This window comes from Phoenix dactylifera, chromosome 1 (assembly GCF_051530095.1).
Source record: "Phoenix dactylifera cultivar Ajwa chromosome 1, Ajwa_hap1_PhDact_Kaust_v1.1, whole genome shotgun sequence".
NCBI lineage: Eukaryota > Viridiplantae > Streptophyta > Magnoliopsida > Arecales > Arecaceae > Phoenix > Phoenix dactylifera.
The window spans coordinates 31148125-31292303 of record NC_143190.1 but is presented as its reverse complement, the minus strand read 5'-3'; the positions used below and the strand labels follow the sequence as shown (position 1 = coordinate 31292303).

General features: G+C 38.4%; 5 protein-coding genes across 13 annotated transcripts; 2 read left to right on the top strand and 3 right to left on the bottom strand.

Annotated features, from left to right (window-relative positions):
• Nucleotides 1-49579: 49579 nt before the first annotated feature.
• On the top strand, nt 49580-56397 carry LOC103720066 (uncharacterized). 4 transcript variants are annotated; one of them, XM_008809599.6, is made up of 6 exons: nt 49580-49844; nt 49942-50014; nt 51448-51499; nt 51614-51683; nt 55600-55701; nt 55869-56168. In XM_008809599.6, exons 1-5 carry the CDS (start codon nt 49755-49757, stop codon nt 55684-55686), a joined length of 372 nt encoding a protein of 123 aa, XP_008807821.1. In that variant the 5' UTR covers nt 49580-49754; the 3' UTR covers nt 55687-55701; nt 55869-56168. The 4 variants fall into 4 exon arrangements, with proteins under 4 accessions (XP_008807821.1, XP_088577409.1, XP_008807822.1 ...); XM_088721283.2 differs by lacking the exon at nt 55869-56168 and adding an exon at nt 56270-56397 and having other exon boundaries at nt 49605-49844; XM_008809600.6 differs by having other exon boundaries at nt 49605-49844; nt 55830-55968.
• A 1448-nt stretch (nt 56398-57845) lies between these two features.
• On the bottom strand, nt 57846-61951 carry LOC103720068 (14-3-3-like protein GF14 iota). 3 transcript variants are annotated; one of them, XM_008809602.5, is made up of 7 exons: nt 61665-61951; nt 60173-60479; nt 59359-59446; nt 59183-59292; nt 58949-59097; nt 58360-58409; nt 57846-58246 (listed from the first exon to the last, which is right to left on the bottom strand). In XM_008809602.5, the coding sequence occupies exons 1-7, from the start codon at nt 61735-61737 to the stop codon at nt 58241-58243; spliced, it is 783 nt and encodes a 260-aa protein (XP_008807824.1). In that variant the 5' UTR covers nt 61738-61951; the 3' UTR covers nt 57846-58240. The 3 variants fall into 3 exon arrangements, with proteins under 3 accessions (XP_008807824.1, XP_008807823.1, XP_088577388.1); XM_008809601.5 differs by having other exon boundaries at nt 57846-58252; nt 61665-61869; XM_088721262.2 differs by having other exon boundaries at nt 58216-58409; nt 61665-61868.
• A 4059-nt stretch (nt 61952-66010) lies between these two features.
• LOC103720069 (uncharacterized) lies at nt 66011-90718 on the bottom strand. Of its 2 annotated transcripts, none has more exons than XM_008809603.5 (15): nt 90544-90718; nt 89939-90081; nt 89786-89846; nt 88172-89663; nt 88034-88065; nt 76549-76681; nt 75705-75802; nt 75357-75401; nt 73804-73909; nt 71214-71340; nt 70313-70428; nt 68787-68863; nt 67988-68122; nt 67440-67508; nt 66011-66508 (listed from the first exon to the last, which is right to left on the bottom strand). In XM_008809603.5, the coding sequence occupies exons 2-15, from the start codon at nt 90079-90081 to the stop codon at nt 66236-66238; spliced, it is 2907 nt and encodes a 968-aa protein (XP_008807825.4). In that variant the 5' UTR covers nt 90544-90718; the 3' UTR covers nt 66011-66235. The 2 variants fall into 2 exon arrangements, with proteins under 2 accessions (XP_008807825.4, XP_088577383.2); XM_088721257.2 differs by having other exon boundaries at nt 89801-89846.
• A 1304-nt stretch (nt 90719-92022) lies between these two features.
• Nucleotides 92023-105345, top strand: LOC103720070 (asterix-like protein). Its single transcript, XM_008809604.6, has 3 exons — nt 92023-92218; nt 101281-101381; nt 104985-105345. Exons 1-3 carry the CDS (start codon nt 92069-92071, stop codon nt 105049-105051), a joined length of 318 nt encoding a protein of 105 aa, XP_008807826.1. The 5' UTR covers nt 92023-92068; the 3' UTR covers nt 105052-105345.
• A 12512-nt stretch (nt 105346-117857) lies between these two features.
• Nucleotides 117858-134284, bottom strand: LOC103720071 (heterogeneous nuclear ribonucleoprotein Q-like). Of its 3 annotated transcripts, XR_001880136.5 has the most exons (20): nt 134134-134273; nt 133784-133820; nt 133593-133666; nt 132562-132627; nt 132296-132367; nt 130644-130716; nt 130035-130072; nt 129836-129946; nt 124906-125025; nt 124530-124610; nt 124378-124446; nt 123906-123983; nt 123612-123773; nt 121641-121748; nt 120639-120707; nt 120489-120551; nt 120251-120390; nt 119882-120016; nt 119744-119778; nt 117858-118421 (listed from the first exon to the last, which is right to left on the bottom strand). XR_001880136.5 is itself a non-coding variant. In XM_008809605.6 (18 exons), the coding sequence occupies exons 1-18, from the start codon at nt 134140-134142 to the stop codon at nt 118109-118111; spliced, it is 1683 nt and encodes a 560-aa protein (XP_008807827.4). In that variant the 5' UTR covers nt 134143-134284; the 3' UTR covers nt 117858-118108. The 3 variants fall into 3 exon arrangements, 2 of the variants coding, with proteins under 2 accessions (XP_008807827.4, XP_089786645.1); XM_008809605.6 differs by lacking the exons at nt 119744-119778; nt 119882-120016 and having other exon boundaries at nt 134134-134284; XM_089930519.1 differs by lacking the exons at nt 117858-118421; nt 119744-119778 and having other exon boundaries at nt 119818-120016.
• Between the last annotated feature and the right edge of the window lie 9895 nt (nt 134285-144179).

Sequence of the window (144179 nt, the reverse complement as noted above, 5' to 3'; positions counted from 1 at the left end):
TGAATCAATTTAAAAGAAGTAATGTATGGACATTAATTGAAAGACCAAAGCATAACTCAGTAATTGGAACAAAATGGATATTTAGAAATAAATTAGATGAAAATGGATTAGTCATAAGAAATAAGGCTAGACTTGTAGCTAAGGGATACAATCAAGAAGAAGGAATAGATTTTGATGAAACATTTGCTCCTGTAGCTAGATTAGAGGCTATTAGATTACTTCTAGCATTTGCATGTTTCATGGATTTTAAATTATATCAAATGGATGTGAAGAGTGCTTTCTTAAATGGTTTTATTGAGGAGGAAGTATATGTAGAACAACCTCCTGGTTTTGAGAATCATGAATTGCCAAATCACGTGTTTAAACTACATAAGGCTTTGTATGGATTAAAGCAAGCACCTAGGGCTTGGTATGATCGATTGAGCAAATTTTTGCTTAATAATGACTTTAGTAGAGGAAATGTAGATAAAACTCTATTTCTCAAAAGAAAGGACAAAAATCTATTAGTGGTACAAATATATGTAGATGACATAATCTTTGGTGCCACAAATGATACTCTTTGCAAAGAATTTGCTGATTTAATGCATGGAGAATTTGAAATGAGTTTGATGGGAGAACTAAGCTTCTTTCTAGGATTACAAATCAAACAAACTAAAGAAGGCATTTTCATTCATCAAACTAAGTATACAAAGGAAATACTAAAGAAGTTTGGGAATGAAAATCATAAAGGAGTAGGCACTCCAATGAATCCTACTAGTAAGCTAGACAAAGATGAAAAAGGGAAGAGTATTGATATTAAGCTCTATAGAGGACTAATTGGATCCTTGCTCTACCTTACTGCTAGTAGACCCGACATCGTATTTAGTGTAGGAATATGTGCTAGATACCAATCGGATCCTAAGGAGTCACATTTAAGTGCTGTTAAAAGAATCCTTAGATATTTAAGAGGAACTACCAATATAGGATTATGGTACTCAAGAGACTCCTGTCTAGATTTGCTTGCATATTCAGATGCGGATTTTGCCGGATGCAAATTAGATAGGAAGAGCACAAGTGGCACATGTCAATTCTTAGGAAATAACTTAGTATCATGGTTTAGCAAAAAGCAGAATTCAGTGGCACTGTCCACAGCTGAAGCTGAATATATAGCTGCTGGTAGTTGTTGTGCTCAAGTATTATGGCTTAAGCAACAACTAGAGGACTATGGAGTTAAGCTAGATAATATTCCTATTAAATGTGATAATACTAGTGCCATCAATCTTACTAAAAATCCAGTTCAGCATTCTAAAGCCAAACACATAGAGATAAGGTATCATTTTATTAGGGATCATGTGCAAAATGGAAACATATGTATTGAGCATATATGCACTGAAAAATAATTAGCCGACATATTTACAAAACTATTGAGTGAAGATAGATTCTGCATGCTAAGGAGGGAATTAGGCATATGTGATCCTTTTTATTGAAGAAATATAAAAGGAAGCTAGTAGTTTCATGATACATTCCTCCAATTTCTAAAAACCCATGAAACATGAGTCAAACTTGTTATCTATAGATTCCTTACTCATGTATCATTGTCCCAGAAAGAATTTATAAGGATTGGAAGCAAGAAAAATTTTTAGACGCAAAAAGAAAGAGAAAAGAAAAATTCTGCACTTGGGTCGACCCAACCCAGAATAGGGTCGACCCAACGTTGAGTCGACCCAAGAAAATTCTTGAGTCGACCCAACGTCGGGACCCCACTGTTAAAAGGGGGACCCGAGAGCAATGTTAGGGCACTGTTTGCCCTTGTCCTCTTCTGAATACTCTAATCCCCACTCTCCAAACTCCTCCAAACTCCTCCAAACAGTAGATTACCTTAAGATCTTGGAGAAATGGGACCCAAAAGAGCCGTAGCCAAGAGATCCGGAAGAGTCACACGGATCCAACGTGAGGAAAGGCAACCTACGGAGCCATCTACCGTGTCTCCACGACATGAGGCACGTGCGGAGCCACCTCCTCCTCCTTCCCCCTCTGCTATACTTGCAAGATTTGCGGGAAGACCGGTTACAACTGGGAGAAGGATCCATTCCGAGTTCTTTGATCAAGAAGGGTTTCGGTTGAGGGAATGGATCCAAAGGCAAGGTTGGGAGTATCTTTGCTCCCTAGATGTGTTGATCTACCCCGGATTGGTTCAAGAGTTCTATGCCTTCCTTAAAACTGGTATGGGAGGGCTTGTTTCGGAAGTTCGAGGGGTTCGAGTTCGAGTTTCCGAGGAGAGCTTGAGTGAGCTACTTCATCTATCCTGCGTAGGAGCCACTCCGGAAAGGCCAGAAGATAAACTGAGAGCCCTACAGTTGATCATGGAAAATGAGAACTTCAATTTTTCCGAGAAGGTAATAGCTAGTTCTCTTTCTGCTGAAATGAGATTACTGCTCAGTATAATAAACAGAATTTTATTTCCAAAGACCGGGAGATTCGATCTCATCACAGAGCGAGATCTAGCAGTGATGGAGTGTATGATTCAGGGGATTCCCCTAAATCTTCCGGCCATGATACTGAGACAGATGAGGAAAGTGATCTGCAACTCTAGGGTATCACTACCTTATGGTATGATACTCACTTTGATTTTTCGGCAGCATGGTATATCTGTTGAGGGGGAGGCATCCAAGAGTCTGCTTCATACTGACACATACACTGCACGGACACTTATACGCATGGGATATGAGAAAGTGAACGGGCAGTGGATTAACACTGGAGCTGGCATTCAGGGTGAGGCACCAGAGGGAGATGCACCAGAGGCTGAGGATGAGGAGCATATGGATCATCCTACTGCACCTTCAGAGGCTGGACCATCGTCATCCGTTCCTCCGAGAGATACGGATGAGTTCTGGAGCAGGATGACTGAGCTCATGTCAGCTCAGGCGAGGACTATCACTGACGGGCTGATGAGCCGATTGGACGTCCGATTGGACGTCATGTCTGCTGAGATCAGTGATCTGAGGCAGCAGATAGGAGCACTCTGGAGAGAGAGAGACCCATGGACCATCTGTGCCACAGGCTGCTGAGTCAGAGATTTTGGCACAGAGTCATCCAGCTCGTCGTGCTCCACGCCAGACACAGTCTCACCAGGCTCGACCTCCCCTCGCCACGTACACTAGGAGGATGAGGACTAGATCCCAGCCATTAGATTCTCCCTAGGCTGATATTAGCATTTCTATTTAGAGCCTAGGCTAGATATCTAGTTCTCATATGTATCTTGCTTTTATCATGTATCTTTAAATCTTGATTAAGGAACAGTGTATCTGTTTTTGTTTTTGGACATGAATGTACTCAAATGTTCCTATTTTGATCAATGAAGTTTGAATGGTTGTTATTTATTGCATCTTTTCCCATGTACCTATTTGATGATAACAAAAAGGGGGAGAAGTAAAGAAAGAGTAAATAGGGGAGAAGCAAAGATAAAAGTAAATAGAGTAACAAAAAGGGGGAGAAGTAAAGAAAGAGTAATAAGGAGAGAAGTAAAGAAAGAAAGTAAAATAATTTGTAAAACAAATTGAAAATCATATAAGAAAGCATATACATCCAAAGGGGAGCAATTTGCAACAATGAAAATGTTCAACTCAGAATTTATATCAAATTTCAGAATTTGGCACACAAAAATTCAGAATTTGGCACGCACCTTTCACACCTCGATACATAACCTGAAACTCATGTTTTATCTCAAATTTTTGGAGTTTCATCTTTAATGAATTATAAATGAAAGGGGGAGTAACACAAAAAGTCAAATTGGCAACATTTAAATGATATAGGGAGAGACTTCACTCTTATATATGAAAAGCTGAAATTCAGCAAGTTAAACCCTTTCAAAAACTGAATTTAAGATAAGTATCAATAGGCTCATACTCTTTATTTTGTAATCATCAAAAAGGGGGAGATTGAGGATGATAGTGTTATTTTGATGATTAGCAAGCAATTATCTAGAGTATGTTATAAGTTAAATCGATACTTCATTCATAAGTTTATTATTCTCAGTATATTTTGTATTAATTGATATAGATACATTTCATTGTTCATTTGAATGAATCTAACCTTGAGATGCAGCAAAGTGTGGATTGAGTCGACCCAAAGGATGATTGGGTCGACCCCGGCACATCAAGAAAACATTTGGCACACTTCTGCAAGAATGGCAAAGATGAACAGTGAGTTGGGTTGACCCAAGGAAAGCATGAGTCGACCCAAGGATCAAGATCCTCAAAACAAGACAGAAAAATGGTTCTCTGAATTTACTGAGAGGGTCGACCCAAGAAGTAGTTGAGTCGACCCAAGCTTGAGTCGACCCAAACCCTGAGAGGGTCGACCCAAAGGCAAGACAGAAAAGAAGACAGAAAAGGTTCTCTGGAAACCCTGTTAGGGTCGACCCAAGAAGAAGTTGAGTCGACCCAAGTGGACTTTGAGTCGACCCAAAGAAAGGTTGGGTCGACCCAAATGAAGGAAGGCTGAATTATAAAGTTTCTGTGTTTCTGAGAGGGTCGACCCAAGGAATGTTTGAGTCGACCCAAGTGAAAGTTGAGTCGACCCAAGGACAGGTTGAGCCGACCCAAACACGGGCTGAAGCATAACGGCTAGTTCTGCAGATGTACTTTTTGTCCTTCCAAAAGGGAGTAACGGCTAGTTTTTGAATTCTAACCATTGGGGCTTGTCCAATGGATGTAGGAAGCTATTTAAAGTGGCACTATTCATCAGATAGAACAACTTTTCCAAAGAATATCAAAGAGTACACAAGAAAGAGAAAGTGCCCTAATCTTCTTCATCCAAGTGCTTCATTCAAGAATCAAAGAAAGGGGTTGAGCAGATTCAAAGAGTCATCTAGAGCTCCATCCTCCCTTGAAGAGTGAAGCATCCTTGACAAAGAAGAGAGAAGTCACTACAAGCGATAAATACTTTCTAAACTCTTCTTTGTAGTTTATATTGTTTCATTTGCTCATTTAGGAGTTTAAATTATCTAGAGTATGTTATAAGTTAAATCGATACTTCATTCATAAGTTTATTATTCTCAGTATATTTTGTATTAATTGATATAAATACATTTCATTGTTCATTTGAATGAATCTAACCTTGAGATGCAGCAAAGTGTGGATTGAGTCGACCCAAAGGATGATTGGGTCGACCCCGGCACATCAAGAAAACATTTGGCACACTTCTGCAAGAATGGCAAAGATGAACAGTGAGTTGGGTCGACCCAAGGAAAGCATGAGTCGACCCAAGGATCAAGATCCTCAAAACAAGACAGAAAAATGGTTCTCTGGATTTACTGAGAGGGCCGACCCAAGAAGTAGTTGAGTCGACCCAAGCTTGAGTCGACCCAAACCCTGAGAGGGTCGACCCAAAGGCAAGACAGAAAAGAAGACAGAAAAGGTTCTCTGGAAACCCTGTTAGGGTCGACCCAAGAAGAAGTTGAGTCGACCCAAGTGGACTTTGAGTCGACCCAAAGAAAGGTTGGGTCGACCCAAGTGAAGGAAGGCTGAATTATAAAGTTTCTGTGTTTCTAAGAGGGTCGACCCAAGGAATGTTTGAGTCGACCCAAGTGAAAGTTGGGTCGACCCAAGGACAGGTTGAGCCGACCCAAACACGGGCTGCAGCATAACGGCTAGTTCTGCAGATGTACTTTTTGTCCTTCCAAAAGGGAGTAACGGCTAGTTTTTGAATTCTAACCATTGGAGCTTGTCCAATGGATGTAGGAAGCTATTTAAAGTGGCACTATTCATCAGGTAGAACAACTTTTCCAAAGATTATCAAAGAGTACACAAGAAAGAGAAAGTGCCCTAATCTTCTTCATCCAAGTGCTTCATTCAAGAATCAAAGAAAGGGGTTGAGCAGATTCAAAGAGTCATCTAGAGCTCCATCCTCCCTTGAAGAGTGAAGCATCCTTGACAAAGAAGAGAGAAGTCACTACAAGCGATAAATACTTTCTAAACTCTTCTTTGTAGTTTATATTGTTTCATTTGCTCATTTAGGAATTTAAATCTTCTTTCTTTGTTTATTAAACTACTTGTAAAGGTTGGTTGGTTAGCCCGCAAAACCAACGGAATAGGTTGATTGGTGAACCCGGAAAACCAATTGTAAAGGTTCGTTGGTGAGCCCGTAAAACCAACAAAGGTTCGTTGGTGAGCCCGTAAAACCAACATAGGTTTTTGGTGAACCCGGAAAACCAAAGTGTAAAGGTTTTTGGATTGTGAGCTCGGAAAACAATCCAACTGTAATCCGCGGAATTATAGTGAATTCTCAAGGGGTCGCTTGGGGAGTGGGCGTAGGTGCTAAGGAGAGCACCGAACCACTATACTTTGTGTTGTTTGTATTGTGATTTGTTTTAGCTTACTAATCATTCATTTAACTTAAGTAAGTTAGTTAAATTTAAAAGAAACCAATTCACCCCCCCCCCCCTCTTGGCTTGTCACCTTGGGCAACAAGTGGTATCAGAGCAGGTGTTCTTCTATTAATTATAGTCTTAATCGACTAGAGCTAAAGATTATGACAACCCCACATAACATATTATTTGCCGAGGGACTTTCCATAAACAGACCTCCACTGTTTGATGGAACTTATTATATTCAATGGAAAGCTAGAATGAAAATTTTTGTTCAATCACAAAACTATAAAATATGGAATATCATTATAGATGGACCTCACACACTCTCTCAAAATGTCAATGAAAAAGACTTAGCACAATTGAATGCTAACGCTATGAACTTTCTATATTGTGCTATCCATGAATCTATATTTCATAAGATTTCTGCATGCTTATCTGCTAAAGAAATCTGGGATACTTTAACAATTATTTATGATAAATCTCAGATTAGCTCACATGTGCTTCAATTGCGCACTAACAATGAGATTGCAGAATTCTCCACATTAGCCGAGTCGACTCCCAGTTTGTCCGAGTCGACTCCTAGAGAAGAACAGTCTGAAAGACAGAGACTCAGTCTTGAAGACCCTGTGAACGAGTCGACTCCAAGTATTTTAGAGTCGACTCCCAAGTTAGCCGAGTTGACTCCAACAAGGCCCGAGTCGACTCTGAGGCAGATTAGTTCAAAAAACAAAGAGTTCGGTGATGGAAACAAGGATCCATTCCCAAACACCGAAAGATTCAAAAGCTTCCTAAAGACAAAGAAGAAGAGGAAGCAAGAAGAAAGGAAGAAAGAGATAAAAAGCAAGAAAGCTTTGACCAAGAAAGAGTCAAGCAAAAAATTGAAAGCTAGAAGCAACAATGAACTACAAGAGGTAACTAACTTATGTTTTATGGCATTAGAAGATAAAGTAGAATCTGAATCTAATTTTACACCAAATGAATTTCATGAAGAATATTCTTATGATGAACTATTAAATGCTTTTCATGATTTGTATGGTGAATGTAGAAAAATAACTATCAAAAATAAAAATCTTAAAAAGCTAAATCTCGAAATCTCAAAAGAAAGAAATTCTATTGCTGAAATATATGACAAACTAAATTCTGAAAATAAAAGCTTAAGGTTAAATTCAGAACAATTGATTCAGAAAAATCAGAATTTAATTAAAGAAAATCAAAACTTAAGTGAAGAAATTAACCAATCAAAATCTCTTATTAACAAATTCACTGTAAGTTCAGAACGATTAAAATTGATGTTTGAAAGCCAATATGTTGCTTATAATAAATCAAAACTTGACTTGACTCCTTTGCTTAACAATAAATCTCTAGAGAAAAAGGTTATCAATGCATTAAGCAAACCATTAAACAAGATAACTTATTTCAAACATGAAAAGAATGGGCATAACAACTTTTCCCATCGTTCTAACACAATTAAATCAAATGGTAAATTTATTACTATTAAACAGATTTGGGTTCCAAAAGGAACCATATGTCCTAACTCTCAAGGACCCAAGCAAGCTTGGGTACCCAAAATGAAAACATGAGGATGTAGACATAGGTGTGCCAAGATATGCATGGAACAAAAGAAACTTAAAATATACTTATGAAAAGTAATTAACAAAAATAATAATAATGAAATCAGTAATCCTTGCATCTCATCATTATTTTTGCTTTAGTACTTGATATGAATTGCAAGTATTGATCAATTTTGTGATATAGAAAATACTTTTGGAAATATAATCAAATCACTTCATTTTATAGTATGCTTTACTCATGAGGATGATAGTGTTATTTTGATGATTAACAAGCAATTATCTAGAGTATGTTATAAGTTAAATCGATACTACATTCTTAAGTCTGTTACTCTCAGTATATTTGTTTAAATTGATATAGATACATTTCATTGTTTATTTGAATGAATCTAACCTTGAGATGCAGCAAAATGTGGATTGAGTCGACCCAAAGGATGATTGGGTCGACCCCGGCACATCAAGAAATCATTTGGCACACTTCTGCAAAAATGGCACAGATGAACAGTGTGTTGGGTCGACCCAAGGAAAGCATGAGTCGACCCAAACATCAAGATCCTCAAAACAACTCAGAAAATGGTTCTCTGGATTTACTGAGAGGGTCGACCCAAGATGAAGTTGAGTCGACCCAAGCTTGAGTCGACCCAAACCTTGTGTGGGTCGACCCAAAGGCAAGACAGAACAGAAGACAAAAAAGATTCTCTGGAAACCCTGTTAGGGTCGACCCAAGAAGAAGTTGAGTCGACCCAACTGAACCTTGAGTCGACCCAAGGAAAGGTTGGGTCGACCCAAGTGAAGGAAAGCTGAATTCCAAGTTTCTGTGTTTCTGAAGGTTGGGTCGACCCAAGAAAAAGTTTGAGCTGACCCAAGGTTTGGGTCGACCCAAGAAAAGTTTGGGTCGACCCAAGCACGGGCAGAAGCATAACGGCTAGTTGTGCAGAAGTGCTTTTTGGACTTCCAACGGCTATAAACGGCTAGTTTCTTCAATCCAATGGTCAGGAAGGACTATTTGGAGGTTGGCGAAGTATTTAAGAGGGAGTATTCATCAGAGGAAGCAAGCTTTGGAAAATACATCAAGTGCATTCAAGAGAGAACCCTAGCAAGGCAAGCTTCATCCAAGTGCTTCATTCAAGAATCAAAAGAAAGTGGTTGAGCAGATTCAAAGAGTCATCAAGAGCTCCATCCATCCTTGAAGAGTGAAGCATCCTTGACAAAGAAGAGAGAAGTCACATCAAGCGATAAATATTCTCTAAACTCTTCTTTGTAGATTATATTGTTATATTTGCTCATCTAGGAGTTTAAATCTTCTTCCTTTATTTATTAAACTACTTGTAAAGGTTGGTTGGTTAGCCCGCAAAACCAACGGAATAGGTTGATTGGTGAACCCGGAAAACCAATTGTAAAGGTTCGTTGGTGAGCCCGTAAAACCAACATAGGTTGTTGGTAATCCCGTAAGACCAACGTAGGTTGTTGGTCAACCCGTAAAACCAACGTAGGTTGTTGGTGAACCCGTAAAACCAATTGTATAGGTTCGTTGGTGAGCCCGTAAAACCAACATAGGTTTTTGGTGAACCCGAAAAACCAAGGTGTAAAGATTTTTGGATTGTGAGCCCGGAAAACAATCCAACTGTAATCCGCGGGATTATAGTGAATTTCCAAGGGGTCGCTTGGGGAGTGGACGTAGGTGCTAAGGAGAGCACCGAACCACTATACTTCTTGTTGTTTGTATTGTGATTTGTTTAAGTTCACTAACTCATCATTTAACACAAGTAAGATAGTTAAAATTAAAAGAAACCAACTCACCCCCCCTCTTGGCTTGTCACCTTGGGCAACAAGTGGTATCAGAGCAAGGTGCTCCAATAGTAATTATTGATCTCACAATCAAGAGTTAAAGATCATGACAACCCAAGTGGGATGTTCTATGAGTGAGGGACAATTAATTGATAGACCTCCACTATTTAATGGTATAAACTACACACATTGGAAAGCACGCATGCGCATTTTCATTCAAGCACATGACTACGATTTATGGAGTATCATAGTCAATGGGCTACATACAAATGCTAATCATAATAAGAAAATGGCTCAGCAAAATGCAAAAGCCATGAATATTCTATATTGTGCATTAGATGATAGTGAACTTAATAGCATATCTTTTTGCATAACTGCTAAGAAAATCTAGAATATGCTTGAAGGTAAATATGAATGCACTAACATTTTTAGTGAATCTGAAACTAGCTCTGAAGAAGAAGAGCAGCAAACTGAAATTAAAAATTCTTGCTTTATGGCACATGAAGATAAGGTATGTATTGGAACACAAAGTGATTTCTCATTTCAAGATAAAGTACATGCTGAAACTCAATCTGATTTTACATTTGATGAACTTCATGATGCTTTTTCTGATCTATACTTAGAATATAAGAAGCTTAGTTTAAAGAATAAAAAGCTAAATCAGAAAAATATATCTCTTGCTGAAAGCTATGATATAACTCAGAAAAATAATAAATTACTTTCAGAAAACAATGAAAGGCTAACTAAAGAAGTTAACAAATTTAAGCCTATAGTTGAAAAATTTACTATCAGCTCTGAAAAACTGAACTTAATGATAAATAATCAAAGAGCTGAATTTGAAAAGGCTGGATTAGGATATCAATCTTGGTACACACAAAAATCCCTTAATGACATATGTGTTAAATCCTCCACTATCTATCATAAAATGGATTCTAATTTATTTGATGAACCTAATGAACAAAAACAGAAAATTAAAAATCCATCATCTACTTATATTAAATCGATGTTTGTTAAATTTAATAAGAGTATGCAAAAATACATTCCTTATAATCCTAAAATCTGCAAGCCTATAGACAAAATAGCTATTAAGAAAATATGGATTCCAAAAGGAACAATAATAGCTAACCTACAAGGACCCAAAAGAGCTTGGGTTCCTAAGTTGAAAATCTGAATATTTTCTGTAGGTGTGTCTAGCACTCAAGGCTCCAACAAAAGATGTTAATTTAGACATTAGGTGCTCTAGACATATATTAAAGAATGAAACTTAAAATATACTTAAGAAAAGTAATTGAAATAAAAAGAATAATGAAATTAGTAATCCTTATATCTCATCATTCTCTTTGCCTTAGTATCTAATTAAAACATAAATTGCAGGTATTAATCAATTTTGTGATATAGGTAATATTTTTAAAAACATAATCAAATCACTTCATTTTATAGTATGCTTTACTTACTGCTGGATAAGTTGCTAAATGATTAATCAATTTATTAAGAATAACTCTATGAATTCTCTATATGCTTGATTGAGAGTTTTTATCAATGGTATTATCTTTTATTGATCATAGACATGAGAATGTATACTTGGTATGACTTTAAATATATGCACTATGAATACCAAGATTAAAGAAACCACTTTTGGCATATAAAATCAATTCATACTAGTATGTACTTAATCTCAAAAGACCTTGTCATTGGCTTACTTAAATTAATTTCTACAAGGTCAAAGTTTGCTATGCATGTCATCTAGAAAAACAAACTAGAATCATTTCGAAATCTGAAAACATTGTTTCTACCTCTTAGTCTTTGAAAATTCTCCATAAGAACTTATTTGGATCTCTAGGATAGTGAGCCTAGGAGATAAGCTTCTTGACTTTGTAATTATGGATGATTTTTCAAAGCTAACATTGGTTTTATTCTTGGCACTTAAATTGAAATATTTTCTGCTTTGGCACAAACTTACAAAAGGTTTCAAATGAAAAGGGTTTGCAAACTGTGAAAGTATCATGGCACAGTTTTGAAAACCAATTTGTTAATAAGGTTTGCACAGAAAACGGTATTGAATACAATTGTTTTTGCATCAAGAATACTATTACATATAGGGGTTATAAAAATATAAAAATAGAACCTTTGTTGTGTAAGGACAATGCTTTGTGATAGTAGTTGATTAATGTTATCATCACAGCTTGTCATATTATAAGGTTTCTATTAAATCTATTTTTGAAAAAAAAACCCCATGTGAACTCATGAAAAACAGAATATCAAATGGTGCATACCTTTATTTTTTTTTTTCAGTTATACATGTTATGTTCTCAAGAATGAAATATATGCCAAATCTGATAAAACAAGTGTTTCTTTGGATATTACTCTCTAAGCAATGCATATAGAATATTCAATGAAAAGATACCAGTTGTAGAAATGTCAATTCATATTATTCTTATTAAAACTAGATCTTTTATTGAGAATATAGTTTGTCATTTTTGCTTCTATTTAAAAGACATTAAGAAGAATGAACAAGATGATAATTGGTTAAGTTAAACTAAATCATTTTGAAAGGGATAAAATTTGAAATCTTATTGAAGAATCTGAAAACTTTTTATATTTGGAACAAAACTGAGTTTTTCAGAAACACACTAAATTAAGAAGAATTTGTGATTACTAAAAGAATTAATCAGAAAAGATGAAATAGATCTTGATGAAATCTTTGCATAATTAGAAGCCAAAGATAACCACTTTCATTTGATTGTTTTATGAGACTTGTATTTTGTCAAATGAATGTGTAGAATGAACTTCTGTATGGTTATATTATTAAAATTTTTATGTAAAAATAACCATCTATATTTGAAAAATATTCATTACAAATATGATAAAATACTATTTGATTTAGAACAAGCACCAAGAGCATGATATGAATGATTAAGTAACTTTTTGATAGAAAGTAATAGTGATAAAACTATGTATCAAAAAGAAAAATTCTGATATCATAATTGCTTAAATATATATTGATGATATTATTTGTGGTGCTACTAATGAAGCTTTATGTAAAGATTTTTTTTTTTTAAGCTCATGCAGGGTGAGTTCGAAATGAGTAAAATGGATGAACTAATCTTTCCTCTCGAACTCCAAACTAAGACAAATAAGAAAGGGAATCTTCATTGGCCAAAGTAAGTTTACAAGAATATTCTTACAGAAGTTTGGCATGAAGAAAGGTATATCTATGACTCCATATTGTAGAGTTTAAAAATAATGAGCAAGGTAATTTTATTGTTTGAAGCTGTATTACTATATCATGCAGCTTGTAGGCCAAATTGTATGCTCATTTTGTGCTTATATGCAAAGATATCAAACTAATTCTAATGAATCACATCTAATTGATATCAAAAGATTCATAAAAATCTGTTAAGATAATAAAACTAAGTACTCCAATCTTAGGTAAAAGCAAAACAAGTATAATATATTCAGCACATTTATAAGAATTATGTGAGCATTTCTTTGGATGGGATAAAATCCATAATCAACTATAATAGGAAGAGTTTGGAGTGAACATTTTTAAAGAGAAAAGTTTAACCTTTCTACATTGCTCATCATAGGGATGGTGCCAATGGGGAGGCTAGTGGTAGTACCCGGCACTATTTGATCCAACTATTCGGTGTAGGGTATATTAGGGACGGCACAAGAGGGAGGCTAGTGGTAGTACCTCGTGCCCCTTCCAACTCTACCGGATAGGGAGCAAATAGAGTATAGAGCATAGAAAAGTAAAACCAAAAGAAATGAAGATTAGAATATTCACTGAGTGGTTAAAGGAAGAAATTCAAAAATGAGGAAATGAATGACAAGATAAATGAAAGTATATAAAAAGCTTGTGAAAAGCCAAATGAAGTTTCGATCACTTGAAAACACACCTTAAGGATAAAAGCTTAAACTTAATTTAAAAATGCTTCTATCGTTGCATTTTTTGTAACTTTCATTATATACTTCAATGATTGTATCATTTTGGGGAATAACTCAATATGATTTCTAGATGAAAACTACGGTTTAAGAAAAATAGAATTACTTTGGATACCTTGGTTGTTTGCTCCGATACGCATCTGAAACATATCATTTTTTATCTTATAAGTATACTGAAATTGGTCTAAATGATGTGTTTTTCAATGATCTTGATTGCAAATAAATGGTTCTAAACATATGATATTATTTTGATATTAAAAAGATTTATGGTGCTTCATATATACATTGCTGAAAAACTATGACTAAGAAATTAATATTTTGAATATACACTCCTACATAATTAAATGCTTCTATCATTAAAAAGAAAAGCTATTTTTAAGAAGAGAGTTAATGATCCTAAAGCTTAGAATATTTCAACTCACTTCAATAATTCTTATAGGAAAGAAAATGTAATTACTTTTGAAAGAAATTTGAGCTTCAAAAGAATTATTTTCTGATTAATATCTCCATACATATTCAAAAAAAAAATAAGAGGAAATATAATTTATTCTTGAAAGATTAAAAAGAGTGATTGCTATAAATTTTGAAAAATTCTAGATCACTCTACATTCTTGATATTATAGAAGAACAAAAAAAAAAGGTTTGAAAGAAAATGCATCTTTTGAGGGGGAGCTTTAAATACTCAATCTCTTTATTGAAAATTATCTTCAAACTCTAAACTCTCAAATGGAATGATTAATTAAGGGGGAGAAAGAAAATTTCAGAGTGAGAGATCATATAGAACTTAATCGTATAAATTCGCATCTAACGATGAGACAAAGAATACTAAATGTAAAGTGGTATTAAACTTTGTGCTTCATTGAATATCTTTTGAAAGTTGGATTTCCATCTGTATTCATCGGTAAATCATTTATTTCTGAAAATTTAATTGAAAAGGATTCCATCTGTCTTAGTTTCGAAAATTTATCTTGGAATCTACTAATGAGCTCTTATTGGCTTGCACTTTAGTGTTTCAATCCTGAGCCAATTCATTTTAATTGATTTTGATGCTAGGATCTTTAAAGGAGTAAAAAAAAGTCTTTAAGAGAGCTTTAAAAGAACTTCCAAAGCCCTGAATTTTATGTATCCTACATTGCATAAATTCATATTTTGGTATCTATACTCCAATACTTTTATATCATGAAAGAACTTTGAAGTTATTAAGAATTAAGGATTCAACATAATCTTATGTTTTTCGAGTATATAAATTTTGATCTTTATCTGCTCTTATACTATACTCTAAAAATTAATTAGATTGCTCTCATGTTGCTATATACTTAATATATTAAAAAAAAAGGATATTGGATTTTCATTCGTGCTTTCTTTGAATATTATTCTTGATACTCCTTGAAATAACTTGAAAAGGATTCCATCTACACTTGATTTTAAAACTATCTTTGGAATCTACATTTAGAGATCACTTCTGGCTTACATCCTAAATATCTCATTCCTAAAGCCAAACACATAGAAATAAGATATCATTTTATTAGGGATCATGTGCAAAATGGAAACATATGTATTGAGCATATATGCACTGAAAAACAATTAGCCGACATATTCACAAAACCCTTGAGTGAAGATAGATTCTGCACGCTAAGGAGGGAATTAGGCATATGTGATCCTTTTTATTGAAGAGATATAAAAGGGAGCAAGCAGTCTCATGATACATTCCTTCCATTTCTAAAAACCCATGAAACATGAGTCAAACTTGTAATCTATAGATTCCTTACTCATGTATCATTGTCCCAGAAAGAATTTGTAAGGATTGGAAGCAAGGAAATTTTTTTTTTTTTTTGAAGCGAAAAGGAAGAGAAAGCAAAAATTTCTAAACTTGGTCGACCCAACCCAGAATAGGGTCGACCCAACGTTGAGTCGACCCAAGAAAATTCTTGAGTCGACCCAACGTCGGGACCCCACTGTTAAAAGGAGGACCCGTGAGCTATCTAAGGCACTGTTTACCCTTTGTCCTCTTCCGAAAACCCTATTCCCCACTCTCAAATCTTCTCCAATCATCTCCAAACAGTAGATTACTTCAAGATCTTGAAGAAATGGAACCCAAGAGAGCCGTAGCCAAGCGATCCAGGAGAGTCTCACGATCTTGTTTAGAGCCTAGGATATGTATCTAGTTCTCATATGTATTTTGTGTTTATCATGTATCTTAAACTTTGATTAAGGAACATTGTATTTGCTTTTGTTTTTGGCATGAATGTACTAAAATGTTCCTATTTTGATCAATGAAGTTTGAATGTTTGTTATTTATTGTGTCTTTTTCCATGTACCTATTTGATGATAACAAAAAGGGGGAGAAGTAAAGAAAGAGTAATAGGGGAGAAGTAAAGATAGAGTAAATAGAGTAACAAAAAGGGGGAGAAGTAAAGAAAGAGTAATAGGGGAGAAGTAAAGATAGAGTAATAAGAGGAGAAGTAAAGAAAGAAAGAGAAATAATTTGTAAAACAAATTGAAAATCATATAGGAAAGCATATACATCCAAGGGGGAGCAATTTGCAACAATGAAAATGATCAAGTCAAAAATTTATATCAAATTTCAGAATTTGGCACATATAATTTCAGAATTTGGCACGCACCTTTCACACCTCGATACATAACCTGAAACTCATGTTTTATCTCAAATTTTTGGAGTTTCATCTTTAATGAATTATAAATGAAAGGGGGAGTAATTCAAAAAGTCAAATTGGCAACATTTGAATGATATAGGGGGAGACTTCACTCTTATATATGAAAAGCTGAAATTCAGCAAGTTAAGCCCTTTCAAAAAAACTGATTTTAAAGACAAGTATCAATAGGCTCATACTCTTTATTTTGTAATCATCAAAAAGGGGAAGATTGAGGATGATAGTGTTATTTTGATGATTAACAAGCAATTATCTAGAGTATGTTATAAGTTAAATCGATACTACATTCTTAAGTCTGTTACTCTCAGTATATTTGTTTAAATTGATATAGATACATTTCATTGTTTATTTGAATGAATCTAACCTTGAGATGCAGCAAAGTGTGGATTGAGTCGACCCAAAGGATGATTGGGTCGACCCCGGCACATCAAGAAATCATTTGGCACACTTCTGCAAAAATGACACAGATGAACAGTGTGTTGGGTCGACCCAAGAAAAGCATGAGTCGACCCAAACATCAAGATCCTCAAAACAACTCAGAAAATGGTTCTCTGAATTTACTGAGAGGGTCGACCCAAGATGAAGTTGAGTCGACCCAAGCTTGAGTCGACCCAAACCTTGTGTGGGTCGACTCAAAGGCAAGACAGAACAGAAGACAGAAAAGGTTCTCTGGAAACCCTGTTAGGGTTGACCCAAGAAGAAGTTGAGTCGACCCAACTGAACCTTGAGTCGACCCAAGGAAAGGTTGGGTCGACCCAAGTGAAGGAAAGTTGAATTCCAAGTTTCTGTGTTTCTGAAGGTTGGGTCGACCCAAGAAAAAGTTTGAGCTGACCCAAGGTTTGGGTCGACCCAAGAAAAGTTTGGGTCGACCCAAGCACGGGCAGAAGCATAACGGCTAGTTGTGCAGAAGTGCTTTTTGGACTCCCAACGGCTATAAACGGCTAGTTTCTTCAATCCAATGGTCAGGAAGGACTATTTGGAGGTTGGAGAAGTATTTAAGAGGGAGTATTCATCAGAGGAAGCAAGCTTTGGAAAATACATCAAGTGCATTCAAGAGAGAACCCTAGCAAGGCAAGCTTCATCCAAGTGCTTCATTCAAGAATCAAAAGAAAGTGGTTGAGCAGATTCAAAGAGTCATCAAGAGCTCCATCCACCCTTGAAGAGTGAAGCATCCTTGACAAAGAAGAGAGAAGTCACATCAAGCGATAAATATTCTCTAAACTCTTCTTTGTAGATTATATTGTTATATTTGCTCATCTAGTAGTTTAAATCTTCTTCCTTTGTTTATTAAACTACTTGTAAAGGTTGGTTGGTTAGCCCGCAAAACCAACGGAATAGGTTGATTGGTGAACCCGGAAAACCAATTGTAAAGGTTCGTTGGTGAGCCCGTAAAACCAACATAGGTTGTTGGTAATCCCGTAAAACCAACGTAGGCTGTTGGTCAACCCGTAAAACCAACGTAGGTTGTTGGTGAACCTGTAAAACCAATTGTATAGGTTCGTTGGTGAGCCCGTAAAACCAACATAGGTTTTTGGTGAACCCGGAAAACCAAGGTGTAAAGGTTTTTGGATTGTGAGCCCGGAAAACAATCCAACTGTAATCCGCGGGATTATAGTGAATTCCCAAGGGGTCGCTTGGGGAGTGGACGTAGGTGCTAAGGAGAGCACCGAACCACTATACTTCTTGTTGTTTGTATTGTGATTTGTTTAAGTTCACTAACTCATCATTTAACACAAGTAAGATAGTTAAAATTAAAAGAAACCAATTCACCCCCCCTCTTGGCTTGTCACCTTGGGCAACAACTCACTATTGGATAAATTGCTAAATGATTAATCAATTTATTAAGAATAAATCTATGAATTCTCTATATGCTTGATTGAGAGTTTTTATCCATGGCATTATTGTTTATTGATTATAGATATGATAATGTGTACTTGGTGTGCTTTTGAATATATGCACTATTGCGGAGTGATTGATTAAAACCCCATTTGATTTTGATGAGCTCAAAGCATTTGAGTATATCTTTTAATTACTAATGAATTCAATTGAGTGTTTCAGTGAAAATCCTGTCTAAGTGTCCCAAGACCTGGTTCATAATTGTTGGATAAGTTAAGGAGTCTGTTTGAACCAATGTCTGAGACTCGAGTCGACTCCCGAGTATCACGAGTCGACTCCAAGCGTATCAAGTTCACTGGCACGAGCTCGAGTCGACTCCAGATGAGTACGAGTCGACTCCGACTGAGAACAGACAGAAGAACAGAAAGGATCAACTCAGAACCTGTCAACGAGTCGACTCCTGAAGTGCGCGAGTCGACTCCAATGTTCACCAAGTCGACTCCAGGGAAGTAAGAGTCGACTCCAAGCAGTCACAGGCAGAAAAGTCAGAGAGCAGTTTTCGGGTTTGAGATTCGAGTCGACTCCAGTGGAACGCGAGTCGACTCCGATGGTTGACAGGTCGACTCCAAAGAAAGCAAGAGTCGACTCTCAGCGGTACACAAAGAAAGTCAGAGACCATTTTATGGACTCTGAGATTCGAGTCGACTCCCGCAATACGCGAGTCGACTCCAAGACACCGCGACCCCAAGACAGACAGAAAACCAAGTTACTGCCTCTGAGATTCGAGTCGACTCCCAGACAGCTCGAGTCGACTCCAAGACAGCTTCACGTCAAAAGGCAGAAGACCATCTTTCGGAAACTGAGAGCCGAGTCGACTCCAAGGAAGTTCGAGTCGACTCCAAGACTGGACGAGCCAAAAGACAGAGGATCGGGAGTTCGGGCTCTGAGATTCGAGTCGACTCCCAGGACAGTCGAGTCGACTCGAGTGGACAAAATTCAAAATTGGATCCACGGACTTCAGTGGATGAGCCGACTCCAAAATTGCCAAGTCAGCTCCAGAAGTGGACGAGTCGACTCCAGGTCAAGACGAGTCGACTCCCAGTCGTGAAGGCAACTTTAATTCAAATTTGGAACAGTTGCCGAGTCGACTCCGAAAAAGCTTGAGTCGACTCCCGCTACAGCCGAGTCGACTTCTGATCGCGCGAGTCGACTCCAACCCACCAACGGTCATATTGTCAGGCTGCGCAGAGTGTTCAGAACGGGCAGAAAAAGCACTCTAACGGCTAGTTTCCGTGGGGGTTGGCTTAAATAGCCACAGAGGACTGTAGCAAGATAGAGAACAACTATTTCACTCCAACTAATCAAGCATTCAAGCTCTGCAACGTGCTCTTCAACGAAAAAGAGGAAGATCTGCATTTACTGCTTCCAACTACATCTTCCCAGCAATTAAAGCCTCCTTCTCCTGCATTCAAGTCGACTACTCTTTCAAGAGGAGACCAGAAGTTTAAGAAGCCATTCCTCATCTCCAATCTAAAAGCGTTTGAGGCTTCTTAACTTCATTTATTGTTCATATTGTTTTCATCTGCTTTTTGAGAAGCTCATTTTCTGTTTTCTTTCTACAACTTGTATTTACTTGGTTCAATCGGGGATTGAATCAAGGGGATTGAGGTTGGTTGGTGAGCCGAGTTAAAACCAACGTGTGTAAGGGTTCGATTGTGATCCCGGAAAAACAATCGGGGGTGGTTCTAGTCGGTGAGCCTGGGAAAACCGACCGAGTTCGTTGTGAGCTCGTAAAACAACAAGTTTGGTTGTGAGCTTGGAAAACAACCGGCTGTAATCCAAGGGGATTATAGTGAATTCCCAAGTGAGACTTGGGGAGTGGACGTAGGAGCAAGGGTTAGCTCCGAACCACTATAAAACTTGTGTTTGTGATTGATTGTCTCTCCTTCTTCTCATTTCATATTACTCACAGCACATAGTAATTAATTAAATAACTTGCAATAGTTTTTAATTAATCATCCATAACGTTTTAAATTATCTAAATTATTTTAAAACCCAATTCACCCCCCCCCCCTCTTGGGTTGTCTATCTGGGCAACAAGTGGTATCAGAGCCTAAACTCTTCCACCCAAGAGTAAAAGATCGAAATGACAACCCCATTTGGATCTTCCCACATTGAGGGTCAGTCCACCCAAAGACCCCCATTCTTTAATGGGTCTGACTACTCATATTGGAAGGCTAGGATGAGAATATTCATCCAAGCCCAAGACTATGAGATGCGGACTATTGTAGTAAATGGGCCATACATCCCATCCATATATGTAGATGGTGTCAAGGTACCCAAACTAGAAACGGATTGGGATGAACATGACATGAGGAAGGCACAACTAAACTCTAAAGCTATGAATGTGTTTTATTGTGCCTTAGATAGAAATGAATTCAATAGGGTCTCTACTTGCAACTCTGCAAAAGAGATTTGGGATAGACTTGAAGTGACCCATGAGGGCACAAATCAAGTTAAAGAATCCAAAATAAATATACTGGTTCATAAGTATGAACTATTTAGAATGGATTCTAATGAGACAATCATTAGCATGTTCACTAGGTTTACAGACATTGTCAATGGTCTAAAAAGCCTTGGCAAGAGCTATACTAACAGTGATCTTGTCAGGAAAATCCTTCGGTGTCTACCTAGGTCGTGGGAAGCTAAAGTGACGGCAATCCAAGAAGCCAAGGACTTGAACAAGTTACCACTAGAGGAGCTTCTTGGATCCCTAATGACGCACGAGCTAACCATGAAGCAACACAACGAGGAAGAGTCCTCCCATAAGAAAAAGGTAATAGCTCTAAAATCTACTTCATCTAACAAGGACTTATCTTGCAGTAGCAGCAGTGACGAAGAAGAGGATGAGGAAGATGATGGTGAGGCTCTTCTTGTGCGCAAGTTCAAGAGATTCATCAACCACAAGAAGTCCTATCATTAAAGGAGAGGCCCCTCAAATTTCTACCGCAAGGACAAAGGTAAGGAAAGGGAAAACGAGGGGATTGGGTGTTACGAGTGCAAGAAGCCGGGTCACATAAGAGCTGAATGCCCTCTACTGAAAAAGGGGAGCAAGTACAAAAAGAAGAAGGCTCTTGTCACGACTCTATCCGACTCCGACTCATCATCCTCTTCATCGGATGAGGAACAAGAGGAAAAGGCCAATCTCTGCTTCATGGCCAATGAAAGTGAGGTAACATCCGAATCACCTTTAGATTTTACTTTTGATGAGCTTTATGATGCTTTTAATGAATTAATGATAGAATATAAGGCAATAAATCTGAAGAATAAAGAACTAAAAATAGCTAATCAATCATACATACTTAAGTACGATAAATTAGTTAAGGATAAGGACTTAATCACCAAAGAAAATATGGAACTTAAGACAAGCAATAAACTTTTAACTCAAAAGACTAATACCTTAACTAAAGAAAATGAAAGGCTAAATAAAGAAACATTAGAACCCAAAAACCATAAACAAATCCTAAACAAGGATCTCACAAAAGAACTTAATGATCTAAAAGCAGAAAATCAAACACTAACTAAAGAACTTAACAAATACAAACCCTTAGTTGAAAAATTTACCTATAGTTCTGAAAAGTTAAACATGATACTTAATAGTCAACGAGCCGTATTTAATAAAGCGGGGTTAGGATATAAACCAAGAAATAAACAAAAACTTCTTAGTAACTTCTTTGTTAAAGCTGGGGAAACTAAAACTAAGAAAATAACCTGCTTTTGTTGTGGAACTATCGGACATAAGGTAAATGTATGTGACTATAGGAAAAGTAAAACAAAAAGGAAAATAAAAAGGGTATGGGTTCCAAAAGGAACCAACTTGACTAACCATGAAGGACCCAAGAAAACTTGGGTACCTAAGATGACATGATTTGCTTGTGTAGGAGTGTCTTGCAGCCAAGGTCAACAAAAACTGCTGGTATTTGGATAGTGGCTGCTCAAGGCACATGACGGGTGATAAAGATCAATTCTTCACCCTCGAAGCTAAGAAGGGAGGTGCTGTGACTTTTGGAGACAACAACCAAGGTCACATCATTGGTATTGGTAAAGTTCAAATCACCCCTTCTACTTTTATAGATAATGTTAGATATGTTGATGGTCTTAAGCATAACTTGTTAAGCATTAGTCAATTATGTGATAAAGGATATGATGTTATGTTTAAACCATCACTATGCATTATAACAAATCCTAATGATAATAGTTTAGTTTTTAAAGGGATTAGGCGTGGAAATGTATATGTTGTAGACCTAGAAGATCTTGCAAAACATAACCAATGTTTAGTTGTTAATGAAACTAAAGAAAATGATGCTAGTTGGTTATGGCACCGTAAGTTAGGTCATGCAAGCATGGACACAATAACTAAACTAGTTAAAAGAGACTCCGTGATAGGTTTGCCAAAATTAAAATTTGAAAAGAACAAAATATGTGAAGCATGTCAATTTGGCAAACAATCTAGGAACTCATTTAAATCCATAAAATGTGTCTCTACTTCTAGACCTCTAGAATTATTACACATGGATCTATTCGGTCCAACTAGAACAACAAGCCTAGGTGGAAATAAATTTGGTCTAGTCATTGTAGATGATTATTCTAGGTACACATGGGTCATGTTCCTAGCACATAAGGATCAAGCATTTTCTGTCTTTAAGAAATTCCATAAAGAAGTAACCAATGCTAGAGATAACTCAGTAATAGCTATTAGAAGTGACCATGGTACCGAATTCGAAAATCAGTCATTTGAGGAGTTTTGTAGTAAAAAGGGGATAACCCATAATTTTTCAGCACCTAGGACACCACAACAAAATGGAGTTGTGGAAAGGAAAAATAGAACACTAGAAGAAATGGCTAGAACTATGTTATGTGAAAGTAACCTCCCTAAGTACTTTTGGGGAGAAGCCATTAATACTTCTTGCCATATATTAAATAGAGTTTTGTTAAGACCCATTATAAAGAAAACACCTTATGAACTTTGGAAAAACAGAAAACCAAAAGTTAATTACTTTCATATTTTTGGATGTAGGTGTTTTGTTCATAATAATGGAAAAGATAATCTAGGTAAATTTGACTCTAAATCGGATGAAGGAATATTCTTAGGTTATTCTACAACTAGTAAAGCCTATAGAGTCTTTAATAAAAGAACCTTAGTTATAGAAGAATCTATACATGTTGTTTTTGATGACTCTAGTGACATCTCGTCTAGTAAGAAGATTAATTTTGATGATGATGTTGAAATACTTGAAGAAAAGATAGATGAGATGGGATTTCAAGATAATAATCAAAAGTTGATTGAAGGAGAATCATCAAGCCAAGAGGGTATTGTGGATCATGGGCTAACTAAAGCTTGGAGGTATGCTCATGGGCATCCTAAGGAACTAATTCTAGATGATCCATCTCAACCCGTTAGGACTAGAGCATCCCTTAGGAATTTGAATAACCATCTAGCTTTTATTTCACACTTTGAGCCCAAACATATAGAAGAAGCCGAAAATGATGTAAATTGGATAAATGCAATGCAAGAAGAACTAAACCAATTTACTAGAAACAAAGTGTGGAATCTAGTAGAGAGACCTTCTGAATATCCAATTATAGGTACTAAATGGATATATAAAAATAAGCTAGATGAAAATGGAATTGTTATAAGGAATAAGGCTAGACTAGTAGCAAAGGGTTATAATCAAGAAGAAGGCATAGATTTTGATGAAACCTTTGCTCCCGTAGTTAGACTTGAGGCTATTAGATTATTATTAGCATATGCATGCTCTAAGGACTTCAAACTATATCAAATGGATGTAAAAAGTACTTTTTTAAATGGGTATATTAATGAGGAGGTATATGTAGAACAACCTCCTGGTTTTGAAAATCATCAATATCCCAATTATGTATATAAACTAAACAAAGCACTTTATGGTTTAAAACAAGCACCTAGAGCATGGTATGAGAGGCTTAGCAAATTCCTATTAGAACATGAATTCTCTAGGAGAAATGTAGATACAACATTATTTCTGAAAAAGCAAAATAAGGATATGTTATTAGTACAGATTTATGTTGATGATATCATTTTCGGTGCTACTAACAATCGCCTCTGCGAAGAGTTTGCTGATTTGATGCAGAGTGAGTTTGAGATGAGCATGATGGGAGAGCTGAACTACTTCCTCGGGCTTCAAATCAAACAGTCTGAAGGAGGCATCTTCATCAATCAAGCTAAATATATCAAGGAGATGCTCAAGAAGTTTGATATGGAGGGAAACAAATCAATCAGCACCCCCATGAGCTCATCATGCAAATTAGACCAAGATGAATCAGGTAAATCTGTAGATCAAAAACTTTATAGAGGTATGATAGGATCTTTACTGTATCTTACTGCAAGTAGACCTGATATTATGTTTAGTGTGTGCATGTGTGCTAGATATCAGGCTAATCCTAAAGAAACACACCTAGCTGCAGTTAAGAGAATTTTTAAATACTTAATAGGAACTAAGAACATAGGGCTATGGTACTCTAAAGAATCTAGCCTAAACTTAATAGGATACACAGATTCAGACTTCGCTGGATGTAAGCTTGATAGAAAAAGTACCAGCGGGTCGTGTCAATTTCTAGGAGAAAACCTTATCTCATGGTTTAGCAAGAAACAAAACTCGGTTGCATTATCCACTGCAGAAGCTGAATATGTTGCAGCCGGGAGTTGTTGTGCTCAAATCTTATGGATTAAACAACAGTTAGAAGATTATGGCATTAAACAAGATAAAATTTCCATTAATTGTGATAATACAAGTGCCATAAATCTAACTAAAAATTCAATTCAACATTCAAGAACTAAACACATTGAGATAAGACATCACTTCATAAGAGATCATGTATTGAATGGTGATGTGACACTCCAATTTGTTTGTACTGATAATCAATTAGCAGATATTTTTACAAAACCCCTAAGTGAAGAGAGGTTTAGCGTGCTTAGGAGGGGATTAGGAGTGATTGATCCATCCTAGTGGTAGTTTCCACTAGATTCATTGATTTTGATGATTACAATGTGGTTAAAATAGAGTTCCTTTTCAATGATCATCAAATCAGATCTTAATTAGGTGATTTTCCCTCATTTGGCACGATTATAGCATGATTTTTAGGTGCGTGCCAAGGTTAGAGACGACTCGAGTAAGTTACAGAGCCGGCTCCTAAGGGGGAGTCGACTCGCGCATTGGCGGGAGTCGACTCGCAAAGATGGCAGCAGAGGGGGAGTCGACTCGCATATTGTCGGGAGTCGACTCGAGGCCTACAGGCGCATAAGGAGAGTCGACTCACGCATATTCTGGAGTCGACTCGAGGTCGAGTCGACTCGGGACTCAGTGGAGTCGACTCGCAGTCGGGATCCGACTTTTTAACCCTAGATTTGTCGTTTCGAAAACACTTTTCTCTCAAGCCGCCACTGTTCAAAAAGCCCTAGAGCCGACTCCTAGGTCGTCCCCGATCGTCTCCAACCCTTTTTCCGTCGATTTTTCACCGGTTCTTAGGGTTTTCGTCCGTTCCTAGGTCGTCTCCGGTCCGTCCCAAGCTTCCTCCGTCGACCCTTCTCCGTCCTTTAGGTTCTTCATTCCATTTTAGGTCAAAATGCCACGTAAGACCGTGGTTAGGAAGAGGTCCCGTCCCGAGGCCGGTCCCGAGCGGCGCTCCAAGGCGCGGCACGATCCCGCGAGGCAACCACCTCCGGCTCGTTCCCCGCCTAGGGCGGTTCCCGCGAGGCCATTGGCCGGGAAGGTCGTCTCCACCGGGAGGTATGTCGATTTCGACTTCCTCTCCCGGGAAGGGTTCACCATAGGTGAAAGACTTAGGGTCCAGGGCTTAGAGTTCTTCCTTACATTGGACCTCCCCACATATCCAGGGCTCGTTAGAGAGTTTTACGGTACCGTCCATCGGGGAGATGGGGGTATCGAGGGCACAGTAGCCGGTGTCCCTGTGTTTGTCACGGAGGATCTTATTGGCCACATCCTCCACCTTCCACTAGTAGGGGTGGCTCCCACACATCCCGAGGACAGAGTTGAGGCCCTTACGGCCGTTCTCGGGCATCCACCCCAGTCACCCGTAGACGAGGTATCCGCCAGCTCACTACCGATTGAGATGCGGATCCTCTTGAGTATACTGTCTAGGTCCATCTTCCCTAAGACAGGGAGATTTGATTTTGTAAATGAGAGGGACCTAGCTCTTATGTTCTATATGCTTCATGACACCCCAATCAACTTCCCTAAACTCATATATCGATACATGTGTGAGCCCCTAGATAGACCTAGGCTCACCCTCCCATATGGCATGATATTCACCCTTCTGTTTAGGGAGTACGAGGTTCCCATTCCTGAGGGGGAGCCCTTTCGCGCTTTGCGATGGACTGATCGCACGCGTGCGGGGACCCTACACAGGATGGGGTTTCGGAAGAGAGAGGGGGTATGGGTTAGGAAGTCTACCCTCACCGCTCAGACCACCAGACCTTCACCCAGTCCTGAGCCCGATTCAGACTACCCAGACCTTTCAGACCATCCAGACCTTCCATCCACTCCTCCTGCTCCTACCACCTCCGCCGGACCTTCCTCCTCGGCACCACCCACTATGGCGGTCCGGATTGATCCTGAGCAGCTCCGGGAGCTGCGACAGGAGATAGTCAGAGAGGTGAGGGATGAGCTGCTTCGGGAGCTCCGAGGTGCGGTGCCTACTCCCACTCCTGCACCCGTATCTTCTCAGTTGGTCCCTTCCTTGACAGCCGTGACTGACATGACGGCTCATGTACGGGAAGAGATCTACAATGTCCGGAGTTTGGTCCAGGCCCAGTTCCAGAGCATGAGTGAGGTCACGAGCACCACTCGACAGATGCGAGAGGACATAGGTCGTGACATGCACACCACCACCGAGGGGGCCGAGCGCTTGTCGAATGTACTCATCGACAAGCTGGACGCACTTCAGACGTCAGTGACTGGGCTTCAGATGTCGGTGACTGAGCTCTCCACTACACATAGCAGAGCCACTATGTCTATTATCACGCAGCTCGGACATGTTACAGATGCAGTCACCCTCCTCATGGAGCAGAGCCGATTGAGAGGAGGAGCACCATCCTCGAGAGGAGGAGCCACATCCTCGAGAGGAGGAGCCACCTCATCGAGAGGGGGAGATACATCCTCGAGGGGGGGATCTTCATCCTCGAGGAGACCATAGATGTTCTTTTTGTTTTGTTTTGTATTGTTTTGCTTTACTTATTGTATGCTCAAATGTATTCACATTCATATCAATACAATGAGTAGACATCTTATCTTCATTTCTGTGCCATTTGATGATTGGTTGTGCCATTTGTGCCATTGATTGTGTGTGATTACCTCCTTTTTGATATGATGACAAAAAGGGGGAGAAATATGTATAAAATATGTAAAAGGGGAGAAATATGTATAAAATATGTAAAAGGGGAGAAACATGGATAAAATATGTAAAAGAAATCAATAAAAAGATAAACTCTTAAAAACACACACAAATTTGTTCTAAGTGGATTCGGTACCTCGAGGCTCATTATCTCTCTTTTGGGGCTCCTAATGGAGTAATCTCCAGAATCTATTCAAGAGATATTCGGAGATTAGCTGAATGCTACTCATGAACAAATTGACAGATTTTTCCTCTAAAAACCAAAAAATTCAGTTCAAAAACTTCAAAGCATTAAAAGGAAATTCAAAGAATCAAAACATAGTTGAATGCATATGTTGAGGGGGAGAATCTGAATTTTAATCAAACTAAATCATTAATGACATATAAGCCAAACAATTGATTGCATAATATGAAGGCTTATATAATTCCAAATGAAAGGGGGAGCTTTAACTCCGAAATTTAATGTTTCACTTCTTTCAAGCTTGGATAAATTGAATTACCAGACATTTGAATTCATTTATGGATTTTATTTCATTATTTATTGAGCAATTCATTTTACATATATTCAATGTTTTGTCATCATCAAAAAGGGGGAGATTGTGGAGTGATTGATTAAAACCCCATTTGATTTTGATGAGCTCAAAGCATTTGAGTATATCTTTTAATTACTAATGAATTCAATTGAGTGTTTCAGTGAAAATCCTGTCTAAGTGTCCCAAGACCTGGTTCATAATTGTTGGATAAGTTAAGGAGTCTGTTTGAACCAATGTCTGAGACTCGAGTCGACTCCCGAGTATCACGAGTTGACTCCAAACGTATCAAGTTCACTGGCACGAGCTCGAGTCGACTCCAGATGAGTACGAGTCGACTCCGACTGAGAACAGACAGAAGAACAAAAAGGATCAACTCAGAACCTGTCAACGAGTCGACTCCTGAAGTGCGCGAGTCGACTCCAATGTTCACCAAGTCGACTCCAGGGAAGTAAGAGTCGACTCCAAGCAGTCACAGGCAGAAAAGTCAGAGAGCAGTTTTCGGGTCTGAGATTCGAGTCGACTCCAGTGGAACGCGAGTCGACTCCGATGGTTGACAGGTCGACTCCAAAGAAAGCAAGAGTCGACTCTCAGCGGTACACAAAGAAAGTCAGAGACCATTTTATGGACTCTGAGATTCGAGTCGACTCCCGCAATACGCGAGTCGACTCCAAGACACCGCGACCCCAAGACAGACAGAAAACCAAGTTACTGCCTCTGAGATTCGAGTCGACTCCCAGACAGCTCGAGTCGACTCCAAGACAGCTTCACGTCAAAAGGCAGAAGACCATCTTTCGGAAACTGAGAGCCGAGTCGACTCCAAGGAAGTTCGAGTCGACTCCAAGACTGGACGAGCCAAAAGACAGAGGATCGGGAGTTCGGGCTCTGAGATTCGAGTCAACTCCCAGGACAGTCGACTCGACTCGAGTGGACAAAATTCAAAATTGGATCCACGGACTTCAGTGGATGAGCCGACTCCAAAATTGCCAAGTCAGCTCCAGAAGTTGACGAGTCAACTCCAGGTCAAGACGAGTCGACTCCCAGTCGTGAAGGCAACTTTAATTCAAATTTGGAACAGTTGCCGAGTCGACTCCGGAAAAGCTTGAGTCGACTCCCGCTACAGCCGAGTCGACTCCTGATCGCGCGAGTCGACTCCAACCCACCAACGGTCATATTGTCAGGCTGCGCAGAGTGTTCAAAACGGGCAGAAAAAGCACTCTAACGGCTAGTTTCCGTGGGGGTTGGCTTAAATAGCCACAGAGGACTGTAGCAAGATAGAGAACAACTATTTCACTCCAACTAATCAAGCATTCAAGCTCTGCAACGTGCTCTTCAACGAAAAAGAGGAAGATCTGCATTTACTGCTTCCAACTACATCTTCCCAGCAATTAAAGCCTCCTTCTCCTGCATTCAAGTCGACTACTCTTTCAAGAGGAGACCAGTAGTTTAAGAAGCCATTCCTCATCTCCAATCTAAAAGCGTTTGAGGCTTCTTAACTTCATTTATTGTTCATATTGTTTTCATCTGCTTTTTGAGAAGCTCATTTTCTGTTTTCTTTCTACAACTTGTATTTACTTTGTTCAATCGGGGATTGAATCAAGGGGATTGAGGTTGGTTGGTGAGCCGAGTTAAAACCAACGTGTGTAAGGGTTCGATTGTGATCCCGGAAAAACAATCGGGGGTGGTTCTAGTCGGTGAGCCTGGAAAAACCGACCGAGTTCGTTGTGAGCTCGTAAAACAACAAGTTTGGTTGTGAGCTTGGAAAACAACCGGCTGTAATCCAAGGGGATTATAGTGAATTCCCAAGTGAGACTTGGGGAGTGGACGTAGGAGCAAGGGTTAGCTCCGAACCACTATAAAACTTGTGTTTGTGATTGATTGTCTCTCCTTCTTCTCATTTCATATTACTCACAGCACATAGTAATTAATTAAATAACTTGCAATAGTTTTTAATTAATCATCCATAACGTTTTAAATTATCTAAATTATTTTAAACCCAATTCACCCCCCCCCCCCCTCTTGGGTTGTCTATCTGGGCAACAACTATGAATACCAAGATTAAAGAAACCATCTTTGGCATATAAAATCAACTCATGCTAGTATGTACTTAATCTCAAAAGACCTTGCCATTGGCTTACTTAGATTATCTTCTGAAAGGTCAAAGTTTGCTATGCATGCTAACTAAGGAAACAAACAAAAATCAATTTCTAAATCTAAAGATGTTGTTTCCATCACTAAGTTTTCAAAAGCTTACATTGGATTTGTTCTTGGCAAATAAAATTGAAATATTTTCTGTATTTGCTAAATCTTGTAAAAGTGTTTCAAATGATAAAGGTTTCCAAACTGTGAAGATAAAGAGTATCATGGCACAGTGTTGAAAACCAAAATCCTGATAAAGTTTATACAGAAATTAATTATTTCAGCACCAAGGACACCTTAAGTAAAATAGGGTTAATAGAATTCTTGAAAAAATGAAAAAGACAATTGTGTATGATAGTCATCTACTTAAATGATTTTTAAAAGCTATCATCACTGCTTGTCATACATATGATTTCTATTAGATCTATTTTTGATGAAAACTCCTTTTGATCTTCTAAAAAATGGAAAATGAACCATTGCATATCTTTCATATTTTTCAGTCATACACGTTATGCTTGATATGTTCTTATGAAAATAATGCCAAATCTGATAAAGACATCTCTATCCTTGGATATCATTCATCAAGCAATGCATATAGAACATTCATGAAAAGATTCTAGTTGTAGAAGTATCAATTCATTTTATTCTTTATGAGACTAATGATTTATTATCAAAATACTAAAATCAAATTATATATGTATATGGTTAATCTTTTACATATAACAATCTGAAAAAAAACTTGTTAATAATTAGAACCAAATTGGATTTTTCAGAAATGCACTTAATGAAGAAAAATTGATGACTACTAAAAGACTAAATCAAGAAAAGATGAAATAGATCTTGATAAGATTCTTGCATGATTAGAAGTAAAGATCACCATTATCATTTGCTTGCTTTATGAACTTTAATTCTGTCAAATGAATGTGTAGAATGCACTCCTATGTGGTTATTTTATTAGAAAAGATCTATGTAAAATAACCACCTTATTTAAAAATACTCATTACATATATGATAAAGCAATATGTGATTTGGAACAAGCATCAAAAGCATGATATATAAAAGCTTGAGTAACTTTTTGATAAAAAGTAATAATGATAAATCTATACATTAAAAAGATGAATCTGTGATATCTTGCTTGCTCAAAGCACACATTGATGGCATCATTTTTGGTTCTACTAATGGAGATTTATATGAAGATTTTACTAAGCTCATGCAAGGTGAGTTTGAAATATGTATGATGAATGAATTAACATTTTCTCTCGAACTCTAAATTAAGCCAAACAAGAAAGGGGATCTTCATTGACCAAAGTTAGTCCACAAGAAAACTCTTATAGAAGATTGGCATGAAGAAGGTATGTCTATGACCCCATCTTGTAGAATTTGAAAAGGATGAGCAAAGTAAATCTATTATTTTAAAGCTGTATTGAAGCATGATAGAATAATTATTTTATCATACAGCTAGTAGACCAGATTGTATGCTCATTATGTGCCCTTGTGCAAGACTTCAATCTAACTCTAATGATTCATAATCTGAATTTTGATAGAAACAACTGTTTAAGATAAATTGATTAAAACTTAGCTAGCGTGTCTTATTGATAATTATCTTAAGCAAATAAAATCTAAACTAAATTAATTTTGAAAATAAAAAATTGATTTAACCTTGATAAATCTTCCTAGTGCCTCACATGCTTGTCCTTGAACCATCTTGGTTAATGAAACTATCTCTTTAGTTCAAGTGATATGTACTTGCTTATATTTAGGCAATCTCTTAAGTAAAGTGACTCAATATTCAACTATTGTCATATCTTATTTTGAGTCACCTAGTTAAAAAATTTGTTGGATGAATGGTTTGTATCTTGAAGAAACTAATGACTCTCTTTCAAGAAAGAAAAGGAGTTTGTTGATAATGCAGGATCCTTGAGCAAGAAAATGAGAGATTTCAACTTGAAGGACACCTCCACATAAGATACAATAAACATTCACATGCAAACAAGAGAGAGGACCTTCTTCAGCCAAAAGTTCACACATAAGAAATCTAGTTTGGCTTGAAGAATATAAAATGAATAGGTAATTTTAGATACCTCTCTCATAAATTAATTGAGCAAAGTCAATAACTTAATCTTATTATGGCATGAGTAAATTCTTTAATTATTAATTTTTGATATCATGTCTATGTATGTATTGATTGACTTATACTTTTAGAAAGTGTTTCATGGTTTGCCCAAACTAAATTATTTCTTTGCCTATATCATAACCATGAAATACACAAGTATATGCTTAAAGTTTTGATGAAAAATAACTTGTGAGAAGTTGTGAATCCTTGAGCACAATGAAAATGTTGTTTGCATGTTATACATTTATATGATACATAAGATTATTTCTTTATTCTGCTCTTTCATGTAAATTACTTGAGAATAACAAAAAGAGAGAGAGAGATAAAGAAAAGAAAATGGATATTATTCAAGAGAAGTAAAATCTAAGCAAAGGCAAATACTCCAATCTTAAGGAAAAGCAAAACAAGCATAATATATTCGGCACATTTGGAAGGGATAAAATCCGTAATTAATTACACTTAAATAGGGAGAGTTTGAAGTGAACCTTTTAAATTTTCTATATTGCTCATCATAGGGATGGTGCCAATGGGGAGGCTAGTGGTAGTACCCGGCACTATTTGACCCAACTATTCGGTGTAGGGTATATTAGGGACGGCACAAGAGGGAGGCTAGTGGTAGTACCTCGTGCCCCTTCTAACTCCACCGGATAGGGAGCAAATAGAGTATAGAGCATAAGAAAGTAAAAACAAAAAACAATATCAAAATGTTCGTTAATTGGTTAAGAAAAGAAATTCAAAAAAAAAGGAGGAAATGAATGACAAAGTAAATGAAAGTATATAAGAAGAATCAAGTCAAGTATTAATCACTTGGAAACACACCTTAAGGATAAAATTAGTGGAAGATTATATTTAAATAGGGGGAGTTAATTCGAAAAGAATTGATTTTGATCCTTGACATGCTTGTTCTTAATATTTTAATGCATGACTTAACACATAATATATTTTGCATGTGGCATGATGTTTTGAATTATGGGTTCTCAATATTTTGTAATGCTCCATGCTTGGATAAGTTGATTGAAATATGTCTTAACTTGGAATATGTCTTAACTTTGCTCACAAGTCCTTGCTTCACCCTTGCCTCAAACTAACTTGTGTTCCAATGCTTGAATGTTTAAAATACTACATAAAGTTTTTTTTTAAGTAATATTAAAAAGAAATTTCAGTTTTATCATTCACGATTATCTTTGAAAGTTAAATAGATTTACAAAAAGAAGAAGAGAAGGATATTTCTATTTAGGCAAAATGAATTGATCTTGATCTATCTTTCTACTTGCCTAACTTTGATACATAATGTCCTAATACTTGTTAAAATATCCTTTATTTTGTATCGAAACTCAATATTAAATACAAAGATTCTGAAAGTGCTCGAATGTTATTGAAATATGTGTTTTCAATCTTAGTAATTTAAGATGAGCTACAATGTAGAAGATACATATCTCAAATTATAATTATGAAAGCCTTCTTGGAAATTCTTATGAAAATTCAGAATCTGATTTTGTATAAAAGCTTAAACTTAACTTAAAAATGCTTATATCGTTACATCTTTGTAACCTTAGTTATATGCTTCAATGATCACGTCATTTAGGAGAATAACTCAATATGATTTCTAAATGAAAATTTTAATATAAGAAAAATAGAATTAATTTTGACGCCTTGGTTGATTGTCTCGATACGCATCCGAAACATATCTTTTCTTATCCTTAAAGTGTACTAATATTGGTCTAAATGATGTGTCTTTCAATGATCTTAATTGTAAACAAATATTTTTAAATATATAATTTTATTTTGATATTAAAAAGATTTATTGTGCCTCATGTATATATTGCTGAAAAACTATGATTAAGAAATTGAGTTCTATAAATATATATACTTCAATGATCATCTATATGTTTTTCTCTTCTACATTATTAAAGACTTCCATCAATATATATATATATATATATATATATATATATATATATATATTATTAAGAGAGTGAATGATCTTAAGTCTAGAAATATTTCAGCTCACTCAAATAATTCTTAAAAGAAAGAAAATGTAAATGCTTTTGAAAGAATTTGAGCTTCAAATGAATCATTTTCTGATTAATATTTCAGGACATTTTCTCAAAGATTAAGAGGAAGCATAACTTGTTCTTGAAAGATTAAAAAGAGTGATTGCTATAAATTTTGAATAATTCTAGATCACTCTACATTCTTAATATTATAGAATAATTAAAGAAGAATGCATCTTTTGAGGGGGAGCTTTAGTTATTCAATCTAAATGCATTCTGTATCTTATCCAAAATGTCACGTCCATTTGATGAATATTTTGAATGCTTTATGGATTGATTTTGATGAACCTCATTGTGTTGCATGACTTCATGAATACATAATAAGCTTGTACCTTGAGATGAGTTGTATAAAGGTTGTTTTATCTCAAAATTTGAGCTTTATGGAAATAGAATATATTGAACGTATATTTTCGAGTTTGACAATTTTATTGGACACTATCTTCAAATTTTAAACTCTTAAATGGAATGAATAATTAAGGGGGAGAAAGAAAATTTTAGAGGGAGAGATCATATGGAACTTAATCGCATAAATCCATAACTAAAGGAGAGAGAAAGAACACTGAATGAGAAGTGATCCTAATACTCTCCAATAAGTATCATCTGAAATTTAAATATACAAATCTTTATGATACACCTTGAGGCTTGTTATTTGGTTAATATATCTTATGCATATATCATGAACCAAATTGCAATTCAAACAGTTAATCTTAAGAGCCTCTAACTTACTGAAAAAGGGGGAGAATAATGTGTTTAATTTTCTTGAGTATCTCTTAGAAAACCTATTTTTGGAATTCACTAATGAGTTCTTATGCCAATTCATTATTATATGTACCAAAATGTGCTTCTTTTTTAAAGAAATAAAGTCTTTATAAGAACCTTCAAAGCTTTGAATTTTATGTATGCTCTAAGATATATCATAAATTGCATGAATTCATGTTTTGGTATTTATGCCACAATATGTTTACACCATAAAAGAATTTTGCAATCATACTTAATATATTGCTCTTATACTCTGAAAATTAGCTTAATTGCTCTCTTGTTGCTAAAATACTTAATAAATTGGGGCAAAAGATCTTAAATGAACAAGCTTTCATACTTATTATTGAAAAGAGGTTAGATTTCCATTCGTGCTTTCCTTGAATATCATTTGTGGTACTTCTTGAATTAACTTAAGAAAGATTCCACCTGTACTTGATTTGAAAACTATCTTTGGAATCACATTCGATGTGCTTTCATCATAATTTGCTCTGAAATCATCTTAATTGGCTCTGATCTATGCTAATTAATCTTATTCTGACATTGTTGCCTTGAGTTCTATGATTCATACTTGCAATAATTTAACATGCATTAACTGAAAATCAGAGTACTATAAGGAAAAGAAATATTTGAGTACCATTAACCTTGTGCTTAATGATTCATTATTTTACAACCTTTTTGATGTTGTTAAAAAGGGGGAGAAATATCTGAGTATATGCTCATAATGCTTTATGTGTTGATTATGTTAAGATTAAATCTAAAAGCATTATCATAAAGTATATTTTAAAGATATATATTTTTTCTACTTCAAACAACTTAGCTATGCATTTCTTCTAGAACACAATATATTTTATATTGCATATACTCCAAGTTTTGTTATCATCAAAAAGGGGGAGACTGATGACCCAAAGATTGATTTAAAGATTGATTTTGATGATCACAAAACCTTGAAGTATAAATACTAATGTTTGTGTTGCAAGGAGAAAGATATTTATTTTGCAAGGAACATAGCAAGTTGGAAGAATACAAGAAGGCCTCCAAAGCTCTCAAGAAAAGTTGGAAGAAAGCTACAATTTATTGGCCCAAGTTTCAAGTTTAAAGTATTCAAGTTGGAGGAGCAAATTCTAAAGAAAAATTCAAAAGAATAGTTCTCGAGTCGACACCTCGAAAATTCGAGTCGACTCCGATACATGCCGAGTCGACTCCCAACGTTTCCGAGTCGACTCAAAAGAGTAATAGAGGAAAGACAGAACAAAGAATTTTAGACCCTGCAACCGAGCCGACTCCAGAGGACCATGAGTCGACTCCGAAGTCAGGCGAGTCGACTCCTATTTGTGCAAGAGTCGACTCCCAGAGAAAAGCAAGGCAAAAAGTCAGAGAGACAATTTCGGACACTGAGAGCCGAGTCGACTCCCGCAAAGTCCGAGTCGACTCCGAGACAGTTCAACTCCAAAGACAGAGGATCAGTTTTCAGGCTCTGAGAGCTGAGTCGACTCCAAGAGAATCCGAGTCGACTCGAGGAAGAAAATCAGAAAATATGTCCTCTGGATTCCTGAGAATGAGCCGACCTCCAAGTGCCCGAGTCGTCTCCAGCTATTGGCGAGTCAACTCCAGTTTGGTCCGAGTCGACTCTAGGACAAGGCATGCACATTAATTCAAATTTGGAACAGTGGCCGATTCGTCTCCAGTCAAGCACGAGTCGACTCCTGCAACAGGCGAGTCGACTCCGATCCCAACGAAAATATTGTCAGGAGGTCTAAAGCTATAAAATCAAGAGGAGAGCTAGGGGAGAAGGTATGAAAGTGGAAAAGAACATTTAGGAAAGAGATTTCAAAGAGATTACAAGGAAAATCTCCCATAAGCACAAAAGGGCCATTCAAAGTAAAATAGAGAGAAGAAGAGCATCCAAGTGAATCCCAAAGCTTCCTCTCCATCCGTGTGCTGCCTCGATGATCCTCTACTTCGTGCCAAATCAGCAGAGGGTCAAGTAAAGAAGAAGCCGAGCTCCTTCATCTTCAAAACTCGTTTGAGAGCTTCTCTTTACTCTATTTGTTTATATTTGCTATATTTGCTTAGTTAAGAAGCTTGTATTTGCCTTAAATTCTTAGTCTAATATCTTGTAACTTGATTCAATCAAGGGATTGAATCAAGAGGTTAAGGTTTGTTGGTGAGCCAAAGGAAAAACCAACGGTGTTAAGGTTTGTTGGTGAGCCAAAGGAAAAACCAACGTTGTAAGGTTGTGGTTGGTGAGCCTTTGGAAAAACCAACTGGGTTGATTGTGAACCCGGAAAACAATCGTTGTAAGGTTGTGGTTGGTGAGCCTTTGGGAAAACCAACTGGGTTGGATTGTGAGCCCGTAAAAACAATCGGTTGGTTCTAGTCGGTGAGCCTGTGAAAACCGACCGAGTTCGTTGTGATCTCGCAAAACAACAAGTTGGGTTGTGAGCTTGTAAAACAACCGGCTGTAATCTGAGGGATTATAGTGAAATTCCCAAGAGGTCTTGGGGAGTGGATGTAGGTGCTGGGATGCACCGAACCACTATACTTTTGTTGTGTTTGTGATGCTCTTTGTTATCTAACTTCCTCACTCACTTACTTACTTGGATACTATGCTTGCTTAACTCTTCTCCGTGCATCCTTTTGTTGCAAGCATATTCAATTTACTTAATCAAGTCTCATTCAATATAACAGCATTAAGACTCATTGTATTGAATTGCATACTTGGGCAAACTTAGACTAATCTTTTATTGAGTCCGCTGCTTAATAGTTGATTAGATTAGAATCATACTCTTGCTAAGTTTAAATTCCACTATGCATTCATACAACTTAGCTTAATTAACTCTAAAAGATTAGAAGTAGTTGAAAAGTTTTTAAAAGACCCAATTCACCCCCCCTCTTGGGTTGTCACCTTGGGCAACAGTATACTTGGGCACTGTATATGGAACAAAAATCATATGGGGCCCCTACCATACTAGATCGCATGGTATGCGCTCTTATTTCGGCCACGTCAATATTTTACACGAATCTCAAAAAAAAAAAGGAAGAGTCCCAATAAGAGTAGAATTTTGTTCCTAACGGGAGTCCATTACGAATCCGTCAATATCTAATATTCAAATAAATAAGATAGGAGAACATGAAGGTATCCATCGCCGTATCAAGTAGAGAGACCCTCCATATCCTCTTTCTTCTTTGTCAAGCTTCCCCTTCTATCCAATTCTTCATCAAGCCATCTCTCCGAGGAAACAATAAAGACCGCATCCGTCGCCATATCTTCTTTCTTCCTTGTGAAGTTTTCTTCATTCCTAACTTCTTTTCTTCTTTTACGAATGTGAAGGCATCCATCCCTCTTCGGTAAAACTATCTTTTTTTTTTCTTTCTAAACCCACCATCTAGATTCATTATCTCAATAGTGTATGAATCATTATCTTTGTACTCATTTTATTGATCGAGTTTTTTCTTCTACTCTAAATTTCAAATGATTGGGAAGATTTTATATAAAATTGTTACGCCGCATGGAAGTCGAGAAAAAAAGAATTTGACTAGTATAACACTATAAATATCTCTCTCGGATGAGTTTGGTAGTAGGAAGTATATTATTTTTTTTTTTTATATGCTTGGAGCTTAAAATCTAAAATACTAATAATAAAAAAAAAGTAACAGCCTGGGAATTTTAATGTCGGCAAACCTATTTAGATACCCGACACGTTTGACATTAGCACCATATTCATCCCGTTGACCTTCCGATGACTGCAGCTTTTTTTTTTGTTTTTGGTACAAGATAGCTATATTTTTTTTTTTTTTTTTTTTTTTTTTTGTACGAGGAAAAGAAGCAATGGCCGACCATAGCTTTTCTTTTGTTTTTTTGGTACAAGATAGCTACAAATTTTTTTTTTTTTTTGGTACGAGAAAAGAAGCAACAGCCAAGTTTGGAAGACGTTCCAAGGATGGGGTGAGGAGACATTCCACGGTTGGGGGAGGGGGATGTTATTTATATTTTATTATTATACAAACATCTAAACATCTCTTATTGTCCGGCAGTTTAACTCATACAATAGTTGCAGGCTTGGATACATTGTTTAAATATCTTGCATTGCTGTCTATTTCTTTCATATATTCTATTATATATCTCTTTCCTTTTATTAGAGGCTTCTCAATTTTTTTATAAAGTTGGATAAATTTCAATATACAATAGAATGTTAGTATTTGCATAATAAATTTTACTTTAAGATTTCAATCTCAATTTACTTTTTTTATATTCTCATCAAAATATTTTTCAATTGTATTAGATATGATAACAAATAAATTTGAGAAATAATTTTCAGAATTAATGGCATTTATTTTTCATTTTAATATATCTTTTGCAGATTAATTATGGCAAGAGAAAAGAAGGTTTATAGTCAAGAAAAAGTAGGCAAAGAAAAGATGACAGAGAAGCAAAAAGAGAGAAATACAAAAAAAAAAAAGAAAAATGGATGAGAATTTTGATAAAGAGAAAAAGATAGAGGAAGGAAAAAAGAGAACATGTAAGAAAATAGAGAAAAAGAAAAATATCATAAATTTACGAAAAATTACAAACGCAAATGAGAAATTGGTTTTTGATGATGAAAATAAATTTGAAAGAGCAGAGGGATATAAGGGAAATGATGGATGCAAACTAATAGATATAAGATGTTATGTCACCCGTTTTGCAAACTGGCATAAGTTTAATGTGGTCGAAAGCATGATGGAGGAGCAGCATAGGTTGTTGGCAAAAACCCCATTCTACCATTTTTTTTGATATTCCTGACATAGGATCCAATAGGGGTGGATTAGATGATATTTTAGAGTTGTGGAATGAGAAAGAAGGTGCCTTTTTAATAAACAAAAAAAGGGTGCCATTTGTTGGGGAGGATGTCGGACTCATATTGGGTTTGCCATGTAAAGGCTATGAAATAGAACTGTCTGAAAAAGCCAATATTGAGGAGTTTGAGATCTATACAAAATACTTCTCCACTCATTTTTGTCCAACAAGGAAGAATATTGAAAAAGACTTATGGAGTTAAAGTCAAACGAAAGGTATGTGGTAGATTTCGTCAAACTTGAAATATTATGTATCTTTTGCATCCTTTTCCCTCAAGCAAATTGGGAATTACCCAAAATTTTGTTTTTTGTATATTGATGATTTTGATGATCTATGGTTGTATGCTTGGGGTATGGCGGTACATAATTATTTAGTAAGTGAAATTCAGCATGCTGCAAAGAAGGTACAATTAAGAGAGAAGAAGAAATACAAGAAAGTTGGCTATCTTCATGGGTGCACTTTCGTATTACTGATAAATTTTATTTTAGAAAATAATATTTTTAATTTTATTTATAATTACAATTATATACTAAAAATTGGTATAACATGCAGGTATGGCTATTTGAGCATACGTCATGTGGACAAAGGCATAGTTATCGCAGTATGCCTCGTTATTTGAACTGGGAACTTCGGGGCCATTATGAAAAAAAAGAAGTTCTACTAAAAGAATTATCTAAAGTACCTTCAAGTCAGCTAATGCTATACGTATGCATTTGATATTTGATTTAAATATTATAATGCCCTAAACGTTTATTGTAATTTTTTGAAATTGTCAGATTATCATTACTCCCTTGGTACCAATGGATGATGAGAAGTGGATTTTAAATGCAAGTTCCCACTCTGAGATGAAATCATTGAAAAGGCCAAGCCAGAAGCAAGATATTCATAAAGGCACTAATGATGAAGATCAAGAAAATATGACTACAATGCAAGCTAAGAAATTACAGAAGGATGATACCGAAAGAGTGCTCCAACTTGAAGAAGGAAACAAGAGATTAATTCAAGAGAAAGACCTCCTGGTTGAGCTTACAGATAACCAGAAGGCTACAATTGAAAAACTAGAAGCACATGTAAAGAAACTGGCACTGGAAATCGAAGTGATAAAGAAAAAAACAAAAGAAGAGAGAAACTATGAAGTAGAAAAGGGTGAGAATGAGCATCAACATATGGTTTTGGATGATTCAACATATGCATGTCTTACTGGGAATATTATTCCTTATAGTTTGAGAGGTCAAGATATAAAACCCTCTAAAGCTTTATCATCTCCTTTTGTAAATACGCTTGAAGCAATTTCAGGAAGTACAGAAGAAAGGAAAGTGGTACAAAACATCTCTTCATATGTACACGAAGAGGCAATGGTGAGCACAGAGCAGTCCAAGGAGTTCCTCTCAGTAGTGCATGTATCATCGGTTGAAGAGAAAGCACGACGATCGACGGTAACTAATCATTTATATAAATCAACAACTTCATGCTTATATTGAATAAATATTGCTAAACATTATACTACTTTTTTGCAGAAATTTCTAGAGCGTAATCGAAATTATAGTGGTAGAGAATATATTTCGGAGAATGAAAAGGCATTAATTGATACTTGGTTAGAGAAAGAAATTGATAGGTATATTTTTTTCATTTCATACACAATCAATATATTTGCAAGTTATATATTTAGTTGCGACAGCATGAGATTGGGAACTACTAATCAATTTTAATTTTTCATCAGTTCGGTGCTTGAGTGGTATGATGAGCACTCTTCCATTTCAAGATTTTGTATACATCAACTTTTATTTCAACGAGAATTATCAGATGATGTAAGTTTTAATAGTATAATATTTTGATATGTACTCTCTCATAATATAGTATGTCCCAATATATTAATTGCTTGGTTTTTATGGTGAAAGGTTATTTTAGTCATGCTACGTATTTGGAAACAAACACGTCAATGTGATCCTTTGTGGCTCTTTATACCACCACTCACAGAAGCAAGGGTGTTATCATACTATATTTTTCTATGTATGTTTTTAATCTTTTTTATATGTTCAGTTTTATATTTCTATAAAATGCAGAAATTAATTGACTGCAAAATTCCTACACCGGATGAATTGAAGAAATTCCTATGGTTTCTTACAAAGGAGGCAGTTACTCAAGCCAAGTTTTTGTTTGTGCCTCTACATTCTGAAAATCATTGGCACCTTCTTGTTGTTGACTTTGAAGAAAAAAAATTTAGAGAGTACAATTCGGTACGGTGAGGCCAAAGTCACAGGATGCTTGCCAATCGAAGTGTTAGTATTAAAACTATAAAATAAATTTAGGTTTTAACTTACATTTATACTAACAATTATTATTTTCATGTTCAAGTATAATTTTTGGAAAAAATATCTATCGGGGTTACTTGGCAAGTCGGAGATAAAAAAGTGACGATTAGAATGTATATCGAATTGTCCATTACAAGCACCAAGGTAATGCTTAGCATAATTAGTACTCTTATTATATTTGATAATATGTGTTTCATTGCTTAGTCGTTAATTATCATATTATTGCAGTTCCTATGATTGCGGAATTTTTGTTCTCAAATATATAAAACGAATATTGGATAGAGCATCACTCTCGATTGAAAAGGTTTCTACCTTCTTCTTAAATTTATTTATCTTTATATTATATTGTTCTAATACTTAGATGTATTTTTTTTCTAGTGAGAGATCGAACAAAGCCGTGCAAAATTTGTGGTTCAGATATTGCAACATCCAAATTCATTGACTACAAAGAAAAAGTTGGTTGATTGATGCACAAGAATTATCATTATAGTTGTGATTGTCCAGCGTCGTCTATTTTATAAGATGTAAAGTTTTGACAATTTAGATGTGAACATTGATCTATATATATAATGGTTAACACTCTTCTTAGGTTTTTACTAAATTTGTTATCTATTTCAAGGAATGTAAAAGTTTTGCATCTCTTTTGAAGTAATACATTATATGGCTAGTTTGAAAAATATGACATTCACTATACGGCTAGTTGATACACATTTGGTAATATATTCATCCAACATCGCAATATCTATCTTTTAGTAAATTGATACATAGTAAATAGCTAAGTGATACACACTCATCAGCTTCCTGATACATACTTTAAGCTTTACTAATACATGCTAAGCATCGATCCAATACATACCTTTAGGTATATCGATACATACTTTACAGATCATGGTGTTCAGCAGTGCACATTGCATGGACAAATGATACACACTAGGAAGATGACCATCCAAGTTTCAATACATACCTTTAAGTATATCGATACACAGTTTCGACAACTTGGTGTTCACCAGTACACACCACATGGCTAAGTGATACACACTCATCAGCTTCTTGATACATACTTTAAGCTTTACTAATAAATACTAAGCATCGATCCAATACATACCTTTAGAAATATCGATACAAACTTTCCAAATCATGGGATTCAGCAGTGCACACTACATAACCAAATAATACACACTAGGAAAATGGTCATCCAAGTTTCAATACATACCTTTAATTATATCGATATACAGTTTGGACAACTTGGTGTTCACCAGTATACACCATATGACTAAGTGATAGACGCTCATTGGCTTCTTGATACACATTTTAAGCTTTACTAATACAGACTTTAAGCTTTACTAATAAATACTAAGCATCAATCCAATACATACTTTTAGGTATATCGATATATACTTTCCAGATCATGGTGTTCAGTAGTGCATACTGTATGGCCAAATGATACACACTAGAAAAATAGCCATCTAAGTTTAAATACATACCGTTAAGTATATCGATACACAGTTTCGACAACTTGGTGTTCACCAGTATACACCACATGGCTAAGTGATACACACTCATCAGCTTCTTGATACACACTTTAAGCTTTACTAATAAATACTAAGCATCGATCCAATACATACCTTTAGAAATATCCATACAAACTTTCCAAATCATGGTATTCAGCAGTGCACACTACATAACCAAATAATACACACTAGGAAAATGGTCATCCAAGTTTCAATACATACCTTTAATTATATCGATTTACAGTTTTGACAACTTGGTGTTTACCAGTACACACCACATGGCTAAGTGATACACATGCATCGGCTTCTTGATACACACTTTAAGTTTTACTAATATATACTAAGGATCGATCCAATACATATCTTTAGGTATATCGATACATACTTTTCATATCATAGTGTTCAGCAGTACATACTGCATGGCCAAATGATACACACTTAGCAGAATGACCATCCAAGTTTCAATACAGTCCTTTAAGTATATCGATACATAGTTCCGACAACTTGGTGTTCACCAATACACACCACATGGCTAAGTGATACACACTCATTGGCTTCTTGCTACACATTTTAAGCAATTGCAATACACATTAGCAGCTAAGCATCGATCCAATACATACCTTTAGGTATATCGATACATACTTTTCAGATCATGGTGTTCAGAAGTACACACTGTATCGCCAAATGATACACATCTAGCAGAATGCCCATCCAAGTTTCAATGCATACCTTTAAGTATATCAATATATAGTTTCGACAACTTGGTGTTCACTAGTACACACCACATGGCTAAGTGATACACACTCATCAGCTTCTTGATACACACTTTAAGCTATTGCAATATACATTAGCAGCTAAGCATCGATCCAATACATATCTTTAGGTATATCGATACATCCTTTTCAGATTATGGTATTCAACAGCACATACTGCATGGTCAAATGATACATACCTAGCAGAATGACCATCCAAGTTTCAATGTATACCTTTAAGTATATTGATGCATAGTTCCGACAACTTGGTGTGCGCTAGTACGCAACACATGGCTAAGTGATACACACTCATCGGCTTCTTGATACACACTTTAAGCTATTGCAATACACATTAGCAGCTAAGCATCGATCAAATACATACCTTTAGATACATCGATACATACTTTACAGATCGTGGTGTTCAGTAGTACACACTGCATTACCAAATGATACACACCTAGCAGAATGGTCATCCAAGTTTCAATATATACATTTAAGTATATCGATACATAGTTCTGACAACTTGGTGTTCACTAGTATACACCACATGACTAAGTGATACACACTCATCGCTCCTTGATACACACTTTAAGCTATTGCAATACACATTAGCAACTAAGCATCGATCCAATACATACCTTTAGGTATATCGATACATACTTTTCAGATCATGGTGTTCAGGAGTACACACTGCATGGCCAAATGATACACATCTAGCAGAATGACCATTCAAGTTTCAATATATACCTTTAAGTATATCAGTACATAGTTCCGACAACTTGGTGTTCACCAGTACACACCACATGGCTAAGTGATACACACTCATCGGCTTCTTGATACATACTTTAAGCTATTGCAATGCAAATTAACAGTTAAGTATCGATCCAATACATACTTTTAGGTATATCGATACATACTTTCTAGACCATGGTGTTCAACAGTACACACTAAATGACCAAATGATACACACTTAGCAGAACGGTCATCCAAATTTCAATGCATACCTTTAAGTATATCTATACATAGTTCCGACAACTTGGTATTCACTAGTACAAACCACATGGCTAAGTAATACACACCAATCGGCTTCTCGATTCACACTTTAAGTTATTGCAATATACATTGGCAACAACCTAATACATACCTTTAAGTATATTGATACATAGTTTTCAAAATATGATATTTAAAACATGGTATTCGCCAATACATACTATATGATTTTTTGATACATTATCTATAGTCGGAATATGTAAACTCTCCAAATTTTCAATCATTGAATGGTACATTCATCTTACATTAATGCATACAAAAGTGCCAAAAATGGAGAGATGTTTACACCTAAAAGTTTCTAATGAACAAAAAAGGGTACGCATAATTCAAGCAGCATTCTCTTTCCAATCAATTACCTGTAATGCAATAAAAACTTGGTGAGCTCCAGTAGATATGTTCACTAGATCTTTTAAAACTTTAAAATGAAATATGAATAGTAATGTTAAGTAAAGACTTATAGTTAAATACCCATACTTTTTCTCAAAGTTTAGCTTGCAGGGCACCAACTGTTGTTGACTTGGAACCATGTAATACTGCAAAATATAAATACATCTATTATCATGATATATATTAATGAGAGATATCAACTAATACTAAAAATGTTATTAACTTGTACCATATGCGGGTTGAGATGATAAGGCACCGAAGAATTTGGATATGGATATGGGCATGTTCAAGGAGTCCAATTAACTATATGATTTATATTTCCTTGCATTATTGAATCTCGAACATTGATGGAGCATTCATGATAAGGTGTTATGTGGTCTTGTGAAAGAATAGATGATTCTTGAGAAGGAACAACATCATCAGATCCTCCTAGCACATATATGTTAATAAGGAATTGTCACACAACAAGTTATAATATTCAATTGACATATTAAGTATTATAATTCATAGATTATCAATTAGCATTACTTACTTGTATCTCCTTTCGATATAGCTTCTCTATTCTTTTTCCTTCTTTTCTCAAGTGCACTCTTCATCCTTTTAATGGTTGGACCTTTCTTAATAGGTGGGGGCTTGATTGTTATACGATTGCTAGGTATCTCCATATTATATATTTCTGATACAACATTCTTTTCTTTTCCATTGTCAACATTATTTATATTCATTTGATGTAGCATCCCTTCGACCTCCGTAGTCAATTTATCAAGTCCATTTTCTACGATATTTAAAATATCACTTGAAATAGCACCTTTGATTGCAACAGCGATTGCCTTTTGGCATACTCTGTTATAATAAGAAGCCAATGTTTTCTTGCCATCTGAATAGACCCCTCATTGATGACTGTTTGAGAATGCTCCATCTTTTGCATGCTTAGTCCATCGTTTTGGTATATATTTAGATGGCAAATGAAGAATATTATTATGATGAAGAACCTTCAGTGCATGCAAACATAAAATGCCCATACTCTCAAATTTTAAATAGTTACATTTAACTGAGATATCAAGTGAATTAAATTCAACAAAATCAGGGTAACGACCACCTGATGGAGTAATCTTATAAGCATATTTGCCACCCTCACATCCTGTACATTCACAAAGACATGCAAGTTGGCTCTTGAACTCCTCTTCGAAATCACTATAAACATGTCTTGTATATTTTTCAGCTGCTTCAACTAACATAGGCAGTCCGCAAACATAAACAACTGGTTTTGTTTGTCTTGATTAAAAATCTTCATACAATTCCTTCTCTTGAAATAGACCTACTGCTTTCTGATACCTTTCTACAAACATTGAAAGAGATAATTTTTTGCAAAAGAAGCTTTTGAAGTGACCACTCATACTCTGACTTCGTTGTGTCGTTGTTATATCAGCACAAAAGGACTCTCGACGATATACTGAAGCCTATTTCTCACGTAATTCATGCAATTCATTCATCCATCGATTTTCCTCGAGTTTATATTTTTTTAATTAAGCTTTTTCCATTGTGATTGAAAATACTCCACAGTGCGGCATTCATATATGCAAGCTTTGAACTTGACTTAAAATCCAAGATGACTAGAATATATATGAGAAAGTTTTTTTGCAGCATTTTGAAATATATGCCATAAACATAGACGGTGGCATGTATTGGGTAGGGCTATTTTGATCACCCTAGACATGGCGGCACATTGATCTATGAAGACTGTTTTAGGTTGTTTCCCTGACATGGCAGCTAAAAACATTCTAAACAACCAAACAAATGAATCAATTGTTTCATCAAATAATAAAGCTGCCCCAAACACAATCGTTTGCTTATGATGATTAATACCAAGAAGTGCAGCAAAGGGCATTTCATATTTATTTGTCTTAAAAGTAGTATCAAATGAAACCACATCCCTAAAACATCCATAGTCCATAATTGATCTCCCAACTGCCTAAAAGAAATTAGCCAATTGCCCTATTTCATTGACCTGTATCGCATAATAAAATGAAGGATCTTCTGACCGCCGACTCTTCAAATAATCCAAGAGAATTTGTGCATCTCCAATGTTAAGTAGTCTCGTTTTCTTTGTACGCAAATAGTTAGAGTAATCAACTCTTGTAAAGCCGACATGTTCAACACCTTGGGATCCTTCGACAAAAAAATTGTAAGCTTGTGAAGGCTTCACTCCAGCTTTTTCCATCTGATCAATAACCATCATATGAACAGGAAATAGTTTGCGATGCGACCTTAACATATATGCCTTGTCAGGACTTGTTAGAGGATGATTATGATCAATGATAATTTTACTCACTACCCATAAATTTTTACGATCAATTTTGAATTTAACACAAGCCATGCAATTAGTTCTCTCGATCGCTCATGGTTTCTTAGATATATATGTAGGATGAGAACCACGAGTACGTTCTTTATTGCACAAAAATGTTCTACTCTGTATGCTTCCATCCTTTCTAATCCTACGGTGACCCTTGCGAACACTAAAACCAACTCTCTTCATATATGAGTTATAAAATTCATATGCTTCTTCTTCTAAAGTAAACAACATACCAACTTTTGGGTTTGAATATGAAACAACAACTATCTTTTGCAATGAACTTTCATCTTGAATAGATATCTAACAACATCAAATAATACAGAAAAAATAATATGTCATGTTCTTCAAGATAAAAAATAACTATGGTAATGCATTCAAAAGTAGTACATCAATAATTATAGTAAACTTAACTGATATTATATCTATATCAGAAAAATTATGCATGCAGTTATTCTTATTATATTATTTTAACTAGGTATAAGTATGTATTATTTGAATATGTTGTATATACTAGCATAAGTATAACGTAATATGTGGATATCAGCATATATTAAGTAATATAATTTAGCATTGCAAAGAAGAGATGAAACATAGAAATTAATTTTAACTAATATCATAGCTTTTGGTGAGGAGAGCTCGGTATCCCGAATGGGACTTGTACTAGAACTTAAAATCTCATCTCTTGAGTACTCTTCCAACTTTTTCCTAACATAATTTATGAAAAGAAGAGAAGAAAAAAATTAACAAAATGATAAAAAAATTTTTTTACTTTTTTCTAACATAAATTTTTTTATACATATCATTTCTCAGATTCCATGAACTTTTAGATACAAAAATTTTAAAAAAGAGAGAAATTTCGAGGAGAAAGAAACTCGATGGGAGAAGGATGGGTTGGAGAGATGGTTTGATGAAAAATTAGATAGAAGGGAAAGCATGAGGAAGAAGAAAGAGGATATGAATAATCTCTCTTCTTGATACGGCGATACGAGAAAGAAAGAGGATACGGTGGTATAATTATTTTTCTCAACGTTACTTTGTTAGAAATAAAATTTTATTTTTATTAAAATTTTTTGTATATTTTTTTGAAATTCGTATAAAATATCAACGTGATCGAAATAGGAGTACGTAACCCTACGATCTACCTATGATTTTTGTTCCTGTAGAACAGCTGGCGGTCGTTCCCAACGGAGGACCCTCAACATCGTTTTATCCCCTCACGCCTTTGGCGGCGTATTCGGAAGCCCGCCGATCTCGCCCGCGGCACCACCGCAAAAAAATCGCACTCTCTGGGGCTTCTTCGAGCAAACCTGGATTAGGGTTTTTCTTTTGGCGAGATCGAGAGAAATAAGAAAATGGAAGCGGCGGGCGAGGAGGAGCAAGACGGCATCTCTGTCCATTCCCCGGGCCACGCTCCCCCCTCCTCAGCCTCTTCGTTACCTATGGTTCGAGATCCCCCTCGGACTCTTTCCGAATCAACTTTCTTTGTTTAACCTGTATATATATTTTTTAATTTTTTATGGTTTTTTTTCTCTTAATTAGGAGCAATCGCAGGTGGAACTGGAATTGAGGGTGCTGGAAGCTCTGGAAATCTACCCTCCTTCTAAACTGCAAGGTATTTTTTTTCTCTCTTTATCTTTATTTTAACTGATTTGATTACTAGTTTCTTCTTCACTTGACGCTGTGAGCTGATAAGTCTCTTCTATGTCTCAAAAGTTCTTGCATGTCTGTTTGTGGTTGAAATTATTTATGCCCGTGACGTGGAAATGAAAGGAGCAGCTAGTTGGTGGCAATAAAAATGATTTTATCTCTCGTGTTCTCTTTCGTAGGGGCCTCTGCTCACTCCCTCAGATATAATGCGGACAAAAAAAGGATACATGGAAATGCTTAGCTTTGATGAAAGATTTGGTCTTGGTTATACTTGATGTTAAAGGGTACATCTAGTTGAAACATACGCTGGGATAATGCTATTTGGTTCTAGATTCTTAGTTCATGATTAGGAAGATATTAGAGTGGCTGCCATGTAACCATGATCTATGCAGTAATCTATGAAATTATCCATACTTTTTTTATATGAATGAAGATTTATGTCGTATTATTACTTTTGCGTCAACTTACCCAAGGTCTTAGTGACATTGACGCTATTACATGTTCCAGACAATATTCTAGAAACAAAAGAGTTGAACAATCATTTAGTTTTTCCAGTTTCTTGGTTCGCTATGCATGGAGAGTCTATCAACTCTGATATGTGATATTTTAATATGATGACAATGCAAAAGTTCAATAAATTCCAATCACCAAACCATATTTTGTGCGTCAGTGACCCGCATTAGGTATGGTCGATGTGCCTGGTGGTGGGTTCATCACAGTGTAGGCTGAATTATGATCGGAGTGGAGAATTGTGAGGGAACACTATTCTTTTTTAGACTTTTAAATACATTCTCTCTGTATATGCAGCTATCAATATCTTAGCTGTCACGTTTGCTTTCACATGTTCGTTCAAGTATGTTGTGGATTGGCTGAAAGCTGGCTCAATTTATGCCCTGTCCATCCAAAGTGAAAGTAGGCCAAAATTGGTTGATTAAACTTTGACCTGGATGTTCGGTCCGACTTTAGACATATTTTAATTGCTGTATAAGAAATATCAACAATATCTGTAGGACTGGTTCAAGAGCATGCTCAGTGTAGAGGTGGAATTCAGAAAATTTTATACTTGAGTGTCATACAAATCATTTAATTTTCCATGAAAGAATGGATGGACATAACGTCCACTTATAATAGTCAAGATCCATGTCCTTGAAGTTAACACCCAACTTGATGGACTTGATGTCTCCATCTTTTATGTATATTAACCTCTGGGTGAAAAAAGGGTAAGTTTTGGGCCAAAATCTCTAAAACAAATTGTAATCAAGCTTAGCATACCATGATTTAAAAGTGAGAAACGTTATTCTGGGGATAATTGTTTATGATCTTTTGATTTCATCCTTTCTAGTTATGAATATGGTTGCCCATCTAAAATTCTCATGTTGTACGACCATTTCTATACAGGTATTCATCGCCATTTTGTTCTCTATGGGCTGATGGAGTATTTGCACAGGAGGTTTGTGGCCTTTTGATTTATGTATTTGAAATATACCTCATTACTATGCATGATTAATACAGAAGATTCACTATATGTAAATTATGCTTATAATTCTATAGCTTGTAATTGCAGCTTTGACAGACACTTCTCAGCGGACGAGGTTTTGCAGTTGCTAGACCGCTTCTTCAATTTAGAAATGCTGGTAAAGTGAAGATTCTTCTTAATATCTATGGTTCTATTGCTATAATGTTTGCCTTTATTCTCACAATTAGATGTAGCTAGAAAGTACAATGTATCCCTATCAACAATTTTCACTGGCAACTTAAAGGATAAAGGAAATGCAAGGGAATGTTTAACAGCAGGTAGAAGACGAATTAATTCCATGGTATTAGAGATAATGGCTGCATGTACTGAAGTTGTATAATGCATATTTGTGTGTTCTTTATTTTTTTGGGGGGGTGGGGGTGGTGGGGCGGGTGGGTTTGGTGGTGGGGGGGCTGCATGTAAGTATTAATGAGGTCTAAGGGTTTGGTGGTGGGGGGACTGCATGTAAGTATTAATGAGGTCTAAGCAGAATTCATGTCATATACTACCTCATTTTTAATCATTTTATATACACAGGGTTCATGCACTTAATGTTGGTGAGCATCTGCAATGCTTGGTTCATGCAGGGCATGTTTATCTTGCTTTATTGTATTTCAAGTCAATCCATTGTCATGTGGTCTTCTGTGACAAAAAGGATACACCTCATACTTGGTTTGAGACGAAACGCTGATGATTGCTAATGGCTAAGATGGTTAGAAGCATGGCTGGGTTAAACTTTTTTATCCTAATTTTATGCAAAAACATGTTTTTGTATTATACATGACTATAGGTGAAACTATTCATTGCTACTTGGATGTGGAGCACCTTTTAATTGAAGAGATGCCAATCCCTCTAACCAGTAAAACAATCAAACTACAATGCTAAGGACTCATGATTTCGTTTTGTGAAGTTATGAAGTCATTTATAATGCATAGAAAGGAAGCAGAAGTGAATTATTGGCAAATAAAGAACTTGGTAGAAGTGGCTACAAAAAATTCTCATCTTTTACCTTCACTCAATTGCAATAATAAATTTTATCACCTTACTTGAGTTTTTAGTAATTGAAGATTTATGAGGTTGCAACTGAATGTCAACTGGTTTTTGGTTCATCTCATCAAGGAAAGTCAAGAACTAATTATTTATATTGAGAAGCGTCGTATTAAAGGCCCAATACATATTTTAAGTTGATACTCCAAAGAGAGAAGTAATTAATTTCTGAAGGTATACAAGAGAATGTCTAAGATCCTTTCAATCACCAAAAGACGTTGCAATATAGTTTCTAGATGTTAAACAATACCCAAATGTATCAAGGTATGAAATGTTTTTGGCACCTTTAAAATGGACTAGCAAATTTCTGAAAGAAATGGAATTACATTGTTTGTTGTTTCTTTTGGAGCTGGAGGTGAATGAGAAGGTTGATGAGCATACGGACTTCGACAACTCCTAACAAAACAGAGAACGTAGAGATGGTAGCGAGTTGTAGAATGTTGTGCATTGTTAAATTCTAGTTCTAAAGTATAATCAATGGAGAGGGTTGCAAAGGTTAGTGGTTTTGAGTGAGTAAATGAGGGTGCAGATGAGGGAGGAATCTACTTGCATGATTGATATGATTGATGAACAAACTATACAAAATTAGCCTCTATCATTGTGGACTGGATGTAGCATATTTGTTCCACCAGTATGTCGTAACACCGATTGATGCTTCAAATGCATAGCACGCACAACCATGTCATTTGAACATTTCAATGTCACGGTATGTCTTGTACATTATAGTATGAATGGATATTTTAGTCTTTGACGAGCTTAAGTAGGCTTCTATATCATTCTGAAGCCTACTAAAATGCATGTAACTAGGTTAATTGTTACGGCCATGGCCTGATGGTGAATATTTTCTGATGGACGTTCTGATGCACTGAATGACCTTTGGTGGGAAGAGAAACTTCTATGCTGAAGAAGGATTAAGTAAATGCCTCATTTACATCAAATGCAGGAATTATACCAATGCCATGAAACTTTCATTGGAAGAAAGCTGTAAAAAGTATGAGTGGAAGAAAGCTGTAAAAAGTATGAGTGCGGTTGTTAAATGTCTTATTAACTCTGGGAATAAGATGCAAAATTAGGTGAAATATTAAACCTTTGTTGTGTTAAAATTTTCGAAAGTTTGACTTGGAGGTAGAGGGGCTTTATATCACTCTGAAACATGTTAAAAAGGGTAGTCATATGCACATATGCAGTAGGTGTGGCAGATTATATCTGTATTCACATCTTAGAGAGAAGAATCAATATGAAGATTCCCTTATACCAAGCTTTTATATAAGTGATCCTTCTGTTGTGTCTTGGTTAACTCTAATGTATCAATTAGTTACAAAAGGGGTTGTTGTGCAACCGCTTTGTGATTTAGTAACACAGCAGAAGGCACCGCAGGCGGAAATTGTACCATGGACAGCTCCTTGTAGTTGATTTACGTTTGTTGTTGGATCTGAAAGGCCAAAGACATTATTAATGCTTTTGAAGAAGTTATTGTCTTGAACTGTACAGGCTTTAACTAAGGCGCTTTTATGTCTACACGGTGGTCCTTACCTTGTAGAGCCTCATCCATCAAAGGAAGACAGATAAAAATACTTCATCATTAGATTCGTAATTGTTGGTTTCTGAAAGTGCTCGTTGCTCTTCTATCATCAGTGGAAATGTGATGATTGCACACATTTAATGATTTGGTAACCTCTAGATAATCATGCAAATTACACCAACAAGTGCATTCTGTGTTGAGACTGGGTTGTTTTGATCATGGTTGCATGGTTTTGCTCGTGCATTCTCTGTGGGGTGGATTTTTTTACTTCCTCTCATAACGATTTGTATTTAAACAGACAATCATAAAACCTGATTTAACACGTTTATAGGAAACAAGGAGAACCTGTTTTAGAAAACTCATTTTTTAGGTTTAATGGCCTGTCAGTTTTTCCAAAACAGGTTCTATGAAAAGCAACCAAATAGAGTTTTTCAGAGAATTCATTCATGTTAAGTGTTATCTAAACTTATTTAATTATTACTGCTAGTATAGTTAATACTAATTTGAGGGGGGATTCTTTTAGGTATGTGCATTTTCTTACTGCATAAAGCTGATCGGCACAACACTACTGATTTCTACATGAGCCTTTTAAGGTGCTACTTTTTAGTGTATCACATCTTAATCCCTTTATGCAGGGGTCACCCTAGCACCTGTTCCAGTTTGATTCTAGATTTTGTTTCCCTGTTTATCAACGGGAAGAAAATCAGGACCTCAGTTTCTGTTACACATGGCAATCTTATGTCATTTTTCTCTTTCACCTGTGTTGGTCTGACTGATAATCTCCTGACTTATTTATCTTTTAAAGTGGACACTTGCAATGCATCTTGCTATCAATTTATATATTTTTCTAGTGAAATTTATTCATCTAGTAGTCTTTTATCGAGACATCTCACGTAAGCATTCACTTTTATATGTAGTGTTATTTATTTATTTATTCATCTGTCTCATGATACATGACCACCACATGAAACTCCGAGAATACCTTTGACATCATCCATCTGGTATGCTGTTGGGGAAGTGTTCTTGTTTCCTCATTCACTTTTTTTTGTGACTTTTGAAGCAAAGTCAAGAAGTTATGAAGCTGATGCTTCTCCAGCGCATCTGTTGGCTATTGATTTTAGCCAAAGCCTCAATAATATACAACCTTAAAATGCAACTTGTTTTTCTTTCCTTTTTCAAGTATAAATTTTTAGACCTTGCCATGCCTGAGCTTTCTTTTAACTATAAAATTCTCTTTTTCAGTTAAGTGTTCGAAGTTTCTACATAAAACATGTGAATTCAAAGTTGAGTTTTATTTGATGTCACCTGGTGTAATGTTATAAATTGCTGAAATCTTGGTCTTGCATTTGTAATTGTTTTGCATCAAATGTTGGATGGCTTTTACATTCTGCTTTTAAATTCAATTTGCTGTCTGGATGATAGAGCATAAATAACAGCAGCTAAACATGTTTCCTTGTAAATCCAGAAACCAGATGACGAAGAGACAGACACTTTAAATCAGGAGGAAGATTTTTCCTTGCCACAGAATTTTTTTGTCAAGGACGAGCAGTAACATGCATTAGTAGAGGTAATTTTTTTTTCAGATTACCATATGACATGGCAGAGAATGACCAGTCGAGTTCCAAGTATCTTTGTTGAAGTTTAGATTCATGTTGACATCATTCTATCATATGTCTAAAATGTTTTTTGAATCAGAAGAGGTGAGATCCACTAACAACATTCGACTTTTGGCAGCAACTCATCTGCACAAAGGTCAATACCAGAAGCCACATTTCCCCGTCTCAGACGTTTCAGCCCTCATGTGCATATGCATAGGTTCACTTTTCCATGTTTTTTGGAACTGAATAGATGGCAAAGGCCTTGCCAGCTCCATATATGTTTAGCGGAGGTTCCTTTGGACGTCCTTTGTAAATTCTATTTGGCTCTGAAAAGTTGATGTTATCTTGGTGATTACTAGCCATGGGATGCCTCACCTGTCTCAACAACTATTCAGTTGCATTTGGTTGAATTCAAGAGCTAAACCAGTTAAATGCTTGCGGCTGACTTTGAGATTACTCAAATGGTGTTCTAACCTCAAGATATTACGACTAATAGTCTCCTTATTGTAAATCTTTTTTCCATATATTTTGTTTCAGGTTCCCAGGGAAATATGTTTGTGGGGAAGTGAAGAAAACCTCCACAAGGTTTCAGCTGGAGGATCCCAAATTCTGGTTTGTTGGTGGCCCTAGAAATGCTCATCCTACAGATCTTTATGCTTTCAGGATAGTATGGCAGGTCTCAGGTTCCCAGCCTCCCAGCCTAATCCTCATCTCCAAAACCTCGTTAGGGTGTGATATGAGAGGGGCGAGGAGCCAATGTTATATGAGAACCTGGCCAAACGGCAGTGGCTGCACAAGCGCTTGTGTGCCATGTAACCAAGTACAAGAGGCAACCACCTCCTCATTGCTTCTAGTCTCTAGGGATTTGGAATTTACTTTAAATCAGAAAATAGGCGTGCCCTAGTTACCATCATCGAATCCATCTACTGCCTATCGCCGTGCTATTCAATTTTCTTTCAACAAAGGACGGAAAGCATTAGCGCTCACAACCCTATGGATGCCCTAGAACAAGAGGAGCAACCGTTTCTTTCAGAGAGCAGGGATATCTTGGTTACGATCTCAGCCATGGTCAAGGCGTTCTGCTTCTGGACCAGACCAGAGAACTCAACAACATTTGAGGACAGTTTCACCAGTCAGATCTCTTTATCATCTAAATCTCATCTCCTGTTGGTTGTTTATTTTATGCATTTTTTTCCTTCTCTTAACTACTGCACTTCTGTATACTTGATTTCATTTGCTTCATGAAAACTGTGGATGGACATTGCCCTCCAGTAGCTCAAGATAAAAAATGAAAAAAAGCTGCACAGCCCGTACGTTTGCTTCACTATGCCAATAGCTGACACCAATCTTTCTACTCAACCAAGCATTCTCATGAATCAAAATTGGTGATTAGCTATACCAACCAATCATTTCCACAGCTGATTGCAAATGCAATGAACCTGGGTTTACTATTTTTTAAGAAAGCCAACATATTCTAAAGCAATATCTGAAGAAGATTTGCCAACCTTGATGTTGGAACATTAAATTTCTCACAACCTTTGAGCCTTTCTTCTGTTTTTCCTTTTTCAGCAACATGACCAACTTGACCGAGAAAACTGCAATAAGAAGAGGCCTGTCATCTCCAACCATAACCCTGCAAGACTCCATATATGATCCACTAAAGTATCAATAATTCTCAAGGTAAATTACAACTCTCCTGATTCTGTATGAAGGCTCAACATGAAGACTCGAGTGCAATTATGCAAACTATATTTATGTATTACTAATTAGGAGATTATCGCCACCTTGTCCAGCCACTGGGTAACTAGGCAAGCCCACACTTCACTATTTTGTTCGAGCAATTGGCTCAATTTAAAGCAAGCCTTCTCAACCCCATTTTCGCTCGTCAGATTTAAACCCCACTCACCCATTGTCATTGTCCTTAGCTCATCACTGCAGGATTGAGCCTCAAAGAAATTTTCCCAGGATAAATATCTGGAAATAAACTATTGTTGCCTAAGCCAGATGTTGCTACCTTTCAGATATTTAATATAGAAAATAACATTAACAAACAAACCTTGCATGTTAGAATTAACAGATAGTGTAAAGAGCAATTTAGAAAATTGTGCAGTCATGTGAAAAGATAAATGTAGAGTTTGATTCCATAGACAGTTCAGAAACATTGAAGAAAATTGATAAGCAAAAAGAAAACAGAAATAGCAACATCGCCATCACTAGTCCACCACCAGTTGTATCTGTTTAACCTAATACAGACCACTATTAGATGCTTTTCATCATAAGAAAGAAGAATGAAGAAGGAAGAAGGTTAAAAGATCAGGAAGACAGACCACCGGCCAAGCTTTCTCCTATCATTATGTAGAACAGAAAACCCCTTTAAAGGAAGAGATCCATAGTTTGATATATAATGGAGCAACTCCCGTTCAACCAAAAAAAAAAAAAAAACTTCTGAAGACTGGTATCACATGGCTGTCACGTATAAGACAGTCCCAATTTTGCAGAACATGAGCATCACCACTAGTTCTTGGACCGAAAAACAAAAGTTACATTATCGTTAATACGGACAAAACTCAAAACTTCATAATAGACGGTTTCATGGAAAAAGACCAGAATTCTGGTGACTACCATACCTCAGACTCAGCAGCTGCTTTAGCATCCTCGCCCTTGAAACCATCATCACCTGCAATGCATGTCAGATTTGAGACCAATTGAATTGGCTTTTTCTAATCAAAATACCTCTCTCTCTCTCTCTCTCTCTCTCTAAACTAGGAGGGCTGGAAGCCTGGTCTAAATTAAAGGGCAGGATTATACCCAAGTCACTGGTATCAATATGCAGTGACTTTACCAACTGAACCAGTTGGCAGCCCCACTGAACAAAGGTGATAATAATTGAGCATCCCTCTGGCAAGCATCAACATAACTTCATATTTGCCTCCCATAGAAATAACCAGCCAATATTTGGGGGCACATACATACACACAAACAACCCACTCATGCTAGCAAAATTCATAATTATCATACCAAATACAAAAAGGATGCCAAGTATATTAAACTTCTTGCAAATTTGGATTGCACAGAACAAGGAAAAATAACTCTGGGACTTTGTTTTAGTTTCCAGTGTTACTACGCCTTTTATTTTAGTTGGACCGGAATACATGCACATGTAAGATGGTAAAATGTTATACGTCAAATCAACCGACAATATTTATAGTATGATACCTCCATCATCAGGTAAATCAGAAGTCCAGAGGGTAAGATTGTCCCTCAACAACTGCATAATTAATGTGCTATCCTTGTAGGACTCTTCACTTAAAGTGTCCAGTTCTGCAATTGCCTCATCAAAGGCTTGTTTTGCCAAATGACATGCCCTGAAAAATTGTCCAAAAATTATTCTAGGAAACTAAGGGAGGAAGGTAACAACTCAAACGAAATATTAGAAAGACTTAGTTATACCTTTCAGGGGAATTCATAATTTCATAATAGAAAACTGAGAAGTTCAGTGCGAGACCAAGACGAATTGGGTGGGTCGGTGGCAGATCAGTGTTGGCTGTGTTAGTGGCAGCCTAAAGAAATGCAAACAATGTAAGAAAAAATACTGGTATTAAATAAAGAGCAAATGCTGGACATACTTGATAGCCCTTCAAAGACTGTTCGGCTGCTTCTTTCCTCTCTTGATCGGTCTTAAACTCTGCAAGATAGCGGTAGTAATCACCCTTCCTGCATTGTACATAATCAGAGAGATTGATAAGTATCATTTCAGATTTGGGCATCAAGGAATGAAAAAGGGTGAGCCTAGTTGATATCTTCACAAGTGGGAACCAATAATCTAAACTTCCATCCTTGGCAAGATGGCGATAATGATGCATGTAATCCAAGGTTCTGCTCACTAAATAGAACCATCGATGAAGATTCAAACAAATTGCAGTATAAAATTGTTATGTATCAATATCATTCAAACACAAGATCATGTAAGCGAGAATTGTGACTAGTAATTCACTTTGTGATCAGCCATAGGCACATTTCACCACGTTCTAATAAGTCTATTTTCCAGTGTTACTACCACACTTTAAAGCAATGAGCAAAACAAAAAAGAAAAAAAAAGAAAGCAGCCTCAATTAATTGATGGTGAAATTTACTTCTATAGATTATTGAAGCACTTCCTCATTATGAATTTGGATTGCCATGACTGATAAAACACATTTAAATGTCTTCTGCACCATTTCGATGATACATGCCGGTAACCAAATCTTTACCATGATTCCATGAATAAAAATTATAAAAAAATGCTATATGGAATCTGGAAGTAAAGACTATTTAACAAGCTATTATCTAAGATGATAGGTTAGCTCAGCAGTATCAAGTAACTTCCAAACATTTCTTATCAATATAAACTTAAAAGGAACTATAGAATAAGAAATACAATCAAGCGGAAATATGACTTACATTTTGTAATAGAAAACAGTAGACTCCCCAGAGCCAGAAGATGGGATCAGGTGCTCATCTATGATAGCCAAGATATCATTGCATATCTGAGTGAGTTCTTCTTCCACCTTTTGACAATAACCTTTAATTACCTTAACATTTTGTTCATTCCCTTTTGACTCTTCTTTCTGCTCAATAGATGACATGATGCGCCATGATGCTCGGCGAGCCCCAATAACATTTTTATAACCCACTGAGAGGAGGTTTCTCTCCTCAACTGTCAGCTCCAAATCAAGCCTGGCAACTTTCTTCATACTTTCAACCATTTCTGGATCAAGAGAGTAGCAACCATAAGACTGTTATTGCCATAACAGGTGCGCAGGTTTTTCTTGCAGTGTTTAGAAGCCATCCACACTATGAATAGCAAAGAAAGCTACGCAAGAAGTCTAGATAAATTTATATTTCACTATTTTTGATGAAAAGAGACAGAATACCCATCTAATAGAATTACCCAGGTCTAAATACTTGGATAATATCACCTCCCAAGTTTTGAACCTGGAATTTCCTCCAAATGGAAGAGGGGATGACAAGTACTGTTGCAACATGTATGAGATGCTGAACCAAACTCAAAATAGCACATTATGTGAAAACTAAAACATATAACACGTCCATTCATAGCATTGCACACCATATGGCCATCTACATGTCGATATAAATCCATGAAATAAATTTAATTTAGTATTACATCTGTACTCAGATGGCATGCTCCTCCATAAAGAAAATTATTAATTAACATAACAATAATGGGCCATCATAACTTTTGAATTTTCTCCTTCAGATTTTATCCCTGTTTATACTTGCAGATAACTAATATCTCGGATTTTGTCATTTTCCTACAAGAAGACAAAATTTTCCAACTACCATGAACCTTCATCTAAGCATAGGATCTCGAAGCATCTATATCAATCATAAATGATACTTCCACTCCCAATACCCTTTTGAGCTTTACAGAGACAATACAAGCACTGATCTTATGATCATCTTCTGAATTTCCAAAAACAATCATGAACAAACCAATACGCCTTCAGGAAGATCCAGGAATTGCAAAATAACAGATCAAGACATGAAATTTCTATAATTTATCTCATGAACAAAGAAATTTATCCGAGATAAGATAACAACAACCCCGACAATAAATAATCCAAATAGGCGGCAAACATACAAGAACAGATCTAGCTGAAAAATCAAGCAAACAAGTAACAAAATTGATCTAACAAACGATATAACCGCATAACTCCGACAAAACCAACATTTCCCCAGAAAAACGACAAAAACGTTAAGAAAAGCGCAGGGAAATGCAACAAGGAACAGATCCATGGCCTATTGGATTCAAAATATAAAATATGAATCAATGAAAAATAAACTATAGTAAATGAAATCTAGGTCAAAAAAAAAAAACACAGAAAAAAAAATTCAAGGCGAGGCAAGAGGAAACACGGATCGAGAGACTCACCATCGTAGCGCTCGGCCTGCTCCGCGAGCTTGGCCATGTAGACATGGCTCTCCCTCTCCTTCTCCGTCGACATTGGCGATTATCCTTCGAACCCTAAGAAAACGCTTCTCTTTGAAATTGAACAAGAAAGATCCAAGGAGGGCGAGAGGAAGAATTTAAAGGAGCGAAGGGTGCGGTTAAAGCTCGAGCACTCTGTGGGTGGGAGGGGCCGGGATCCAGCCATCCGTTACTCCAGTTTGAACGACCGCCGCGCGAATCGTGATGACACAAACCGGTCGAGGGCTTCCTTTGGTCCATCTGGGCCGTCCGTTTATCCCCCGCCCCCGTGATTAGGGCTGACCAATGCGGGTTTCTTTCTAATTTAAGAAATTAAAGATTAAAGATTAAAGACTTCCTGGCCCACCTCCACCCCCCAATGTTTTGGAAACTGAGCCGGTCAATGAACCGTAAACATTCCACTTGGGCTTGTTTTTGTTTTTTTGTTTTGTTTTTTTTTTTTTACCTCCACCTCCTCCTCCTCCTCCCCCTCCACCTCCTCCTCCTCCTCCTCCTCCTCTTTTCTTTTCTTTTCTTTTCTTTTTTATTACAACTGCTACTTATACATTTCTAACATAAGTGCAGCTAGCATAATTTAAAAAAAAAAGCATAAAAATGGAGAAACAACTCCTCGTTATGTTGGGCTTGTTTCACTTTCATTTAAAAAACATCAAGGGCTCGAAAGCTATTTTACAAGTTAGATTGGGCATGCATGGTCTAAATCTATTATGTTGCATAGAGTCCAAGTTTCAGGTATAAATAAGAAAAATTTTATCAACTTATTTATCTTTATATTTTAAAATTAAAAAATTATCAACTACGATCATGCCTAAAAAAAGATCAGCTTCTTTATTGAGTTTATGGTTACAATAAGCTTTGAGGCTGGCCTAGTTTGTTAACCATTGGATGTTGTCTTGGCCTGCGAAGGATGTTCTAAAGTTTGTTTTGGGCAAACCTTGGTCTAACCGAGGCTTCGCTTCACATTTATAACATCGACATGCTTTATAGTGAGCCAGGAGGACTAAAACAATGCATTTAAACTAACTGCCAGGATGGACTTGGTAAGTACAAAATACCGGACATTATCATTATTTGTTTTTTAATTATGTGCTTTGTTTCTGTGGGGTAGACCGTATGCTAAGGCTGCTGGCCATTGGAAATTCCAATAATGAGTAAGTTTGCAAATCAGTCGCCGGGGGTTGACCCGTAACTCGATCAAATCCGACCAGCTTAGATTCGACTCGATCTATTTTGGAGGACTCATGGATCCGGGTCGGGTCCTATTAGACCTATTCCATTTATGGAGTCAGGTCTGGATTTATTGAATTTAGATCCAACCCAACCTATTTGAAATTTCGGTAATTTTGGTTTTCAATCCTATGACCCGATCCGACTCGATCCGAATCTATAAAATTATTTGGGCTTGCGGGCTACGACCTGCGGAGGTGTAAATACAAGTTTTGAAGCCATAGATAGGTTACCCAAATCGGACCCAATCCGAACTCGAATTTTTTGGGTGTCTAGGTTATACAAGGACCTGACCCGACCTGAATGACTCGTTGGGTCAAAAATTATAGCGGTGGACCCGACCCGACCCGACCTGACTCAATATTCTATTAGGTCGGGTATGGGTCCAAAATTAAAATCCCAATAAAAATTCGGATTGGGTCAGAGTTACTCATGATCCGACCCGACCCATTTGTACCCCTAATTACGAGGGTGTGTAATACTTGCTAAAAACTTTCACCTAAGGAACATTAAGAGAAAAAAAAAAATTCAAGAACCAATCTTGATATTTTTTTAAAATGCCACGTGTCATGATGTGATTGGTGCTTTGCAGCGACACCTCACTTCGTATCACACTAATCCTGCGAATCACAGCTAACTCTCATGTACCCTATGTCTTCTTTTCTTTTCCCCCTTGAATGCCTCGGCAAGGCATTTCTTTTACCACTGATCTAGGTTGTGTCACCACTTGCTTGCACACACATTACCTTCTTTTAAAGCAACGTTGATTAAAATGCGGGGTGAATGGCATGTGGCCGAGGCCCCCCCCGGGGTCGTGCATCCGTGAACCAAGGCATTTCAAACGGACTTAAAGGCTTCAAATAGGCCGGTGGGAACTTCAACACCTAAAACATCACGATGTTTAGGTGGTGGGCCCATGTTCTGCTGCCGCTGGGCCTGCGCGCATTTAGTGTTGGGCCCCGCCACCCGCATGAGATGCGCACCGTTTGATTCCTCCTCTCACGGCATCAACATCATGACGCACGTGAGTCGCGGCGTGTCCGGCGCTTGGTCGACTGCATGGGGACTCAGTGGTAAAATAAGCTGGAAATTAAAAATAGAAGGAAACTAAACCCTTCGACCGTTTCGTGATATTTGAATTTTGAAAGCCTTCAGCACCATATGGGGACTTTGAAATGGTAGAGCAAAGCTTTGTATGCTAAAGGCACAGTATTCGATCCCTTACATCTCCATCTCAACATTGCTTGGAACTTTTTTTTTTCAATGTCAATATTTTTTTTTCTTTCCAGGTGCATTTTTTTCTAATTTTTATTATTGATATCAATATTTTTTTGTCCTTTCCAATATGCTTGCCCTCTTCCCCAATTTTTTTTTTCTTCTTTTGTGTGCGAACCATCAAGTTACAGGACTCTAAAATAGACGCACCAACCGGCATAGAGACAAAAATATTTTTCGATCTCTAACAATGTCATCCATATAGCATTGCTCCACTATGATCAGCCATAAATAAAGCCATCCAATCAGCTACATGTTGCCCTCTTTGTAAGTATGTCTAGTCACGTGCTCAAAATAAGTCTCCAGAAATCCACCTATAAAGGAAAGTAGGTCTCCTGGTGCTCCATCCCCGCTGCAATCCATGAAGTAATTGTTCTGAAGTTACCTTAATGCAATCAGCTCTCGGAACGAGAATAGCGTACATCAAACTCTATCATGCAGCTCTTAACTTGACGAGCGGCACCGAAGTGTCATATAGTGGCAAACCAACAATGATTCGAATGATGAAACTAGTTCTTTCTTATTGATAATTACTTTTCAGGCTTCTATCAAAGTTTATCTTGAGGAAGCCAGCCTCTCTCCCATCTTATACATGTGGAATTGGTGGCTAGGCATGGGGATTACGGTGGCATGAATCAAAAGCTTGTAGCTGCTATCTAAAAGAGGGTTAGAATGGGTAGGGTGTTTTTGCAGGGGATTAGGGAGGCAAAAATGACGTGCCTGAGAAGGGGCAGCACGCCCATCATGCACGCTGATATCATTCTCAAGCTGGGACACTGAGAAGGCGGCAAGGACCCATATGTGACTTTTGTGTTCATGACTGGTGGCTTTTGAGAGCAATTCAAAGTTGTTGCGGGACGAAGGTAGTGATTATGGGGGACTTAGACTGCCGAAAATATAATTGTGTGTGGGGCTCAAATTGACTACGAAAATTTTCTGATTAGCTTTTCTAAAGAGGTGGGGTTATGATGCCTTGAGGTAGGTTGAACTTTGAAGAGATAATTGATCAGTGATATTTCCTGATTTCCAAAGAGAGGAGAGAGAAAGTCTGAGTGAAGTGCAAATTTTTAAGCATCTGAGTTGGAATAAATTTGGATCGCCTTGACTCTCGAATTACTTGTTTACGTTCGCCATGTCTAAGTTATGGTAGCACAAACCCTGGAATAGGTAGATCTATCAAATGCCACCACACAAGTTGCGACCACCAAAGCTTGAATCTAATGGTAAACCCTTGGCACTTGTGGCAGGGCAGGGGTTTTGATTATGAAGGACATCAGTCCTTGCTTCAACCCTCATATGTAAATCCCCAGTTCCCTGAGAAGTGGCTTGGTCTGCTTGGGAGCCTCGACTCTGGTCCAAGAAAGGATGGGATAGGTTGCAAAGTACATGGATGGGGAATAGCCCCTCCTAGGGTTAAAAAAAAATGTTGTTTGACTTGAGATTCCATAACACAATCCATCAAATAGGCAACATCTATTTAGCACCACGAATAACCTTTCAAAGAAAAACAATAACTAAACCGAATGACAAATCCCGAGAGCACTTGTATAATTATAAGAAGAGTTCAAGCGGTTTCTTAAATAGGTCATAGTTCACAGACAAAAATTATATATTATGATTATAATATATATTATAAGAGCACTTGTAGTCTCGATACCAGACCTTGTATCGGTACATGTCCTATAGTGATCTTATATATTATGATACATACCTTGGTACAAGAATTATATAAAGCCGATCAATATAGGTTGGTCCCATGCCGGTCTAGCACAAACTATGTGCATGAGTGAACTTTGTTTTTATTAAACCTTAAAAATCTTACATGCCAAGAGTTCTAGAGGCATCAGTCGAGCTAGTCACTGAAGCTTCAATTCGAATGCTTAATAGTTATTATTGCATGATAGATTTGCTCATGTAGATTTAGATTTGTATCCATGAGACAAGTAGTCTCTTTCTCTGTATTTCTCAAGAATAGACAAGTAATCTAGGTTTCATCTATAAATAGATAGAATTTACTGTCTCAACCAAATCTGATAATCAGAACCCCTGTCAACGAACTTCTGCCAGGTCCCCTCCAAATTATTCTCTTTGGAAGGGTTCCAGTCGAAGTATCCTATCTTCATCACAAGGCTGCTGTCGACTTTGGCAACGTATCCCTCATTGTTTGCATGGTATATCTTGACAGGGCTCCTGCAGTGTATTCCAGCTCGTCTTCGGGACTCAATTAGCTCTGTAATGGTGTCTCGAAGGCCGAAGTCGTAGAAATGATCATAAAATATTGCAGGCTGCAAAATGCAAGCACCTTGATATGGTTAGAAGGTATAATTTAGTAGAATAAAAACCATAATCCAATCATATTAGAACCCTATCCACCAAAACTTGAGACGACCTTATTTTTTGTAAGTCTACTGATAACCAATCTCGGCTTGCTGCTTTCCGATGCCAAGCATGTTAGTAGTTTTTTTTGGGGTTTCTGGAGTAGTTTATGTGGCATATTGTTGTTGCCATTGTTCATCGTTATTGCTTATCCCATAATATTTGGTTTTCTATCCAAAGTCTTATATAGATAACTCTATTTTGCATCCTTTTGATTTTTTATGTTTTTCTTTCCAAATTTTTGGCTTTCCACCAAGATACGCGGAACCGATCGAACCGACATACCGGTGGAGACCGGCATCGGTTGGAACCAGTACCGAACCAGTTCAGGAAAAAAAAAAGAAAAAAACTGTGCGGACGCGCGCGCGTCTGCGTTATGCATGTCGTCCTCTTTCTTTCCCTTCTCTTCTTCTTCCCAAGCTCCTCCTCTCTTCTTCCCCTCTCTCCTCCTCTCTTTCCCTCCTTCTCCTGCGAGCAAGGGAGGTCTTCTTCCTCGTGAGGTGCTCGGGAGGAAGAAAGAGGCCCGGTAGCACAAGAGATGTCTTCTTCCCCTCTCTCCTCTCTTCTCCTCTCTTCTCCCCTCTGAGTTCGCACTGGTACGGGCAAAGAACCATTCGTTTTCAGCCCCTTTGGGGTTGGAACTGAATTCCATGGTTGTACGTAACGGTGGAGGCCAGTACCAGTAAGGTACAGGCTGAACCGATCGGTTCCGACCTTGCTTTCCACATTCTTTCAATTTTGGAATTCCACTAACAATCATTTGTGCTTGCTGAACTTGAGTATGATGTCTGTTGTATTAAACAGGAATATAAATGGAAATTAAGCATTGTAATTAATTACCGTTCCAGGGTGTGTAAGAATGTAGGCATATCCTTGCCCAAGCTTGTCCCGTGGAAATGGCCAATGTCCCTGGTAATCAAGAGAAATATCACACAAGAATATGATTGTTTTTATAATAAGAATAATGTTTCTGGATACTTTTTCATGAAAAAATAATGCACCAGGCCTGCCATTGGTATGACTAGTTAATTATGAGGAGTGATGTACTTTCATATCTACAAGTCGAGCTAGACATTGTGGTCCATTATAGCCATATTTTCGAAACAGAAGAACATGCCATGAAGTGCAACAAGTGCTCAGAGACAATGTGGACATCCCAAATCATTATTATGAAGTGAAGAAGCTTGGAGGATGATCCGATGTTAACATCGTGAACTTTCCTAGATAGTACTGCTGGGACCTAACCTTACCTTTTAATTGGAGTTGGGGAATGTCTTTGTGTGCATGCAGTGTTTGTGCAATAGTGAAAAGTAAATAATATAACTTCAGCACTAGTTCTGTGGTCTTTTAATGAATGCAGATATACACAAGGTAACAGATGGACAAACCTGGGTAGATCCTGTGTCATGGTTCTCTAAAAATGTCACTGCACGTGAGGGCCACCATCCCATGACTCCTGTTGGTTTCCCCTGAGGATCTATCAACCTCCAATATTGGTTATGCAAAGCAGAGTGGAGAATGCCCTGTCAATACACAGTTGAAGTGAGCCGCATTAGAACACATGCATGCGCGCACACTTCTTGAAGCATGCACCAAGGCTCTTGACATATTGAGCATCACCTAAGTTTCATGTGGGCGGACAGAAAATGAACTAGGAGGCTCCAGTAATATCAGTGATAGAATTATTTAACTCAGAAGTGTAAAAAATGCAGATTTCATTGTGAGATATCCAATAAATAGTGCAATATATGGATTTTCATTTTTGAACTTTGCAATGTGGGAAGATCCAATGACTGACTGCTCTGTACGATTCACAAAAACAAACAGATAAAAATCCACAAGCCCACACAATCATATTTAGTTCTTTGAGCCTTGCTGTGATAAAATCCTTTGGTCATTGCAGAAGGAGATTGCATCAGCCAAGTGTCATGGGCAGTGAATGTACGCTGGACAAATTATTCATGTGCAGGTGCAGATAGCACTCATAAGAATTTACAAACTCTGTAGGGCCCCGGAAATTTTAAAAACCAATGTTCTAAATATCAGGGTATGGTATCAGGTATATCCAAATTCCAAGTAGTGCTTTCCATACTAAACAAGTAAAATAATATTGATTACTATGCCTATTGTGAGAGACAGCTCCTCATAAAATCTGCTGTCAGAAATCCACAATGGTCAGCTGTTCACCTTTGTTGTGACATCAAATGCAGATGACGTGCCTCCAGTGGCATTGATCCAGTTGACAATTCTTTGCCGATGAGCATCTGTTGACGTGGAAAAATTTTGTGCATCAGACTAGTGTTCATTGGATCATCAGAACAAAGAAATAATTGTACGGACTATATTCAGCTAAGTGAATGTTACTGAAAATATCACATGATTCAGAGAGGACAAGAAAAAGAATACGAATGATGTCGCTTTTAAAAAACTTCAGCTAATCCAAACAGCAAGGTCAGTTTCAGGCTATTGGCAATGACAATAAAAGCGAAGCTGGTGTAGTAGATAAGGAGGTTCATACTGCAGAGTTCAGTATAGAGAGTTCCCAACAGAGGAACTCATCTTTTGATGTAAATGCACAATCATAAAGTAATGTACTTCAGATTCCATCATTGCCGTTGCAGTTTGTTGATGGAATCTGATCCTGCGGAGTTGTTCTATCGGACACTTTAGAATGTGTGGATCAGTGATATTCTCATAACATATTTGAAATTTTAAAAGAGTTGAGGCTACATATTTTACTTTGGTTCTTTGACAAAAGATTTAACAAATTTCAAAAGCATTGATAGGACATCTAAATCGAAGATCCATGACATCGAGGATGATCTACATTACAGAAAATGTCTAGAAACTAAAATTCAATCTCTAGCCTATGCATCAAGTGGGTACTCAATTGCACTAGTTTGCTAAAATCAAGGTTGGCTTCACTAGTATTAGGCACTGTACCAGTAGCTTACTGGTATGGTATGGGTAGGTACAGTACAGGGATGTTTTGACACATGGTATGCTGCTGGAGATAAGACAATAACTGTACATGCATTGGTATAGTGCCGAATCGAGTCCCCATATAATACTGGTACCTTACTGGTGAGGTACTATACATCCAGTACCAGGCGACAACTTGGTAAAACAAATCTTGACTTAAATACGTGATTGGACACAAATTGAAAACTAACTTCATTGATCAGATCTTCATCTTAAAATATGGGTAGATTTAAATTCACTAGGTTTTAATGATTAGATCATAGTAAAATATAATATCATGCTATAAAATTTACCTACTTGATGCTTAGGTTAGAGACCACCAAAATATATAAATTTTGGTTTCTAAGCATTATTTGTAGAGTAGATCATCTTCAACAGTTTGGACTTTCAATTTGGACGATCCATCATTTATTTGAATCATTGAATCTTTTTTCAAAGATTTAATGTGAAGTGTATAGTACAACTCATATAACAACATGGTCATTTATTTTAAATTCCAAAAAATGATTTTTTTTTTTGAAACTTGATAAGACAATGAGCATTATCTTCATGGAAACAGACTCACCCACTGAAAATAAATGCTATAAGTCTGCAACCTAGACAAATCATGAGATGAACATACTCGTAGGCAATATTCGTTGACTATGCCACTACCACATGTAGAAGTGAATAGAAATTTCTTACTGCACAAAAAGGAATCATAAAATAAGTCCATACTCAATAGTAGCTACCTTGATTGTAGCATAAATTGCCACCTTCATATGCCAAACTATCCCAATATTCTCCAATAGCAAATGCAGGATTTGAAGATTCAATATATTCCTTCACATAGCCACCAGAGAATCCTCTGAAAGCAATAAAAAATGTCATCTACTATTAGTGAAGTCCAGGCTTACATGATTGACTAGGCCTAAAAATTTCAAGGTCATCTCCACACTGCAGTAAGCCTTCAAATTTACTATATGAATCAATCTTTTTTGAAGTTTGCAACTGCAATAATGATCCATCTCTCTTAAGTTACTGGTTCAGAACTTTCAGGAAATGCAATTGATTGTTGAAGAAGAAAAAAGATGATTTCTTAGGTTATAGCAAATGAAGAAAATTTAAGATACAGATAGTCGTTGTATTGACTAGTATGAGAATATTGAAGTTGGAGAGAGAATAGGAATAATAAAGCATTTAAGATATGCTTGCCAGACATTATAGCCATAATTATGCTTCCACAAAATTAGGGTATAAAAAGTCCTATAAATGTTTAATAAAGAGGAGCATGTTATAAGGAGTGCAACTGGAGAGGAGGTAGTGGCAAAACATTTAAAAGAGAAATTGGGTGCTTGTCTCTTAAGGGAGAGTTACTTGCAGCATTTGGCTATAATTTCAGAGAGATATATAAACAATACAGTGAATAGCTGGCTTTGTTATGTAAAAGACACAATTGTAGCAGTCTGGCAAGAAGTGGTATAATTTAAGATGCATTGAAATATTTAAATATCATTAGATCGTTAATCTCTGAGGCATTGCAGATGAAACTGAGATGTGATTTGGGGGGACATAAAAGCATAAACTATTGTAAATTGCCCCAGAAAAATGATAAACTAAAGTGAAACAATGAAACTTATAGAAGTTGATTACCTTACAAAGTCGAGGCGCCATCCATCAAAGCCAATATCACTTCGAAGCCAGTTCAACCAATCCTTGATATCTCTTCGAACAAATTCTTGAGAATGATCTATGTTAGGAGCTGCATGAAAGATATCACCTGGAAACAGAAGCAGAGAACAAAATAAATAATAACTTACACTAAAACTGAGGGGCCCTGTTCCAACAAAATATGCACATGGAAGACAATGATATTAAAACTGATTAAATTTAATCATTGTGCAATAAAAAGAATAAAATAATTTTTCTCCAGACACTTGATCACTGATTACCAGTGCTGGAATACTAATTTTCCGGTGGTGTGTCCTTCAAACAGCGGTGTATGGAATTCTCAGCATGTCAAGTAATTGTTATACTACTCTTACAATAGAAGGGCCTGTTATCAGCATAGGTGTTTACTGTATGTAAGAGACAAGTTAGGCAGCAGGTATAGTTTAGGTTGGCGGGTGAAAAAATAAGGCAGGGTATTCTAGCCCCTCTCAGGTTCAAATCAATAAATGGTAAAACTCTCTCTTGGGTTCAAACCAATGAATGGTAAAACTCCTCCAAATTTGTATTTACACCAGATTGGTTTAAATCATTTAGTTTGTGGCCAGTTTGGTAAATCTAGTTTGACTCTTTGGTGCATTTTATCTTTGGATGTAAATGGCTTGATGCTAATTGGAGTATTTCTTGCAAAATCTACCCCTACATCCTGAACTATACAGCAGTTATCCAAGTGATTATAGTGTTCAGGATGCTGTGCTCAAGAAAAGAAGCCTAACCACCATTAATATAACTATCTGGTTAGTGGGAAAGTGTGCAATGAATTTGGTTTCTCTAAAAGGTTCAACTGCTTACCCAAGTTATCTTCAAGATTTTGCACACGACACTTAATATGTTCCCTTTTTTCCTTTACTTTCTTTTCCCTACTCTCTTCTTCTTCTTCTTCTTCTTCTTCTTCTCTCTCTCTCTCTCTCTCTCTCTCTCTGCTCTCTAAAAGGATGGGAAACCCATCAACATTCATTAATTTCATGAACCCAAACACCAAAATCACAGCTCCCAACAGGAACCTACATGTGACATGGATAATGGAGAGAAAGGAAGGAGGAAGAGATTAGAAACAGGGTGTGGGTGACATCAGAATAAGGCAACAATTCCACTACTTGTCTCATTGATATTGCAATTATGTCATGCTATGCACTTGGTGGAAATAGGGTGAGATCTCCTATTTTCCATTTTAATTATGTTCACAGTAGGACCAATCATATGCCATTTTAATTTTGTTCTATCAATGCATTTCCCAAAGTCTTTCAGCATGTACTTTGTTTATAAAACCAAATAGCAGGCCTAAATGTCCAAAATGTATCAGTTCACTGCTAGAAAGCCTTATGATTAATTAAATGAATATGGCTATTTAAACAATTTACAGCTTTTCATATGCTTGATGATAAGGTACGCCATCTCGGTATTGGGCCCATACCAGTGCTATTCTGTCACTATGTCGATACGCCTGGTATAGGGGCAGTTCGGCGTACTGAGTGTCGGTACGCCCTCCGTACCATGTACCGGTACCGAATCAATATGGTTTGGTATGCTCCTTACCATCCGGTTTGGTACGGTATAGCATACAATGCTTGAAGGTTTGATATAATTTAAATTTGAAGTAGGCATATCCGATAGTCTCAAATGGATTTCTGCAAGAAATGGCATTGATGTTCCATAGAGACACTAAAAGCCGCACAACTTTTAGGACTTGGAAATTTCTAATTTTGTTCTTCTATAATGTCCTGTGAAATTTGGTTAGCAGAAAACACACTGGTATCGTATAAAGCAAATAGACTCATCACTATATGTTCTAACCAAATATGGCAATAGAAAGGTATGCTTCCACAAAGTCAAAGCATCACAATCAAGGAATGCTGAACGGGCCCGTACCGGCCAGTTTAGCCCATACCGAATCGGTCCGATCTTCGGTACAAGAGCGAACCAGACGGAACCGGACTGGTTCTGTCTAGTTCGGCTCGGACTTAGTGCGAACCAACACCGATCCAGTTCGAGCTGCGCATGCGCGTGGCTGTGGCATTAAATTGTGCGCGCGCCGCACGTCTTTTTGGCCAGTTCGGGACCGGTCTGAACCAGTACCGAACCGGTCCGGTGGTCGACCGGTATGCCTACCATTACCGGTTCAGCGATTCTTGATTACAATTCACAAGATTTCTAACCATTGAAGCCTATCGACAATTAAAATGCAGCTAAAAATGTTCCCTCAAAATAAAATGCAGCAGAAGGGCAAATTCTGTAGGCTGCATATGAGTAGCCAAAATTAATAAAGATACATAGTCATCTGTCTATGAATACTTTTTCCTTTTGGTTTAAGATTACATTTATTAGTTGATGGAAGTAACGGGCCATGCCGCAGATTAGAAGTAAAAAGTGGAGAACGGTTCATATAGTCTATCTTAGATACTCCGAATAAAATTTCTCTGTCATGGTTATGTATCCCCTATAAATGCCAGTCACACATTAATCAGATTGTCTACAATTATGGGCCCTGCATTTGCTAATCAGGCATGTCACTTACCAGTTGATGGATTTCCACGACCTTGGAAATTTGGATCATCACAGACAATAGCCTCAGGTCCCCATGCAAGCTTGCCATCAAAAATATTCCACACTCCATTTGGACTCTGGAGTACATTGAGTGCACTTAGACTAGATGGAGTTTCAACATTAGAAAGGCAAAATAAGAGGTCATGAATCTGCTAAAATGAGATAATAGCTGAGGCATGAGAAAACACAAGTAAACATGGGCTTATACACCTAGCGTGAAGATGGTGAAAGTGCATTATCTCAGTTGCTCGTCTAAGTAGAAATCTTGAAGATCTCACCATGTTATGAGGATAAAACAAAGAGTAAGATTCAAGATGGCAGATCCTGGTCATTTTGGAGTATGATATCTTTTTGAGCCTCGTCAAATACAGAGATTTCTGTATGTAAACGAAAAATCATGTGTACACTAAAATCAAACAATTCAGGCTTGAAATTTTAGGAGAAAAGGACTCTATCAGTCTTCTGTTTTCTTGGCTCGTTTCATATATCTTCAATCACATTCACACCAGCTATCTAATTAATCCAATAGCTTAGCATATTACTGCCATGCTCTCCTATTCATTTGGTAGATTGGTACCTTCTGGTTGACCCATCTTTTTTGAGGCAAAATGGATAGATTCCCTTCTTTTTTCTTTTTCTTTTTTTCCTTCTTTTTTTATGAGTTGGAGCAGGATGGAGGTAAGAAGGGGAGAAAGAACAATTTTGAGAACATGAATTATTCTCCTTGTAGGCTTCATATATAAAACGCCAGTGTGATGCTTCATACATAGGGCGTGAATAATTAAAACATGATACATTTGGCTTATGTCCTTACATCTATCAAACTCTGTCTCCTTAAATTCTATTTCGAAATGGTCTAAGTGTCATGTTTGAGGTCAGTGTCTAGGTCTAGTGGCACCTTTTCTTGGTCCATCATCTGAGTCCTCAGTTGAATGTTCATTATTCACAAGCAACATTTATGATGGCTAGACCTCAGACTTCAGCTCTTGGAGAGCCCTCAGAAGGTGGTTTAAAATTTTGAAATGGTGTGAAAGATGTTTTTGCATAAATAAATAAAAGAGTATATCTTAAAGTTTGTTGCAAGTGTGACCAATTTGATTGCAAAGTATTATAATAAGGCTTCTCAAGGTCAATCCAAGCATGGTTAGTTTGGATTTAAAGCATGATCACAAGGCTACCGAAGGTTATTTTTATGCTTAAAAGTAACTTAAATTTGAAAAATCATGGCAGGGTTTGCAGCTGTTTCGCTACCTTAATCTGGAACATATGCCCAATTATGAAACTGAAAGACAGAATTAGTGATGGCACAATGCGTTTCGTGCTATATCTTATCAATCTAACCAAAAGAGCATGGAAGATCAAATGCAGCAATATCTTATTTTACTAGAAAGATACAATTTTCATGTAAGCAAAATCTCTCAAACAATATAATCCGTTACAATCATTTCATGTTGATGGGCTTCCTTGTCATGTTCTGACAGCATCTCTATGCGACAAAAATAATGTGTCTGTTTAAATGCAGACCTGTTTCTGTGCACATCGATGATTAAGTACAACATCTCCCAAGGCCTGTTTAAAAAGAATCAGCAAATGCAATTAAAATGCTGGCATGTTGAAGTGACATTAGATTGGGAAAACAATATGATAACAGTAACTATAGAAATAAAAAGAAATTTCATTCAAAAACAGAGAAAAATATGTGGTACACTTCAAGACTTTGGAAAAAAGATGATCATAAAAAAGAATCAACAGAACAAAAAAAAAAGAATGCTGACTTAAAGAGACAAATCCAAGATTATTCTCACTATGCTGACTCACAATGAATCAAGGTTGTATTGAGTGATATTTAAAACCTGAAGTTTGTACTCTCACCTGAAGATCTTGAGCATGCATTTCCTTGATACATTGTTTAAGCTCCTCCATAGAACCATAAGCAGAGTTCAAGTTGTAAAGATCAGAAGGCATATAACCTGCACCACATCCCAGAAAGCATGTCCATAAGTATATCAAATAACTAATGCTACTGGGACAATTTAGACCTATAGCTATCAGCATGATAATCAGCACGGAACACAACATTCTACAGAAGAGATAACATTAACATCTAGAGACTTTTGCAGCAAAGTCTTACGACATGATGCACCAGCTTGAAGGTTCACATAAGCCCATAACTATAGTCATACATGCATGCATATATGTATGTATGTATATAGGTGCATAAATTCAACTGCAAACACTATATTTGCAAGATTTATAACAACATAAATATATTTTAACATGGGAATCTAATCATGAGTCATGGTACAAGCAATTAATCAAATGGAAAAGAAAAAAGGCCTTATGTATTGGCACCATCATTAATTGTATTCAACACCCAGGCATCTGAAATAAAATGTCTCTCAAATCATATCTTTCTGAACTTTCAACTTGCAGGATACTTACTCTCCAAGGATTTAGGTTTGTCCATAGCCTAGGTTAGCCACCTCAAACACTTTTCTTGAGGTAATCCCTGATGTTGCATCTCTATTATGTTCAATAGTGTACACATTCCTGCCTCCTTCAGCGCTAGATTTATCATACATTCACCTGAACATCCTAACCTTCCCTATGCTGATTCATGGTGGTTCTTCTCACTTGCCAAAATTCTGATTTATGCAATAAGCATTTAAAGAATATAGTTCGCGTAGATGCTTTTATCATAGTCTATTGAACCAACCTTGAGGGGCAACAGATTCTGTTGGTGGGGGAAACCACACTGCTGTCATCCCAGACTGCGATAGATCTGCAGCTTTAGGAGCTAGCTCCAGGTACCACCTCCTTCTCCAGCTTTCCCAATTGAATCCTTGAAACTTCAAATGAAGAGCATATGATGAAAATGAGTGTAAAGGTAGAACTTCATAATTAGAATAAGACTAAAATATATTCCATGCAATGCAGCACATTCACGCCATGTAAACCTTCATTATTAGAAATATATTTGACTAAATTTTTTCTTTCATGAAATATGAGTATGCAAATCAAATGCAATTTACTGGTATCTATGTTTTCTAATAAGTCCTGAGACCTCAGATCCAGTCCACCTAATCACAGAACAATCTCAACATTCTACCGATATTTCCTGCAACCCACATGCCAATGCCGACTCCCAAAGAGTCAAAAAAGGAATAATGTCCTCAATACTAATCATGCATGATATAAAGCAGGTACCTCTACATAGAGATTGGTGTACCATTCCTTTTATAATTTAACTTCCTTCCTCCACCTTATAGCTAAAGCTGCTGAAATCATTTATAAGACCAAGTGCCTTTTTCCATGTTTACAAAAAAATATCAGATACTTGGAAGATATTTTAAGAAGTGATCCAAGCTTGTAAATTATGGGTCCAGGTGCCCTTGTGCATCGTACAATTTATGTACCACTGATTGGCAATATCAGCATGGTAAATCATTTGCTTATCTTGGGTGAATTTCCTATACTGCAATATCAATTTTGTACATCATTATCATGAGACATCAATCTTAGTAGGCATGCTAAGCAAAATTAAAAAAAAAAGAACTAACAATATGCGATCAGCAAATAACTAGAAGACACCTTCTCAACTGATTATTAGTGATTCCAAATTTATCCTGATTTCTAGGAAAACCCCAAAAAAGCACAAGTGTTCAAATTTAAAACCTATGATCAGTTTAACATAATTCTGAAGACCAAGATTTATTTCAAAATTAATTTTGTTCAATTTGTTTTTTAGGCATGCTTTTGTGTGATATGGTTGTGACTTGTAAGATCATGGTACCATGGCTAGGTACCATATAATTTGATGATATTGCTAGGTATTGGAGAATTGCCATCTAAACCTAGGAATTGGTGAGCAAATTGAGGTAAGTAACCCTGGCACTGATCTTAAAGTTTTCAAATTACTGTTGAATTATAATTATAAAAATGTATATGTTATGATATATCTTTCTCAAAATTCGTATCAAGTATATGATTGCATGTGATTCATGAATTTGATTAAATAGCATCCTTCATGAATACTTGATGGTGTATGAATTATGAAATTATGATTGTGTTAGATTGCATGAGAAATGATATTTGAGGCATGTTTATGCATTTTAAATTGTATGATGCCATTTATCATTTTGCCAACCTATTTATGGTGATTATGATTTATGAAAGAAAAATAATATGATTTATGAACTCTCAGATAGCTATGACCGCCTCTAGAAATAAAGGCTAGTCAACACCCTGGAGCTAGCATCCAAAGAATAACAGGCCCTCTGTCAACGGGTTAAAGTTGGTAACGAATAACAGAATTAGTCGACTAAGATTAACAGGCCCTGTCACGGGATTATAGTAACCATAGCAGCACATCCGTCTGAGAGTATGTTTCATAAAGTATAGATAGATGGCAACATTTTTATATGACTTGTATTATTATGATTATGAACTTTCATGGATGGAACATGCATTGCTTTATTACCTGATTTGTGTATATCATCTATAAAATGCTTTATTTTAGCTACAACTGTTAGCTTCTTAAACACTGCATTGGCATAATTATGCTTGATCCAATAAGATAGTACTTGGTTACTTACTGAGCTGTGTGGCTCATATCTTTTCATCTATCTTTTTTTCCTATAGATGAATAAGACTGCTAGGAGCAGGGAGCTTGGTGTTATTCAGGGTTGGGGTAACTGAAAATGTTATATAATAATCAAATTTTAGAAGCTCTGTACTCTTCCCACTTCATGAATAATGTTATGACATTAGTAAATGAAACTATTTACTTTTGTTATAAAATTTTAAGTGGCTTCGTGTTATTGTGTGCATATGATTGCAATAGCATGACCGTGCCATGATCCGGATTCGGGGTTGACATTTAGTGGTATCAGAGCAATAGGTTTAATCAAGAGTAAAAAAAAAAAACTCTTAAGTTTTAATTAGGGGAATGGGTAGTTAAGTCTCGTTTAGTTAGATTCCGCATAATTGAGAAGAAAGAAAAGATTTTATTAGTTGTACCATTGGTTAAACATGAAATTTGATTAATACAAATAGTTTGATAGGAGAAAATGAGCAACAGAGAGAGGCAAGTCTTGGCAAATATTGCAGCTAGGAGGAGAGGAGCAAGAAGGAGAGGAGTTGCCAGCCATCCGGTTGAGCAAACTGCTAGCCCAACTGCCACCCAGGTAGATTTTACTAGAGTATGTCAGGTGATGGCTCAGCTCCTTCAGCAGCAATAGCAGATGCAACAACTGATGCAGCAACAGATGCAACAACAGGTGCAAGCCATTGCCCGACCTGCACAGCTTATGGACTCCTACTATGAGCAGTTCCGAAGATTGAATCTTTCTATGTTTGATAGTGGAGCCGATCCGTTGGCTGCTGAGATATGGATTCGGAGAATGGAAGAGATGTATGATGCTCTACAGTTTTCCGAGGATGTCAAGGTTAGGTTGGTTGTTCCTATGCTAAGAGGAAATGCAAAGTTTTGGTGGACAACCATGAAAGCTGCAATTGAAGATGATGATGATCAGCTGACTTGGGATGAATTCAAGAAAATGTTCTATGAGCAGTACTTTCCTAAGTCAGTCAGAAGGACTAAAAAGATTGAATTTTTATCTCTGAGGCAGATAGATGATATGACTGTACTAGAATATGCCAACAGTTTAATGAATTGGGTCGATTCTATCCCCTAGGCTAACAGATTTGAGCACGGCCTGAGGGATGAAATTCGATCCCGGTTGTCAATCCTGATTTTTACCAGCTATGAAGAAGTCCTGGAGAGAGCACTGAAAGTAGAAGAAGATCTGAAGAGGTTAGAGAAGGAAAGAGGTGATCAGAGAAGGCCCGGAATATCAAGGAACCTGATGAGCCGGCCAAGAAACTTTGAAGGCCCTCCTAACAAGAAGAAGAAATTTAAGGCTTGTCATTTCTGTGGCAAACTGCATGCTAGTCCTTGCTTGAAGAGGATGGGGGCCTGTTTTATATGTGGGCAGCCATGACACATAGCCAGAGATTGCCCAAACAAAAAGAAGGATGAATTTGGACCTTCTAGACTAACTGATCAGATGTAGAGAGGAGCTGCACGGGTATTCGCACTGACACGACAGGATGCTAGTGCCAACGACAGAGTTGTGGCAGGTATGATTCCCATCAACTTTGTTGATGCTTTTGTACTATTTAATTCTGGCACTACACATTCCTTTATATCCTCCAAGTTCTCTGCATCCTTCCATCTCATGCCTGTTAGATGAGCCTTTACTTGTTGCTACCCCTCTTAAGAAGATAGTAATGGTTGATTCTGTTCATAAAAACTGCATAGTTCAGATAGAGGACAGAGAATTATTGGCTGACTTAGTACTGTTAGACATGTATGATTTTGATGTCATCCTTGGTATGAATTGACTGTCTGAATATCATGCTCACATTGATTGCTTTGGCAAGAGGGTAGTGTTTCAGATACCTCTGAACGGAAATTTATCTATCAAGGTGATGCACCCACTATGAATCCCTCTTTGCACATTATCTCTACAATGAGTACAAGGAAGGCCCTCAGAAAGGGGTGTCAGGCCTACTTAACTTGTGTGGTAGATACTACAAAAGAAACAAGGCTAGAGGATATCCCTGTTGTGAGAGAGTATCCAGATGTTTTCCCTGATGATCTACCTAGATTACCTCCTGATCGGGAGATTGATTTTCGGATCAATCTCTTATCGGGTGTTGGACCTATCTCGAAGGCTCCTTATCGGATGGCCCTGGCAGAGCTAAGAGAGTTGAAGGTTCAGCTATAGAAACTCCTAGAGAAGAAATTCATTCGCCGGAGTGTTTCACCATGGGGAGCTCCTGTACTATTTGTCAAGAAGAAGAAGGATGGAAGTATACGGCTGTGTATTGATTACGGAGAGTTGAATAAGGTGACAGTGAAGAACAAATACCCTCTACTCCAGATTGATGATTTATTTGATCAGCTGCACGGTGCCCAAGTCTTCTCTAAGATAGATCTACGGTCTGGATATCATCAATTGAAAATCTTAGCTGATGATGTGCTGAAGACTGCGTTTCGAACCAGGTATGGGCACTATGAGTTTTTGGTTATGCCATTTGGACTAACCAATGCGCCAGCTGCTTTTATGGATCTGATGAACAGGGTCTTTAAGCAGTATTTGGATCAGTTTGTTATTATTCTCATTGATGATATACTGATCTATTCTAAGAACAAAGAGGAACATGAAGATCACTTAAGAATGGTGTTACAGATTCTTCAGGAGAAAAGATTATATGCCAAGCTGAGCAAATGTGAATTCTGGCTGGATAGTATTGCATTTCTTGGTCATGTGATCTCTAAAGAAGGGGTGTCAATGGATCCAAAGAAAATAGAAGCAGTGGTGGATTGGCCTCGTCCTACCTATATCACTGAAATCAGAAGCTTCTTGGGTCTAACTGGTTATTACAGAAGATTTGTGGAAAAATTTTTTCAGATCGTTACTCCTTTGACTCGTTTGACCCAGAAACGAGCAAAGTTTGTATGGAGTGAAGATTGCGAGCAAAGTTTTCAAGAGCTAAAGCAAAGGCTGGTATCTGCTCCTATTCTTACTCTACCAATCAGTACTAGGGGTTTCACCATCTATAGTGATGCCTCCAAGAAAGGGTTAGGCTGTGTACTGATGCAAAATGATAAGGTAGTTGCCTATGCCTCTAGATAGCTGAAGCCTTACGAGCAGAACTATCCGACACATGATTTGGAGTTGGCAGCAGTAGTCTCTGTGCTGAAGATTTGGCGACATTATCTGTATGGTGAGCCTTGTGAGGTATTTACTGATCATAAAAGCCTAAAGTATATATTTACTCAGAAAGAATTAAACATGAGGCAAAGAAGATGGCTTGAGCTGCTAAAAGATTATGATCTACGCATCAAATATCATCCGGGAAAGACTAATGTTGTGGCAGATGCTCTCAGTAGAAAGTCAGCAGTGGGCTCCATATCTCCTTACCACTCAGAAGCAAATTTTGAAGGATTTTGATATGATGCAGATAGTGGTGATTTCCAAGGGTGCTGGGAGCATGTTGGCTAATTTGTTGGTACAACCTACTTTGACAGAAAGAATAAAGATTCTTCAACAGATAGATGCACATTTGTGTCAGCTCAGAAGTGATGTGGAAAGAGGGTTACAACCCGAACTCCGAATCCACCCGGATGGTACTTTGCGTTTTGGCAGTAGATTATGTGTGCCCAAGGATACTGATCTAAAAAGAGAGATTCTGGAGGAAGCACGCCAGTCTCATTTCTCTATTCATCCCGGCAGCACTAAAATGTATAGAGATTTACGAGAACATTTCTGGTGGAACGGCATGAAGACAGAGATAGCAGGATTTGTAGCTCGGTGCTTGGTATGTCAGCAGGTAAAGGCTGAGCATCAAAGGCCTGCCGGTTTGCTAGAACCATTAGAGATTTCAGAGTGGAAATGGGAGCACATCATTATGGACTTCATAACTAGGCTTCCAAGGACAGTAAGGAAGAATGATGCAGTGTGGGTGATTGTTGATCGCCTCACGAAGTCAGCTCACTTTTTACCCTTTAGGGTTGGCACTTCACTTGATAGGCTGGCTCCGAGGTATATTGATGATATTGTACGCTTACATGGGGTATCAGTAAGTATTGTATCTGATCGGGACCCCCGCTTTGTATCTAGATTTTGGAGAAGCTTCCACACTGCTATGGGCACTGATCTGAGACTCAGCGCTACTTATCACCCTCAGACTGATGGTCAGTCAGAGAGGACAATCCAGACTCTGGAGAATATGCTGCGGACTTGCACTGTTGATCTGGGAGGTTGCTGGGATGATCATATATCCTAGTGGAGTTTGCTTATAATAATAGTTATCATTCTAGCATCCAGATGGCACCTTATGAAGCCTTGTATGGATGAAAATGTCAGTTTCCTCTACATTAGGATGATGTTGGAGAGAAGAAGCTGTTGGGCCCTGAATTAGTTCAGAGAGCCAGAGAGAAGATTCTACTGATCAGAGAAAGACTCAAGGCAACTCAAGATAGACAGAAAAGCGGGACATATAAGAAAAAAAGAGAAGTAAAATTTCAAGAGGGGGACTTTGTATTCTTCAAAGTTTCACCCTCGAAAGGTGCTACGAGATTTGGAAGACATGGTAAGCTGAGTCCTCGCTACATTGGTCCCTTCAAGATTCTTGCCAGAGTAGGAGAGGTTGCTTACAGATTGGCTTTGCCATCAGAGTTATCTAGTGTGCACAATGTCTTTCACGTTTCTCTTCTACGGAGTTACATTGCTGATCCCAGCCATGTAGTACAGCATAAACCCCTACAGATTAATAGAGACTGGACTTATGAAGAGTATCCTTTACGCATCATTGATCATAAGGAGTAGATCCTTAGGCGGCGTATCATACCCTATGTGAAAGTTTAATGGAGCAACCATTCGGAGAGAGAGGCCACATGGAAACTTGAGGAGGAGATGCGAGCGAGGCATCCGCAACTCTTTGAAAATGCAGGTATGTAAATTTCGAGGACGAAAGTTTTTATTAGGGGGGAAGAATGTGATAACCACCCCCATTTCTGGGAGAAACGGGAGGAGGCCATCACACCAAAGGGCAGGTGTTTGTAACCGCCTGATGGTGGGCGGTTACAACCATCCGCCTTCCCTAGCAATTGGAGGCTATAAGAAGCCCCGATTGGTGGAGAATTTCATCACCCTCTTCCTTCTTCTCCACTGTCTCTCTCTTACAATCCTCTCCGGTTGGTAGATCCCAGTGTTAGACCCACGCCGCCGGAGCAGAAGGCCCCATCGCCGGAGTAGGAGGCGGACGACCATCTTCAGAGCAGGTAAAGCCCTTCTTCATCATTTATTTTTGTAGATCTAGCTTAGAGATTAAATCTAAATGAAAAAAAAGAAAAGGCGGGCGTCGGCTGGGGCGGCCGCGAGCAACGTCGGCCATAGGCCATGGCTGTCGCAGGCCATCAGCCGCAAGCACCAGTTGCTGCCGCAGGGCGGCCGGTGCCGCTGACTGGCCGGGGAGCGCCGCTGGTTGCAGCTCGGGCCCTCCCCGGGTTCGATCTCCCCTCCGCGGGAGAAGAAAGAAGGGAAGGAAGGAAAAGAAGAAGAGAGGAAGAAAAAAAATAAATAAATACTTACTGATGGTCAATCCCCGGCCGCCGACCTCCGCCGCAAGATGTCGGCTGCGGGATACGGGACGCCGACTGTGGGCCCGACCGTGGGCACGGCCGCGGGCCCAGCCGCCAGCCGCTGCTCGGTCCTCCCGAGCTTGACCTCCCCTCATGGGAGGAGGGAAGAAGAGAAGAGGAGGAGAAGAAAAAAAAAGAAAGAAGAAAGAATGGGGGAACCTTCGGGAAGGAAGAAGAAAAGAAGAAAAAGAAAAAGAAAGAAAAGAAGGGAAAAGAAAAAAAAAAGTTTACATAATTAAATAGTAAATAATTAATTAGAGATTTAAGATAATAAACAGATATAAATAAAAAGGAAATAAAAATATTAACCCTATAATTGGGTCAGGCCTGAACCAGACATTGGGTCAGACCTAAACCAGAGATCTGACCAGACCTAAACCTGACATTGGGTCAGACCTAAACTAGAAATATAACCAGACCTGAACCAGACATTTGGTCCGACCTAAACCAGAGATCTCACCAGATCTGAACCAGAGATTGGGTCAGACCTAAACCAGAGATCTGACCAGACCAAACCAAAAATTTGGGTCAGATCTGAACCAGAAAGTAGTTTGACTTAAATCAGAAATTTGATTAGACCTGAACCAGAAATTTGAGTCAGACCTGAACCAGAAAATTGGTTTGACCTGAATCAGAAATTTGATTAGGCCTGAACCAGAAATTTAGGTCAGACCTGAACCAAAAAATTTGTTTGACCTGAATCAAAAATTTGACTAGACCTGAATCAGAAATTGAAATTAAACTAGGTTAGGAACCCGATAATAAAATTGAGTCCTACAGATGGGCTGTAAATGGATTAATTAAGAAAAGAATATAAATAAATAGAAATTGAACATGCAAATAACATGTAATTTGATGATATTGCTAGGTATTGGAGAATTGCCATCTAAATCTAGGAATTGGTGAGCAAATTGAGGTAAGTAACCCTGGCATTGATCTTAAAATTTTCAAATTACTGTTTAATTATAATTATAAAAATGTATTTTTAATGATATATCTTTTTCAAAATTCGGATCAAGTATATGATTGCATGTGATTCATGAATTTGATTAAATAACATCCTTCATGAATACTTGATGGTGTATGAACTATGAAATTATGATTATGTTAGATTGCATGAAAAATGATATTTGAGGCATGTTTATGCATTTTAATTATATGATGCCATTTATCATTTTTCCAACCTATTTATGGTGATTATGATTTATGAAAGAAAAAGAATATGATTTATGAACTCTTAGATAGCTATGACCGCCTCTAGAAAGAGAGGCCAGTCGACACCCTGGAGCTAGCATCCAAAGAATAATAGGCCCTCTGCCAACGAGTTAAAGTTGGTAACGAATAACAGAATTAGTCGACCAAGATTAACAGGCCCTATCACGGGATTATAGTGACCATAGCAGCACATCCGTCCGAGAGTATGTTTCATAAAGTGTGGATAGAAGGCAACATTTTTATATGACTTGCATTATCATGATTATGAATTTTCATGGATGGAACATGCATTGCTTTATTACCTGATTTGTGTATATCATGTATAAAATGCTTTATTTTGGCTACAACTGTTAGCTTCTTAAACACTGTATTGGCATAATTATGCTTGATCCAATAAGATAGTACTTGGTTACTTACTGAGCTGTGTGGCTCATATCTTTTCATCTATCTTTTTTTCCTATAGATGAATAAGACTACTAGGAGCAGGGAGCTTGGTGTTATTCAGGGTTGGGGTAACTGAAAATGTTATGTAATAATCAAATTTTAGAAGCTCTGTACTGTTCCAACTTCATGAATAATGTTATGACATTAGTAAATGAAACTATTTATTTTTGCTATGAAATTTTAAGTGGCTTCATGTTATTGTGTGCATATGATTGCAATAGCACAGCCGTGTCATGATCCGGATTCGGGATATGACATACAACCTCCTCCAGATTTTGCTCATCCGCCTGGGAAGGTCTATCGTCTTCGTAAGGCGCTCTATAGCCTTAAGCAGTCTCCTTGAGCTTGGTTTTTTAAGTTCATCTCAGTCCTGACTCAGTAGGGCTTCATTCCTAGTGCATATAATTCTGCACTATTTCTTCGGCAATCTGAGGCTGGTATTGTTCTTCTCTTGCTATATGTCGATGATATAGTTATTACTGAAAGTGACGTCTCAGGGATTCATACACTTCAGCAATTATTTGGACAACAGTTTAAAATAAAGAATTTAGGATCCCTCAGCTACTTTCTTGGTCTTGAAGTGACATCCAGCTCAGATTGTTACTATTTTTCTCAGGCTAAGTATGCCTATGAGCTACTGTCTCGTGCTGGGTTGATAGATAGCAAGACTGTGGATAGTCCTCTGAAAGTGAATATTAGGCTTCTTCCCACTGATGGTGAACTATTGAAAGATGCGACTTTGTATTGGCAGTTAGTTGGTAGTCTCATTTATCTAACCGTTACACGTCCTGATGTCTCTTATGCAGTCATCTTGATTAGTCAATTTATGCATGCACTACGCTTTACACACTACGCAGCAGTTCTACGGATCCTCCGGTACGTTAAAGGTACATTATTCCATGGCCTTTCTTTCTCAGCCCACTCCACTTTGGATCTTCAGGCCTATTCCAATGCCGATTGGGCAGGCGACCCTATAGATCGTCGTTCTACCATTGGCTATTGTTTCTTGCTTGGTTCTTCTCTTATCTCTTGAAAAAACAAGAAACAAACAGTTGTCTCTCGTTCCAGTACAAAGGCCAAGTATCGTGCACTAGCAGACACTACCTCTAAGTTCTTATGGCTTCGATGGTTACTACACGACATAGGTATTCCTTTGGCCAAGAGCTCTTCTCTTTATTGTAATAATATGAGTGCCATGCAGATCGCTCATAATGATGTGTTTCATGAGCGAACGAAGCATATTGAGAAAGACTGTCACTTCATTCGGCATCATATCAAGCAAGGCGCTCTTCAATTAAGATATTGCTTCTGCAGATCAGCTTGCTGACATTTTTATGAAGGCACATCCGCCGGGGCGTCATCATGATCTGGTTGGCAAACTCAAGTTGGCATCTTCGCTACCATCTTGAGTTTGAAGGAGGATGTTAGACTATAGCTTAGTTGTATAAGAGTTGTAACTTAGCTGTATAATAGTTGGGTATGAGCTATATTGATTAGACTAAATATGGGTTGTATATAAGCTGTGTATGCCTCTCCTCAACTATAAAAGAAGGGAAGGGCTATGACACTGGTGTCCAAAAACTTTGAACAAAGATCGTATTCTTCCCTCTACGCTTGCTCTACTCTTCCTCTGTCTCTCTCCCTTCCTTTATCATAGTCAATTCAACATTTTCTTGTTCTAAAATAACATTTTCTTATGCACGTATAAAAGGAAACCACATGTCCAAAGAATCAATTTAAGACATGCCTTTTTGAGAATCAATTGAATGCCAAAAGTTTGCACATACAAACTAATAATTAGAGAATCTCCTGATAAAATTGGATATCTATAAGTTCTTTATACAATGTGAAAATTCAGGTAAGTATTCTTTCTTCTTGCTTCCACTCAAGTCCCCGAAACAACCCCCCCACCCCCCCCCCCGCTTCCTCCCTTTTTCCCCTACATCCTGGCACAAGAATCCTGGCTCTGCTCCTGTATGAAGTAAATAAAGACTCTGAAGTCATGTTTTCTAGAGTCTAACTTTATATCAAATAAATATTTATCTGTCATAAAAAATATCTAACTGTAGATTGGAGTTTCTGACTCTGAATTTCACTTTGATTGCAAGCACCTGTGTCGAATGTGTCATTAGTTATCAACACCCAGGCAACAGTGGAGCAATTATTTTCTATTTATTGGAGAAAATGAAAAAGAAAATAAAATCCCTAAATCCCAGGAACTAAAAGACAGCAATCAATAACCTGTATGTGCAACGATGCCCATGCAGTATTGTGAAATATTAGAATCTGACCACAATAATTACTGAACAATCTCGAGAGGAATACTAACCACGATCTCATGCCCAGTGCCGGTGCCAGGCTCTGCATGAAAATCCACAGTTAACTATTGTTGACACTCGCCATTTTTGTTCGGAAGATAATATCATACACGAAAGCATACATAGCCATTGTATTAAATGAAAATAACCTAATTTTGTTTGTTCAGGGGTCCTTTGCCATTGTACAGTTTTCCTCTGTAAAGCACGTTCCAAAGCCTTCCGCTTCTTCTCTACAGCTTCTTTCTCAATTACATGCTCAACAAGCATATCTGCCTCTTTTGGTTTTTCTTGTGCTATAGACCACACTTCATCAGGTTTGGGCAAGTTCAATGACAGGGATTTTGCTGCTAGTGCCTCAGACATATTAACTTTTCTCGGTGGCAACTTAGGACAGATAGTTGTAATCCTACGGGCCATCCATTCAGGTATCTCTCTTCGAGGACCTTCAACAAGCAGTTTCCACTTTTGTGAATCATCACCAGTCAAAAGATCAATCCTTCCTCCATTAACTAGATAGTCCACATCTTCTTCATCTTCTCCAGGTGATTTTTCCCCATGCAAGATTGACTCTGCAATCTCTGCTCTCCGTCTCCAGACCTCTGAAGCAGCTTCAGATGCTTTCAGAGATCTCTGCAGGGCAGCACATCTCCTCATATAGGCTTGGTCTTTTATACGTGCTGTTTCCTTGATGGCTTCAACGGCAGCCATGAAGCTTTCCAGTTCAACCTTGAAAGCCTTTCCAGCTGCTTTTTCCCTTTCTGCCGCCGCCTCCTTCATTTTCTCTAACAATGACCTGATTTCCTCTTCCTTTTCAACAGACTTCTTCTTAGTTAGTTCTTGAAGATCATTCAGGGCTTTTTCTGCAGCATTAGCACGAAGATAAGAAGCCTTTGCTTGTGCTAGAGCTTGTTCCAACTCAGACTTAAATCCCTCAGCCTCACTTTTCATAATAAGCAATCGAGATTCTAAATCACTGACAGCATTCTGTAATGCAAAATTTTGAGACCGAAGAGCTGCAATCTCATCCATCAAATTTTCTCCACCAGAGAGAGCCGATACAGATTTTTTTGCATGGCTGCTGGCTTGTTCTGCTGCAGACAAGGCCTTGTTTATTGCATCTGTTGATTGATCAGCAATAGAGGAGATAGTACCCTCAGCAGCACTTCTTATCTGTTCCTCGATGCGATAAGCTGCTTCGGCAGCAGAAGTTTCCGCAGCAGACACCCTTAACCAAGCATCTTCTAATATGTGAGAGGTAGCTTGCTGGAAAGCAAGTTCTGCTAATTTCTCAACCTGCACAGCAAGTTCAATCGCATCTTGTTTGGCAAGAACCAACTTGGATTCCAAAGCAACTTTGTCCTCGATTGATTCCTGCAGCTTGTGATTGAACAGAGATTCAGCTGCTTCGAGTTCTGCAACTGCTAATTCCTTGTCATGCTTTATCATATCAGCATATTCCTGCAGCTTAGCCTGTGACTGTGCCAACTCTTCAAGTAACTCATCTCTCTCTTTTCCAGTGGCCTCCTGATTTGATCTTGCCTCAGACAGCGCAATAGTGGACCGAGCAAGTTCACCACCATTGCCTTGTGAAGAGTGATCTCCATCTCCAACAATCTCTTCAAAGGTGTCATCGGACTTGTCCTGTTATAAAATTCAGTACCATATTACAATTTCATTTGCAGTTGCATCTTTTGCATGTCCAAATAAATCTACATGAATATGTTTCGAGAAGAAAATCCGAGACCAGTGCCCTCCATTCCTACCGGGCCAGCACGTACTCTAATACTGAATGCACGGAAGCCTTCATTAATTGATACATTTTTCCTGAGAGAAATCCATATCGATATGAAACTGAATGGGAAAAACAAAGTGATTGTCCATTTAAAAAGGGAAAAAAAAAAGATCTTTGAGGATACCTTTTTCTATCAGAAAAATTCCTAGGAGCTTTCAGCTGCCACCTGCGGCAGACTGGTGAAATCTGGAGCCAACATTTGCGGAAATTGAGTGAACCACGAGAAGGACACCACAGGGTTGCATCAGCGCAGGTGGCAATAGCCATCTGTGACCGTCCATAGATACATAGCATTTTAATCTAGTAGGCATATCACTTGATCGAAATGACCAAAAAAATCATAAAAAAGAAGTACTTCGGACAAAAAGATTCAGAGAGAACATAATAAAGGATGAATAATTTGAAAAAAAATGGAGATCCATCATCTGTAGCTGAGTATTCTACTGAAGAAATATTTCCACATTTGTTTCATTTCACAAAATTAAATATTTAAATGAAAAACCCTCGTCACTACCATTCCCATACAATTAAAAAACAATAAAAAAAGTGTTTGCCGAGTCCCAATTAAAAAAAAAAGCATCAAATGTGAAAAGTGAAGAAGAATAAAATGGGAGAAGAAGAAGATCCAAAAAGTTCAACCTATCATATCAAACAATGGCAATGGTCACGTCGGATCGGCACACGAACCAAATGAAAAAAAAGAAGAAGAAGAAAGGAGACCTATCTTACCTAAGAATTGGAATCAATCGTAGAGATACGAGCCAATCTAGCGTTCTTGGTCTCCGTAGGAGTTGAGATGACCTTTCTTGCTTCGTCTTCTCCGTTCCCCTTCCGAACTCTTGGAAGCCGACCATGGAGTCGGAGTGGCGCGGAGTTGTTTGCTCACTAATAAACCAATCTCTATTCTAACTTACCTTAATGCCCCTGTATTATGTGAAAAGGACGAGCCGTGGTTTTCATGGTATTAATGTAATTAAATGTCGAAGCGTGACGGAGAAATGAAGGCGTGGAATCCCCTCCCCGAGTTTCGTCTACGAAAGTTCGTCAGGGGATGTCCGTGCTTGGGATCACGGGGATACCCTTTCGGCCTTTCGGGAATGATAGCGGGCTACAGCACTTCGGGAACAGCTAACCATGGCCTTCTGTTAAGATGTTCCGTCAAGCATTGCCGTGGCCTCGTGCAGATTTTTCGTCTCTACAGGGAGCCATCTTTTACATCCAAAGTTGTGAAGGAGCACCAGAAGCAAAAGGACCGATTGAACCTGGTGCAGGTGGAAAGATTGAATCCAGGACCAAGCGACCGTTTATTGACTCCCATACCATATCAGATGTGCCGTTCATCTGTGCCGAAAATAGATCTCAGCCATCTGTCAATAAAAATATTACTGATATGCTCCAGCCCCGTCTAGCCGTCACTATCGATCAACACTAGCCATTACTATCGATCAACATTAGGGGTGCAAATGGGTCTGATCGGATCATGAGTAACTCCGACAAATCAATTTTTTACTCGGATCTTAATTTTGGAGCCAAATCCGACCCAATAGGTCGGATCCACCGCTACAATTTTTGACCTAATGGGCCATTCGGGTCGGATCGGGGCCATGTATAATCCAGACCCAACCCAAAAAATTTAGGTACGATTCTACTTCGGGTTGAATCCGGTTCATGTCAATCCATTCATGGCTTCAAAACTTGTATTTGCACCTCTGCGGGCTGCAGCCCGTGGGCCCAACAAATTTTAATCGGTTGCATTGGATTGTAGAATTGAAAATCTACCAAATTTTAAATAAGTTAGGTCAAGCCAGATCGGATCCGATCTGAAAAATAGAACGGATCCAATTTTAGAATCCGATCCAGCCCTATGGTCCTTCAAAATGGGTCGGATCTAAGCTGGTCGGATCAGATCGGGTCACAGTTCAATCCAACCCATTTGCAGTCTTAATCAGCACCATTCATTTGATCTCATATCTACTCGTACGGAGGCTCCTGTATGGTACCAAAGTCCTCAATGCCACGTCACTACAACTATTTCAAGATGTCCGGCACCAATTCGCAATTGCCAAGGATCGCCATTTGACGATCGTTAAGCCTAAACTCATGCGGCGCTCCCAACTTGCGGTCGAATTCCTTGACCATTAAAGCCGGCATCTGTATCTCCGGATTCTACGAGGAGACCTCTTTAGGTCTTATATTAGATCATATTGGAATTTGGATCCGTGGAAAGGGGCGGGGAAGAAAGAGAGGGGAAGAGATGAAGGAGATGAGCTCAACCGCGAGCGACCCGAGGCAGCCATCGACGGCGAGGCCCTACGTGGCTCCGACGCTATCTCCGCAAGATCTCCCCATCGACTACTCCGGATTCTTCGCCGTGATCTTCGGAGTCACCGGCGTCATGTTACGAGTACGCACTCTATCGATCCTTCTAAAGCCTCCCTTTCTTATAGAATTCAAGCTTCTTTTTTTAAGATCCTAAATTATATGTGTTTAGATTTTAGTCTTTTCTCCGGATTTTGTTCTTTATTAGTTCCCTAGCGTTTTATTCTTCTCTTTTGTAAAAAATTTCAATTTCATCGCAGATCTGTTAAACATATAAGTTGCGTTTTTATTTTATTACATTTCGATTGTTTCGTCAAAGTCAAAATCAAGAGGAAGGATGTGACGGTGAATAGGGATTCACAAAATCACCCTGAGCACTTTTCTTTTTTTTTTTTTTTTTTTTTTTTTTTTTGCTTTTTTCATTCTTGTTTCCTTCTCCAAGGTTTAGGAGAATTGTGCAGACCGTTTCCAAATTGAAATCGAAGAAAGCCATAAAGCTGCTCAAAACTTTGATAAAAATTAGGAATTTAGTAGAAAATAAGGTAAGTATGGCAATACTACCAGTTCCTATGAACAAATGGAGGCACAAACTATTGCAAATTGGAGTAAGGATGATGTTGATTTATCGAGAATATTGAGACTTTTAGCTAGTTCTGTGTTGCTGGACCTTCAGTTGAACTTGTTGGGGGAAAAACCCAAATCATCAGGAAGATGCTGTATCAAGAAGCGCCCGATGTAAGGCAGCCAGCTCGGCCAGGCGCCCGACCAGAGGGCGCCGACCAAGGGACAACCGGGCCGCAGGCGCCCGGCTTAAAGGCAGCCAGCTCGACCCGGCGCCCGACTAGAGGGCACCGACCAGGCAATGCCCGGGCCGCTGGCGCCCGACTTGGGGCAGCCAGCCCCGCTCGGCGCCCGGCCGGATGCCACATTCCGAAGCATCCCACCCTAGTACTCGGCCTCGGCCTGACACCTTTCGGAAGCCTAACTTCAGACACTCAAATCTCGCCATATCAGGCTACCGTCAGACCATTAATGCGCATGGCCTCTGCAGGCCTCCAGCGCACTCAACCATTAATGAGCACGACTTAAGATGATCTCCGGATCACTCGACCATCAAAGCGTATGACCTTCCCTGATCTCCGGTTCCCTCAACAATCAATGCGCTTGTTATCTACGGACCGTAGGCCCTCCACAGCAGGCGGTTGAACCACTCCACCAGGTCCGATCAACCACGACAGTTCACTGACTCCGGTCTGATTCGGTCAGATCCCCCACGACGCCATTAATGCACATGATCGTGCTCAATTATCACAAAGAGGACAATCTGCCCCGTCACTTCCCAGGTAATACAATATCCCTCTAAAAAGGGGAACCTCTCCATCGGGGGGGGGGGGGGGGGGCGCCGAAACCTAAGAAAAAAAGAGAAAGATCCTCCTCCTTTTCTCCCTCTTACTTTCCCCCTCTGACTTAAGCATCGGAGGGCCAGCGCCGGGAACCCCGGCCATCGGCTTCTTGCAGGTCCTCCGGAGAATGCCACCCGCCGACGTACCGCCGCCCGCCATTCCAGCAGCGGAGCTCCTCCCCTTCAGCCGACGGTCGCCCCGGGGTCCAATTTCCAGCAACAGTTGGCGCTAGAGGAAGGGCCCGAGTCGCGGTCATGAAGTTGAGGAGTAAAGGAGCCTCCAATGCCTTCCGGCGTCCTCCACAAAGTTCCGGACACTCTGTCCGGAATTCACCACCTCCGGCTGATTCAATTTTCCAAGTTCAGCCGGAACAGTTCAATGTCCTGGTGCAGCAAGTCCAGGCATTAGCCGCCGCCGTCCAAGGCCTGCGGCGCGAGGAAGCCCTATCTACGCTCGCCCCGCAGGCCCAGGTCTCGCCGGTGCTTTCTCCAAACGACCCGATTCTCCAAAGCCAGAACCTTCACGGCTCTTCCAGGGCCAACAACGAGGAGCGAGTGTCTCTCCGGAGGGAGCTGCCGGGGGGATCTTTAGACAGAAGACCCCAGCTCTCCGAAGCTGAGTCGGCACCGGACCACCGCGAGCCGGAGCAAACTACGGTGACAATTCCCCGGGCTGGGGAGCTCGACAGGAAAGTCGAGAACCTGGAGTGCCAGATTGAAGCGCTCCGCAGCAGAAAGGCAAGGCATGAGGGGGACTTTGAATTCACCACCAAGTCCCCCTTCTTCCGCCAGATCGAGGACGAGCCGATGCCCTCGAGGTTCAAGATGCCTCAAGTGAAGCCTTACAGCGGAACTACCGACCCCCTCGATCACCTGAAAAACTACCGGGCTCTCATGGCGCTGCAAGGTTCCTCGGAGGCCGTGCTCTGCAAGGCCTTCCCAGCGACCCTCCGAGGGATAGCTCGACTCTGGTTTTTCGGGCTGAAGCCAAGTACGGTATCCTCTTTCGAGCAGCTTGGCAGGCAGTTCGCCACCAACTTTGCTGCCAGCCAACGCCAGCGGCGGACGTCGGACTCCCTCCTAGATATCAAGCAGCAGGAGGGGGAATCTCTCAAAGAGTACCTCGACCGCTTCACTGTCGCGACCTGGGAAGTTCGCGAGCTCGACCAGTCGATAGCCATGTCGGCGTTAAAGACTGGAGCTCGCTCCTACAGATTCCTCTTCTCCATCGAGAAGAGCTTCCCAGCTGACTTCACCGAAATGCTGGCCCGGGCCCGAAAGTATGCGAAGGCCGAGGAGGCCATCGCCTCCAGGAGGGGCGCGACTGAACAGGCTTCGAAGAAGCAGAAGAAACGCCGCGAGGAGCGCGGCCACCGGCGAAGCCCATCTCCCCGTCGAAATAAAATTTTGCCACGACTAAGGAGTCCACCTCGGCAACAGAGATGACGCAGAACAAGGTCCCCGCCCCGATCGAGGTCTCCAACACGGAGGTATGAGAATTATACTCCCCTCAACGCTCCCCGGACGAATATTCTAAAGGAGATCGAGGGCCGAGATTATTTCCGGCCTCCACCACCGATCAGGGGTCCCGGAGCCCACCGCAACCCTAGGAAGTATTGCCGCTTCCACCGAGATCACGGTCACACCACGGAGGACTGCTTTCAGCTTCGAGACGAGATCGAGGCACTCATCCATCGCGGAGTATTGAACCGGTTTGTACAAAACCGGCTCGAGGAACGAAGGCCAGCAGAAAATGCCAAGCAGCCCGGAGTCTCAAATGTCAATAGGCCCATCGCAGGCACTATCGACACCATCGGAAGAACCTTGGTCGGAGGGCCGGTCGAGGAAAGGGACCCCCAAAGCGCCTGCGCACCTCCGAAGCCATCTCATTCTCGGACGAGGACTTGAAAGGGGTTGAAGTTCCCCACGATGACGCGGTGGTGATCTCAATGATTGTAAATAAGTTTGATGTAAAACGTGTTCTAGTTGATAATGGAAGCTCGGCAAATATTTTGTATTATGCTGCTTATCAAAAGATGGGGATGGCAGAAGACCAGCTTCGGAGAATGAATGCTCCGCTGGTTGGATTTACCGGGGATTCGGTCCCGGTTGAGGGCGAAGTTGGCCTCTTGATCACAGTCGGGCTCGCCCCCCGAGAAAGCACCGTAGAGACAGACTTCCTTGTGGTCCGCCTGCCCTCAACCTATAATGCCATTCTTGGACGACCAGGGCTGAATGCCCTTCGAGCCGTGGTCTCGACCTACCACTTGCTCATGCGATTCCCTACCGACCAAGGAGTCGGCGAAGTTTGCGGGGACCAGCTGATAGCCAAACGATGTTATATGGCGGCCTACAAAGCGAAACGGCCAAGCGAAGTATCTGGTCAGCAGGAGTTATCGGCTGAGGTGTCCACTCAAGCAATGGACCGCACGTTGCCCATCGAAACCTTGGAGGTGCGGGACCACCCTTTGGAAAAGCGGGTGGAACAGCTAAACCGTGCAAGTCGGCTCCGGCCTGAGTTCCCTGGAGAAGGAACAGCTGATCGGATTCCTCCAGGCCAACAAGGACATCTTCGCCTGGACGCCCGCCGATATGCCGGGAGTTAACCCCGAGGTCATGGTTCACCGGCTCCAGGTGAAACCAACTTGCAGACCCGTAAGGCAAAAGAAGCGGGGATCCGCCCCGGAACGACAGCGAGCAGCGGCCGAGGAAGTGGACAGACTCCTCGAGGCCGGCTTCATCCGAAAGGTCTCCTATCCGGATTGGCTCGCCAACGTGGTCCTTGTGAAGAAAACCAATGGAAAATGGCGTATGTGCGTGGATTACACTGACCTGAACAAGGCCTGCCCAAAGGATAGCTTCCTCCTTCCGAGCATCGACCAGCTCGTGGATTCCACTTCGGGGCACCAACTCTTAACCTTCATGGACGCCTTTTCGGGATACAACCAAATCCGAATGGCGCCAGAAGACGAAGAGAAGACAGCTTTCATCACCAACACGGACACTTATAACTACAAAGTGATGCCGTTCGGGCTAAAGAATGCAGGAGCTACATACCAGAGGTGGGTCAACCACATCTTTAAGGACCAGATAGGCCGAAACATGGAGGTCTATGTGGATAACATGCTGGTAAAAAGCCGGACAGCCGAGTACCATGTGGCTGACCTCAATGAAACATTCTCCAAGCTCCGGAAGTACCAAATGAAGCTTAACCCGGCTAAGTGTGCGTTCGGAGTCACCTCGGGCAAATTTCTGGGTTTCATAGTGACCCAGCGCGGAGTCGAAGCTAACCCCGAGAAGATTCGGGCACTGCAGGAGATGGTACCACCACAGACAGTCAAGGAGGTACAGCGACTCACCGAGCGGATCGCGGCCCTGGAAAGATTTGTCTCCAAGTCGGCCGAGCGGTGCTTCCCATTCTTCAGAATTCTCAAGCGACCAAAGGACTTCTTGTGGTCGGAAGAGTGCCAACAAGCTTTCGAAGAACTTAGATGCCTTCTCGCCTCTCCGCCGCTGCTCACCAAACCTCAACAGGGCGAGCTTCTCTACCTGTACTTAGCTGTCTCCCCGGTCGCAGTGAGCTCGGTCCTAGTCCGGGAAGAGGACAAGCTTCAAAAGCCTGTCTACTACACCAGCCGGGTTCTCAGAGATGCTGAGACCCGATATTCTAAGCTGGGAAAGACAATCTTCGCCCTAATCATCTCAGCTCGAAGACTCCGACCCTACTTCCAAGCCCACACAGTAGCCATACTGACCGACCAACCAATAAAGCAGATCCTACAGCAGTCGGACCGTGCCGGGAGAATTGCTAAGTGGGCAGTCGAGCTCGGAGAGTTTGATCTCGAATACCGCCCAAGACCGGCAATTAAAGCTCAGGCGCTCGCTGATTTTATCGTAGAATGCACCCTGCCAGACGACCCCGAGCACCTACTTATACCAACGCAGGAAACCCCGAGGCCACCCTGGGTCCTGTACGTAGACGGCTCCTCGACCTCGGGGGGTAGCGGAGCAGGACTCATCCTCACCAGCCCGGATGGAGTAGTTGCTGAGCAGGCCCTACGCCTCGAATTTTCTGCCTCGAACAATGAGGCGGAATATGAGGCACTCATCGCTGGGCTCAAATTGGCAAGAGAGCTGAAGGTCGAAGACCTAAAAGTCTATAGCGACTCCCAGCTGGTCGTAAGCCAGGTTTTAGGAGATTTTGAAGCAAAGGAGCCCTCAATGCAAAAGTATCTTCATAAAGTACGGGAACTCATATCCGCCCTGGGCACCTTCAATATTCAGCATCAGGCTCAATAACCTTCCCGCTGGGGAGGCTATGTTGCGGGAGGGGGAGGGGCCTTGAATTTAGTCCCACATCGGCTAGTAGCGGGAAGGTTCTGTGCCTTAAATGGGGGTTGGAAAACCTTTCCTCTCGAGGCGCCTTTTGAAGGGCAAAACCGTGAGGGCAAAGCGGACAATACCTCGGGAGGAACGCAGTCCTCTTTCTCTGCTAGCTTAATGTGGGCTAGGCTATTGTGTGAGGCTCCGGCAGAATGTCGTCCCCGCAACAGATGGCGCGCCAGGTAGGGGCGCCTCCTCCGACCGTTGACTACCCCTCAGGACTGTGGAGGCTCAATAACCTTCCCGCTTGGGGGGGCTATGTTGCGGGAGGGGGAGGGGCCTTAAATTTAATCCCACATCGGCTAGTAGCGGAAAAGTTCTGTGCCTTAAATGGGGGTTGGAAAACCTTTTCTCTCGAGGCGCCTTTTGAAGGGCAAAACCGTGAGGGCAGTGGTCTCCCCAAAGCGGACAATACCTCGGGAGGAACACAGTCCTCTTTCTCTGCTAGCTTAATGTGGGCTAGGCTGTTGTATGAGGCTCCGGCAAAATGCCGTCCCCGCAACAGAACTAGCTATGGCATAGCTTATTGAATGGACCTTGGCATAGCTTGTTGAATAGACCTTTTCAAAGATTCTTTAATAAACATGCCCCTACCATCACCAGCAAGAGTATAGGTGCGGTTTGTTTAGAAGCTTTGTAATGTGGCTAATGCCTCAAGCTTGTGAATTTTCTAGCTTTCTTATTTAGCATTAGAAACTATCATAGTTAATATCAAAGTAGACTAAATAAAAGAAATGCTTTGGTAACACAGAGACCTAACGCAACGGGAAAAACAGGGCAGCACAGGGAATCTGTAATTGCTCCTTCATTTGGCAACCTGTGTGGTGCCAGTTGAAAGGAAGAAAACCTTTGTAGTTTTATTGTATGAAATTTCTTTATTACCGTAACACTGCTCTTAAAATTGGCATTAAAAAACATTTTGTCCACATTTTATTTTATTTTAAAGTTAATAAACAGAAACAGGGAGCATAAATATTGTAGTGTCAAAACTGCTCTGGGACAATACCCATTTAATTTTGTGCAAGAGGATTTTTCTTTCACAAAAAAAAAAACTTATTTGGCTTTCAGAATTTAAGAATGGATGCAATTGACATCTATTTTGAAGTTCCAATTCCCTTTACCCTTCCCCCTGTACCTTTTTTTTATTATTAAAGTGCATGAGAAAATTAGATGTTTACTCTCACTGTAGTCCGGAGTCAGGACTATGTAGCATGGTCTTGACTGTTGATGATGTCAAGTTGAGGTGAAAGTTACCTGATCAAGGCATCTATTTTGGTAAGACTTGAGTCCTGCTACCTATGTTGCTCATCTTCTTCTTTTTTGTCCTATGTGCATGTTTTCTTCCAGGTGTTTTAAGCTGAGAATGCTGATATGACTATCGAACATTGATCCTGTCTAGGTCTAAATTCATCTTATTTACTAGATGCTTTGGAAATATTAGGAAAAGTGTATTGGATGCTGAGGCATTCTTCATGAATATCCTTGTGCACATGCATTTTCCAGCTCTCCCGTGCTGGTTCAACTGCTTGTAATGATTGGCTTCCAGAGGCTGTGGCAATAAATATTTTATTTGCAATTGTAACTTCTATGAACAAATTCGTCATGCCTGGTCTTGCGTTGATATTCAGTAACTTTGTTGCTTATGCTGTACTTCTGATTTACAATGCATCTTCAGAACACTAATAATTTTTTGGTGAAGGGTTGGTGATAGTTGTTAATAGTCTGAATTGTTGGGATTTGCTATCAGAGGTGAATGTGTAACTAAATTTTGGCTGCTGTGGTCCAATCTAGAACCAATTACAATGTTTCTAGTGGTCTTTGTGATGATATTAATTGACTTGAGATGCTTCCACACTTAAAAAAGCACATTTATTAATTTGGGATGAATTTCAATTTTTAGGTTCTCTCTATTCATGCATGTATATGTGCATGCAAACACACATGTATATATAAATATGTGTGTGTTTGTGTTTGCTATTTTTCTTTTTCTTTGACTTGTTTAATCCAAAAACCATTCACTCTTAAGTCGATAGAAACATTCCAATCCCCAAAAATAAAACTACGAATTTATTATTTTATTCTATTTTTATTAATTATTTGATTATTAGAGTTTAATCAAAAATTCAAATAGAAGTAGTTGTACACTATCTAATATAATATTTACATAATAAATTATGCTATAATATAGTAGAAACTTATATGATGTGTACTTGATTTCCAATCATATAGTTTTACTATGGAATGATTATGGTGACGTATTAATGTTTTGTATACATATTTTATTCCAATCAAGTTTTAAAGTAACAACCATTTTAACAGTTTGAGTCCCCTTTGTTATGTGATATTCATAATGATTGGAAGATAATAACAGCCATTATAATGGGTTATTTAGGGTTATATGGGTCTCAATAAGGTAAATAAAGACCATTTTCATAGATATTATTTTGTATTCGATTTTCTATATCAATTTTTCATCCAAAAGTGAGGGTGAGCCTTGCACAACAGTAAGGTTATTCCATTGTGATCTAGGTGTGACAGGTTCGAAACACATAAACAGCTTCTTCGCTTGTGGGGTAAGTCTGGGTACATTTGACCCTCCTCAGATTGTGCAATGGTGGGAGCCTTGTGCACTGGGTTGCTCTTTTTAATTTTCATCAAAGAGTGATTATATGAATTGAAAAATAATAATTTTCTATCAAGGGAACAATGCTGAAAAATAACATAATTATTTTTTGAAATCGCACATTTTAGGACAAATAATTGCCACTAAATGCATCAATAAAGTTGCTGGTAGGGTTCCATTATAATGGGATAACCATGTTATCTAAATCTTTGTTCACAAACTAATATTTAAATTGATAAACTTTATTATAAAGATATAATAAATTATAGTTTTGATTATGGTTCCCCTCGTAAACATGTTTTTGCACTTACATTTTCACTAGTATATATAGTCTGTGTAAATCGTACAAGTCTTGGAAGCCTTGAACTTCAAGTCAACTCATTATTGTAGTTCTATAGTTAATGACGATACCTATAAATCTCTAACTACTCAAGTGTTGGAATATAGTAGTAGAAGCAGCATTTTTTGAGTTTTCTATGGATTTATTTATTTTCTGTCAATGTTTTGGTTCAAGAACGAGCAAATGTCTGCTTGGTGCTCGGTGATTATGATGATGATACTGATATAGACATGCTCTGTCATGAAGATACTTGAGTTTTCTAGTTAACCTCTTTTTTGTGTTTTTGTTTCACTGCATTTTCCCCCAATCGCATGGTTAGAACTTCGAACAAGCTCACTAATTTGATTGGAATTGTTACACCTATGATCTTAATAAATTTTTCTCCTCCTGTGTGTGCAGTACAAGCTTTGCTCTTGGCTGGCCATAATTTTTTGTGCTCAGTCTCTTGCAAATATGAAGAATCTTGAAAATGATCTCAAACAGATATCTATGGCTATGATGTAAGTAATGCTTTCAAGTTTTGTTCCTTCTAGCTTTCTATTTAGATCATTGTTTGTTTCTGCCTAGATGGTTTGTCAGTAAAAGATCTTTATTATTAATTCATTATTGAATTCTATTTGCAGCTTTCTTCCATTTCATTTTTCCAGAATGTAGCTTAGCTAGGAGCATGCGTAATTTTTATTTAAACTTAGCATAGAATGAGATATCACATTATGCTGCTATGAATTTTAGAGTTCTCATCCATTAATTGGTTGATAAACAAAGCATGGAGTCAATATTGGAAATGTAGTATATTCCTTTGTGGTTCTCATGGTAAGTTTGAACATGTCTAGGTAAATTACGATTTCTTTTTCATGTTTTGCCTCTCCATTTTTTTGATATAGATACACTTTACAGTTTAAGGAGAGTACAAGTATCCACAGTGTTCCTATCTAAGCCAATGATTAGAAGGTTTGAGAACTGATACATAATGCAGTCCTTCGGAGTTAAGCGAACTGTTATTCCCAACTCCATATGTGATCCCTACATGACATGATTTGTGGCTTAAAAACCCATACCCATCATTGACCTTGGAGAACTTTCAAACATATGCTCTTTTTGTGAGATTGTCTAAGGATGACCTTGGTTCAAGTCCTCTCCACCCTCATTGCTAAAGCCACTTTTGTCTGACAGCTGTGCTTACATGGACTGTCTTCACTTGTCAAATAATTACCTTCTTGGTGATTTTGCATGTTTTACTCCATCACCTTGACCATCAGTATCTTGGCAGCGTGGAAGCAAAAAATGGACGGGTAAGAAAAACTAGAATGAAGTCTTCGTTTCCAGTTGGGAAGTCTAATTTTGAGCTGGTAAATCACAAGGTCTGAACTCTGAAACTTGGATGTAGAGCTTACCCGCAGCTGCATGTCATAGATGTTAGTACATCTCTCCACCCTTTTTGAAAAATCACTATAATGAAAGCGGCTGCCACTTACTATCAAAAAAGAAAGCATCTGCCACCTGATAGCCCCTGACGTGTTTTATAGAAATTGATGGAAGGCACAAAGCCATTTCATAGCATCATAACATGAACTTAAGGTGTACAGAGACTTGCTTTTGGAGTGGAACATAATCATTTGTCATTGACATACTAAATGATACTTTCTCCTCTCTCCAGTCCAAGGTTTAAAATCATGGCTGTTATAGCATTATAAGAGCTGTTATTGTGGTACTGGCTGCCCCCAGTCAGTCCAACCAACTTCCTTGGAAACCTGTACCATGAAAATATTGAAAAAAGCAATTTGATCCATATGTAGTTTATCTGTACATGATTCATTAACCTCTGACCCTTTACACTCTGTTAAGGATTCCAACTTTGTAAGAATCTAAGCTTCAAGTGGGATTCTTTTTAAAATATTTTTAGATAAAATTCTTTGTTTATCAAATATGAAACAACTCCACCTTTCTTAATCTGGTCACCAACACCTTCAAAATACTATGTGAGGCCAACATGTCTGGTTTCTTCCCACTTTCCTTTAAAGGACATAATCTGGTAGTCGAACATTGAGCTTGAGCACCACCTCACTCAATCTGGTCACCAGCACCTTGGAGATGATCTACAAAGGTTTTTGGGTCCATAGACCCCAAAATATTCTCTCTATATAACACGTGCACACAAGCATGAATTGGTTCATTCAAATCAAAGCGATAGAAGGCAGCCTTCTTCAGAAAATTTATGCTTGCCACTGAATGTAATTCAAAAAAGTCATCTCGGAGAACAGCTGTTACAGATTAGTAAGTTTTAAGTTGCTGTAAGGCTCTTAGAACAAGTAATTTCTGTTTGTGCAACTCCTTGGGCCAGGTGCTTGATTTGAATGATTTTTTTATTCGATATTCTACCCAATCAATTTGTTGATAACGTGTATGTTAATCGTTCAACCATTCTGGTTGATACAGTTATTTTAATAGGTTATGTTGGGGAGCGTATGGGGACCCGAAACTTTAGTCCTACATCGGTTGAGTAGCGGAAAGGATTGTGCCTAATAAGGAGGGGCAACCCCTTCCGTTCAGAGGCGCCTTTTTAAAGGACCAAGCTGTGAGGGGAGTGTGGACCCATAAGAGCGGACACCGCTCAAAGGAGTCCATCCCCAAAGCGGACAATACCTCTCGAGAGAATGCAATCCATTTTTCTGCTCTAACAGATGGCACTAGAGGAAGGGCCCCATCGTAATTTTTCCGCACGAATCCTTCCCGCTAGGGGGGCTAGTGTTGGGGGGCGGATGGGGACCCGGGACTTTAGTCCCACATCGGTTGAGTAGCGGAAAGGATTGTGTCTTATAAGGAGGGGCCAACCCATTCCCTTCGGAGGTGCCTTTTTAAAGGACAAAGTCGTGAGGGGAGCGTGGACCCATAAGAGCGGACACCGCCCAAGGGAGTCCATCCCTAAATCTGACAATACCTCTCGAGGGGATGCGATCCGTTTCCCCTGCTCTAACAGGTTTCTTTAAGATTGTGCTTTCACTGTATTAGCTGTGCATTTAAGTCTCTATCTTCAGGGACTGACTAATAGCCTCTTCACCCCTTTCTACTCTTGCCATGTTCAGCAGAATGACAAAAACTGCACCACTAAGGTAGATTTCACATATAGGATTCTAACCAGTAATGTAAGTCTTTTCGTGTGTCAGTTGGTCGTTTTAGGTCCTAGTTCTGTATCACTCAGGAATGAGAAACCAATTATGGAAAGGGTAAACATCACATGGGGAGCCAATCATAAATTCCCAAATCTTGAATAAAACCTACTTTGGCCCATGAAATCAACTATATAGACAGGATAATATTTTTGACTAAGGTTAAAATTAATAGAAGGTTATCGTGTCATTATGTCTAGCAACAATACCCTCTCTGTAGATTGATCGATCTTAAACATAATCGAGCCTCCCAAATGATTTGTTTCATACTGGGGCCTGAAAACTTATATAAATGATGCACATTCTCATGCACCTTGCCTATGCTGGCAATCTGAGGAGTTTCCATTTACTGAGACGTTACAAGATCATTTTGCTTGTTGACATCATTTGGACTTCAGAGTGAAGGAGTTCGACACACGATGTCTTATGAAATGGGTGCTATCCTGTTAATTTAAGCAGTTTAGGTAGTCTTTGAAAAAAAATTGATCAACACCAGTAGCAGATGAAAGAAGATACTGTACCATAATCTTTTCTTCTTTTTTCTATCAATTTCTGCCATTTTATTTCTTTTCCTTAATGCTATGAAAGTACTAAAAGAAACTCTCTTGTTTTTTGAACATATCCAAAGTAAGGAAGGATGATACCTTATTTCAGGCTTGAAGCAATATATTTAATGTCCTTGATATTTCATGTGGTTGGCAGTACTTTTCTGCAGCATGTACTTTATGTACTTTATATCTAAATGCCATGCTGTAAAGCTGCTGGACCTTTAAAACGAGCTACTTTTCATTTTGATGGTATGCCTAATTCTGTTGTTACTCAATAATGTATTCCATGAATAGTTCCCTGAGAATAAGCAAATTAACAAAAGTGAAGAAAGTATTGTTCAATATCAAAATATTAAGATGAATATACTAATGACTCAATCTCTATCAGGTTTGCGATTATGGGTTTAGTTACAAATTACTTCGGCCCTTCTCGTTTAGCCAGCAAACAGCAATAATTTCAGTCCATGACGCGCAGTTATCTGCTATCATCTTTCGGACAATTTGTTGGATCTTAGTATGGAGATTGAGCATCTGTATTTCTTGTCATATACTGGGATTAGACTATTCTAAAAGGTGCTCAATGGTGCTTCCTTGAGAGTATAACTTTGTATTGGCAGTGCATGGTGATCAAATTGATTTGGTTGTATTCGTACTGATTTCAAGCTTTGTGCATTGCCCATCTCTTAGTTGGATAGCCCTGACAGTTTGCGTGGTAATTTTATCACAGTTTGTTTTTCTCTGGCAGCAAATTAACTTGCATGAGTATAGTTGTTGATCACCTATTTTGTTACAGGCAGCATGGTTTTGCTGTTTCAGGTACCAATCAGCAGACCTGCATCTGACTTCAGTCAAAGTAAATGCTGTTTCAAGATTGGAAAGCTTAAACACATGGTCCTTTGTCTGATGGTTATTTCATAATTAATCCTTTTTGTTTCGTCCTATAGACTGATTTACATCAGTTTCTATACATAGTTATGCAGGGGCAGTGGCAGGGTAAAGGGTCAGTGTATACCCCCTTCTCCCCTTCAATACATGCCTCATCTCAGGCCCCACCATCACCTCTTTTTCCATTTCCCTCACAATTAAAATGCTCTCTTCCCCTCCAGGTTGCACTGTTTGGGCTCACCTAGGCTTTTAGATTCTCATTCATCCAACAATATCTAGTCCCACGGTCTCCCATTCATCCCAGTCTTTAAACCCACGATCTCACGGATGCATATTATCAGTTTCCTGTTCAGTGAGACTGTCGAAAACAAATTGTGACATTTGAATAATTTCAAGAACAAACTGAAATAAAAAAATGTAGCTATTTTAAATTTTTTTTGGCAGATCTTGATCCCTGTAAATGCTTGATGATGCCATGATCATTGATTGGATTTTGTGACATTCTTGTTTGCATTTCATGTATTGCTTGTTCTGTTAAGGATACGACTAATATTTTCTCATTTGTAGCGAAGAAGCCTGTCTCTAACTCTCTTTTGTTCAAATCGTTTTTTTTTTTCTTTTTTGATAAAATCTTTTGTTCAAACCTTAATCCAAAGATTCTGAGTGTCCTGTTGCAGCGGCAGCTTAAACTCTCCATGAAAGCCTAATGATTGTAAAATTTGTTTCATTCCATCCTATCATGAGGGGATACCATGATGGATGAGTTTTTAAGCCGACCAGTTTTCTGACCTGTTTCGTGACAACCTTTGGAACACCATGTAAAAGTCTCGCTTTCGATTTTTGATAAAATAAATCGATAAAGATAAGGAAAAAGAATGAATCTTTACAAAACAAATGCTAAAACTAGGAAAATAAAAAGGAAAGAGAGGTGCTATGCCCAGTCTTTCTGGATAGCAGCGAGGGTTAAAGAAGTGATACACCGATGGTTAAATAAGCGATCAAATAAATCAAGAAACACGAAGATAGAGGTTAAAGGAGGGTCAGGGATAGAAAGAGGCATGGGTACCATTGTGGAGGAGAAGAACATATGTCGAAGAAGTGAAGGAAGGCAACGAAGAAGCAAGGGGGCAGGTGTGCCAAGTAGCAAAATGGAAAAAGTGATAAAGCTATGGAGGAGAGACCCCTAATGTGTTCGAAGAACCTTTTTAAAGTGCTGAACAGCATAGATGGCGATTCAGTCGGCAGCCCTTTAAGGCGCTACAGTCCTCTACCATCCAGCAGAGGTTTTCATCCCTCCGTCCCTCATCCCTATCCGGTCAATCGCCGTCGTGAGTCCCCCTCTCACACATCTTCTCTCAAAATCCCAAGCAATCTCCAATCACCACTCTAGCTTGAAGCCAAGCAGACACGCAACGCACCTCTCATGGGCTCCGCCGCCGCCTTTGTAGGCTCCCTCCGTATTATCTTCTTCCCCCTAATGAGCCCGGCCACATGATCCCAACAGTCGACATGGCCTGCCTTTTCGTCACCTGCGGCGTCAGCTCAACCATCGCCCCCATGCAGCCCTCCTCCTCCTCGTCCTCCACTCCCCCCTCTCCTCCCATTTCTCTCTCGGCCTCAGCAGGGGTGACCCAATGCATTTGGAGGCCTATGACAAATTCAGTAAAAGAGGTCTTTTTTTTAATAATAAATTTTTTAATAAATATAAAATACTTAGAAAAATGATATGAAAATAAATAGCTGCCAAGTACACTATTTCAACAAAGATGCATGAATCTAACAAAGATAGACAAGAGGGCTCTTCAGTTTAACATAATTTTTGAATGGAAGCACGGAAAAATAATTACTCTAAAGGTCCATGAAACTGATTAAATAACTGAGATAATGCTTGGCAATACTGTTTGCCATGCCAAGCAAGAGCAGAATAGGAAAAAGTTATCCCATGGCACTTCATGGTCAAGGTAAAGGAAAGAATTTGTTCAGAAAGGGACCTCTCTATAAGAAAAAGTATAGGCATTATGGGAAATTCACTCCATCTAATTAATAAAAGTCCCATCCCGTCATCTCCCCTTCAAGCGAGTACCCAAGCAGCAACTGCAACATCACAGCACAGCAGCCATTCAACCCCCCCTCCTTCCATCTCTCTCTCTACCAACCAAGAGGGGAGAAGAAACAGAGAGGAGAAAATTAAAAGAATCTCTACCCTCCAAGAAGTCCATCTCCAATCCCCCTATCTTTCTTTCTGATGGCCCAGCTGGATCAGGAGTAATGTGAAGGAAGGAAAACCAAGACCAAAACCAAAAAAGAGAAGGGAGGAAAGATGAGAGTGGCTTCAGACATGTGTATCAAGCCAACCAAATCCCTCCTCTCTCTCCACCCAAAACAAAACTACTGTCCCCAACTTCCCAAATTGCCCCTCTGCAAGCCAGGAAACTCTCCACCCCCCGGGGGAAGACTCGTAGTCAGCTCCTGTTCCCGTTTTATATGGGGCCTTTGCTTTTTTTTTTGTCACGGTCAGACACAGAAAACAGAGCAAGAAACCTCCCTCCCTTTCTCTCTCTCTCTCCTCTCTTTATTTCATCGCAAGTCGGTGCCTTTTTGCCTTCTTCCTTTCTTCTGTGGTTATATTCTCTTTGCCTCCGGAGACCCCCCCGCCCCCGTGGCGATTGGATTTTGGGGTAGGTCACCATTTTGAGAGAAGAGTGGTAGCATATTGAAGGGAAGTTTGGGGTTTTTTTTATTTCATGCCATGGACACGTAGCATGCTGGTACAGAATTTGCGAGACCCATGCTGGCTCTACCCTCCTTATTTTCTAGCTTCTCTCAGTTCCTTAGGATTCATCCAGATTCAGTGATGCGGTTTATTAATGTATGCTAATAACAATTATTGGAATGATAGATGTCTCTTTCTAGTGGACTGGAATGATAAATATCTCTTTCTAGTGGCAAGCCAGTCAGTAGTTCATGTATAGTGCTATCCGTGTAACCAACAGAGGCGAAACTATTTTCACATAATTTATCAATCTTCATCGATTGTTGCTCCTTTTTTTTTTTGCTAAAACGGAAGTATCATACATAACGTATACGGATACAACTAAGAAAGTCAAAAGCAATACATCATGGAGAGCACTAGGCAACTCCACCTCGCCCATCCATACATGGTCCTCTGAGTGGTCAGCAACAAAGGAAGCCATGCAATCTGCGGCCCCATTGGCCTCCCTGAACACATGCCTCACTTGAATCACCATCCTATCACAAACCATGGCCCAGATGTCTCTCATGGAAATCGAAACTCATCAACGCCCTTCGTAAGAAACACCACCAGATCCTATCGTATGCTCGCTCCATATTGAGCTTCATGGCCCTAAACCGCCGCCGTGAAGCTTGCTGCAAATTCCACATCATCTTCTGGGCTATCATAATGTTGTCGGTAATGCTGCGGCTCCCGACAAAAGCTCTCTGCTCCGGACAAATCAGATGAGGAAGGAGGGGCTGCAACCTCCCAACCCGCACCTTGCCACCACCTTGTAAAGGGTGGTACAAAGGTTGATGGGCCTGAAATGGCTGGGCTCCATCGCATCCTACCGCTTCGAGATCAAGATGATAAAAGTCGCCTTCCAATCATCTGCCATAACCGCTGACCTAAAAAATAGCTAAACTGCCTCCACCACCGTTCTCCCAACAATACCCTAATATCTCCTAAAGAGAAAGCGGCGGCGGGGGGGGGGGGGGGGGGGGGGGGGGCTCAGGCCCAAGGGCCTTGTCCTTCCCCAACGCCCAAACTGCCTTCCTGATCTCCGGCTCAAACACCTCCACAAGCATAGCTGCGTTCACTGATGGCCCCACCACCGTGTCTAGGCATGGGAAGACTGCCCCGCTATCCGAGCCCTCCTCGGTCCATCTCAACCGAAAGAAGTCAACCAGGAGACGTCTGATTGAGCTCTCCTCCAGTCATGACCCCGCCCCATCCCTCAGGGATCATGCTCCTCTGTCTCCTAACGATGGTAGACTGGTGGAAAAATCGGGTGTTCCTATCCCCCTCTCGCAACCACTGGATCTTGGATTTCTGCCTCTAAAGCACCTCCTGCTACCTCAGAAGAGAATGATGCTCCGCAAGCCTCTGCCGAAGATAGCACATATCATCCTCGGGGAGAACACCCAAACTATCCTCCCTCCCCTGCAACTCCAAAATGGACGCCTCCATCTCCTCCAATCTCCTGAATATGTCCCCACAAACTCGCGATTCCATCTTCGTAGTCTGCGCTTGGTAAGCTAAGCTCCAACCTGTAAGAGATCCACTGCATGGCATCATCCCGTACCGGCATCGCCCAGGCCTGTCGCACAACCTTCCAAGAGTGGGGGTACTCCAACCACAGTCTCTCGAAGTGGAATGGAAGGTGGTGGTGTGATTGGTCGACTGTGGAGAGCAGAAGTGGATAATGGTCAGAAGTAATCCAAGCAAGGTGGCGCACCTGGAAAGCCGGAAACCGCTGAATCCAGTATGGCGACGCTACGGCCATGTCGATCCTCTCCCACACCCTGGCATGGCCCTCTCTGTTATTACACCATATAAACTGCACCTCCGTGAAGCCAAGGTCCACCAAGTAGTTCCTGGACAGAAATTTACTAAACTCCCTCCTCTTAGCCTTATCAGTGTACACATTGCCACCTCTCTTCTCAGCCAGCTCCACAATGCAGTTGAAGTCCCCAGCCAACAGAGTAGGGGCCCCCTAGGCTACAATAGTGGATGCCTCCTCTCACAGAGCTTTCCTTAACCGTTAGGACAAGCATACACACTGCAAAAAACCCATGGAGTAGCATTAGGTTTAGAAATTACCATGACCACTTGTTGGGGGCAGTTGCGTAACACATCCACCGTAGCCATCCCTCGCTTCCACAATAGCAGGATACCCCTAGATAGCCCTCGTGACTCCACTGAGAAGGACTCCCAGGTGGCACTATAATGGCGCTGAATCTGTTGAAGACTCCGCCTAGATAATCGTGTCTCACACAACAAACAGATGTCTGAGTTATTGACCTGGACCAATCTTCAAAAGGAGGATCTGAAGGAGGGTTTTGCTGCCCCCCTACAATTCTAAATCAAAATCTTCATAAATCACTGTCAACGTGGGCACGGTCCACACCCACAGAGCCGCCCCCCAATAAATGCCGGACCACCATTCTCCTCCAAACCCTCCATCTCCGATGCATTCACTATCGACATTAGTTGAAGGAGCAATTGAACGTGCTCCTCTTTCACAACTTCCACTAGCAATGTTTCCTGTGCCAAACGGCACGCTACGGGGCCTGAAACCAAGGGCTCGGGATGGGGGCACTCCGCTCCCCCAAGATCATCCTCCCCAGCTGAATCCTTCCTACTTTCACCGGAGTTGGAGTCGGCCCCCACCACCGCCGGCGGAGGCTCCGCCGTCACCGTGAAGAGCTTTGCTAGACCCGCAACTGTAGAGAATGTTCGCACAATAGGGCGCCGGTCCAAGGGAGCCCTGGCTCCTCTTCCTCAGCCGCATGCGGCCGGCCGCCCTCACCTGCGGGCCGCTCGTGGGAGCTGGCCCTGCAGGTCTTGATGGGCCCGACCCGTTGACGCTCAGTTCGGGAGCTCGTCTGGCCTTGGGCGGGCTCCTGGGCCGCTTTAGAGGAGCTGGGCCTCGCCCAGCCGAAATCGATGGGCCTGTAGGCCGGCCCGCAAGGCACTCTGAGTCAATTGGCCGAGTTGAAACGCTTGGCTTAGGGTCGGTGCCGAGTTGACCCGCAGGTTGACCCATGAGTTGACCCGCGAGTTGAACCCCAAGTTGACCCACGAGTTGACTCGTCCCTTTCGCTTGTGCGCCCCCACTGTCGGCTGGGATGCCCTTCTTTGGTGACCTCCTTCGGGCAACTTTGGTTGGCTTTTGCCATCCTTCCAAGTCCGCTGGGGACGCCGGCGAGGATGGCCTCCCACCGATGGAACAAGACCCTGGGTTTGCCGGGGCTGCGGCCTTCTCTTCGACCCCGCTCGCCTGCCTCCTCTGCCCCGCCCCTTTGAGGTCCCTGGGGAGCCGGATTCGGTTGGTGGCCAACCAGGAGCCAAATACCGGCAGAGCATCCACCCCAGTGCACACCTTCCCAGCTTCAATATCCACTGCTGGAGGGGTGTCCATCCCCTCCGACCTCCGAGATCCCCCCGACTCACCCTCCGCCTGGCTCGAGGGAGAAAACCGGCATTTGGCGGCGCATGGCCGATGCAGCCACATCGCTGTCAGTGGACTGGTAGGTTTTCGTAGGAGAAAACCTGCCAGAACTCATTCTTGAATCCCTCCGCAATGCCCTTCACCAACGGCCAATGTCGCATCCCGGTCACCCTTCGAAGCAAACCAAGCGACGATCATGTCCTCGGCTAACGGGTGGTAGTTGACGTCATAGTTCAACCTCCCCCCGGCTCTCAGTTCCTTGGCGATCCACTCAATCGGAACCTGTCGACCAAGGCTCCACACCAGGCCAACCTAGACTCTATCAGCTCCTCCGCCGGCACCTCTACAACGGCCGGAAAGAGCTTCTTGAGCCTTTCTACCTCGCCCTCCAAGATACGGTGAGCGGTCCAAGTTTGCTGCCTCGAAGGATTCTTCGCCATAGCCGCCCAAGATGGACCCCTTGCCCCTGATCCGGGGGGTGGGGGGGCGGTCGCCGGTCTGCAGCCACCGGGGCCTTCATCTTATCCGGCATGCAACCCGCCATCAGCGACACCCACCACCCGTTCGGGAAAAGTCCACAACGGGTGCACGAAGCAATCTAGAAAATGAGTACATCTATTAGTTCTTTTCTTCGTACAATTCATGATTGTGCTGTCTTATTGATGAATTATTTTGGATTAAAGTTTTATCAGCTAAAATAAGCTGCCAAGCAGCACTAAGCAATCTCCAACTCCAACAATAAGATTGGGTGACAAAGAAATAGCTGAAATATACTTATAGGTCCAGATGCCAACTCATATTATGTCATCTCCAAATACAATCGAAATCATTGGAACCCCCTTAATTTCCAGAGCGATGGAGGAAAAAAAAAAAACCAAAAAATCATGAAATAAAAAGGCATTACGATCTAACCACCAATTTTCATATCATAAAAGAGAGACCAACTTATATTCAAGCATATGAAATATCAATATTACCATGCTATTTTCACACAAAAATCCAGTATAGCATATGAACCTCAGGTGATGCCCTTTGGTACTACAATAAGAGAGGAATCTAGAAAAGTATATGATCTATCAAAATGAGATGGGGTCCAAGACAGCACACACTCACCTTAGACTTCTTCCTCTTACCGAGATGGCAAATGATTTGGAGACGCAACAAGAGATTCACCGCATACATTGTGCGTCCCTTTAAGCGAATCTTTTTTGGAATATCCTGGCATTAACAGTGGCCACGGGGAACAAAAATCATAAGGGACGGACACTAGTGAAAGAAATATGAGGCGGATTTTCTATTTTGCCACCTTTATCTCTAGTGGCCATCTTTAAAAAAAAAATCTAAAAGTCAAAGAGCCCTAATACTAGTAGAGTCATCAGTCTCGTAATTACAAAAAAAAAAAAAAAAATTGCCATCCTTTTTCATCTACGTTTTTAGAACATGTATTTTATTGATACACACTACATGACTAGATGATACGCACCAAGTAAATTAATTATTTATCAAGTTAATATACACTTTTAAGTAAATCGATATATAATTTTTTTTATATAATGTTCACCAATATACAATATACAACCAAGTGATACACATTTAGCAAATTAGGCATCTAGTAACCTAATACACATCTCCAAATAAATTGATACATAATTTTTCAGAACATTATATTCACCAGTTCACACTACATGGCCAAGTGATATAAACTCATCGATTTTCTGATATATACTGCAAGCTTCTTTGATACACACCGAGCAGTAATCCAATATACATTTCCAGATAAATTGATACACAGTTTTCAAAATATATTTTTTTATCAGTATACACTATATAGCTTGATAATATACACCAAATAAATTAGTTATTTAGTAAATCAATATATATTTCTAAGTAAATCGATACACAATTACAAAAATATTACATTCATTCATCAGTATCGGTACATATTACATATTTTTTTTAGCTTTATCTAATTTGCCACAGTATACTAATGAATACCATATTCTCAAAACTGCAAATCAATTTATCTAGAATATATATTGATTTGCTAGATGATTAATTTGTTTGATGCGTATCACCCGGTCATGTAGTATGTACTAATAAAAAATATGTTATGAAAATAAGAAAAAAAGAAGATGCCGTATTATAGGACTGACGACTCCATTAGTAAATAGAGTTTTAAATTTTTGGGTTGCTTCTTTAAGATAGATGCAAGAAAAAAATATAGCAAAATAGGAAGTTTGTTCGCTAACCCTTTCTTTGGTGGCCGTTTCGTATGATTTTTGTTCAGCCACAGGAGGATTTTCATCTTCTTTCTCCAATTGCAGCAGAAAGCAAAGAAACAAGCAAGAGCTGAAGCTTTAAATATTGAAAGACAATTATGAATAGGCCTAAGAACCAGGCAGAAATCCTGCAGGAATGGGTGGTTACAGATATCCTCAGTCATCACTGTTGCTAATTTTCAGCTGCTGTGGCAAGCAAATGGAGATTAGAGACGAAAAAGGAACAGTTTATGTTATGGTAAGGCTATCAAATCCACCATTTCTCAATCTTAGTGCAGCGTCACCGTTAAAGACGTGAACCACTAGGTACTCATCAACCCAACGTCAACCAAAACATAACCATTCATTCATTACAAAACATAATATTTATTGATATTTACAACACATGCACAAATTTTTAACCAAAATCATCAAAAATAGCAAATTGCAGGTAACTTAATGTGTTAAACCCGAAATTGCAAGAGACAAACAACGAGTTAAGACAAAATAAATATTTTCGTAGGGGTAAAACATAACTCAAGTAAAATACATCCAAGAAGAAAAGGGAATGAAGTTTATCGATATGTGGGAGCAAAGACACAAATAAAGTTGTCATGCTGCCGCCCCGATCATAAGCTAAGATCATGGCAACCGCTGCATACTAAGAACTCTCCTCACAAATAGACAAAGCGTTCCCATATGATATCATAGACATCATAACGAAAATATTTTAAATAACTAAAATTCAAAAATTAATTAATTAATAAATCCAATTGGCAAATAAAGTTTAAAATTTTTTTATATCAATTAAACCTCAAATAATACATCTAACAAAGTACTAACTTTAAACTATGCCGATATTGTTGAATCTCGCTTCTAGTCTTACTCTTATAGTAGTTCCTACATCCATATTTAAGTATCTAAATCTGTAAAAAAAAAAAAAAAAAGATAATGAGCTCAACAGATAAGTAATAAGTTTTTTAACTAAATAATTTATGTAATAACACAAGATATAATAGCCAATATAAATTACCATGTTTCAGTATAAAAGCATAATCAATTTTTTTTTTCAAAATATAAATCCAGCAAATACAATATTATTTTTCAAATATTCATATAAATAATTATAAATCCAATGAGAAACAAATCGTATTCAACTCGACAACTTTAATCATATCTACACTTATACTCTATATCTAGGCCAAAAACAAAGACTACACTTACACTTTGTGGGATGGGCTTGAATACCATACTTATATCCTATGGTATGGGCCAGAATACTATATTTATACTCTGTAGTGGGCCAAAAATAAAACAATAAGCTTAATAATAGTCGAAGTGCCAATGCATAATCCTCAATTAGCATGATCCAAACCATTGTTAGCCTGACGGTCTAAATCTGATATGTATTAAAGCTCTTTTTACAAAATGACATATATACCATAATCCAGTCAAAATATGCTTATTTCACAATGAATCAACAAACAATAATATTCCAAAAAATCTCAAAATTGTAAGTTTACTTTCCGTTCAAAAACATAATTTCATAAAACTCAAAAATCACTCATAAACTGAGTGACTAAGTTATCTAATTTCAAAAATAAAATTATTTAAATGAAATATCTAGAAAAGATGGTTCATTACTTATCTTGCATGAACAACAAGCAGATAAATCTAACTAATTCTAAAAATCTCTTTCAGAATCTAATATTTAAAATTACATTTTTGTCAAAATAAAAGCATGACTAATTTTTAGAATCAAAATCTTAGGTTTCCAAACCCCATATAACATTGAACCCAATAATTAGGAAATACTTCATAGAAACTAAGTCCTCTGGCATGGAAGCCCGGCTAGGATTGTTTCTGATCATGGAAGAAGGAGCCCTCTAGGGTTCATTAGTCACAATAGAGAGAGACAGCAGCGAGAGAGGGTGCCGAGAAAATAAAATAGGCAAACTACAGAACAGTGGAGGACAATTGCAGGGAGTCCCACTAGTGGGGCCTACGGTCATGAAGAGGGGAGAGAGAGAGAGAGAGAGAAAAATATATATATATATATATATATATATATATATATATATATATTATATTTTTATTTATTTATTTCTTTTATCTTCTTGCAAAATCATGGAGGAGGAGGGAGGACTTCTCATGTCACCCATACAGGAAGAGGAAGAGGAGAAAGGAACAAGTGGTAGCACAGTCGGAGGTTCGACCACAAGAGACGGTGATCGGCGGTGAAGAAATCAAATGGAACATAGGGATTTGGGCCTCTAGCGAAGATATGTTGGTTCGTCGGTGGTCAGAACTTCGATGGAGGCCATGGGCTAATCAAGGGAACAACCAAAAACTTCAGCAACAAGCGCCGATAGCAAGGATGGTCACAAAAAGAAGAATAGGACGAGAAATTGGAAAAAAAAAAAAATAGGGCATCTTCTATTTCCACAAAAATTCAGTGATAGACAGCCGGAATCCAAGTTTTATGAACTAAGGAAGAGGCGGAGGAGGTTAATCAAAAGATTCCGGCCTCTTGCTTGGCTTCCGACAATGGCTAGGCCGCAGTGGTGGTGAAATTCGTCCAAAATGGAGCTCGAACAAACACCGACATTTGGGAGGAAGAGGTTACAAGCTTCGGTGGGGGATCGAAGAGTAGATTTGGCTGCTTAAATAGAGCCGAAGGGAGGCCTTGGAGTCCCTCCCAACTTCGGATTCCGCCGGAGAAATTGCGGAACAAGGCAGTTCCCATTTTTGCCTCTCTCCGGCTCCCATTGGAAGTTTGCCTCTCACTCTCCGGGGCACGCGCGGCGCACGTGCATCTCCACCACTCCCAGCACGTGCCAAGCACGCGCCGGGATTATTTTTTTTGTTTTATTTTTTCCGCTGATGCTTATATCTAGGCTTGTCAAGCGGACCATATCCAGCTTTCTATAGCCCAGATGTTACATAAGTACAGAAGCTTCCAAACAGGGAAAACAAGAAATAGCGCGTTATAGTTAGAGGTTTCCTTTAAATTCATCAAAATTGGTTTGTAAGACCAAATAGAGTCGCAGCTATGGCCCTTGGAGATGGCTTTCGAGTTGTGTGAAGCCGTTGGTCTTGGGTTCGAATCTCGATGGCTTAAATTTAGGCATTAAGAGAGCAAGTCATTTCTACATCCAAGAGACAACTAATTACTTGAATGTACACAGGTTAGAGAATGCAATTTGCCCCAATGAAAACTAGGGGTGGCAATGGTCAGCCTGGATCAAGTTTTTGTCAGCGCAAGGATAGTAACAAAGCCTAACATCGAATCAAGACCTCTAGATTTTATCGAATTCTATCTTCATGATCCAAATTAGATCAAAACTCTTATACACATTCAGATAAAAAAAAAAATGACCCAGATCTGACCCTAAATAAAAAATCCTTGCCCCCGGCTTGAATAGGCTCAAGTCAGGTCAATCTTTACCATCTCCAGAAAGATTATACACAAAACGCTATGTTGTGGTTCCAAAATTGTGAATTCTATACAAGGTCAGCTAAGAACGTCCACTCTAGAAAGATTATATACAAAACGCTATGTTTTAGGCCCCTTAACTCCAGTCTCCGGATTGCAGCTTCCACAAATGTCGCCTGCGCGCCTGCTAATGAGAACTTGGGAGTTGGGCCCCTGAATTGAAGCTTCCACGCTGGCTGTGCCGACTTCTTATATGTTGAGAGAAAATTAGTTTTATTTCATTACTTCCAGCACCCCAGCTCAAATCATTCATATTCTACCGGAAGACAGAAAAATAGACATCACTAACTCTAGAGCTAGCCCATACTCCAGAATCGGTTCCAAGAGAAAATTAACTTCACCCCCCCAAGCAGATCAAACAATATATTCCGAACTGATGTCTAAGGGCCCCATTGGCCACCATTACCACCTAAATGGGAGCCAACTCTGCTAGGTTGTAGAACAGAAAAGTTCTTCCATAACTTGATTTAAATGTCAGAAAATACTCATCATTAAATATATTAACCACCAAGTCTCTCCAAGCTTCCTTGCAAAACCCTTACGAATTAAACATACAGATAAACTAAATTAGAAGTGCGAGAGAACAGGTCCTTAACTCTTCCACTGCTGAGAGTGGGATCAATTCTAACCTCCACCTAAACACATGTACATGAGTCTATATGTCCAGCAACCCCTGCAGAACTGATCAGATGAGGCTTGTGGACCGCCCTGGGTGAAGGTCTGGCTGAATGCGTTCACCCGTGAAAGGATCGAACTTGTAAGGCTGGCCAGTGAAAGGATCAAACTTGATTTGTGGGCGTTCAGTAGGATGTTCAGCAGAGGCGTGGAACGACCCAGATCCAATTCCAGTCTCATGTCCAAAGTTTGAAGAAAGTGAAGCTCTGTATGTGGGAACTACTTCTCCCACTTTTCCTACACTTGATCGAGACAAGAGGGGACCATCATAGAGTGAAGAAGAGTAGGGATATAAACCTGGGGATGATGTGTAGCTGCCATGCCTGCCAAAATGCCGCCATTTTATATTAAAGATCCATTTTACATATATATATATATATATATATATATATATATATATATATATATATATATATATATATATATATATTAGCAACAAGTACAAAATTTAAGGGGGGGGGTATGGGAATAATACTCTTGGGGGCGTTTGGTATGGGGTGATCATCTCAGAATCAAGGGTGATGTGGGTGGAGGTGATGAGATCGCCGCGTTTGGTTGCACCACAGTGATCCTACGTGGCGGTGATCCTGAATCACCTCCACTCCTCAAATCACCTTCCAACCCAGTGATGAAATATCCGTCCTTCAGATCGGGAATGCAAGATCACCCAATAGCAGTGATCGTGGATTGAGAGTTAAAGACAAAAATACCCCTCAATTTAGCAGAAAAATTGATATATCAACATACCATCAATATATTATGTCAATGTTATATATATATAATATTATGTTGATATTATATTTTATATTAATAATATATATTATATTATAATATATTACTAATCATATTATTATCATATTATTATTGAAGGATAATTTTTAATTATAGTAAAAATATATTATTAAATTTATATTTATATAATAAAAAATCTATTATAAGTATAAATAAAAATATTAATTCTATAATGAAAAATAACATATTTTTATAAGATTAATAATTTATAGGAGTAATAAATATATTTTTATAGAATATATTAATAATTAATATATTGATAAATATATTAATATTTTATTATAATATATTTTATATGATTAATAAATATATGATAAGGGCTACTAAAAGTAGAATATGCGACAAAATTATGAAATTATTATAGGAATTAGCATATTGATTTACATTTTTGATTCATGAGAATTAAAAATACATAAAAAAATCCATCTAAGATATATCAAGGGTATTTGTGGTATTATGTGGTCGGTGATCTTGAATCTCCGTACCATACCAAACAAGTTACGCATGGATATCCGGAGATTTTTAATCACTGGACAATGGCCTACCAAACACATTGATCTTAGATCACTGAAGATCAAATCACCCCAGTATTCGGATCACCGGGGATCTTAGATCACCGTGATAATCCTGTTGGGGTTACCAAACGCCCCCTTGGTGTGTTTGATGTGTGAATGGTATAAATTTCTAATCCAATGCTTTCTAATAGTTTTAGTATGTCCAACTAAAGCATAGAGTCAAGATTGAACTCTCAGAATCAATAACATTAAGAAAAATCAGAATTTGCAATGCATTATAAAGAATTTATTGGGACACCCGCTGCCACATGAAAGCAAAGGTTGAATTGAGAAATTACCATGCTAACGGGACAAGACATAAAGGATGATTGAGCTGCAAAATAACAATCAAACAGTAGATGCCTTCTTATAACTCTGATGAGGTTGGTTACTTCTAAGAATAGGGGAAACAATAGCACAAAAAGATGCTAGAATACCTGAGCATGGAAGATTCAAGCTTCCATAGCAAGATTCGAATGTCTGGAAATTCATTTGTTTTCAAAGGAGAAATACTTCAAGGATGCCAACAAAAGTCAACTAGTTCATTTGTAGACAAAATGTACCTCACGTCCCTCCATTGTCAGATTTATGGCAACCCCATGCAACAGAAGTGGATAAGTTTGAGAATGAGTATCATGCAGTGGTTTTTGTTGATTTTAACTTTGTGTGGACACCATGATACTAATTTATATCCTTCCAGAAGATACATATTTCACCTAAAAGCTCTACATGACTTTATTAGAAACTAATTTTTGGTCCTGAAAAAACCTCCACTGTTGAAGAAGAAATTGAATGTTTAAACTGACCTTGCAGCAGAATGATCAACTGCTTGTACATGAAGCGGTGCACGTAGGTTATGCAGCTCATTATCCTTAGGTGCATAATCACTTGACTTTCTTGGAAGGTGGGACGTGTTCCACCCCAAACCAAACTTGCCAACCTGGTGCTGCAAAAGAGAATAGTAAAACCTTAGTTTCTACAAAAATCAAAGGAAAACCAAAGAAGAGGATGGAGAGAACACATCAAAATGCTAGGGGAACAAACCCTAGAAACCAATGATGCAAAGTACACTCCTTTATCACGCTTGTCAGCACCAGATAACATAAACTGCAAACCACAGCCTAGCAAGATGATGAAAAGGTTGCAGGCAAAGAAAATAAATTAAAATGACCAAAAAGTTTATGATGATGAAACCTGATCAAGGACTGCTATAGCTGCTGACTCTGGAAGCTCCTTGAGACTAGTAATGCAATGGATACCTAACTGCCAATCAAAGAAAAAATCAGTAAGAACCATGGTCTGCTATGCCGCTACCAGGCACTGGACCGGTTGCCCGACGGCACGGGTCGGACGGGCCGGCATCATGCCAGGCCGGGCCTGTACCAACACAGTAGAGGAGGTAGGAGAGAGGGCAAATGGGAGAGAAGAAAAGAGAGAAAGAAGGGGAAGAGAGGGAGGGAGAGAAAGAGGGTGGCGGTGGGCCGTCGAAGGCCGTCGACTTAGGCAGAAGGCGGAGGAAGGCTCCGAGGCCGGAAAACAGGTCGATTCCCCTATTTCATTCGAAAAAGGGACCGGACCCCTGTTTCGAATGAAACAGGGGACCTGGCTTGTTTTTCGGCCGTGGGGCCCGAAGGAGTGTCCTCCGCGCGGCTCGTTGGTTTCCGTCGGCCCTTCGCCGGTCGGCCTCTACCTCCCTCTCTTTTTCTTCCTCTTCCTCTCGCTCCCTACCCCGCTCGCTCTCTTTTTTCCTCTCTTTCCTTCTCCTCTCCCTCCGGCAACGGGTTTCGTTTTCGTTGTCAGAACCATCCCGATCTACTGCTGTGATGGCTCAGTATGACCGAAAGTGCCTGATTCAGGACGGTTCCGCCGACCTTGATAAGAACATAACTTTAAAATGATGAGGTGGGATGAAAGAACATAGTAACAAAATCTTTTGTTCAGCAAATTAACAGGAAACTGTATAAGAGAAAAATGGAAGATAGAAAGAAGATGATAAATATGAAACTGAAATCCTAAGACACCCAAGTGAGTGTCCTGTATCATTTCATCAACACGCTGTGTTACATTGATATCTATGTGGACCCTTACATTTTCTTCTGTGTGGGATATCCCCTTTGTACTCATTTTTGGGAGTCTACGGCATTGCATAAAGAGCACAAACAAAAGAAAAAAAAAGCTCTGTTGTTCCTTGCTTACATCATATCGACTAGCAATTCCTAGGCGCAATACTCGAAGTAGGCGCTCCTTAACTGCTGATGGTAATGAAATAACAGCTGCTTCATATGGATTGGCAGCATTAGATACCTAAACAGAAAATGAGAAAGGGAAGAGAAAATAAAGTCAAACAGTCAAAAATGAAATATCATTACTTGAATTCTGGATCAATCAATTCACTACAAGAGAGCATAACCCACACGAAACTAACACTAAGGTACACAACATGCAACATGGACGAAACCCCAATTTGAATAGTTTCCAATAAATTAAGATCAAAAGGGGTTGTAAAAGATAAATGCTATAATTACTAGGCAAAATAAACACAAGAGCATAAATCACATTAGATGCATTCAAAATGAGGATGGAAGAGAACTTGTGATAAAGATTGCTTCTTGGAGAAATGAAAAGAGTACCGACAAAGTTGTTGGATATAGATGTAGTAATTAGGAACTGAAAAGAGGATAAATCCAGCCAGCAAAAAGCTTGAAATTCCACAAGAAATTTACTTGAGAATATTAAAAAAGAATGGAAAACCAAATGAAGTAGATTAAAGACAAAGCAATTAATATACAAAAAGACTTTTGAAATAAGTTTACTGATTTATGAGATCAGAAAATAGACAAAATTTAAAAATCAGGTCGGCTTTTGACTACAATGATTTTTTTTTTGAGAAAAAATGTCTGCAACGAAATCGGGAGAGAAAAAAAATAAACTGAGAAGGCCTAGAGAATAATTCTGAGAATTTTCTGACTACCATGCGCTTGAAAAGAGTTGAGACTTCCAATTAATTTGACAAAAATATATGTGATTTTGGAAAGGAAAAAAAAAGTTAAGGCATGAGACCAAATAGCCTATAGTGTTTAAAACAATTAGGAAGCTTCATAACTTGTTTAATGATATCTTAAGGACTACAAAATTTCCAGATTAAGCACCAACTTCTTTCTTCTTTTAGAAACTAAAGCACCAACCTATCAGCATAAAGATGTATAGGCACAAGCTATCACTGAATTGACTTGCTGTAAGTTGAAAGTTATTTGAGAGAGTAGCTGTGGACATACATAAATTAAAACAAGGAACAATGATTTAAGAAACCAATTTTAGTTCATGGAAAGAATATCATGCATGGAGTGATTTACTTGCTCTGGGAATATTGAGAAAGGTCAGAGGAATATTTTGCACGAGATATGTGTTTGGAAGAGCACAAACTCCTTATGTAGAATAGTAAGATAATAAGCCTTCAGTCTTGGTTACTCCTGAAAGCCCTCGCATTGTTAAGAGGACTTATCCATGAGGAAACCTTGCACTCCATATCATTCAAAGATTTAAGTGTACATTTATCAGAGCAAATAAAGATTTGGAAGGAAGAATTACAATTTGAGGTTCAGAAATTGGCCTACACCAAAACAGAGTACACAGACTAGATTCAGACAGATGGAGAAGAAAACCAAAAAGCAGTTGCATTTGAGAGAAAAATAACATCCATACAGAAAAGAAAAATTTCTCGTTTAACCTGCATAGTTTTTATTCCAGTGAATGGGCCACAAAACTGTTTTAACCTGAATAAAAAGGGCAGTCCATGGGTGTTTTCATTTTGGGGGAAAATTAGTCCTTATCCATTTATTTGTGCCAGTCCAACCACTGCAATTATTACAGTATATTCCACACTGCTAACCAAATAAGGCATGCATATAGCTTGAAAAATTGTGACACTTTCTACTTCAAAGGTCTTCACTTTCATAGAAACCAATTGTGTAGCAGGATTCATATAGTTGATCGCAAGTTGACAGTGCAGGGTTACATTTATTTTTACATGTGGCATGATTCTGATTATTGACTACTTAAGGAACTTTCACAATAAATTTGAGACTGTACAAAATTAATATGCAAGCATCAACATAAGCATAGAGGAAAAAACACACGTAATCCAAGTATAAGATAATCAAATGCTACCGGATCATCTAGTCTAGGAGCTTTTGATTTATGATCCGATGAATCACAAGTGTCTCTGTCATGTGAAGAATCAGGTCTATCTCCAGACTTGTTAAGTGGTTTGCTTTTTGTCCCATCATGAACTCGTTTCCTGTCCTTTTCCACAGGCCTTGCAACTGTCACCTATTACCACAGAGCATATGCATTCAGCTATTTTTGTAGAAAAATATCAAAAAAAAAAAAGATGAAACTACAAACTAATAGGGCATTTCAAAAGCAACAAATGTACAAGACTTCTTAGTCTTCATCACATACCTGGATCTTAAAGCTTGGACCTTTATATGGTCCTTGCACTGTTTTTCCATCCATTTCCCTGATTGCGTTATCTAGTTCCTGTTAAAAGAATAGAGTTAGCAAAGCATAAAGGATAAGAATGTGTATATTCACAAAAGAAATAAAGAATAACACAGAATATTGAAACTCTATCAGGTGAAGATGCCACAATAAAGGTAAAAATAAGACAATAATTTTGTGCTGTTGCATGCAATAAATGATGAGAGTAAAACTGAACTAAATTGCAGTCGTATTTATAATAAATCACTTCAGGCAACAAAATTTTCAGGTAAATAATAGGTCACCTTATATTTGAATTTAAGGATATATAACTACTGTTCCAACATCTCATATACATTATTTCAATGAAGAAAAGATAAGAGGGCACATAAAATGCAAGAGAATGCCTATTTCCAGAATGCGGAAGACCATGAAGTAAGAAAAGGACACTCACTGAACGGCTGGCAAAATGAACAAATCCAACTGGAAAGTGACCCTTCCTTGACAGTGCTACCCTCTCCACCTGAAGGGAAAAAGTTCAACAAAGCAAATAAATTCTTGATCTCAAAAAATTATAACCAAAAAATTATAATTCCTTATGTTGACCTTTCCAAGTGGTTCAAAGAGTTTCTTCAAGTACTCTTCATCCGTATTTGTCGGTAGATTTCCAACAAAAGCAACTTTGATCTGACATAGAGAAAGAAAGCTCAAAATGAAAGAAAAATTAGCAGAAAGTATGTTATGTAAGGTTTAAGATACCGGGCTATGGGCCCATATCGGTCAGGTACATACAGCAGTAACACCCCCATACTGACACAGGGGTACTAACATGCATGGCAGGCACCTGTATCAGTACATGTGGTATGCCAGTACAGGCTGGTACTGGCTGTACAAACTGAGCATTAGACCCCTGTGCCAACTGGTACCTGAAACCGTGATGTAGCCTAATACTGCCAATACTTGCACAGTAAGCATTCAATACCTTTGCCATTTCTTCTGGATCAATTTCAGGTTCCTTCTCAGCCCAATCTATTACAGGATGCCAGTTCCCAGCAAGTAGAAAATCTGGTTTGGACCCTAAGCGGTATGCACGTGCTGCGGCCTGTGATTGAAATTTTCCAAGATGGGAAGATCAAATGCCTACAGTCTAGGCTGATGATTATGGATTTGTATGTGGTATCTCCAAGATGATATGATAACTGACTGACATTGATGTGCTTGAACGATATATTTGAAAATAAGGGCAGTCTGAAGTAAAATACAACTGACTATTGACAAATGGAGAAAAAAGATAGTAGTGGCGGTGTCTAATAAAGGCCCACAGACAAAAATGGTGAATGATCACATCTTACCAATCACAACAATGCTGGATTAGTGGGAAATATTCTGATAGTAAATAAGTGAAGAATTAGATCCACGCTTGCATTCCAAAAGACTCCTAGTAGACAACTATCAGTCAAAAAAATCATGTTTCCGATAGCTGCGCAGATGGTAAAATGAGAAAAGGGAAAAGAATTCTATATTAGGATAAACAGAACCATCTCTGATAATTATGTGGCCAAATCGAAATAAATGATTCACATAATACACCTAAGCATACATGCGAAATTTGATGACATTATTCTGTTGAACTTCAAATGACATATTGCAAGATTGTCAAAACAAAGAAGAAATCATAAATTGAGTAGAAAAGAAGGATCTCGACAATGATTAAAAAAAAATTCAAAGTAATTGTTTCACCCTTTTTTCTTTTCAAGAAAAAGATCTTATCAAGATTTTGTCTTTCTTATAACAACATAATTTGGTCACAAGTCAATGTCATCACAATGAACTTTTAATGCACTGATCAAGCCATTAAGATCTGAAGACAATGAGAGATGCAAAGGAACAAAAAAACAAACTAGAACAATTGGGATAGCAAAGCAGCCTTTCGAAAGTCAACAACTTGACATTCTTGGCCTAATTGACCACTGTTTTGACCCAAAAAAAATGCTCTCATGCAATCTGCTTTAAGAAGTGACTGCCCAATATAGAGTGCTTCCATGGACACCAAACAGCATAAGAGCTGAATAGCTAAACATAGGATGTATCTCTGAAATTACTGCCCTCAGAATCAATTGCCCAAAAATTCAATCAAACAAACTTATATGTAAATCAGATACAGACAGGGAAGCAAGTTTGCCAAAAAGACAAGATTTCCAACCACGGACCCACAAAATAAACTTATGTGTAATATGACAAAATTAACAGTCAATAGAAAAAAATAAAAGCATGGCAACTTTTATACAAAAAGACCACAAGATAGGCCTCGGCCCATCTATAACGGATGCCAGTTTTGAAAGTTCAAAAAATAATTCAATCAAACAAACTTATACAAAACCCAGATACAGACAGGGCAGAAAGTTTGTCAAAGAGACAAGTTTTCCAACCATGGACCAATAGAGTAAACTTATGTGTAATATGACAAAATTAACAGTCAATAGAAAAAAGATAAAAGCAATTCTAAATGGCAACTTTTCTACAAAGAGACCATAGGATAAGCCTCGACCCATCTAAGATAGATGCCAGATTTGAAAGTTCAATGAGAATATGGCCCATGATGTTGTGATACGTAACTACAAAACCTGATGGGAAGACGAATGGAAGCTTGAAACACTGATTCTATCACAAAGACCAAATCTCACGTTCTTTCTTTATCCAGAAAAGATTAAAACATAAGGCATATCTTTTTCCATGTGGTAGCAATTGATACTTTTCATAAGAAGCATCCAAAATAATTTACATGAATTTTTTGCTCTATTTGATAATTTAAAAAGATTAATTAAAATTATACGCATCCTTTTTGGACTTTAAGATGTATGACACAGCCTTAAAATTGCAAGATTAGTGGCTGCCAACATAGCCACAGTTTCAACACCACCGGATCAAGAATCATCCAAATTAAAACACTAACCACCAATTGAGGATTTCAATTCAAACCAGAGTAGTTAACATGACGAAACAAAGCAAAGAAAAAAGAGCTATGGGTATGAAGGATTTCTGATCAAATACAACTGAGCACAATACCACTACTTGCTAATTCGTCATTGTATTTCATTATGATCTTATAAAAAGTATACATGCATGGAAAATGTGCTTGCTTATTTTTGCATCAAGGCTATGATAATACCAATGGAGTCATATTCTTTCTAAGATCTTAAATCCACATGCCCTGTCAGAACCATATATTTCTGAATATGCTCAAATGACTTGTGTGGAATATGCAATGAGGACTTGTGAAAGAAACATCTATATTCACTAGCTATAGATGACCATCCTGCATGTATCCAATTAGAAGGTCATTGATACTTTTCCTGCAACAAATCTAAATCGAGGAAGGCACATGTGCCAAAGGCAATTAAGAGATGGTTAGATAAGGGCAAGTCACAGACCCCACACAACAATCAAAGTGGTTTGATGTTAAGCATCCACAGAATCTAACATGTATCCAACATAATTGAGAAGTGATTAAGAGAGATCAAAAGGAGAGAGGAACAAAAATGGCTTTTCAATGTAACTATATGATATCACATGATCGAAGGCAGAAACAAGCCAATCAATTGATCCATAGCCTTAAAAATGCAATATCGGCTTCATGAAACAGAATAGATTATAATTGCACAAACGGCAATGATACATATAGTTCTTACAATCAGGTTGTCTAACACTTTGAAAATGAGTCTGACATCCACATTAGAGAAATAAACACAGATCATAACATAAATGCTGTTTTATCTTGGATGATCAGTTATGTACATAATGTTAAAGCAACTACTTCTCAGTGGATCTCACATAAGTTGAACAGTGAAACTAGGCCATCATTCTCTGGTATTCTCCTGCAAGGTCAAGATAATGTCTTTCTCACTCAGGCAGCATATAGCAGCAGCACAGAGGATGAATATCATTAATAAATGAAGCAGCTAACTTCAGAGATAGGCGTACACCTAGTATCGACAAGATGGATCTCACAGCCTCAAAGAAATAAGATGGATGCTGCCAACAACGCAACATCTAAACCCATTAAGCTGTGAGTTGTCACAAACAAAACCTCACCACAATTTCTTTTTTTTTTCTTTTTGTTGATTGGGAGGGGGGTTTATGGGATGAGATATTGTCATTATCTAGAAGATCAAATAACAATAAGCAGATACCACTGTTTGCCAAATTAATCACTAATATGGAATTATCATCTTAACAGAAGCAAACAGTGAAGGAACATACATTTGCTTTACGTGATTTTCACATCACAGACTTTTCATAGAACCATATATTTCAGGAAATGATAAAATACACTATCTAAAAGCCTAACAGGAACTAGGACTTGTAAGATATTAATTGCAAATATCCAGTTAAACTGCCATGTTTGTTTTCCTCCAGTGTTTGACATCTACCAACTTGAGTAAGACAGATGTGCCACAAATAATTTTTAATAAGGTTAAGTTGCAAACCCCAAAAAAGGATCAAAGTGATTGGATGGTTACAATTAACAACATCCAACATATGACTTACATAATCAAGAGGTGATCAAGTGAGATGAAAAGGAAAGAGACTTAATAATGCCTTTTTTTCATAAGACATGATATAGCATCACGTGATAAAATGGGTCTATCAATTGGGCCACATAAACATGCAAAACTGGGTTTATGTAGAGGGACAGACTCCAAATGGAGTAGAAAATGTTTTACATAGGCTTCTAATCAAGTAATATGACAATCTGATCTTTACATATGCATAAATAACCTTGGATATATTAATTGCATATATCCACTTAAAATGTTGCATCTGTTTTTCCTACAGTGTTTAAAAAATATCCAACTTGAGTGATAGGGATATGCCTCAACTAATTTGGATAGGGTTATATTGTAAACCCCAAAAAAATGATGAAACTGCTTTGTTGTTTGAGATTAACAATATCCTTCATATATCCCACAGAATCAATAAATGATCGGGTGAGATGAAAGGGAGAAAGGATTAATAATGCCTTCTTTCATAAGAAATGATACCATATCACATGATAGCAGGCAGATACGGGCCAATCAACTGAGCCACAGACAAACATGCAAAATTGGCTTCTTCTGAGAAATAGACCATGAATGGGGAAGTAGAAAATGATTTGCGTTAGGCCCCTCAAACAAGTCATCTGATAAAACTGACCTATACTTTCAAAATGATTCTGAAGTCTGTATTGCACAGATGAAACACAGATTAGAACAATAGTAAAAATAAAATGATCAAAACACAATCTGAGGAAATATTTAAGCCCCCCACCCTCTTCTCTAGGAATGACTCACAGAAGCAATGGTTAATTTTGGCAAGGCACAAGCATTAGAAATACCCTAATTTAGAAAAATATATAAATCATCAAGGGTGGGGTGTAAATCCAAAAAAGATTCAAGCAAATAGTAATTCTTTAGTAGGAAAGAAGATCAATGGATTATCTGGAGAAGAATGGATCCTTGAATGTGGGGAAAGGAAAGAGAAATAAAAACATGTAGGCATGATTTTACAAGGGATATTGTTGAAGACCTGCACGATAAATCAATTCATGAGGCTATAAACTGCAACATTTACTGAAAAGTTTCTGCAAGAGATATTAAGCAAAATAGGAGAACAGTGAAAAGCGGCCATTCAGGTGCAGGGTTAAGCCAATTGCATGAATGTCAATCTTCTATGATATGAGTGATGTAAACAACACCACCACCATTTTAGGATCTAGAGAAAAAGAAGCATGAACTTCCAGTTCCATACTATATGTTTTCCAATGCATAAATGCATTTTCTGGCCAAAGTTACAAGAGGCAAGAAGACAGAGTCAATAATTTTAACCAGAAAAATAACTTCGCACTGCGTAAGGGACAGGATCCAATAACTCACTGCATGAGAGGAGAACCGCACGAAAGCAAATCCTCGATTAAGTTGCTTTTTGCCTGAATTTCCAGAGTTTGGAGGCATTGCAAGGTCTACAGATACAACATCTTTAAATGCCTGTGAAATATAAAAAGCACATTTCATAAAAAATTACATCAAAAGATAAGTTCCAATTTTCATAAATTATCAACAAATTATATGCTACCTGGCAGACCAATTTGTTGAACTCTTCCGAGCTCCAATCTGAAAGCCATGAGCATAATAAGATACATAATGCTATCAGTAAATACAAAGGGCCATTCGAAGAAATAAAAGAAAAAAGGAAAAAAGAAAAATGACTTCATTAGCAAGCCTTATCCCATCTACTGTGAAACCAGCTTTATGAATCAAAAGATGATCCATCAAGTTTTTGGAATTAAAGATAAAAATCAACTTTAACAAGAATTCTGGTAGAATTTGCGCAGGTCCTAAACGACATAACAAATGCAAGGGAGAGACCTGCCATAATACTTAAAAAACCATTTGGCAAGTAGAGTAACTTGATTGCATAGTTTAAGCCCAAACAACCAGCTCTCCGAGATCCATGACATTTAAAGTCGAAGCATCAAGGTAAGAGAGATGAAAGAAACGGCTTAGTTTAACAAATTGAATTCATCTCCAAGACAGAGACTGTAGTTTTTTATACAATATTAGGGGGAAAATGTCAATTATATATAATTCTCAACAAACAAAGAGTGAACAAGAAGGCATCCACCTAATAGCTCATGAATATGTTCATGAACACACAAGACTATAAATGATTCAGCTATTTTACCTTTGCGAAGATTTCCAAAAAACAAGGAATCTTGATCAGATGAAAGGGCAACACCAATTTTCTTTCCTTGGACCTGAAACAGGACCGAGATTGAAGGTAAAGGTTGTTTCAGTGAATTGCATTAAAATATAAAATTTAAACAGAAAGATGGAGTCACATGGACAACACATCCAAACAACAAAACCCAATCCTGAGATAAAGAGAAATAAAACAAAGACATACAAAGAAATGACCCATTTGATTCGTACCTTCCTTTTCTCTTACGGTCAAAACACATCCACAGTATGTGACAATTAGTGGAGGGAAAAAAACAATTAATTCTTTTCCAAAAAAGGCAATCAGGTATGATAACTTTCATGGTTAGGTGGACCATTTTCAACATGAGATATCATGATACCTAACCCAGTAATCACATAAGTAGAGAAGCCAGTGATCTAAGAAGAACGAAGGAAGGCACCACTGGTGAATCAGCTCAACAACCTTCTTCCTGTAGATCCAGCTCCCACATGATGTGGTGCTGCTTATCTCTAAGTCATCCTAGGCCAAGCTATGAGTTTTAGATGATGATGCAAGACCTAAAGATAGTCTCTTAGCTTATATAAAAGAAGATGCCTATCATTTTCTTTTTTATTTGTCTTCTAATGAGTTGCACTTCTACAAGAGTTCATGTACACTAGAAAACCAAACCAACCTAGAAAATAAAGTTTAGACCAGATTACATACAATATACCAAGTAGAACATTAACATATTATGAACTTCAGTGCTTTTTAAGCTAACTCAAATTCAGTCAGTTTCCCCTTAGCAAAAATGGAAAAGCTACTTTAAGGTCTAGAAGCTCCCGTCACTTTCCTTTCGACGAGGCCATAGGCACTTTAACATCCTCATAGGCACATCCATCACTATTTTCCGTAACATATTATACTGATTATCCTTAAACACAAAATGCCCATCCAACTGAACTTTTAGGAAGATATGATTACCTTATGGTCACTTATTGTTGCTTTGCCACCTCCTTATTCCCCCATAAAAGCCAACTTTTTTTTCCTGAGGTTGGCCCATGCCAAATGTAGTGCTAAAGAAAGACAGACTACTAGAAAGACAAGAAGATAATATCTTGATCAGTACTTAAATTCCACTTTAAAAATGTTCTATCCGTTGAGGGTCTTCAAACTGTTGCAATAATATATACCTAATAATAGATGGAAGCATGGATCATGGAATCAATAAAAAAACAAAATATGTGGTCACACAATGTCAAGCATAGGTCCAAAAACTAAAAGGGTTAAGAGGAGAAATCTTTTTTAAAAAGGCCTGAAATTCATCCATAGACCCCAAAGGAAGCATACAAAACATAAGAAAGAACAGACTCAAGAAAAGATAACAAATCATCATACACAAAGCTAAGGTCTTTTTATTCTTTACCTACCTTTATTTGGATAACACGTATAGCAGTCTCCTATACAACTGATTTTATATAATGCCAATTAAAAATTCAAAAGAAAAGGCAAATCCAGGTACAAGTTACTACCATATTTAGATGACATACAACAGTCAAAATTCTATTTAGTTCAACTATTACAATTTTGGAACTGGAACTAGAAAAATCAGAAGGCCCATTGCAACAAGGAAGCATATATTTAGCATTTCTTACCATGACACCATCTTTCTCCTTCTGAGCTTTGAAAGCAGCCTCCTTTGTCGCGAATCGCACAAAGCAAAAACCCTATGCAGGAAACAGAAAATTTTATCACAAAAAGTTATAAGCGCAAGTGTCAATCCTTGTCCCAACCATTGGCGGCCAGCCTTACATATCTCTATTTGCCAATCCTTCCCACCAGAAAAAATAATAGGACCTATAAAAGACCTTTGAAAAAAAAAACATGCATGAAAAATATACCCACAAAAGAAAACTTGTACCTTTGAGTTACCATTTTGATCCTTCATCATTCGTAACTCGAAAATATCTCCATAAGGAGAAAACAACTGCAACAAGAATCGAAGTTAAAATAACGGCATTATAACAATTCAGTCTGGCAAACATCATAACAATATAGTGAAACCGCAATCAGTATACTGCTTTTTTAACATTTAAATTTTAACCATTCCCAGTTAAGACTATATAAAGTTTACAAGCTTCTAAAATTCTCGCTTTCTCCTGGATATGCAGAACCACCAGAAAGTGACAATTCAAGAACATTAAGGACCTAGGTCACTTATTCTCTTCACAAAATCAACAAACAGTTTCCAGTTCTCCACTCGGTAGCTTTTTTGTTTCATGAGAATGATAAGGTCTCACGGTAACTGTCTGAAACAAAGTATTCTGCCCCCTCCAATCCACTAAACCTCCAAGACCGAGAAGTAAACCTTCCAAGTGCTATATTGAGTTTCCAAAATTCAAGTTGCCTGGGTTAAAATTATTATTAATTTGCTCCACTTTTGAACATGAGAATGACTGTGTGCATTCCTATACGCATATAGCAGTTTTACCCAATAACCCAACAATCCAAAACACAAAGAAAGCTGCAAGTAATTGTTTCTAGGAAAGGGCATTTACTCATTAAAAACAAGAAACAATTTGAGAAGCTGAATAGTAAGTAACTTAGAAGCTCCTGAATTGTGCGATAGGAGAAAATTTGGTGGCATTTGGTGTTTTTACATATGTTTTTATCCTCTTAGGAAAGAGATCCTTTCTGACATACATCAAGAAATCTTCAGAAGTGACTACCACAGAAATTAATTTGTTTGTACGAGGGCTGATAACTATGATTCTGCAGGGAAAAAAAATATCCATGTGCATATAAACCTAAAAGAACAAGCTCTCATAAATTGAGAAATTTAATCAGTTAAACCATTTATGCACTGGCAGATTAAATCATTTCAGAAAGAAAAACAAAATAAATCATCGAGTTAACAAAAAAATGTTCCCAAGAAAAATGAAGAAAATAGACCTCCCGGATCATGTTCTCTGTGGTAGAACGGGGCAAACCCCCTACAAAGATCTCTGAACCTTTGCCATGCCGCTCTGTTCAAAAAATAAAATAAAATAAAATAATCATAAATCATCACATATCAACCTACCTATCCGATTAGCATCATAAGAACCCGTTAAATAATTGAATTCAAACCAAAAATCGCCCACCTTGTCCATTGGATGCACCAGCTGACGCGTTCTTTTCCTGTAAAATTAATCATATCATCGTTAAAAACAAAATCTTTCTTGCGCACATCAAATGTTTAGAACCAGAAAAAGAAAATAAAACAAGAAAAACATGAAAATTTTACAAACTCAGCACACGGAAACGAGTCCAACTTAATACAGAGATTCAAATGATAAATCTCTAAAAAGAACGAAAAATCTCGCAAGCCCACCGGACTACAACCTTCTCCGATCACAGTTCAAGGTTTCCATGAATGATCGAGTAATTCTTGAAACTACAGAGAAAAAAGGCAAGCAGTAATACAAAATTAGGGTTTTGGGAAGTCGAATACCTGCCCCATCGTTGGAGAGATGCAAAGAAACTGAAACCCTAGAGGTCTAAATTTCGTAACAACCGGTGTAATTCCGGGCACTCAGATTGGCGGAGGGATCCCTCGCTTTCACTTTGCCGGTACATGTAAGGGAAAGCTTGGGCGTCCGAGTGGGGAGTGCGTTAAGTTCACGCGAGAAAACTTACGCGAAACGTACGCGCTACCGGACCCGCAAGTGATTGGCCATGTGGCCAATAAATTTCTGCCGCATCATCGAGGATGTGGTTTGCAAAAAATTGATCTGGTGGAGTAAGAATTATTCCGATGTTAACCTTAAAGTTGTATATTTTCATAGTTTTCTTAGGCTCTAGAGCCGTTAGTAGTAGAGCTTTTGGAAGTAGAGCTGTTAGAAGTAGAGCTGTCTGAAGCAGAGTATTTATAAAAAGCTGTTTGTTGTTTAGTAACTATATTTCTAAAGTGCTGTGGCACTTTAACATGTGTTTGGTAAACAAATTAATAAAGTACTTTTGTATGACAAAATGACCATAAAAGACATTACCAGTATTATATAACAGAGCATAATAAAATATAATATGTATTAATACATAAATTATGATATAGTATAATATTAATGTAATGTAATATAATATTATTATAATATAGTACTATAACATTATGTATTATAGAATAATAATTTAATATAACATTAAATTATTTAACATAACATATCAATGTATTATGATATAATGTAATATAATATTATATTTATAGTATAATACAATAATAAATATATAAAATATTATAATTATTAGTGCAAATTTATTTTTCATCCTTCTAATGACCATTTATCTCTCTAACAAATTTTCTAACAAAGTGATAAAATTAGTTAAATAATTACTAATATTTTTATTTATTTATTTATTTAGATCAGATTATTTGCCACTCACTCATTATTTTTTTTATTTTTTTATTTATTTATTATTTTATTTCATTGAAATATAGAGGGGTCGCCGGCCATGGGTGGTGGCCGGCATGGTGGCTGCCACTGTGGGCAGCCACGAGCTCCCAAAACAAAAAGAAAAAAAAGAAGAGGAAGAAGGAACAGAGGCGGCGGCGTTGAGAGGAAGAAGAAGATAGAGAGGGAGAGGGAGAGGATGGGTGAGAGAGGAAAAGGCAGGATGAAGGTTTTGGAGGGGAAAATATGATTTAAATTGGGGTATTTTGGTCCAAAAAATAGCTTCACGACAAAGCTGAAAACAGCATTTTCGGAAAGCTCCAAATTGGATCTTCTTCCCAAAAGCTGTTTTCAGCTTCCCGCAAAAGCTGAAACAGCTTTCTGAAAATTTTACCAAACACTATTTTTTATCTAAAAGTACTTTCGAAGGGCCAAAAAGTGCTTTTTGGCCCTCCAAAAGCTCCCCCAAATAGGGCCTTATTCAAAACGGAGGAGGTTGTCGTAGGCCCAAGCCTGAAAGCATGCAAATTATCCGAACAGATATCCTAAATCTAAAATAATAACATAGGATAAGTCCTTTTTCTTATTTTTAATAAATTAATAAAATATATCCAATTTTCTTCTCTATGAATGGTATATCAAAATTATTTTGTCTATAATTATCTCTCTAACAAATTTTCTAGCAAAGTAATAAAATTAGTTAAATAATTACTAATATTTTTATTTATTTATTTATTTATTTATTTAGATCAGATTATTTGCCACTCACTCATTATTTTTATTTATTTATTTATTTATTATTTTATTTCATTGAAATATAGAGGTGTCGCCGGCCATGGGTGGTGGCCGGCATGGTGGCTGCCACGAGCTCCCAAAACAAAAAACAAAGAAAAAAAGAAGAGGAAGAAGGAACAGAGGCGGCGGCGTTGAGAGGAAGAAGAAGATAGAGAGGGAGAGGGAGAGGATGGGTGAGAGAGGAAGATGCGGGATGAAGGTTTTGGGAGGAAAAGTATGATTTAAATTGGGGTATTTTGGTCCAAAAAATAGCTTTACGACAAAGCTGAAAACAACATTTTCGGAAAGCTCCAAATTGGAGCTTCTCCCCAAAAGCTGTTTTCAGCTTCCCGCAAAAGCTGAAACAGCTTTTCGAAAATTTTACCAAACACCATTTTTTATCTAAAAATACTTTCGAAGGGCCAGAAAGTACTTTTTGGCCCTCCAAAAGCTCCTCCAAACGGGGCCTTATTCAAAACGGGGGAGGTTGTCGTAGGCCCAAGCCTGAAAGCAGGCAAATTATCCGAACGGATATCCTAAATCTAAAATAATAACATAGGATAAGTCCTTTTTCTTATTTTTAATAAATTAATAAAATATATCCAATTTTCTTCTCTATGAATGGTATATCAAAATTATTTTATCTACAATGTCTTACTAAATTTCTAATTTGAAAGAAAAATAATATGTTTCATATAGATTTAGAGATTTTGGCATCTTCCTTGTCACATATGTTTAAATATATATAGGTGATGACAACTTTTTGCTGGACTAAATCTAGTGCAAGATTTTAAGGAAGAAAAACAACTTATATGGGAGATACAACACAAAGAAAGATTCTCTTTTTGTTTCATGGGAAAGAGAGATTGGCTAAGGGATATCGCATAGAGAGAGAAACAGAGAAAGATATTAAAATTTTCTGTCAATTAATTAAAAGCATGTAATTAAAGAAACAGCAACACTTCTGATGCATTCTTGGAGCCTTATTTGGATTACTTGTTAGATTAATTGTAATTCAAGAGGATATTTTAGTCATTTACATGAGGTCGACCAAAGACTCCAAGATGATCAAAGACTCCAAGATGATCAAAGACTCTGATTATTTGCTTTTAAGAGTTTTACAGATCAATTTTATTTCATGTTCTGATTGTCTTATATTGTAAGTAACTGTCCAAAACAAAGTATTCTGCTCCCTCCAATCCACTAAACCTCCAAGACCGAGAAGTAAACCTTCCAAGTGCTATATTGAGCTTCCAAAATTCAAGTTGAGAGGGTTAAAATTATGAATCACAAAGAAAGCTGCAGGTAATTGTTTCTAGGAAAGGGCATTTACTTATTAAAAACAGGAAACAATTTGAGAAGCTGAATTGTAAGTAACTTAGAAGCTCGTGAATTGTGCGATAGGAGAAAATTTGGTGGCATTTGGTGTTTTCACATATGTTTTTGTCTTCCTAGGAAAGAGATCCTTTCTGACATACATCAAGAGATCTTCAGAAGTGGCTAGCACAGAAATTAATTTGTATGTACGAGGGCTGATAACTATGATTCCGCAGGGAAGAAAAATATCCAAGTGCACACAAACCAAAAAGAACAAACTCTCATAAGTTTAGAAATTTAATCAGTTAAACCATTAATGTACTGGCACATTAAATCATTTCAGAAAGAAAAACAAATTAAATTAACGAGTTAACAAAAAAAAGTTCCCCAGAAAAATGAAGAAAATAGACCTCTCGGATCATGTTCTCTGTTGTAGAACGGGGCAAACACCCCTACAAAGATCTCTGAACCTTTGCCATGCCTTTCTGTTCAAAAAATAAAATAAAATAATTATAAATCATCAAATATCAACCTACTTATTCGATTGAATGCAAAGCAAAAACTTAAAAACAAGCTACCAAACATGCAACAATCCTATGGGGCCGAGATTTCCTCCTCATAATAACACTATCGTGGGAGAATCAATTGTGGGAAGAGTGAGGGCTTGGTCCATTGACTGGCCCGCACACTTATTGGGCTTGGGCCTGCCCGAAGAGGCTAGCCCAGCAGTTGCATGTGTGCCGCACATGATGAAACGGAAGAGAAGGACTCCGACTGGGAGTCTCTTTCCTCCCCATTTTTAATTTCGATCGCAATCAAAAAAGGCAGTGATTCAAGCTAATCCAAACACCGAAAAGCCTGAATTTTTACTTATTTGAGCTTCCTCATCCTCTCCCTTTGAGATCCATCAAAGAATAGGCAAAGTTTTGCTCTCGATCTCAAGCTTTCTTCTCGAGAGTCTTCCTCCATTTTCTATTGGAAAAAGTCACTGAAGAGCCTAGTCGGCCCTAGGTACAACCTCTCCATCTTCTCCTCTTCCTTTCTTTGTGTTTTGGGCTTTCGATCCCACAGATTTGAGCCAGCAACCATTGGAGTCACTCCAAAACAGTACACGCCTGTTTTGGTCTTTTTCCACTGAATTCGGCCGGCCGGTCGGCCGCTATTGCGAACTGCCCTCTTCTACCTGCCACCGCCACCTTGTCGGACCACCATGATCACAGCCACTAGCCACCCTCTTTCTTTTCTATTTTTTCGAGATAGAAGAAAAAAAAGAAGAAGAAGAAAGAAGAGAGGAAGAAGAAGAGGAGAGAGAGAACCATCCCTTTATTCTCTCTCTACTTTCTCACTCTAGAAGATTTAAGGCATCTACAATTAGGCCATGTCGACCTGATCTACGAACCTAAGTTAATCCCTAAAAAGAGGCCCCAAACTACTCTGGTGCCTGAGTCGCCTACTGGATAGATCACCCTGTCTTGTCAAGTGTCCATGATACCCATTGATGATGAACTATGTCAAATGATCTTGGTCCTAATTGAGTCAATGCATTATGATTTACTGATCGAATCACGCAGGCCTGACCTACCCAGAATTGTCGAATACTATCATCTGGCTAATCATCCCTATTTCTTATCATTTTATTTCGATTAAAATCATCAAACAGAAATTAATTTTGCTTTTAATATTTTTAGTAGGGTTAATTGAATTGCCTATGAAAGTTTGAGGGTCTAAGATGAAAGAGGTAAGTAAATATTGAACTCCTTATTATTTTTTAAATGATCATATTTTCTATGCATAAAATTTGCTTGTGGAAATATCATATTTTTTTAAAAATAATGGATCAGTATATGTGTTATGAAAATCACACTTTATATGAAAATATAGTTTTATGAATGCTAATGAAAATAGTTTTATTATGAAATATAAATTTGATCATGCCATTTAGTATTTTTCATATATTTATATGAATGTTTTAAGAAAAAATATAAATTTTTAAAGGCTCTCAGATAGCCATGTATGATTTCTAGAATTAGAAAAATCGACGTTTTGGAGCTAGCATCCAATAAAAATAGCCCTCTGCAAACAAGTTAAAGTTGGTAACGAATACGAACTATAATATCTTGTCGATTACGAAGATGACCCTGTCACGAGTTATAGTGACCATGACACGAATATCTGTGAGCAATGTTTCGATCTATGATATGATTAGGTGATATGAAGAATGATTTATGAATTTATTTGCAATATAAACTTGGTATTATATTTATGAAGAATGGATAATTTGTTTATGCATGATTTACTTTATGACTTGTTTAAATATACCGTGCTATGAAATGCTTATTTTAGAATATCTGTTATTTCTCTTAAATAATGCATTGAATGGAAAAACTTATGTTTGATCTAATAAGGTAGAGTAAGATTTGCTTACTGAGCTATGTCGCTCATATATGGGTAAATAATTCTAATTATAAAGTGGGTATAAATAGCAGCTGACCCAACTTGTACCTGACCTTTTCCCACCCTTATTTGTTGTTGTCCTTGTGGAATCGTTAGTTGCAAAAAAATTCACCCATCCTCTAGAAGAGCTTGGTCCAGTTTGTTTTAGCTCTGTGTTGAAAAATCTGGATGGAGAGGAACTCTAGTGTGTAATTTCATGCAAAAAAGTATCAAACAATTCTTATAAAGGCGTTGTCAAATTTTCAGCTATGGTCTAACTTTTGTTTGGAGCAGCAAAAGATGGAGCATATGACCTTTCCTGAGAAGATCGAGCAGATCCTTAAGAGTAGTAGAAAACTCAAACTCCTTGTCTCATCATTTTATGTTTTAGATTTTTAGCCCTTGCATCTTCTCTAGGGCAGAGCCTAGAGAGGGTGCAGCCGTGCCGCATGCTGGACCCGGATGTTGAGTTTGGGACATGACACATTACTGCTAATGATATTTGAGATGCATACCAGAAACTTTGTTACAGATTTTTTTTTTTTTCGTTTTTATGTCAATCATGCAGCGGTGCTAAAGATTTACCACACAAGGCCTTGTCCCAAGCCCAATGTCCGCGCAATATGCCAGGCCGGCCGGTTTGATACGTGTGAATTGGTAGCCATAAATGGACTGGATGTTCCAGGTTCACAACACCATCAGGACGTCCAATTTTAGACGTGCATGCTTGGATATTCTTCTTTTAATTTCTTCTTCTCTCTTTTCTTTTTTTTTTAAACTGTTGCTAGAATTTATATCAACCCTACTATAAACTCATTTACTGCACTTCACTTTTGATGAGAGCACAAAAGTGCAATCGTCAGACCATTTTAATTAGTATTTTAGCTAATCATTAAAACTAAAATTAACCAATTAATGTTTTATTTGTGCAAGCATCCGACGTTCTATGTCCAGGTTCGACCGAGTCTCAGCTACATCTGACTTCTCTTAATTCCCACGGCCATCACCCTGATGGAGTCGAGTCACTACCGGCTGCCATCCCACTGCTGTCTCAGCCCAACTATGATTCCAGCTCCCAATCGCGCGCATCAGCGTATCAGCCATTGATTCTGGTATGGCACCAACTTGACCCATGCATGGCACAAGCCAGCATCATCCCCGTACCAGCCAGCGTGCCATGCTAGCCAGCGTGCCATGCATGGCACGTCCCCCCCATCTCAGCAATCAGCCCATCGTCCGCATCGCAACGCCCGCATCCCAGCGTGCCAGCCGGCACGCCTCAGATCTTTCCGTCTCAGCGTGCCAGCCAGCACGGCTGCCCGTTCCAGCCGCATCCCACACCTCCTGTTCCTTCATCTCCATGATCCAAGCATCTCAAGCCATGATCCCAGGATAGCCCGAAGAAGGAAGTCCACGTCTGCCTCTTTCGTGTCTCCTCCCTTCTGTTCCAGCACCCGGCCACGATCAACCGTCCCGAGCATTCCTCCCAAAGATCGCGCGTCCGTCCGTGATCCCACGCTGCACCCCACCTTTGCATCCGCCTCTTCCGCGTCAAAGGGAAGAGCAATGATCCCGCGTTTCCCTCTTCCGTGATCCCAAACGCCTCATAGCCGTCCGCGCGTCCCCAGCGCGTCTCCAGCCATCCGCGCCTTCCGCATCAGGCGTCCGTCGTTCCCGCGTCCGTTGTCCAAAGAAGGAAGTCCTCCAGATGAGCGATCCGCCCAGCAACCCCGTTCTTCATGCGGGGAAAATGCCTAGATCGCCTTCCATATTCACCGCTCTCCAAGGGCTATAAGAAGAGGGGAAGAAGGCAGGCAGAGGGGAGGGGGGGAGGTTCTCGGTTGGGCCAAGGTAGAGGAGCTCACGCCAAAGAACAGAGGAGGAAAGGGAGGCCATCGGTTTGGGAGAGAAGAGAGAGAAAAAAACAGAGGAAGCTCTGTTTTGGGGAAGAAAAGAAAAAGAAAAAAAATTAGTATTTTATGTTCCACCATGAGGGAGAAGTTTTCTTTGATTTTTGTTATTTCTTTCTTTTCTTTATTTTATTTGCAAAAGAAAGGCAGCATCGAGCTACCAATCTTCATTTCTACCTTTATAATCAATTTATTTTTATAAAATCTATCATTTCTCTTTCATGCAATCCTTGTTCTAGGTTCAGTCTAATTTCTGTTTTCTTTATGCAATCTTTTAATTTTTCTTTTTATGCAATACATTAAATCTTCCTTTATGCATTTTGTGCTCGCATCAATCTTCTTGTTTTCATCCATTTTAATTTATGCTAAAACTTTTCTTTGATTAGTTAAATATATAATGCTTTTCGAATTTAAATACCTGTCTTTTTGTCAATTTCAAGTAGAAAACATTCTCTGGTAGCCCAGAGAATCATTCAAACATCCTCAAAGTAATGTTTTTCTTTTGTTATTCAAGAATCGATTTCGAATCCGAGTGAACGTTTTAATTTTTATGCAACTCCAATCGCCTCCCTGTGGATCGACCTCTTACGACCACTATTCTTCGAGTAGAATAGGTAAGAGTAAAATTAATTTAAACTTTGTTTGTCGGTTCTAACAACGATCTGTCTAGCATATTTTTAGGTAGACAGGAATCAGACAACAAAATTTTGGTGCCGTTACTGGGGAGGCAAATCGAGAAGCAAGAACGATCACGAAGATCAAATCGAATTTTGGATGCCCGGAGTGAACGCACTCTGGTAGTAAGTTTTTTATTTTTATTTTTATTAATTTCTCTTATTTTGATTATTTTTAGTTAATAATTTCGTAGTTATTAAATTCTGAAATTTGAAATTTGGAATTTAAAATTTTAAAAAAAAGTAATTTTTTTTACATTAAAAAAAATAAAAAAATTTAAAAATTGAAAAAAATTTCCAAAATTCTAAAATTTAAAAATTTAAATTCAAAATTTGAATTCTGAAATTCAAAATTTGAAATTTAATTAAAAAAATTAGTAATTGATAGGGTGCAATCCTCCGAGGTTATCATACCTCTATTGGAGCTTCTCACGGAGTAATCTCCAGAGCTTATTCAATGGGCATTCGGAGATTGACTGACGCATAAGGATTAGTTTTTAGTTTATATTCAAGTTATTCCTATATAAATTTTTTAAAAAAACATAAAATTAAAAAAAAATTTAAGAAAAATAAATATATATAAAAAAAATTTGCTTGCTCATTTAATCAGTACAACCTAATGACATTCCATAAACTTAAAAAAAATCATTGATTACTTGCTGCATTTAGTATTAAGCATTTGCATAAAATAATTTAAGGGCAAAACCCATTAAAAAGATAAGGTCGGGAAGTCATTACCTATCCTTAGCCCAAAAATCACCACCTTGCATACATATCCTAAGCCAAATTAAATTAAAATCAATTAGACGTTGGTCTTAGGGTTTCGAGCTCAATTAGGCTCTTGCAAAAAAGCGGCTAAAAGCCACTCCAGTGAGAATTTAGTAATTGGTGATGTCTAGAAAAGTTTTACAACAGTGAGAACTGTTACGGGTATTATAGTATCGGTGTATCCCTTCTGGCACCACCACACATCCCGGGACTTTCCTGGTCACTGGTTACTGGATCGCTTAACTGGTAAGCTCAAGCTTAATCTGAAAGGAAGATTAGGAGCTGTCTAATCTAGGAGAGAATTTTAGAAACTTTTTAACCTGATAAATCTCTGTGCAACTAGATTTAAGAAGCTACTAAACCTCGCTTAATTCTAAGACTAATAGAGTCAAATTATTGTGTGGTGTTGGTTGTAGTCATCTGTGTCTAGCCCTTCTTTTCTCTTAGGATTTCGTTCATTTTAGGAGTCAAATCTAATAAATTGTTGATAATGTATGCATGGTAGAAGGTCATTAAGGGATAAGTTAACACCATTTGATCCTGAGTTGATAGAACTTTTCATCATAATCAGCGAATTGTAAGCCAACCATCAATCTCTACAATAGGTGAACATATTAGAACTTTGAATGAGTTGTTCGCACCCGCATCCGCTAGTCCCCCTACTTGCATAGTATTACCAATTAATAATGCAGCCCAATTTGAAATTCGGGCTGCGACAATAAACATGTTACCTAAATTTCATGGGTTTGAGAGTGAACAACCGTATATTCATCTAAACAAATTTTTGACAATTTGTCAAACATTTAGAAATCAAAACTTAGATGAAGAGGATATTAAATTAAGGTTGTTTCCCATGACTTTAGAGGATCGTGCTGCTGCATGGTTGTATTCTCTTGCTTCAAATTCCATCATATCATGGGAACAACTATCTAGTAAGTTCATGGCTAAGTTCTATCCATGGTAAAGACTGAAAAAATTAAGGATGCCATTAGAACTTTTAGAGGAAAATATGAGGAGGAATTTTCCCAACTTTGGGAAAGATTCCATGATCTTTTGGTCAAGTGCCCGCACCATGGGCTTGACAAGGCTGATCTAGTACATTTCTTTTACAAAGGACTACCTTCGGCACATAGAAATATGATCGAGTTCATGCACAAGGGTAGGTTCATGAACCAAACCCCGGATCAAGCCTATGAATTTCTTGTCGACTTAGTCGAGAACGCCCAAAATTGGAGT

Excerpts from the sequence above, each read along its gene's own strand:
- LOC103720066 (XM_088721283.2), top strand. The coding sequence starts at position 49,755 with ATGGAAGCGGCGGGCGAGGAGGAGCAAGACGGCATCTCTGTCCATTCC. Across the intron at positions 49,845-49,941 it reads CAGCCTCTTCGTTACCTATG|GAGCAATCGCAGGTGGAACT; the intron begins GTTCGAGATCCC and ends TCTCTTAATTAG. Across the intron at positions 51,684-55,599 it reads TCTTCAATTTAGAAATGCTG|AAACCAGATGACGAAGAGAC; the intron begins GTAAAGTGAAGA and ends TTGTAAATCCAG.
- LOC103720068 (XM_088721262.2), bottom strand. The coding sequence starts at position 61,737 with ATGTCGACGGAGAAGGAGAGGGAGAGCCATGTCTACATGGCCAAGCTC. Across the intron at positions 60,480-61,664 it reads GCAGGCCGAGCGCTACGATG|AAATGGTTGAAAGTATGAAG; the intron begins GTGAGTCTCTCG and ends CTCTTGATCCAG. Across the intron at positions 59,098-59,182 it reads ATTATGAATTCCCCTGAAAG|GGCATGTCATTTGGCAAAAC; the intron begins GTATAACTAAGT and ends ACAATTTTTCAG.
- LOC103720069 (XM_008809603.5), bottom strand. The coding sequence starts at position 90,081 with ATGGCTATTGCCACCTGCGCTGATGCAACCCTGTGGTGTCCTTCTCGT. Across the intron at positions 75,402-75,704 it reads TGCATGCTCAAGATCTTCAG|GCCTTGGGAGATGTTGTACT; the intron begins GTGAGAGTACAA and ends CTTTTTAAACAG. Across the intron at positions 71,341-73,803 it reads TCGTGGAAATCCATCAACTG|GTGATATCTTTCATGCAGCT; the intron begins GTAAGTGACATG and ends TTCTGTTTCCAG.
- LOC103720070 (XM_008809604.6), top strand. The coding sequence starts at position 92,069 with ATGAAGGAGATGAGCTCAACCGCGAGCGACCCGAGGCAGCCATCGACG. Across the intron at positions 92,219-101,280 it reads TCACCGGCGTCATGTTACGA|TACAAGCTTTGCTCTTGGCT; the intron begins GTACGCACTCTA and ends CTGTGTGTGCAG. Across the intron at positions 101,382-104,984 it reads CAGATATCTATGGCTATGAT|GTTTGCGATTATGGGTTTAG; the intron begins GTAAGTAATGCT and ends AATCTCTATCAG.
- LOC103720071 (XM_008809605.6), bottom strand. Across the intron at positions 130,717-132,295 it reads AGGAGAAAGATGGTGTCATG|GTCCAAGGAAAGAAAATTGG; the intron begins GTAAGAAATGCT and ends GTCCTGTTTCAG. Across the intron at positions 124,611-124,905 it reads ATCCAGAAGAAATGGCAAAG|ATCAAAGTTGCTTTTGTTGG; the intron begins GTATTGAATGCT and ends TCTCTATGTCAG.